We start from the raw sequence: 142,549 nt of genomic DNA, 5'->3' as shown, positions 1-142,549 counted from the left end.
ACTCTACTTCGCTTTCGTAGTCCTCTCGTGGCGACACAGGCACATCCAGCTCATCATCGAAGTCACAACCAATACTGTCGTTGTCATCTTCGGCTTCATCGCACAGATTCACATCATCTACAGCAGCTGACCCGAACAGCTTCTACCCACGTAGCGCATCCATGAAGTTCTCTCCATCAAACTCATCAATCCCGTTGAAATCGTCTCTTTCACTCTTCGACTCGTCGGCACGTTCATGACCCGAGCGTACATCGTATTCCGGGAACCTCCATACTAGTAGTGGTGCTCCCACCTTCTTGCTCTGTATCTGGCTGAATTGCTTGACCTGCTTGAGTCGACGGTGTAGAAGCTGAAGTACGCGGAGGGAAACTCGAAGGAGGAGTTGGAGGAGTAGGCGTCACCTCCAAAGTTGGTGCCGCTTGTTCTTCCGCTGGCAGCACCTCTTCAACCGGCGCACGACTGCGGGCCAACTCATACGCCGCATTCTTTCCCATGGGGATCCTTGCTGGGAGTGATGGCAAAGGTGAGAGCTCCAGCAACCCCTGACGACGTCCAAATGTCATGAGTTCTTGTTCGCCTGCACATATCTGTCAGTACTGTGAGTATATATACCGAGCTGTCTGCAGAACGTACCAACGAAGTATTTAGCTCCGCGCTTCTCTGCATCCAAGCGGCCAGTCACACTGGGCATCACGTACGTGAAGTCCGCACTCAGTCCTTTAGGCTTCCTCGCTTTCCATCCTGCCTTGGATAGCTCGCGCCATAACTGCTTGAACGGTTTCTCGTTGGGAGCGTTCATTCTCGAATAAATCTGAAATCTGTGGTCACCAACAACTGCCAAAAATAGCAAGAAACTGATTTTTCAAAACCTCCAGTCATCTTATACTGTCTTTTCTATTCAATTCGAATTATCCCCGGCTATCTTCCCTTCGTAGATCCTTCAAGATCGAACCACCCATCTCTACCCTTTATGTAACGGGGTACGTAGCACTAAGTGTACCCTGGTTACATGAAGTGTGACACTTCACACTTCAGGAGTATGACATGTCATCCTCCGGGATATTTGGTACAAGGTACCAAGGTCATTCAAAACCAACCATTGGTTAAATGACATTGCATTTCTATAGGTAACTGATAGTTTGTATTAACCTCAAACTTAACCTACCTATAAATATACTCAGTTTACAATCTACCTCATTTAGGTCACTTCGCTCTCTTTAATTAAAGAGGGGACCTGTGAACTGCCGTTCACTGAGAGTTTGTATACTCTCGGAAGATAACTTCCTCTAGCGCAAGGTGCTGTGTGACCCCGTCACACTTTACAAACACAAGCATGCGAGGAATTGCGACGATTACAAGCTTGCTGGAAATTATGTCCTGTCATAATTCTTATTCTGTAGAATACAGAATAGCGCTGTAAAAGGGTTAAAATATTTATTTAAAGAAGTGCTTGCCAAATGATTCATACTGTAGTATTAATTGTTTTTAAAACAGCACGGGAAGTCGTACCGTACAAGCGGGCGGTTAACATGCAAACACTTTGCTAAAGTTATTTACATGTACAGTGATGTTGACACCCGGAAAGTCCCAAGACCAACATTGCATTCAACGGTCGCTGTCAGTGCTCGATCTCAACTGTGTAGCTCCATATTGTCTGCGCGGCAGCTGGAGGCTGCGACTCTGAGCTTCGCGTCGTAGCAGCTTCATCTACCTGGTGTTTTACAAACTCTCGAAGAAGAATGCAAGCCAAGAGACTATGTACATGTAGTGCCCTTTGAGAAGCTCGCGCTCTTCTCCGCGGACATATGCAGCTTGGCTGTACCGGTACTGGCGGCTTAGATATAGCACCCAGAAGCCCGTCCCGCCAAGAACAACTTCGAAGTTTTTAATACATGTAAAGATGAGATCACCGCCACATACGACCGCTAAGCGAGAACCCCCTGCCACAGCCTTATGCCATTAGTAACAGAACGCGGCATAACGACACTCACAAGGAACTGTCAAAACTGAAACGATACGAAGGATATGTTGCTGGAGTTGCCTTACAGGCCATCCGGACCCACACATCGAGCCCGCAGTCCCAGTGACATGCTCGAGCTTCCCCGTCGCGGGGCTTAAGTGTTCGGATCGGACAAGAGCTTGGCCTATCTAACGGGAAGCCATTAAAGCACAAATGTTACAATAGGCACCGCAAAATGCCAAACCTGCATTTTTGGATGGATTTTCGTGAAGGAAATACACAAGAGCACTTGCCAGATGTGGGCTCCATGCCGGGAGTGACGTCAGTGTGTCCACCATGTGCCTCAAGCCTAGAGCACCAGGATTCCTACATCTGCAGCCTCAGGAGACAAAAAAAAGCAAAATTTGGCCTTCAGCTGCGGCACTGGCACCGCTCAAAATGCTGGTAAAACTGTCAAACCTTCTGACTTAAAAATCAAGGAAAGCACACGGTCACCAACTCGATAGCAGCGATCACCGCGTGGCCATCTCCTGCTAGTAGCAGGCTGCTACAAACGCCTTCGACCAACGATGCATTTATCTTTGAAGTTACAGGCCGTCCAATGCGGACATAGAGTCAAACTGCATGACGCGCTATAGCCCCGATCATACGACGGCGAGCGCACGAGCAACGTCAAAGCGCGGGCAGATAAGCTACAAGCGATACCTTCTTTGAACTTGCAGCAGCGAAACGTGTGGTGCCGACCTTTTCGGGCTATTCAAATTCAATTTCTGTTGTCATGCAGAGAATTGCTTCGTTGCCTATCAGAAGTTTTCCTTTGCTGGTGACTCGCAACAATATGTGTACGGCAGCAGTCTTGCAGCATTTAATACACAGCGCTTTTAATACATGTAAGTACCGGTGTATATCTGCAAACGCTGATGTTTTTACGGTGTTGCACAGGGTAAAGTTTTCAATCACTTCGTAAGTAATGCGCTTTCCCGAATCCTGCTATTATCGATCAAATTCAGAGAAACATATTCTCTCGGATATTATATGTGGCCTCTGATGCATTCGTTCAGTTCTTTTCGAAGCCGCTGCAAGCATCCATCGCTATATACAGGGTATATTTTTACCTAGCCCCCAAAACTCTTTAAATCAAAACAACCCAAACGCTTTCGTGAATCACCAATGGTGATGACGGAGAGGCAAATTTACCTCACAGAACTCACGACGTGCATAGATTGCCACTCCCCTGGCGCCAGACTTGGAGCACGGTGCTCAGCACCGTATCAGCATGGCGTGCCTTCTCTGATTTGCTTCTCCGGCCGGTGCCGCCTTATGCCTCGCTAAATGCTGCTACTGGTGCTATTCGACGGTATGAGCTCGACACCATGGTACGATGGTTGGTCCACCGTCAATGCAAACAGGCTATAAAGCTCTTGCCCTTATCGGCGCCTGTTTACTGGAGGAAGTCACAAGAGTTGGGATCAATTCGATACGTATTCGAGGATGCAAAATAAGAATCCAGGTTTTCCGGTTCTTGAATACCCATCAGGTATTAATACTTTTATATTACTGCGTTGCGCTATTCGTGACTTGCCTATTGCAGCGGCATCAGATGCAGAGGCAAACTCCTTGCTGTACCATTAACTATCTTGACTATTGCGAGTGTAGCGCCGCAGTTAGGGGAGTTGGCGACTTGTTGCTAAAGTCTCTTCAGGGCTCCAAGCTCGGAGCTCATCGGTCCGTATGACACGTGCTCTGCCACCAGCCGAGCCGCACGAAAGCAGCGAGAGCAGGGCAAATAAAGTGGCGAGACGACAACCGCGACATCGATTCTCGAGCGCCTCGGCACGCCTAGCCGCAATAGCAAAACTGCAATCCAAAATTGTGGCTAAAGGCAAATGTTTGTCAAATGTTTTGGGTTTCCGCGACATTCTCGTTCACAAACACCAAGTCAAAAAAGAAGGAACCCCAACAGCCGATTTTGAAAATCCACTTTTCCACTTTTTAACTGTCGAAGGTGCGTCCTTCCTCGATTGTCGGTCACAGTCCCATCAGGATTAGCTGTCGTCTGTCTGTTGGCGCTAGAACTCATCGGTGCGAGGCAACTTGGCTGCCATTGCACATTTCGATCACTCTGCAGCAACAAACGTTCAGTCCGCAGCAAAGTCAAGCAGACACTTAGCAACACACAAGCTAGCAGCACTGCCCCATACTTCCACTACCTACACTACTCCTTATCTTCAGTACACTTTCAACACCGCAACCATGCCGTACGAGAGCTTCATGCCGCAGCAGCAGGTGGAGATCACCGAAGTCGTGCAGGACACGACCACCAGCGCGTGGATGTACGTGCTGCGCGTACAGCGCGGCAACACGAGCACATACTCGTCGCCACGCGGACCCGTGGAGGAGGGTTTCAGTCACGAGTACGTTATCAGTCGTCGCTTCAGCGAGTTCAAGCAGCTCCACGCGGCGCTGGTTTCCGTCATGGGCGACGCATTGACGCCGTTGCCGGCCGACGGTCTCATGACGCTCATCATGGCAGACAACCAGGCGCTACTGGACGAGCGTCGTGAGGTGCTGGCCCAGATCGTCATGGACATTCTGAACCACCCGGTGGCGCGCGATCTACCGGACGTACTGGAATTCCTTGGCCATGAGTCTATCAGTGCAAAGGTGATGGCTCCGCTCTCAGGCCAATGCACGGGATCGATCCGCAAGACGTCGTGTCCGGCGTGGACTGCGCCGTGCCGGGCGTCCGTCATGTCGTCGTAAGAGGAGCATCGCATATTCTCTCGACCGTGTTTTGACACGCGAGTGATGAACAACCGCCAATGCAGAGGCGAGCGGGTTCGATCGCGCGAGCGATAGTATTTAACCAAGACAGGAATGTAGAATAGCAATAAACAAGCAAGCATCAATAAATGAAGTCAACTAATTTGATTCGACAAGGGTGGAGACTCGTTTCTCGGCTGTCAAAAAAAAGTTTCAACATTCGTACATGTACTGTACAGTAGTACACTTTCAGTTTGTTGATCGTATTAATATGATGTTCTCTATCGGTCCCTGTCACAATATCCAAGAATAGCTTGTCCCGACTCGTCCAAGATCTCTCACCGCGCTACAATTCTACGTTTGTTGTGGGTGTACTCGAACATATTTGCTGCTTTCAAAACCAAGTTCTACTGTGCAACCAACCGAAGCGAGACGAAGGATAAAAGGAGGATACTGTACCAGTGGTTGTAGTCACGCAGCGGCTGATGGCCCTCACTTCGCGAAGCAGAACTTTCACGCATGTGGAGGAACGTTCTTGTTTGGTGGAACGTTCAAGAAGTTAGTGCGGCTGCTGAGTCGTGCCTTTGAAGCTTCAAATGAAGCGACGGCTTCCTCGCCCATACTTGCGTAATTCAGCCGTTTCCATCATGACTCATGATCATGATTCATGAGCACGTAAATCGCCAGTCTCTCGAAGACGGCGCTAGCAGCGACAAGACCGAAAGGATGATTCGAACCAGCCTGATTACCAGGTACGTGTACTGTAGGACCTACAGTGTAGGTCACGTTCTTCGTTTAGGCGTTGCAGTGGGAGCTCTGGTGTCAACATGGGTACATGTAACCTGCAACGCTGAAAGTTTTGCTGCTTTTGTCGAGCATGTATGTCACTCGACTGCACATACCCAAGTGCTCTCTCTCTCTGTTAACGCTTGCGAGCGCGTAAGCGCCGCCACCTTTGGGTAACATGCCACGTGCGACGAGAAGCTCACTCGCGACTGTGTGGCGATAGCAATCGCCGCGATGAGCAACGATCGACGCCTCTCGGTGAAGTCTCAGGTGAGCTCCGGTGTCGTGCGCGTTCCAGATTTGAGCGAGAAATCAGCTCCGGAGCCCGCGCTCCACTCCTGGTGCCAGATCCGCACGCCAGCACGAGAGCAGTGGTCTATGTGAGCCAGAGTCAGCCACTTCAACGCCAATGACCTGCGTCGAGTCAACACGGCCTGACCATGCGCCCCCGACATGATTTCGAGGCTCCGCCAATGCCGGAAGGCTCAGCCTTAGCTCGACGACAGTCATCGAGTCAATGATCGACGCCTTGCCATCGATGCGCGAGATAAATTTTACACGACAGCGTTAACCAAAACGCCAAGCGCACGGATACTGACTCACGTCACATCGCCTGTCGGCCGAAAAACGCTGACCAAGCTTTTCGAGTCTCGAAAGGCGATCTACGATTTGCTTCTGCGTTCGAGCAAACGAGTCGAACCCCCGAGAGGCTACAGTGGGAACTTCCCACTGGGGAGTTCGACGCACGCTCCCGGATCTCGTCCGAATCGTGCGACACTCCTCCGAGACTGGAGCAGGCTTTGGGGCCATTATCGCATTTGCACTCACCTCGAGAGACCGTCCCGCGTCCCGATGCCGTACGAGAGCTTCAAGAGTTCGCAGCTCGTGTCCATCCGCGGACTCGTGCAGGATCGCAAGACCGGCACGTGGCGATTTCTGCTGCAAGTCACGCGTCACATGCAGGACGACACATTCGAGAACGTCCGTCGCCCAAGCACCAAAAAGAGCGACGGCACGTCCGCCTTCGCCACGCGTCCGTGCACGACGCAGTCGTACACGATCCGTCGCAGTTTCGAGGACTTCAAGCGGCTCCACGAGGCGGTCGCGCCGCTCATGACGAAAGGTGGCAAGTCCCAGCTTCCCAAGCTGCCGAACGATAGTCTTTTGACGTTCTTCGTGGGGGAGACGCAGACGGCGCTACAGAAAAAACGCCACACGCTGGAGCGCGTCCTGGCGGCCATTGAGGCACACCCGGATGCCAGTGAGGCGCCCGAGTACCTGGAATTCTTGGCCAACCTCAACTCGTACGACGAGGTGGCCAAGGCCCCTCTGTCGCCCAGTGTCAGCTCACGTAGCAGCTTCAGCTTCAGCGAGGACGGGACCGTCACCCCACGAGACTTCGTGGGCCCCAACATGCTCACCACGTCGAGATCGGCCAACGCCCTGCGACGAGCGTATTACCAAAATGACGGAGCTGAGCGCGAGAACCACGTGCCGTTCTCGCACTTCAGCATGACCTGAAGCAACCAATTTTTCAACAAGGCCCAAGTAAAGTGAAGCGTGCATGTACAGAAATACCCAAAGTTAGAACGTTTTTAGATCCATTAAAAGGAACACGTAAATTATGCCATCAGACGCTCCGAGTTGACTTGATCCAAACCTTCGTGCAGCTTACGCACCATCCGCAAGACGTGCGGGATGGATCGGTACCCGAGTCCACAGTTGGCGTTGCTGGCTTTAGCCTCGCAACTTGGCGGTGTCATACGTTTCCAGAAGTTGGAGATCAGAAGACGCGCGTACTCGAGCGTGGCCAGCATGTAGTGCCGCTGAAAGGCTTGGAACGGGTAGTCCGCCGTGACGCCGAGCGCCTGCAGTCTTTCGTGCAGACGCTCGTAGTAGAAATGCAGCAGCTCCAGCTCCTTCTCGTCGCTGAGCAGAGAGATGTTCACCGACGTGTTGAGCAGGTTTGCGACGTCCATGGCGCCGAGACCCACGCCAGTCCATTGCCAGTCGAACGCGATGACCTCTCGAGATTGCGTTTCAAAGAACAGGTTGGCGCTCTTGAAGTCCCCGTGTACTACAGTACTCAACGCAGCGTTGGTGTCGGTATCCACGGACAGACAACGACTGATATACGCGGCATTTTCGACCATGCGTTCTCCCAGCGATTCGAGCTCTGTAGTCGACGGCAAAGACGAGTCGGCCTCAAAGACGGTCTTCCAGTTGCTAAGCATCTGCGGCCAAATGTCGGACGCTTGCGCGAGCTCCTTGTCGCCTCGCTTCGGAAACGCCCACCAGCACGCCGCCGACCAGAGCTCAGAGCCAACTCTTTCAACCAATTCCTCTTGTCCCCATGCTGACGCGTGCAAAGTAGCGAGGTACGTCAAAGCCTGTCGGGTGTCATCGAGTTCAAGGCAATCTGATGCCTCGTACTTGCCAAGTGAGGAGTCAGAGGACGTTGAACCGAGACACTCTAGCAACATCATGAAGTTTACAGGCTTCGAACACGTCGCTACCTGCTCCTGCTCTGTATCGCTAGCCACCATATTACTGGTATAACAGCCAGCAGCATCACTCTGGAACACTGCGAGTGGTCGGACGAGAGATACACCACGAGACTGTAGCGACGTCGCGAACTTGGCGTAAAACGTCGCTTCGGTGCGATATGAGGCGATGTCGCGCTTCCAGTGTGCCTCCGATCTCGCCGGCAGCTCGTTCCTCGCGGATTTCTTAAGAAACAGCGTCGTCTTGCTGTCATTATCAGTGAACTGCACCTCCAACTTGGCCACAGCAGAGTGTGTGCCTCGGTGGATCGAACCGGACACCACATCGACACCCGACACTTGCCGTCCGGGGAAAACATAGTCTTGAAACCACTGCGGCGTCACCTGTCGACCGTCCAGTGCACTGACAGAACAAGACGCCGCAGATGAGCACACACTGTTATATCTTGGATGATAGCGCTAGAGCTAAATAGTAAGAAAGAGGAAGAGATAAAGAACTACCTCGTGAGAGTAACCTTGGCCATGACGTTCAATACGCTCTTGTGGGCCTTCGCTTCCACGCACGCGATCAGTCCGCGCTCGTTGTCAAAGTCGGGCGCGTTTGCGATATGGTCGTACACGTACACGTTGCCCTGTGTGTCGGTGAGTTTGCCGCCGAGTGCCTCGATCAACGGCTCGACCGCACAAATATCCCACTTGCGAGTGGCTGCTTTGAACCGGAAGAAGACGTCGCTGTGGCCGGTGATGACGCCGAGCACCATAGTGCCGGTCGCGCCACCCGTCAAGACAGTAGCGGGCTCTAGTAACCGCAAAGCATTGTTCACCTGGTCGCAGTTAGTGGATGACACCGTGCAGACTAGCGGACGCTCTGGGACCACTGACGACGGCTTTGAGAACTTGGCGTGCGTCGTCTGAGCCTCCGTCTCCTCGTGTTCGCTGCGGAAAACACCAACGCCCGGACCACCTGCGTAGAATCATAATAAAATACTATTAGTACTTGAGTTCCAATGTTTGGAGCAAATGGGGGTGAGCGGTTTTCGTACCCCAATAGGTGACGCCGTGTTTGCCATGAAACGGAAGATGTACGACGCCTGCGATGGGACGCATCTTGTACGTGATGCCGATGAGCACGGACACCTCGTCGTACATCTTATCGGCGAAGCGTTTAGTGCCGTCTAGTGGGTCAACCCACAGCACGAGGTCGTCCCAGTTCAGTGTTTCGTCGCCGTCGAAGGTGACGCCATCGAGAGCCTTGAGGTCGCACTGCACCACGTCTTTCGGTGCTGGAGGAGCGAGCTCGCCCTCTTCGCCCACAATGGTGAGCTGAGGGAAAGTCTCACGTAGTGCATAGATAATTCGCTGCTGTGAGCGGCGGTCGGCTACCGTCTGCGGATCGTACGCGCCCTCCTGTTTGTTGACCATGTCGAGCGCAACTTGCTGCTGCACCACCTCACGAATGACGCACCCGCCATGCACACTGGCGGAGAAGCAGGCAGCCAGCAACGGGCGCAACAAAGGACCGGACGTTGCGGCGGTCATGACGATGAAGAGAGGAAGGCGGGGGACGTGCAGAGCTCAATCCGGAATGGCTGGCTGGTTCAGCATTAGACTGCGATGATGATCGGAAGCTCACACGTCACAGGCGACCGGCCACGTACGTCGCGTCAATCATGTCTATATTTAATAGCGTGAGATTGGTCGAAAACTGATTAAAATAGGATTTGATTGGCGAAAAACTAGATTAATGGGGTCGAATGCTAATTAAAAGAAACAGATGGACAGGCGCAGCAAATTTGCACGTCGTTACCTGCGATCTCGAAGCACGTCGAGGTTTTTTTGCGATTCACTCCATGACTCGTTGGCGATCTGCGGCAGATGTTGCATTGCAACCCGCTTTCAAGGAGAGTGAGTGGCAGCACATATTCGAGACGTGCTTTGGAGTGAGGAGCAGCGGTGAATCGTGAGAACTTCGGCGTTGTTACAGCGTACTTGAATTATTCAATTAATAAATACTTATTCAAGTTGAATAAGTATTTATTAATTGGCCCTTCTGGGATTTTAATGTGATTGAATTTATTGGCTAAGCCAGAAATTCTGGCTTAATCGGAATTGACTTAAAAGAATCGCTCGTTTTTTTCAGACATAGATGGCGTTATCTGACAGCGGAAATTATGGCAACCTTATCACTATTATAAAGCAAACATCTAACAGCCTTACCCAGCCACAGAAAAATGCAATCTTTAATAAAATACAAGTAATTGCTGATGTGTGGATCACATCATGAGTGGTTTCGATATCTTTTTCTAAAATTAAAGAAATCACGTAAGTTTGCACCAAATCACACTTACAGAAAGAAGCACTCTCATAAAGCAAAGCAAGCTAAAAATTCCGACCTCATAGACAACGTCTCATGAACGACGCCTCGCTGGCGCACGAATTGGTGCGCGCTCGCTTGTCGAAATTGCGACGGTGAGAGAAAAATTGGACCAGATCAGCGCTGGACTGGAAAGGGTCATGCAGGCCCAGCTAGAGTTTCAGGCCTTGGTCGACGAGCACGAAGAGTGCAGCTATGAGCTGCTGGACACTGTAGGCAAAGAAGCTTAGGAACTGCCAACACACAGTCGCTGTCGTTTGATATGCTACTGGAGATACTGGTGAACAAGCTTAGCAGCTACGCACAAATAGGCATCACTGAGGTAGCAATATGTATTAAGACGTTAGCCAATTAGCTTTTATGTAACGGGGTTACATGGTGTGGAGCACACAGGGGTACGAAGTACCCGGAGAGTTAACAAACTCTCAGTACATAAGTTGGAGAGTTAACAAGGTCTCTCAGTACGTTGGCTGAAAGCCACACGTTTTGCATTTAATTAGGTTTAACTATGCTAGATAGTTAAAGAGATACATTTACCCCTAGGCGGTTTGGCCGCAATAATAGTAAATAAAACACTTCTGGTTTTGAAGCATAAAAGTTAAGGTGTTAACTTTGAGCCCTGGTCTTGGGCTGTAAGTGTCCTTTGGATAAGGAACTTAGTATTAGTGACTCTTTGAGTCGAACGTCTTCCTCTGACGCTAAGGCTACGGCAGCCCCGCTGCACTTGGTAGCACTTGTAGTCAATCCCGCTCCTGTGTCGGTTGACTATATCCTCTGCGAGGATGGAACACCCCGTGTTCGCGAATTTGCCCCCGGCGCAGCAGGACGCGCTTACTAAGCTTATGTCCTTGCTTGGCCCGGAGGGCGTGGCTCATCTTGCATCGCAAGGTCCAGAGGAGGTCACCGCCAGGCTGGAATCGTTCTCCCGCTACGAGAACGCGCTCTTGAAGCATGTCCAAGAGAAGATGAGCGCCGCAACGGCGGCGGCGTCGATGACGCGTGAAGAGTCTATGAGACTGAAACCGCTCATGGTGAGCGTAAAAACCTTCGAGGGGAAGGATGGAGAGAATCTCCTTCTCTGGACCCGTGAGGTCGAGATGGCCATGGGATCGGCCCTGCTCCAGTCTGAGCATCAGCGCGTGGCGCTGGCTATCTCCAGGCTTGGAGGTCGCGCTCGCGAATGGGCACTAACGTGCGGCACGTCTGTTGACGCTGCATTCCCACTTGGGATCAGCTGAAGCAACAGCTTTCGCGCGTGTTCGCGCCGCCTAATCAGGCGTACCGTATCCGGTCAAAGTTCCTTGCTACCCGCCTGGGTAAGAAGGATTTATTGGGCTATGTCCAAGAGTTGAGAACTCTTATCGCCGGAATGGCGGCGGACCCTCTTCCGGAACTGGTCAGCGTGACCGTGTTCATGGAGGGACTTCGTGTGAGCGCAGCTCGAGCGGAAGTGTTCCGTGTACACCCTAACTCTTTTGAAGAGGCGGTGGATGTGGCATTGAATGCCGAGCACAACTTCAGGTCGGCGCGACCTGGTTGGAGCGCTGGTAGCGCAAGCTCTTCGAGCGGTCCAGAGCCGATGGACCTCAGCTATGCTGAAGATGAAGAAGCGGAGCTTCTTGCTGCGGAGCAGCGCGCCGGCATCCGCCGATGCTTTGTGTGCAATAGCACTAGGCACTTGAGGGCCTATTGCCCTCTGCGCAAGAAGCGCGAGGCTCCGGCGAGCCAACCCTCCGGGTCATCGCCGGGAAACGGCAACTCCCAGTAGGCGCGGGGCGGCCTACTGGGGAAGAACTGAGTTCTGTTGTGCCTCGAAGAGGTAGAGGACAACGGGGCTCAGCCCCGAAGAGAGCTGAGCTCTCTTACGAGAAGAGTGTGTGCAAGCCGGGCTTGCTGGTCGCTCAAGCGAACGTGAAGGGCTTTGCAAAGCTATGGAGAGTCTTGATTGACTCGGGAGCCTCGGGCAACTACGCCCGTCGCTCCACCCTGGAAGGGAGTCAGCTGTATGCTGAGGCACTGGAAGTGCCAGCGAGAGATACGATCTCTGTCCGTCTCGCGACGGGGACACTGGTAACTGTGTCGAAGGTCTCTGTCGACCTTGGAGTGAAGTTTGAGAACTTCGATAGCGTGGAACGCTGTTTGGTCTTAGACCTGGATGCGAGGTATGACCTCATCCTTGGCATGGCATGGCTGGAACGTCATGAGCCATGGATCGACTGGAAGTCGAAAACGCTGGGTGCGTCGCACCCTGCTCATAGTGGAGCTTTGGTGAGTCATGAACCCACCTCTGATAGGAAGCAGAAGCGCTTTTGGCGCGAGCACGAGGCCGAGGCGGCCGTAGTGCTGGACATTGGTATGTCCGAAATTGTTAGCAACGAGGTTGCTGTTTGCCTGAGGGCGTACGTGGTGCGGCACGTTATCCCCGGAGCGGTGCAGGTCAGCTCAATGACCAACTGCTGGGTCCTGGTGAGGACGAGCGCGGAGTGGCGCGTAATCCACTGAGTGGTACGAATCTGGTCGATGACCTACCGCTGCGTGACCCGAGGGTCGCGGTCGACTGCGAGTCGAGGCATCATGGGCGTGGCCCAGGAGATGCAGGTGAAGTGACACCTAGTTCACTGTGTGAAGGTCAAGAATCTCTTGGCTTTCAGCGGAGTGTCTTGCGAGACACTGTATCATCTTCGAGGAGTGATGGTGCTGCTGCACCCGGTGGTGGTGACGGAGATGTCGCCACACCGCCCTCATCCGGCCGGGCTCGGTCGCGGAGGGAGAGGAGAAGAAGACGCAGGGCGTCTGTGACGTCTTCGACGTCGGACGATGTGTCCAACGTGACGAGCAATGATGCTCCACGTGATTGCTGTGAACAGCTGTATACACTCGTGAACGGAGTGACGGGGGAGGTAGAAGGCGATATCAGCCTTAATACTCTGCCCGCTGCAGATGCTCTGCTAGAGCTGGACGAGATGTCCATTGCCGAGTTTGGCGAATCCTTAAAGGCAGGCGAGCTAGCCGAGGTGGTCTTGCTGGGACCTGAGGAGGAGTTGAACTTCTCATCCGTCGTGGACGACGCGGTCCTAGAGGACACCAAGAAGGCGCTGAGCGCAAGAAGTGGATCGGCGATCCTCAAATATCCTTCGGATCCCTTCTACCCGGTGGTGAAGGAGTATGGAGACGTTGTCTCAAAAGACCCACCGACGGGCCTGCCTCCGGATCGAGGCGTGTGTCATGAGATTGACCTGGTTCCTGGAACCAAATACTGCGTAACAAGGCAATGGCCTTTGCCGAGAGAGCAGTGTGACGTCATTGACGCATTCTTCCGTGCGAAGCACGAGGCAGGGATGGTGCGTGAGAGTAAGTCTCCGCACTCGACACCCACGTTCTGTGTCAGAAAGCCGAACGGCAAGTGGCGCATTGTTCATGCTTTTAACAAGCTAAATGCGGCCACTATCCAGGCGCAAGCGCCGTTTCCTCGCAAGGATGTTCTGCAGAACAACATGGTAGGCTGTACGCTGTACAGCGCGCTCGACTTGGTCGATGGCTACTACCAATTGCTCATGAGAGCGAGCGACATTCCGCTGACAGCGGTGAGTACTCCGAGCGGTATGCTCTGGGAGTGGCTGGTGATGCCCCAGGGGCTGTCGAACGCACCAGCAACGTTCAATCGTCTTGTGACGCAGCTGTTTAGGCCCCACCGGGCGTACGCTCAAACGTACTTGGACGATATATTCGTCCATAGTCGTGCCGAGCACGGAAAGTCAGACGTGGATAACCACATTGACCACTTGCGAGCGGTGCTCGAGTGCATGCGCACTAATAAGTTGTATGCCAACTTGGACAAGTGCGTCTTTGGCGCGGAGGAGATACCTTTCCTCGGGTGCTTCATTGGGAAGCGTGGCTTACGGGCAGATCCTGCCAAAGTTCAAGGCCATCGCGGGACTGTCCGGGTTCCCAAGAACCAAAAAAGACTTACGCAAGTAGCTAGGCTTAGCCAATTCCTTGCACAAGTACAGCGCGAACTACGCGGAGATGGCTCGGCCATTATCAGATCTCCTTAAGAAGGACGCACCATGGTGCTGGAACGTCGAGCACGACGGAGCCTTTGAGGCTGTGAAGGAGAGTCTTCTCCAGGCTCCGATCCTTGCGCTACCGGACCCGGATAGTCCGTTTAGCGTCGTCTGTGACGCCTCCGATTTTGCAATCGGTTGTGCTTTACTACAAGCAGACGCCGAAGGGCGTGAACGCGTGATCGCGTTTAAATCTCGCCAGCTCAAAGCTGCAGAGAAGAACTATCCAGTTCATGACAAAGAGCTACTTGCAATGAAGTATGCTCTAGTCAAATTCAGGGTACACCTGCTAGGCTCTAAGCCTTTTGTGATCTTTACTGATCATGCGTCGTTACGCACTGCGACACAGTCGCCTCATCTCTGTCAGAGAATGGCAAGATGGCTTTCCTTCTTTGCCGAGTATAACTTCGAGGTGAAGTACAAGCCGGGGCGGCTTAATGTAGTGGCCGATGCGCTCTCGCGCAGGCCGGACTACGAGTTAGCTCATGTCACGACAGTGACGTCGTCAGTGCCTGACTTGATACGCGGTGCGTATGCACAAGACGACATGTGCGTAGCGCTGCTACGGGCTCTTGGGAGCGAAGCGTTAAAGACTCTGACAAGGAATTGTCTGGGCGCTTACGCGCGAGGCTGCATCGATACTCGCTCGATGGTGGCCTGCTGTACTACAGCACCGACTCTGAGGATAACCCTCGTGTCGTCGTTCCCATATGATGAGGATCTAAAGTATCGAATCTTCTATGAGGCTCATGATACGCCCGTGGGCGGCCACTTAGGTCGGGAGATGACCTACTGTAGGGCTCGGTGAGCTCGATGTACTGGTGGCCCAAGATGTATAAGTGGGTCGGCACCTATGTACGCACGTGTGAGACGTGTCAACGGACAAAGTCCGCGCCGAACACGGCAGCGCCATTGGCGAGTTTGCCTGTCCCCAAGGGATGCTGGCAGTCCATGAGTATGGACTTTGTGTTTGGCCTTCCCAAGGATAAGGCGGGAAACACAGGTATAGTGGTCTTTGTAGACCGATTGAGCAAGATGGCTCATTTAGCGGCAGTGTCGGACACCATTGATGGTGAAGGTACAGCTTTGCTGTTTTTAGACCGAGTCTTTCCCCAACATGGCTTGCCTGAGGCAATTGTCTCGGATCGAGATCCGCGCTTCACCGCGAAGTTCTGGACGTCCCTCTTCAGAGTGCTCGGCACTCGTTTGGACATGTCCACGGCGGACCATCCGCAGACCGATGGTCAAACCGAACGCGTGAATCGCGTTGTGGAGGATACCCTCCGAAGCGTATGCGCTGAGGCGCCAAAACGCTGGAGCCAGATGCTCCCACACGTTGAGTTCGCATTAAATAATGCAGTGCACGCCTCGACAGGCTACACTCCGTTCTATGTGAACGGCTTGGTTAACCCTCGCGTCCCACTGACGCCGCCACGCAGTGGCTCAGGGCTTGGTGGGGGAGGGATAGCCGAGCGGCTGACTGATGTCAGCCCTGTTGCGGTTCGCAAGCAAGTCGATGACTTTGTCTCTTTGAGACTGAGCGTAATGCGTCAAGTACGGAACGCTATGGCTGAAAGCCAAGACACGCACAAGGAACATGCGAATGCCAAGGGCAGAAGCAATGTTGAGAGGTTTGAGGTCGGTGACCAAGTTTTTTCAAACGCTAAAAACCTACCTACTCATGCAGTGTCTGCAGTCTTCAAGACGAAGTTAAGACCTCGGTTCATAGGACCGTTCAAGGTCGTGGCCAGGAAGGGCCTAGCGTATACGCTCAACCTTCCGAAGAAGATGCGCACGCATCCGGTCTTCTATGTCGGCTTGCTTAAGCCATACCAAGACCCTGCTCAGGTGAGCGCGGAGGCGTTGGCACCAACGGTGGCTGTGCCACGGACAGCTGCAGGGCAGCAGGTGGTAGAGCCACGGGAGGCTGAACGACAGCAAGTGGTGGGATATACAGATGGCTGATCAACAGCATGTGGCAGAGCCACAGGTCGCGGAGCGGAAGCGCTCGAGATGCAGGAGCAAGGCAAGCTGAACGTTCAGCCGAGAAGCTGGGACGCTCAAGGTCCGAGACCTGGTTGTGAGTCAACAGTGGTGGCTCTAACCTATCCACAAGGTGGATCATCTCTTCGAGATCGACCGATGGGCGGGTGAACGTTTCGCGTCGTGGACGCCGGCGTCGTATGGACGCAGACGCCGTTCCGGCAAGTGCTGACTCTCCCCGCGAGAGCCCAGCTGAGGCAAGGCCTCCTCCCGCTCTGCTCGATGAGCATGGTGAGCTCCACTTTCACGTGGAACGCCTTGTGGCGTGGCGTAGACGCCAGGGTCGTACCCAGTACTTAGTGAAGTGGAGGGGTTACCCTCACTCACAGAACTCATGGGAGTTTGAGGTTATCCTCCGGCAAGATTGCCCTGACGTCGTTGACGCTTACGACCGGGCACATCATGTGCCGAAGCGCCACCATGGCGTGCGACAGCGTCGCCAGGCGCTGGGCGCCTCCCACTAGCGTGGGGAGCGATCAGGTCAGTAGTTGAGCTCAGGCTCTGACCAGTGGCTGCAGCAGCCAGCTCGTACGTATGAGCGGTGCTCGCAGCGGGAGCAGGAGGTGGAGAGACCTCGTAGTGTTAGGGACATGGTCCCGAAGGAAGCAGGTGCTTCGTGTTGTGCTGGACAAGGTTCAGGCACAAGCGTCTCGATAGACGCATAGTTGTTTTGAAACAACTTGCTCGATGAGCATGATCCAAATGTGGATGCGCTGTAACAGCGAAAGTGGTGTCCCGCACGGGGATCGAACCACTGGCCTTTGGCTTGACAGGCCGGAGCTCTACCATTGAGCTACAAGGGCGATGCCCGTACGTCAGTCCGAGAACGGACTACTCATGGTATGAGAGGGCGTCAGAGGAAGACGTTCGACTCAAAGAGTCACTAATACTAAGCTCCTTATCCAAAGGACACTTACAGCCCAAGACCAGGGCTCAAAGTTAATACCTTAACTTTTATGCTTCAAAACCAGAAGTGTTTTATTTACTATTATTGCGGCCAAGCCGCCTAGGGGTAAATGTATCTCTTTAACTATCTAGCATAGTTAAACCTAATCAAATGCATAACGTGTGGCTTTCAGCCAACGTACTGAGAGACCTTGTTAACTCTCCAAATTATGTACTGAGAGTTTGTTAACTCTCCGGGTACTTCGTACCCCTGTGTGTTCCACACCATGTAACCCCGTTACACTCTCCACCACTAAGACGAGAACATTCCGTTCTCGAAAATTTCCTCAGCGAGGTCACGTCTTGTTAAGACGGCGGAGGTTACTACACCTCACCCCAGCGTTGTACAGCTCCGTGGGCTCACAAACGCCTACGCATCGTTGATGCCCAACTTCTCGTCGTCGGCCCACGGCTTAATGGTCCAAGCGCAGCGCGCATCTTGCTCTCAGGTGGTCTCAGACCTACGCTCGCGCTCCGCGCCTACTCCAAGAGCTGCAAACCGCTTAGAGCAATGATCTTGACTCATTCGAGTCGTCGAAAACAGCTCAGCGGTTGAACACTCGCTTTACAAGCGATAGGTCGGTGGTTCGAACCCACCAGGGCACAGCCCTCTCGCTCCATGAACGATTGTTCACGCTTGGACAAGCTTAAGGGCAACACCCTTTTAGCTCAATGGTTGAGCGTTGGCTTTGAGAGCCACAGGTCGGTGGTTCGAACCCACCAGGGCACAGCCCTTTCGTTCCATGAACGATTGTTCACGCTTGAACAAACTTAAGGGCAACACCCTTTTAGCTCAATGGTTGAGCGTTGGCTTTGAGAGCCACAGGTCGGTGGTTCGAACCCACCAGGGCACAGCCCTCTCGTTCCATGAACGATTGTTCACGCTTGGACAAACTTAAGGGCAACACCCTTTTAGCTCAATGGTTGAGCGTTGGCTTTGAAAGCCACAGGTCGGTGGTTCGAACCCACCAGGGCACAGCCCACTCGTTCCATGAACGATTGTTCACGCTTGGACAAGCTTAAGGGCAATCCCCTTTTAGCTCAGTGGTCGAGCGTTGGCTTTGGAAGCCACAGGTCGGTGGTTCGAACCCACCAGGGCACAGCCCTCTCGTTCCATGAACTGTTGTCCTTGAATGGACAAGCTTAAGGGCAACGCCCTTTCAGCTCAGTGGTCGAGCGCTGGCTTTGGAAGCCACAGGTCGGTGGTTCAAATCCACCCGGGCGCAGCCCTCTCATACCATGAGTAGTCCGTTCTCGGACTGACGTACGGGCATCGCCCTTGTAGCTCAATGGTAGAGCTCCGGCCTGTCAAGCCAAAGGCCAGTGGTTCGATCCCCGTGCGGGACACCACTTTCGCTGTTACAGCGCATCCACATTTGGATCATGCTCATCGAGCAAGTTGTCTCAAAACAACTATGCGTCTATCGAGACGCTTGTGCCTGAACCTTGTTCAGCACAACACGAAGCACCTGCTTCCTTCGGGACCATGTCCCTAGCACTTCGAGGTCTCTCCACCTCCTGCTCCCGCTGCGAGCACCGCTCATTCGTACGAGCTGGCTGCTGCAGCCACTGGTCAGAGCCTGAGCTCAACTACTGACCTGATCGCTCCCCACGCTAGTGGGAGGCGCCCAGCGCCTGGCGACGCTGTCGCACGCCATGGTGGCGCTTCGGCACATGATGTGCCCGGTCGTAAGAGTCAACGACGTCAGGGCAATCTTGCCGGAGGATAACTTCAAACTCCCATGAGCTCTGTGAGTGAGGGTAACCCCTCCACTTCACCAAGTACTGGGTACGACCCTGGCATCTACGCCGCGCCACAAGGCGTTCCACGTGAAAGTGGAGCTCACCATGCTCATCGAGCAGAGCAGGAGGAGGCCTTGCCTCAGCTGGGCTCTCGCGGGGAGAGTCAGCACTTGCCGGAACGGCGTCTGCGTCCATACGACGCCAGCTTCCACGACGCGAACGTTCACGTTCACCGCCCATCAGTCGATCTCGAAGAGATGATCCACCTTGTGGATAGGTTAGAGCCACCACTGTTGACTCACAACCAGGTCTCGGACCTTGAGCGTCCAGCTTCTCGGCTGAACGTTCAGCTTGCCTTGCTCCTGCATCTCGAGCACTTCGCTCCGCGACCTGTGACTCTGCCAAATGCTGTTGATCAGCCATCTGTGGATCCACCACTTGCTGTCGTTCAGCCTCCCGTGGCTCTACCACCTACTGCCCTGCAGCTGTCCGTGGCCCAGCCACCATTGGTGCCAACGCCTCCGCGCTCACCTGAGCAGGGTCTTGGTATGGGTTAAGCAAGCCAACATAGAAGACCGGATGCGTGCGCATCTTCTTCGGAAGGTTGAGCGTATACGCTAGGCCCTTCCTGGCCACGACCTTGAACGGTCCTATGAACCGAGGTCTTAGCTTCGTCTTGAAAACTGCAGACACTGCATGAGTAGGTAGGTTTTTAGCGTTTAATAAAACTTGGTCACCGACCTCAAACCTCTCAACATTGCTTCTGCCCTTGGCATCTGCATGTTCCTTCTGCGTGTCTTGGCTTTCAGCCATAGCGTCGCGTACTTGACGCATTACGCTCAGTCTCAAAGAGACAAAGTCATCGACTTGCTTGCGAACCGCAACAGGGCTGACATCAGCTAGCCGCTCGGCTATCCCTCCCCCATCAAGTCCTGAGCCACTGCGTGGCGGCGTCAGTGGGACGCGAGGGTTGAGCAAGCCGTTCACATTGAACGGAGTGTAGCCTGTCGAGGCGTGCACTGCATTATTTAATGCGAACTCAACGAGTGGTAGCATCTGGCTCCAGCGTTTTGGTGCCTCAGCGCATACGCTTCGGAGGATATCCTCCACAACGCGATTCACGCGTTCGGTTTGACCATCGGTCTGCGGATGGTCTGCTGTGGACAATCCAAACGAGTGCCAAGCACTCTGAAGAGGGACGTCCAGAACTTCGCGGTGAAGCGCGGGTCTCGATCCGAGACAATTGCCTCAGGCAAGCCATGTTTGCGAAAGACTCGGTCTAAAAACAGCAAAGCTGTACCTTCACCATCAATGGTGTCCGGCACCGCCGCTAGATGAGCCATCTTGCTCAATCGGTCTACAAAGACCACAATACACGTGTTTCCGGCCTTGTCCTTGGGAAGGCCAAAGACAAAGTCCATACTCATGGACTGCCAACATCCCTTGGGGACAGGCAAACTCGCCAATGGCGCTGCCGTGCTCGGCGCGGACTTTGTCCGTTGACACGTCTCACACGTGCGTACATAGGTGCCGACCCACTTATACATCTTGGGCCACCAGTACATCGAGCTCACCGAGCCATAGGTCTTCTCCCGACCTAAGTGCCCGCCCACGGGCGTATCATGAACCTCATAGAGGATTCGATACTTTAGATCCTCCTCATGAGGAACGACTACACGAGGGTTATCCTCAGAGTCGGTACTGTAGTACAGCAGGCCGCCATCGAGCGAGTATCGATGCAGCCTCGCGCGTAAGCGCCCAGACAATTCCTTATCAGAGTCTTTAAACTCTTCGCTCCCAAGAGCCCGTAGCAGCGCTACGCACATGTCGTCTTGTGCATACGCTCCGCGTATCAAGTCAGGCACCGACGACGTCACTGTCGTGACATGAGCTAATTCGTAGTCCGGCCTGCGCGAGAGCGCATCGGCCACTACATTAAGCCGCCTGGCTTGTACTTCACCTCGAAGTTATACTCGGCAAAGAAGGAAAGTCATCTTGCCATTCTCTGAGAGAGATGAGGCGACTGTGTCGCCGTGCGTAGCGACGCATGATTAGTAAAGATCACAAAAGGCTTAGAGCCTAGCAGGTGCACCCTGAATTTGACTAGAGCATACTTCATTGCAAGTAGCTCTTTGTCATGAACTGGATAGTTCTTCTCTGCAGCTTTGATCTGGCGAGACTCAAACGCAATCACGCGTTCACGCCCTTCGGCGTCTGCTTGTAGTAAAGCACAACCGATTGCAAAATCGGAGGCGTCACAGACGACGCTAAACGGACTATCCGGGTCCGGTAGCGCAAGGATCGGAGCCTGGAGGAGGCTCTCCTTCACAGCCTCAAAGGCTCCGTCGTGCTCGACGTTCCAGCACCATGGTGCGTCCTTCTTAAAAAGATCTGATAATGGCCGAGCCATCTCCGCGTAGTTTGCGCTGTACTTGTGCAAGTAATTGGCTAAGCCTAGCCACTTGCGTAAGTCTTTTTGGTTCTTGGGAACCGGCCAGTCCACGATGGCCTTGACTTTGGCAGGATCGGCCCGTAAGCCACGCTTCCCAATGAAGCACCCGAGGAAAGGTATCTCCTCCGCGCCAAAGACGCACTTGTCCAAGTTGGCATACAACTTATTAGTGCGCATGCACTCGAGCACCGCTCGCAAGTGATCAATGTGGTTATCCACGTCTGACTTTCCGTGCTCGGCACGACTATGGACGAATATATCGTCAAAGTACGTCTAAGCGTACGCCCGGTGGGGCCTAAACAACTGCGTCACAAGACGATTGAGCGTTGCTGGTGCGTTCGACAGCCCCTGGGGCATCACCAGCCACTCCCAGAGCATACCGCTCGGCGTACTCACCGCTGTCAGCGGAATGTCGCTCGCTCTCATGAGCAATTGGTAGTAACCATCGACCAAGTCGAGCGCACTGTACAACGTACAGCCTACCATGTTGTTCTGCAGAACATCCTTGCGAGGAATCGGCGTTTGCACCGGGATAGTGGCCGCATTTAGCTTGTTAAAAGCATGAACAATGCGCCACTTGCCGTTCGGCTTTCTGACACAGAACGTGGGTGTCGAGTGCGGAGACTTACTCTCACGCACCATCCCTGCCTCGTGCTTCGCACGGAAGAATGCGTCAATGACGTCACACTGCTCTCTCGGCAAAGGCCATTGCCTTGTTACGCAGTATTTGGTTCCAGGAACCAGGTCAATCTCATGACACACGCCTCGATCCGGAGGCAAGCCCGTCGGTGGGTCTTTTGAGACAACGTCTCCATACTCCTTCACCACCGGGTAGAAGGGATCCGAAGGATCTTTGAGGATCGCCGATCCCCTTCTTGCGCTCAGCGCCTTCTTGGTGTCCTCTAGGACCGCGTCGTCCACGACGGATGAGGAGTTCAACTCCTCCTCAGGTCCCAGCAAGACCACCTCGGCTAGCTCGCCTGCCTTTAAGGCTTCGCCAAACTCGGCAATGGACATCTCGTCCAGCTCTAGCAGAGCATCTGCAGCGGGCAGAGTATCAAGGCTGATATCGCCTTCTACCTCCCCCGTCACTCCGTTAACGAGTGTATACAGCTGTTCACAGCAATTACGTGGAGCATCACCGCTCGACACGTTGGACACATCGTCCGATATCGAAGACGTCACAGACGCCCTGCGTCTTCTTCTCCTCTCCCTTCGCGACCGAGCCCGGCCGGATGAGGGCGGTGTGGCGACATCTTCGTCACCACCACCGGGTGCAGCAGCACCATCACTCCTCGAAGATGATACAGTGTCTCGCAAGACACTCCGCTGAAAGCCAAGAGGTTCTTGATCTTCACACAGTGAGCTAGGTGTCACTTCACCTGCATCTCCTGGGCCACGCCCATGATGCCTCGACTCGCAGTCGACCGCGACCCTCGGGTCACGCAGCGGTAGGTCATCGACCAGATTCGTACCACTCAGTGGATTACGCGCCACTCCGCGCTCGTCCTCACCATGACCCAGCAGTTGGTCATTGACCTGACCTGCACCGCTCCGCGGATAACGTGCCGCACCACGTACGCCCTCAGGGCAAACAGCAACCTCGTTGCTAACAATTTCGGACATACCAATGTCCAGCACTACGGCCGCCTCGGCCTCGTGCTCGCGCCAAAAGCGCTTCTGCTTCCTATCAGAGGTGGGTTCATGACTCACCAAAGCTCCACTATGAGCAGGGTGCGACGCACCCAGCGTTTTCGACTTCCAGTCGATCCATGGCTCATGACGTTCCAGCCATGCCATGCCAAGGATGAGGTCATACCTCGCATCCAGGTCTAAGACCAAACAGCGTTCCACGCTATCGAAGTTCTCAAACTTCACTCCAAGGTCGACAGAGACCTTCGACACAGTTACCAGTGTCCCCGTCGCGAGACGGACAGAGATCGTATCTCTCGTTGGCACTTCCAGTGCCTCAGCATACAGCTGACTCCCTTCCAGGGTGGAGCGACGGGCGTAGTTGCCCGAGGCTCCCGAGTCAATCAAGACTCTCCATAGCTTTGCAAAGCCCTTCACGTTCGCTTGAACGACCAGCAAGCCCGGCTTGCACACACTCTTCTCGTAAGAGAGCTCAGCTCTCTTCGGGGCTGAGCCCCGTTGTCCTCTACCTCTTCGAGGCACAACAGAACTCAGTTCTTCCCCAGTAGGCCGCCCCGCGCCTACTGGGAGTTGCCGTTTCCCGGCGATGACCCGGAGGGTTGGCTCGCCGGAGCCTCGCGCCTCTTGCGCAGAGCGGATAACGGGCCTCAAGTGCCTAGTGCTATTGCACACCAAAGCATCGGCGGATGCCGGCGCGCTGCTCCGCAGCAAGAATCTCCGCTTCTTCATCTTCAGCATAGCTGAGGTCCATCGACTCTGGACCGCTCGAAGAGCTTGCGCTACCAGCGCTCCAACCAGGTCGCGCCGACCTGAAGTTGTGCTCGGCATTCAATGCCACATCCACCGCCTCTTCAAAAGAGTTAGGGTGTACACGGAACGCTTCCGTTCGAGCTGCGCTCACACGAAGTCCCTCCATGAACACGGTCACGCTGACCAGTTCCGGAAGAGGGTCCGCCGCCATTCCGGCGATAAGAGTTCTCAACTCTTGGACATAGTCCAATAAATCCTTCTTACCCTGGCGGGTAGCAAGAAACTTTGACCGGATACGGTACGCCTGATTAGGCGGCGCGAACACGCGCGAAAGCTGTTGCTTCAGCTGATCCCAAGTGGGAAATGCAGCGTCAACAGACGTGCCGCACGTTAGTGCCCATTCGCGAGCGCGACCTCCAAGCCTGGAGATAGCCAGCGCCACGCGCTGATGCTCAGACTGGAGCAGGGCCAATCCCATGGCCATCTCGACCTCACGGGTCCAGAGAAGGAGATTCTCTCCATCCTTCCCCTCGAAGGTTTTTACGCTCACCATGAGCGGTTTCAGTCTCATAGACTCTTCACGCGTCATCGACGCCGCCGCCGTTGCGGCGCTCATCTTCTCTTGGACATGCTCCAAGAGCGCGTTCTCGTAACAGGAGAACGATTCCAGCCTGGCGGTGACCTCCTCTGGACCTTGCGATGCAAGATGAGCCACGCCCTCCGGGCCAAGCAAGGACATAAGCTTAGTAAGCGCGTCCTGCTGCGCCGGGGGCAAATTCGAGAACACGGGGTGTTCCATCCTCGCAGAGGATATAGTCAACCGACTCAGGAGCGGGATTGACTACAAGTGCTACCAAGTGCAGCGGGGCTGCCGTAGCTTTAGCGTCAGAGGAAGACGTTCGACTCAAAGAGTCACTAATACTAAGTTCCTTATCCAAAGGACACTTACAGCCCAAGACCAGGGCTCAAAGTTAATACCTTAACTTTTATGCTTCAAAACCAGAAGTGTTTTATTTACTATTATTGCGGCCAAACCGCCTAGGGGTAAGGGTATCTCTTTAACTATCTAGCATAGTTAAACCTAATCAAATGCATAACGTGTGGCTTTCAGCCAACGTACTGAGAGACCTTGTTAACTCTCCAAATTATGTACTGAGAGTTTGTTAACCCTCCGGGTACTTCGTACCCCTGTGTGTTCCACACCATGTAACCCCGTTACAATCGACAAGCGGTTCGTACATGAGCACACTTATCCGTAGCATTTTAGTTGCAACATCGTGATACTGACACACCATAATTAGATCCCAGTGATTCGCATTCAAATTCACTGGCTGAACAATGAACGTTGGCTCAAGTATTTGTGTCTTGGGGATTGTTGGCCAGCCCACCACTCCAAATAAGGTTGAAAGCATTAGGGTCTGTCCGATTGACCCTCTGGCGAGACGGCTAGGACACGCCTGGTCCACCTTGGTTGCTGTGGTCAGTGCTTGCACCGATCTAGCTAGATCATCAGGAATGGCACTTGTGCTCATGTAGTCCGACGGTCGTACAACTTCCCAGTGACACTCCATCAAGTCCATTGTAAGTGTCTCCCGTCACTGCTTAAACATTAACTTCTGCACCTTGTTCTGCATTACGACTCCACATGTGACAGCCATCTTGTCCTGCATGACGGGAACGTCATTGCCTTTCAGTTGCACCAGAGGGTAAAGAATATTTTTGAAACGCTCCTTTGCCGAATCTTGACCGATGATGCTGCAAAATAGATTGCGGGTTTTTGTGGTGTGATTCTGCAGTCTGTTAGCATCCAATACGAATTATAAAAAAATTTTCTTCTTTTTTTAAAAGTAAGCCTTCTCACCAATGCGGTCTTTGAGGAAGCTGGTAATTTGCTTTGACGACACTCGGGTGTTGGCAAGCGTCTTAACATCTTTAATGTCTTGCTCATCAATTGGCAACGTATTCGTTGTCAGGTATGATGCAGCCTCTGTGCGCGTCGTGTGACGCGAGTGAGTGTGATTCTAAAAGGTAGTAAGGAAAAAACAAAATTAGTGGATAAATAAATGTAGCAGTAAGAGAAAGCGTATCTCAATTCTGATAAAAAATCTGGTATGTTCCGTCTTCCATTTTCATAACTGTCGGTGTGAAGTGCGCCGGGCATCCGCAGCACCGCGCTTTGCGATTGCGCTGCCCAGTAGATCGCGAATTTTGTGAGACACCATGCGTACAGCGAAACATCCTGTAGCTTCAACGTGAGCTTGTATGCCGTGATTTCTACAAATAAAAACAGCACCAGCAACACCAGCACGTATTTGCTCGCTAGATCGACTCAATTTATTTTTAAACTTTAGTACACCAACCTGTTGTGTGCTACCGATGATTCGGAGCTACGAACGCGGAAGTGGAGGTTCTTGGCCTTCGTGTAGGATTCAAGTGTGGTGTCAGATTCAGACCACGACGTGATTGGTACCTGGGAAAATAGGGCAACGACATTCACATTTTTTGCCGTTGATTTGCCATAGAATCAAGCTCAGCAATATGATTGCTAGCTCGTTTGCGAGGCTGGTACCCGTCGTTATCGCCTTTATCTGTAGCCATTGTATGGTCTGATTCTACGGCGTCAGAAACATGGACTTGCATCGAAGATGCGTGCTTTTCCGACGCCTCTCCGGTCGCTCCAGTATCCGACATTCGCGAGCCTTCACTTTCTCGAACGTCGCCTCTGTCTCCACAGTCTCCGACATCTCTGCACCCCCCCCCACATACATCTCTTTCATATCGAACATATCCTGTGTGTCATCACTCTCCGTATTTGCTACAGTCGTCTCGACAGACTTCTGTGTCTCCACAGTCTCCGCGGTTTCGAGCGTCGACTGCTTCTCCACAATCTCAGACATGACCTGCGTCTCCGCAGTCTTCGACGCATCCAGCGTCGTCGCATTCTCCCCATTCACCGACTTCTCCGCAAAAGCCACTGTCTCCGCACTCTCCGCTTTCTTCAACGTTGTCGACTCTTGTCTCCTCTTGGGATTTCTCTGCCTGGATCCGTCATCTTTGGAAGTGCGCGGGCGCTTGTTTTTGTCCTGTGAACCTGCCTTTATCGACGCAGTCTTGGTATCTACAAACGTGGTAGGTAAGCAAATAAATTTGAATTGTGCGTCAGCACTTGCAATCATACAACAACCACAAAGCAAATGTACAGTACGACGACAATGAAGCAACTTTGCCGTACGGCGACAGTACGGCAACCCCCCCCCCTCGCCTATATTCCAGCGTTTCTTTCCTTCCGTGGCGGGCTTGTGTTCTCTCTTTTCCGTGCTAAATACCCGCCATTCAGAAAAACTGTAAGCAAAGCGAAATCTGTCAGCGCAATAAATATATCGTACCGTTAGGTTTTTTTGTTTTTTTTTATTCCTCACCTTCATCGAGGGCAGCGTCTTCGTTGCATGGTGTGAAGTACTCATCGCTAGAGGCAGCTGGGCATAATGTGGCCCATCACTGCTTCGAAAGCGTCGACCTGCGAGAAAACTCAGCTGTGTCAGTAAAACGAATCGAGAACAAAGTCCTTGCTTCCGAAGCTTACCGCTCATTTCTGCCAGCACTCTCTATTGCCCTACGTTGGGCTAACAATATCGTATACCGACTCGCGTTGATTAGCGAGCCGGTGTTTCTTTTAAGCTCGATAGAGCTGCTGTGTAGCTAACGACTCAGTCACTCTGCTTTTTAATTCACGCAGTTTAAATTTACTGCAGTCTGATGCAGCGATCTTCTTCATCAAGCAGAGTGTGTTGGTCAATGACGTGTCCATCCCCCACCTGAAGAGGCTCGTTTCTAACCGTGTGTCCTTTCGTCTGATCAGGTGCCTGTAGCTGCACGTTGGCTCGAATACACTCCAAGCGGTTCCGTGACATAGTCTCCGCCGCATCTTGCAGATATAAAAAACGTTTTTTACACCAAACGACCTTTATTTCCGCTATAGGCAGGATACTCGTTGCGAGCTCAAGTCCCAAGCGTCAAACGCCACTACAGACACCTCACGTTTCCCATCACAGCGTATTTTGTCGCTCGTCCAGCGCCGCATCGTCTCGCGATAGATTGTACTAAAACCAGAGAGTGAAAAGACCAGTTTCCTGGTGTTCCGAATAATCCCTGCGTACTAGTGCTTCATGCTTTTAATATATTGACCACTGTCAGCTTCGATGCCGCTTATGTACAGGTTTCCTGTACGTCCACGACTAGTAGTAGGTGCAGACGTTGCTTCACCGTCCTTCATCTCCTTCTCTGTGTCAGCAAGCGAGTCTGGCGATTACAAGGTCTCTTTCGGTGAGTCGCTCCCTCCTCAAACTCTCCTGCTCCAACATCCTGCTCTGCTGAATTCAGCAGCGCCTCGACATCCATGACTGTGATCTGCAGGCACGGTCGGCATTGCGAAAGAGAAGGAGCTTAACCCTTTAACTCCCAGTATTTTCTTGTGGGTCCAACAGGACCTCTACGAGATCCAATCGTTTCGCCTGTTTTTAAATTTGGAAGGCAGTCCGAGCCAATCACAGCCCAGATCTTAACGCGTCACACCCTCTACATTTTGCTTTCCTCGCATTTTCGAGTGTGGTAGGTGGTCCAATGGAGCCCGTACCGGAAGACGTGTGCTGCTGGTGCGGCACAGCACCTTGTGGATGGCAGCTCTTCGAGCAAGAACTCTGGCTAGCTGCAGGAAGATTGCAACAGAAGCTGAGACGGCGCAAGCATCGCAACCAAGTTCTTCGGCGGACACTGTGTAGACTCTATCTCTACAAAATACAAGGAAATTTCCGCGGACCGGTGCCTCATTGTGTGACCAAGAAGCTGGAGGAGTATTGGCCAGACTCGCCAAAGCAGGTAAGCAAAGTGTGCATTGTGTTATGGTTCAGGAAGCTTTAGTCTCTCAACTGGCGTTATTGTTTTGTTGCTCTTCTTTCGTGTGAAGACCACAGGATCATCGGTAGATACTCTACAAAGTGTCTCTAGTGTTTCTCGGAGTTGAGGTGAGTGCGTTAGAACGTCGCGGTTGTGAAAAGCAGGAAAACACTGCACGTGAAAGCCTACCTTGCACTGTGTGCACCCGTATCGAGCCTTCTTTTTTATGTTTCGCAGGCTACACAAATGGCAGACCAGTTTTCCACTGCTGTGCTCAGTTGAGTTGGGCGTTATCATGTGCAGGGAGGTATCCATGCCGACAACCTCTTCAAGTGTCTCGGTGGCTCGCTTTTTCGCCTCCACCTCACGTCTTCGCTTGTTCTGCTTCTCATTACTAGTAAGAATGTCGGCAATTCGACGCTTGAATTCCCGAGTCGATAATCCTTCTGCAGCTGATGGTCTAGCTGTCTTAATCAAAGCGTACGCATTCAATATAGCAATATCCATCATCCCCGTGAACACGCTCATCGACGGGCGTTTTTCTCGCCGCCGAGTTAGGTTTGTACTGCGCAATTGATCAACCCGATCAACTGCATTCATGCACAGATTATACGCGGCAATAAGTGTAGGTGCCATGAAGATTTGGCGGTGTAGCATTCGATCTTCTGTCCAGCGCTGAATCGGATACGTGCCATGACAGCAGAAGACTGCTTCAGGAGAGGAAGCATTTAGGGTTGGTGCTGAAGGTGTTGCCTTCAAGTCGTTGCTGTAAAAAATGACAAACTTTCGATCCTTGAATATAATGTAGCCGGCTTTCTTCGCTTGAACGAGATTTACCACGTACGCCGTTCGCTTCTCCTTCGTTATGCGGCGCTGGGCTTTCAGGTGCGTTTTTTGCTTTTCTTGCCACCCCGGCTCAGGATCTACTGCGGCAACTAACTCCCAACCACCTCGTGCTCCTTTATTTACTCGTTGAACAGCAGCTGCAACGGCTGGCTTATTCCATTTATCGACCAAGTTGATCCGAACAGGTCAATGCAAATGCGTTTCCCCGTCGGTGAACTTTTGCAAAGCGTGAGCGAATGTGTGACGAGTGTAGAAATTATCGGAAACGATAAGTCGACGTCCTGTTGGTGATCCCAACGCTTGGCTTTGGTGCCCCGCCATCGCAACCCACATTGCTGTAGCTGAGTCAGCCTCGATCGATACATCTTCAGCATTTAGTGTATTCCGTAGCGGAGTACGCAGTGTTGAGAACAAGTTAGTATAGCGTTCGGCAGGAGTAGATGGCATGCGGTTACCCGACGAATTATCCCAAGCCGAATGCACGTATAACGAACTCCAACCGACGACAGCATAAAACCGAACGCCGTATTTGTCGGGCTTCGATGGCAAAAATGACTTTGCTCGAGTTCGTGCCTTTGTTCGCACGGTCATTTCGTTGAGACTACTAACTCCAGCTGGCACTGCAAATTCAGCAAACCGCTTTTGAAAGTGATCCATCATATTGCGGCATCTCCATAGAGGATCTCGCTCTTTGTCGAATCCAGGTACTGTAGGGGGATGAAACGTAAGTGCGCCACGAATTTGTTGAAATCGGTTTCTTGACATCGTCTCAATGAAAGCGGGCTGTCCAAGAAAGCGACGATCAGACCAAAACTCTGCTATTTCATTCATAGGGCAGATGCTCATCCCAATTTCAAGACCTAAGTAAGCGTTAAACTCACTTTCGCTGACCTTGGGGTGGCCATCTGCAAGTAGCACGCCAGACATCCACTTCCGCACCCGATCTTTGAATGCAGCAGTGAAAAAGAGGAAGAGCACCCCATACTCGCCCTTAGCGTCGTATGCGTTAGTGACTTGATCTCCAATCGCCACATATCGGCTACTCTGTGCTCGAATGGAGCTCATGTAACTTTCAGCTATGTCGGAAGCCGCAGCGGTGGTTGTCATCTCTCCAGTGGTCGCAGCCGCTGCTACAACTCCTTCAGGCAGAAGCATCTCTGAGGCAGCGCTGGTAGTTGTGTCGCTTGTTGCAACAAGATCCCGTTCGTCGTGGCACTTTCGTCGCTGTCCTCTACTTCCCAGTCCCCAATCAATTCCTCGGTCTCAGAGGCCATGGTCTGTTAGAAGCTTGTCACGTTCGAATGTGAAGGGAGGGAGGATGAATCCTTTAACAGCTTTATATCACTGACTTGATTGCTTAACGTTCGGCTGGGATGTGCTGTCCTAGGGGTCTGACGAGACCTCTACCACCGTCGGAAGATGTACCCGTTGAAATTTGGTAGCATTATTGACCAATCAACGATCTCAATTTGATGTCGTACAGGTCTCACCAGACCTCTACCATCCCTGGGAGCTAAAGGGTTAATTGTGAAAGGCTCAACAATGAGCTCCCACTATTGAGTTAGCTAGGTGCTGATGATTTTATGGGTTCATCGAGACCTTTTATGTAGAACAGCATAATGTCCAAGCTTTAATCAAGTCATGCTTTTTACCATTTGCGTCCGTCTATCCGTTAGCATACGCGCTCACCAAACCCATAACGCTCTGGTAGTGAAAGGGGAGAAGGCACGGAGGGCTCACACGTGCACCCAAATACATGTACCGAAGCTGCACCTGGACACCATACTTTCATGTTATTGTTTTTACGAAGAAGACGGATAAGTTTTAGAAAAATAGTAAAATAGTACTGTTCATACAGATTGAATAGCGTACCCCAAATGTGAGCAAGCTTATTGATTTTAGTAGCATCAACGGATAAGTTCAAATTTCATATACGAGTTACCTACTTGGGCTATTAAACGATTACTATCGTTTTAAAGGAATCACACCAAGATGTGACATCTGACACAATAGTATGGACCATGCAAAAACCTGCTGAATAAGCAACGAATTTACAGTATTTAGTGTTAAAAGGAAAAATGTATTATGTTTAAAAACGAAGGGGTAATGGGGTAGTACATATTCTTCATTAACGGTTTGTTGAGCTAAACAATAAATGTTGCTAAGGAATCAACCCGCAAACGAACCATTTTGAGCAAATATTGGCCGTGCTGTCGCCCAGAGAAGCTTCGGGAGGGAAACACACATTGATTGGATAAAAATAAAGTTTTCTATTGAGCAAACTTAATGTGTTTCTTGTGCACGTATTGAGTGAGCGCAACAGCATCTGTGATTTTAGTGGAAGATGCGAGCTTACCAAAACAGGATGTGCCTACAGTCAACACACCTAAAACATGCTGTACGGTAAGGTGGAAGCACGGGACGACACAACACCGAAGATGACTAGATCAATGAAGACACGAGATCACGGAAGAACACCATACCACGAAACCACGGGAGTGCACGCAACCGTGGGAAGACACAGAGCACGATACCACGGTAAAAAATGATACCACATACGACGTAGCCCTGCTATGACACCACGATATCACGGAGACGCACGGAGCCACGGAAGAGCATGCAAGCATTAAACTATGTGAGAACACGTAGCAACGGGTCCATGGACGGGAGATGACCGAGTCAAGGAGTATTGTACAATGATGAACCGGAGGTCACCAAGCTACGAAGCACAAGTCGGCGATAGTTTTCGATAGAACGGCAGGCGGACCGACGAAACTATGGAGAGAACTTTAAGAGACCACGATTTCACACCGCACCACTGTAGAACTCGATAGCACGTGCATATACACTTGGTGATCACGAAAGCATAGATGACAGAGCTCCACTTCGACACTTCGACACCGCGATAGCGCGATAACGCTGTAGATTGAGACACACCAGGAAAGCACGATGCAAGGTCGACGGATTAACACAGCTACGTGGAGACGCCGAGTCCACGAAAGAGCACCCATTGACCAGGTACATGCGATGGGACGCCATGAAATATGATGCTCCACGAAACGTGTGGAATCCACGATAAAATGATTGTGAACACGAAGTATTTAGCAGCCACGTGAGGGGGCTCAAAGCCGAAGAGCATGAAACCAAATTAGAGAGCACGTAACGGCAAAGCAGTATGAGCTACGAGCGAGGAGGGAGCTACGAAGCCAGAAAGAACACGGAAGAGCACGGCTCACGGAAGAACACGAAATTTTAGCCTGTTGTACGTAGCAGCGGAAGCGTAAAAAACACGATGTTGTACCTCCATAAGGTAAGTCTTTGGCTTCGTATTCATTTTGACTTCTCTGCTGGAAACTCAGGAGAACATTCAGACACTCTCTCATAGTTGCTGAGCTTTCTAGATTTAGTTTCAACTTTCCAAAATTCGACTCGAGTCGATTGTTGGTGTGATAGCGAATAAGCGGTAGACGAGATCGACCAAACATTGTCCACATCAAAGTAGTAACCATCGAATTCTTCTGAAAGTAATCTCAAAAGGAGGTATTCCCATGTGCGCATGCAACTTTCTGTAGCATCTTTGATTGGACTACGAAATCAGCTTTAGAAGCTGAAAAAACGAGATTATGGAGCACATGCTCCATGGATTCGTAGTCGTCAAGAGAATAACGACCATTCTTGGCATTTTTTAGAGTCGCACGAAGATACTTCAGAACATGAAAGTGACACAACAGCAGCGTTGCATCGGGTAAGCTCTCGCGTATTATGTCTACCTCTTTCATGTCCTTGTCAATCATGACAACATTTATTTCACTCCAGGTTGCATTTACGTTTTTGAAGTGGCTGATCACTTTGCGAAGATGCCATTCAGAATTGGATTCAATAAAGGAATGCTGAATAAGCTGTCCGGCTCCAGGCTCATGATATTGCACAATTGATAATCGTGTCTACAGTCATATGCAAAAGGAACCGCGTTTAATTAACAAAACTAATACTTCAAAAAGCAAAGCTCACCTAATAGCTTTGTGTGTAAAATCGATCATCAACAATTCCGGAAAGTCCCGAAACACTCGACGCATGTGGCTTGTTGTAGGTGAAATCGCCCCTGCTGACCCAGTTTCAGATTCGTCGATACTGGACACGTTATCATGATCGTGGTCGTTAAGCTCGAGAAGGAACTCGGTTACAGCCACATTGTCGCTGGCTTCATCACGTAGATCCGAACAAATCCGAGCGATCAAATTTTTACATCTTTCATTGTAACCTTGTAAATCGAATGGTTCCGAATGTACTCGTAGATGCTAAGGCTCTTGCCTCCTACGCGATATGCCAGACGAACATCATCTAAAATCAACTCACACTGTGGAATTTGCCTGTTTTGTGGGTAGCTGTCGAGCTGAAATTTTTGATAAAACGTGAATGTGCTTGAGCACTGGATACCTGATCTGAACGCGCCATGTGCCATCGATAAAGCAACTCTCGGCCATAAACGTACAGGACGCGAGCTACCCCAGAGTTTTTGCAGCGGGCGATCCGTGATTTCCTACGTCAGCCGTGAGTGCAAATATAGTGTTTCCTCCGATAGGGCAATTCATCAGGCAAATATGCAACTCTTTACCTTCCCGCCTATTTCTGGAGCTTAGTAGCTGCTTGTTTCGGGGTTGCGATATTCTCCGTCGCCTTTTTCGCTAGAAGCGTCAAAGCTCGCCTTTCGTAGTCCTTGCGGTAGACATCCCACGAGACCCAATCGTCGTGAACCACCTGTAATGGATCAGCGACGAATTAGTGAAATCGTAGATGAGAGTCAAAACCAAGCCTCGTCTCTCCGTAGCCACCAGGTCCTCCCGTCGCGCGACTGTCGGTGGCCATATTTTCATTGCTGTCTTCTCTCTCGCGCTTGTGATATCGCTCTTGAGTAGGATCCGCTTCCATACTGTCAACAATTGAGCAGCACGTGCGGTTAATGCTCTTCCTTTAGATGTAACGTAAACTAAAAATAAATGACTTGAAAAAGAAAAACGAATAACTTGTTTTGCAGCCTGTTTAACGAAAAAAACAACGGAGCACCGGGACATAAATGAAACCAACCGTTGTGACACAAATACGCCATGTTTGCAAACACGACGTAGTTAATTATTCTAGGCAACATCTACGCAGAAACCACCGCTTTGTCTAAGCGTAAAGTTGTGATAATCATCATGGAGCCTCGACGCTCTACTCTGCCAGCCCATGTATCCTCTGTCCCAGATCCAACTCCTGACGATTCTGTTGAAGAGAGCGTGCAGTTAATGCTCACTACGTCCACTGCGGACGATCCTATGGGCTTAACGACTGGCTCTCTCGAGTCCGCATCTTCGCCACTTTTCGAAAGGAGGTCCATAAAGCCGCCTTCTGATTCGGAAGTACTGCTGCAGGCTATATCGTTCAACGCACAGTCGGTAACCACGGGGGTAACACTCCATGAGGCTTCTGCATGCACACAGTCAAACCTAAGTACTGTGTTAGCTCCGCTGTCGTCCGGAGATGGATCAACTGAGTCGTGCATTCTCAAATCTCCAATCGCATCGATACCAATCGAACCTACAACAGACGCAGCAGTACCAACCAACAATCAACTAAGACCACCTCCTGAGGAAGAATATGATGAGTGAAGCGGATGCAGAAGCTGTTATTCATGCGTGGACTGCCCGACATGGCTACAACGTAACTAAAAATCAACTAGAGACAAAAATGGAGACGTGATATACAGACTATTTGCGTGTGATCAATGGGGTAAACCCAAGAGCACCCGACGTCTGCGAGATCAAGATCGTGTACGCACAAATCGACGCTCCGATCGGTTCGGATGTCCTATGCGCGTCAAAGCTGTAGCTGTTGATGGTACGAATTCTACAGGACCATGGAAGATTATGTACACTCGAGATGGCTATCATATCCATAATCACCCACCTTCTCGCGATATCTGCGTGCACGTCACTCATCATCATCGTCAGTGTGCAGTCAAGATCGATCATCCTGGTAAAAATCAAAACGTAAATAGGCTTATTTTCGAACATGAAGCCGCTGGTATCTCCACGACTAGGACGTTTGCTACACTGCTTCACTCTGATAAAGATATGTTGATCATTCCAAAATACATTTTCAAACAAAAAGGCAACGCATCGACAGAATCCGCTTACATCCGCTAGTCCAATCGACGTTCTGCTTCAAGTTCTCCAAAAACATAAATTTGAATATTGCTATGAAGTGGAGAGCGGAATTAACCAACTACATTATCTCCAATGGCCACATCCAGGTACCCTGAAGCTCGCCAAATATTATTTAGATGTTTTGGTTCTCGATTGTACCTACAAAACCAACAAGTACAAGAACCCGTTACCCAACATCATCACGGTGACAGGAATGAACACTATTTTACCACTGACATATTGTTGGCTGCCTGGTGAGGCTGAGCCTAACTACTCATGGGCTTTATCGACTCTAAAGACAATGCTAATGCAGAATGGAATTGATCTTCCTCGCGGGTTAGTAACAGATAGGGCTCGTGCGTGCATGAATGCTACGGATATTGTGTTCCCGTCGGCTGCCAAACTTATTTGCCGGTGGCATGTAAATCGATATGTGGAGGCCCGGGAGAGGAACGTTTTGGGAGAATTAAGCTATCTAAACCCGATTTATTTGGGAGAACGCGAATGAACACGTGTAAGACGAACGCGTTTCTCGAAGAATATTACTCGGCCTTACTAGCGGAAACTGAAGAAAGTTTTACGAGAAGCTGTATCACCCTTCGTAAAATGGAAAGCTCAGTGGCAGACTATCTCGACAGCTTTTGGTGGACACACAAGGAGAATTTTTAATAAGTATTGGACAGATAAACACTTGCACTCTGGGATTCTCGACACATCTACGATTGAGGGACTCACGCAAAGATCAAGTTGTGGTTGGGCTCGTAAAACAATAACCTGCTCACAGTTTTCCGAAGACTTCTACCGTGGAGGAAATCAGCGGTTAACTCGTGTTAATTGAATGCACAGCGTGATGCCAGCAGAGTAGCCTGATCCGGCATTTTCAAACGTGGTGAGGATTGTGACTGCGTACGCACTTAATGAAACTTATCAGTTGTGGAATGTGGCTATTAAACATGTTCACGAGATGGTCAAAGACCCAACAAAGGAGTGAACAACGCAGCCATGTACTGGGAAATTCCGCCGCTGCAACGGAAGACCATGCGTACACGAACTGATTCATGTGTACCACTAAACTTCGTCAGCCTAGTGATTTTGATCGTCATTGGTGGGTTCGAAACGGCGGGATCGAGCGAGTTGGTGAAGTTTTGGTACCAGTTATATGAACGGCTAAACGGAGAGCAACCTATAAAAGAGTTTCACACCAAGCAGGGGAGGGCGCCAACAGCACGAGTCGAGACCTTTCTCACTTTGAAAGGATGCTGAGGCGAGTTTCACAGATAGCTGGACGGATATAGACGCGTATCCGCCTCCTCAGTGATGGGACTATGCGGGATTAAATTGAAGCTTGACGACATAGTAAAAAAGTTGAACACAGTTTACTTATTGACAATTATATATAAAATATACAGTATACAGAAGTGTTACACTTTTGTAAAATTCAAAGCTTACAGAAGTGATACATTATGTTTAAGTGTTACTTTTAGGAGCTGTTTTAGCTCGTAAAAATGCGAATTCTCCAGCAGTGTTGCTATTCTGTAAAGTTGCAGAACCATTGCAGTTTGAAAAACTATGAAGTTTACATTAGTGTAACACTCCTGTAATGAAACCGAATAAATGCTTTCGATTGAAAAGCAGGTATATCTACCTTCAACCAAAATAGTAGTGTGTTCTTGCTCTCTTCCGTACACATGCGCAATGTGTGCTTTATACCGTGTCCGCAGCGCTGCACTCATCTCTTTTTCCGCTATCATCAGCTTCACCATCACTCCAAATTAAAATGTCTGCAGACCCGCCGTCTCCACGCGGACCTTCATCTACGTCTCCATGACTTTGACGCGCAGTAGAACCCCCCCCCTCCCTCCTTCACACCAAGAGAAAAGTCGCTCATGTTTCCGTCGCACGTTGTTAGCTCGTTTATTTGCCCTTCAACACCATCGATTCCATCCATTTCAATCCAAGAGAAGTCGTTCAGATATCGCGTAGCAGTGGGCCTGATAATTTGTCGCTCTCGATTTAGAGACCTAAAGTGCGAATTGATTTTTTTGCGTTGCTTATAAACGCTTTGCGCGTGGTATTAGCTTCAACGACCGCAGCATCCGTGGCCGTAGCAGTTTCCTTGGCTTCCAAGTCTGTGTGTAATCCGTTATGAAGCTGCAATCTCGTAGCTCCCATCGAACCACTCACGTCGTGAATAATGCTCAAAATTTTCCGTCGAGCCATAGCAGTTAACTCCGCCTTTAGTGCGGAATTTATCACTTTGCTAGTTAGTTCGTCATGTAGATGGATAAATTGGCCAAACGCTCGGTCAGTTGGTGCTTCTGAGCCGGTCTAGACCGGTAGAATAGGAGCTGCGTCTTGAAAACGGTAGGTGTGTCTGCAGGCCTTCCCCTGTACGGGTAACAGGGCGGATCATTGCGGCTGTCTTGGATGCCCTGTGGGTAATCGTCGAGATTGAAACCAGGGTCCTCAACACTTTGCAGGTGGAGGTCACGCTCTGACTGTGACAAGCCTAGCCACATCTGTCTTAGAGATTTTCCTTGGCGATCCTGCAGCCATCTCTCCGTCGTTACGCGCTCGTGGGATCCATTGATTTCTTCTGTAGCGAGACGATTCCCTCGAGACGATACGGCTGGCGGCGACAGCGTTGTTATCCAGTTATAAAAGCCTTTATGCGCCCGCATGGAGGCCACCCCCTCCACGTTTGCCTTTGATGATTGAGCGGTCGCTCGGCGACGTCGTGTTTGCAAATTTGGTGTGTTAGTGACTTATCTATTGTTTGTTTTATGTCATGGTGCTCCGAAGCTCGGTGCTCCGTAGTTTTTCTCCTGTTTAACCTGCTACAACCTGGTCTTGGATGTATCACACGAAAAAATGAGTTTGACTTTTTTAATAGTTAAGTGTGATCCAATGTTCAGCCAGTAATGTAACATTCTAATTCAAATTATGTGCCCAACCTGTTACCATCTGTCCATAACCATTTGTCCTGCTACCAACCTGTTCGACCTGGTGGCAACCTCGCCCAACATGCTTCCAGCCTGTTCATCTAAGAAGCTATCTGATCAGAAATAATTGCTCAACCTGCTACCAATCCGCCTAATATGGCGGTAGCCTGGTCACGATCTGCTCAACATGTCCGAAGCTTGCCAACCTGCTCATATTTTTACTTGGCTAAAAGGCTAACCCAACCGGTTTGAAATACTGCCAGCCTCATGTTCAACCTGGTAGCAACCTGTTCAGCCTCCTATCAGCCTGTTTAGTTGACTATATGTTTTTGTAACCTGGCTGTCGACCTGCCAACCTGTTACGAACCTGTTCATAAGCAACCTGGCCTGTAGATTTTACGTTATTTTTACTTCAAACGAGATATTTGTTTCACCTAGTCATCTTCAAGCAACGTTCGCTGTGAATTGGTTTGATGTTACCCGTGACCGCCACAGTTACATTCTTCTATGTTTTTGTGATGTCCACAGGATGTTGGCTATTAGAGACTTTAGTTTCTGAAATAACGCAAGGCTTGGAATAACGAGTTTCTAGATAAAATCTGAATAAATGACGGATAGATTACTAATCGATTTTTGAATACTGTTTTCAAGTGGAATAACGCGACCCTTTGCTATCCCACTGAAATATATTTCTGGGCGAAGAAATTTCTATTCCAAAGCCTGAGCTATTCCAGAAACTAACCCAAGGCTTGGGATAACGATTATCTGGATAAAATCTGAAAAATGACGGATATATTACCGATCTAAATTCTTTTATTTTACTCCAGCAAAATATCGCTATTCCACTGGAATGTTTTTCTGTACGAAGAAAATTCTTATTTCAAAGCCTGGGTTATTCCAGAATCTAAAGCTCTCTACTGAGAGCTTTAGCTTGTGGGATAACGCAAGGCTTTAATAAAAAGCGATTATCTGAATAAAATCTGAATAAATGACGGATAGATTACCGATCGATATTCTATAAATTCATTCCATTGCAGAAACTAAAATTATCAATTGGCTACTTCGAAGTATAACCTATAAGAGGTTAAATGATTTATTTAAGGTATCAAATGGAGCATTCTTTTACATATGGGTACGTATGAACTCGTCCAACGAGACCATATTTATATGTGATATAAGAAATAAAACAGGAGAAACAAATAAAAGAGGACTGAAGAAACAGTGTTCTTCCAGGGCAAGTCCTTACTAACGAATCACATAAAAAGTTGGAGTTTTTCTTTAGGTTGAGTGCCGCATCTGGAGAAACTCTGGATTAAAATCCAGAGAATTGACTCCAACGCCCACCACTAACTCCAACAAGACCTGCCTGCTCTAGTCGAGCTGATGGTAACTTCTCACTAATGAAGATGAAGCTCCATCTAAACGTGTCTGTGGAAGTACTCTTAGTAGCAGCTTTCGCTGCTTTTGCCAAACTGAAAATCATCTGAGCTCTTTCTTTAGCAGATTGGTTTGACTTTATTTATTGATGCTTGCTTGTCTATTGCTATTCTACATTCTTGTCTTGGTTAAATACTATCGCTCGCGCGATCGAACCCGCTCGCCTCTGCATTGGCGGTTGTTCATCACTCGCGTGTCAAAACACGGTCGAGAGAATATGCGATGCTCCTCTTACGACGACATGACGGACGCCCGGCACGGCGCAGTCCACGCCGGACACGACGTCTTGCGGATCGACCCCGTGCATTGGCCTGAGAGCGGAGCCATCACCTTTGCACTGATAGACTCATGGCCAAGGAATTCCAGTACGTCCGGTAGATCGCGCGCCACCGGGTGGTTCAGAATGTCCATGACGATCTGGGCCAGCACCTCACGACGCTCGTCCAGTAGCGCCTGGTTGTCGGCCATGATGAGCGTCATGAGACCGTCGGCCGGCAACGGCGTCAATGCGTCGCCCATGACGGAAACCAGCGCCGTGTGGAGCTGCTTGAACTCGCTGAAGCGACGACTGATGACGTACTCGTGACTGAAACCCTCCTCCACGGGTCCGCGCGGCGACGAGTATGTGTTCGTGTTGCCGCGCTGTACGCGCAGCACGTACATCCACGCGCTGGTGGTCGTGTCCTGCACGACTTCGGTGATTTCCACCTGCTGCTGCGGCATGAAGCTCTCGTACGGCATGGTTGCGGTGTTGGAAGAGTACTGAAGATAAGGAGTAGTGTAGGTAGTGGAAGTATGGGGCAGGTGCTGCTAGCTTGTGTGTTGCTAAGTGTCTGCTTGACTTTGCTGCGGACTGAACGTTTGTTGCTGCAGAGTGATCGAAATGTGCAATGGCAGCCAAGTTGCCTCGCACCGATGAGTTCTAGCGCCAACAGACAGACGACAGCTAATCCTGATGGGACTGTGACCGACAATCGAGGAAGGGCGCACCTGGTCGACAGCTATGACAGTTAAAATGTGGAAAAGTGGATTTTCAAAGTCGGCTGTTGGGCTTCCTTCTTTTTTGACTTGGTGTTTGTGAGCGAGAATGTCCCGGAATCCCAGAACATTTGACAAACATTGGCCTCTAGCCACAATTTTGAATTGCAGTTGCAATTGCGGCTAGGCGTGCCGAGGTTGTGAAGCAGAATCGATGTCGTGGTTGTCGTCTCGCCACTTTATTTGCCCTGCTCTCGCTGCTTTCGTGCGGCTCGGCTGGTGGCAGTGCACGTGTCATACGGACCGATGAGCTCCGAGCTTGGAGCCCTGAAGAAACATTTGGCAACAAGTCGCCAACTCCCCTATCTGCGGCACTATACATGTACAATGCAAGGAGTTTGCCTCTGCATCTGATGCCCGAATAGCGCAGCGCAGTAATATTGAAGTATTAATACCTGATAGGTGTTCTAGAACCGGAAAATCAGGGTTCAGATCAAATCATGGATAAAAGTGGATGCATCCTCGAATACGTATCGATTTGATCCCAACTCTTGTGACTTCCTCCAGTAAACAGGCGCCGATAAGGGCAAGAGCTCCATAGCCGGTTTGCATTGGACTAACCATCGTACCATGGTGTCGAGCTCATACCGTCGAATAGCACCACTGGCAGTAGTAACATTTAGCGAGGCATAGGCGGCACCGGCCGGAGAAGCAAATCAGAGAAGGCACGCCATGCTGATACGGTGCACCCCGAGTCTGGCGCCAGGGGACTGGGTGGAGCATAGATTGCCACTCCCCTCAGGGGAATGGCAATCTATGCACGTCGTGAGTTCTGTGAGGTAAACTTGCCTCTCCGTCATCACCAAAGCGTTTGTGCTTTAGGAGTTTTCTGTGGCTCGGTAAAACATATACCCTGTATAAAACGATGGAAAATTGCAACCGCTTCGAGATAAACTACACGGATGCATCGGAGGCACATCTAATATCCGAGAGAATGTGTTTGTCTGAATTCGATCGATAATCGCAGGATTCGGGTAAAAGCATTACTTACGAAGAGATTGAAAACTTGACGCTGAGCTTGCAACACCGCCAAAACATCAGCGTTTGCAGATATATACCGGCTAGCGTTTTTTTAAAAGCTGCAAGACTGCTGCCGTACACATATTGTTGCGAGTCACCAGCAAAGGAAAACTTCTGATAGGCAACGAAGCAATTCTCTGCATGACAACAGAAATTGAATTTGAATAGCCCGAAAAGGTCGGCACCACACGTTTCGCTGCTGCAAGTTCAAAGAAGGTATCGCTTGTAGCTTATCTGCCCGCGCTTTGACGTTGCTCGTGCGCTCGCCGTCGTATGATCCGGGCTATAGCGCGTCATGCAGTTTGACTCTATGTCCGCATTGGACGGCCTGTAACTTCAAAGATAAATGCATCGTTGGTCGAAGGCATTTGTAGCCACGCGGCGATCGCTGCTATCGAGTTGGTGACGGTGTGCTTTCCTTGATTTTTAGTCAGAAGGTTTGACAATTTTACCGGCATTTTGAGCGGTGCCAGTGCCGCAGCTGAAGGCCAAATTTTGCTTCTTTTTGTCTCCTGAGGCTGCAGATGTAAGAATCCTGGTGCTCTCGGCTTGAGGCACATGGTGGACACACTGACGTCACTCCCGGCATGGAGCCCACATCTGGCAAATACTCTGGTGGTGATTTTCCTTCACGATATCCATCCGAAAATGCAGGTTTGACTGCCTATTGTAACATTTGTGCTTCAACGGTTTTCCGATAGATAGGCCAAGCTCTTGTCCGATCCGGCCCGCGATGGGGACACTCGGGCATGTCACTGGGACTGCGGGCTCGATGTGTGGGTCCGGATGGCTCCGTTTCCAACCCTGTCCAAAACGAGCCAAAGTACAGGTACAAGACAACCCCAACAGCATATCCTTTGTATCGTTACAGTTTTGACAGTTCCTGGTGCGTGTCGTTATGGCGCGTTCTGTTACTAATGGCAAAAGGGGGTTTCTCGCGTATGTGGCGGTGATTTCATCTTTATGTTCTTGGCGAGACGGGTTTTTGGGTGCTATGCCCAAGCCGCCAGCACAGCCATGCTGCAGATGCCCGCGGAGAAGAGCGCAAGCTTCTCAAAGGCATTAGTCTCTTGGCTTGCGTTCTCCTCCGAAAGTTCGTGGAACGCCAGGTAGATGAAGCTGCCGGACGCGATGCTCAGAGCCACAGCCTCCATAGTCAACGCGCTGCTGCCGCGCAAGGAATCGGACAACACCATACCCAGAAAAATTCCCAGCGGCGTCATGCAACTATACAGCGTGAGCACTGCAATGGACCGTTGGTGTGCAATGCTGCTCTTGGCCTTAGCGAAATTCGCACCAACAGACATGGCCTCGATAAACTGAAAAGTTGGACAAACGTCAGCAAGTTGAAGTGTCACATATTTTACTTCATTCACTTCAATACCACACAGTCGTACCTTGTGGCTGAAAATGGCGACGGTGGTGGCAACTGCTGTCCGATCCATCGAGTGGTTTACTCCCAATGCAAAACCCGCAATTAAAGAATGGACCGAGAAGAGTGCTGCTAATAAATAGGGAAGGAAATAGCTGTCGCCAGAGAACACAATGTGCTCGCTAACTGTAGCTTCCGCGTCATTGTGATGATGCGCTTCTTCTAGAAGCCCCGTGGCAGCCGTTTCGTACTCCATCACTCGCGTCGGCGCCTCGTTCACAACCTACTAATTGTCAGCTTGTAAGCACGACTCGTATTAATGCCGCCGCAAACACTATCAACGAACCTTGACTCCATTCGGTGTAAGCAGACACGTGTTCTCCTCCATCTTAGCTGCACGGTGGAACATCGACGGCGACGGCACACTGCCACACGAGCAAGAGTAGAACTGTTCCTTGCCGTCCACCGACATCGATCGACTTCTCCATCCGAACGACGTCACGGACGGAATCTGTACTCTGTACATACTAGTCTCATGGTCTGGACGTGCGGCACTAGCCACAGCCATGAGTTTGCCCGAGTTGCCCATGTTCAGTAGGTCCACGCTCCAGACGATGAAGCAGCCCAGTGCACACAGCAAATAGACGCTTGGGAACGCAGTCATCCAGTGTGATGGAGTGTCCATCCTCGCCACCACTTCGTCGTACAGTTTGACGGCGTCCGGGAGTAAATGAAGCAGCCCGGAGCCGAGGAACACGCCGGCAGTGGCGAATGGCAGCTTCCGACTCAGCAGGTTCTGCGCCGTTCGGGTGCCACGGCTGGACACCCACAACGGCAGCAAAGCCGACGCCACCGTGATCACCAACAGCACCAGCATTGCCGTGTACTTGAACACCCGCACGGTCTCCATTGCCGCGGCGTCCACTTCCGTCGCTGCCATAGCTAGAATGTGAGTCACAGCTATCGACAGAATTGCAGAGGTTGCTTCGGATGATGTGAGACGCAGTGCTGGGTATCTAGTAATGGGTTTACACCTGTAAAGTTAAAAAATCTAAAAATATAACGGGATAAAAGTCCATACCAGGAAACAAATATTTAACCAGCCCACTCTCACCAGAAAGAACACGGGTTAATGCCCTGACACGCGTGTGCGACAGAAGATCGCTAGTTGAACGACGATCCCCGTCGCACGGTCCGCCGACATTCTTCGACCAGCAAGAATGAGGTTTGGGTGGCTGGTGCTGGGGGCGTGCTGGCGCAGGGAAGCGACGGTAGGGCCACTGCCTTCCACTGGTGAAGCTAGATGCCGGTATTGACGACCTTGTCTTGTGCTCTAGCGCTGCGTTCGTGCACCAAAACGGGGCAGTTACGCGTGCCGTGCGAGGACCAACTGCTGCTGGGGAAGGCCGACCGCTTCCTGCTCACGCTGTACGGACACACGTGCTACACGATGAATATCGTATCGCCCCAGCCACTAGAAGTGCTGTTCTACGACTCGAGGGACTTAAAAAGCGGCCAAAGCGTGCGCAAACTGGAAGACGCTGCGAACGGGACGGACGCATTGGCAGCGCTAGGAGACAGCGGCTGCCAAAATGTACTAAGCTGTGTGCAACTACAAGAAGGGTTGTCCAAGGCATCGGTATACAATCTAATGATCTCGCGCTGGGCTAATGTGACGGAGGAAGGGGACGGTCCCATACCGGTCGATATTCTGCTGGAACACTGCGACCCGGTTTCGCCGTGGCACTACGTCGGTAGGGTAATGAATTATCCTGTCTCTAAAACTGTATGCATGGTACTGATGTGCTGTTTAGGTCTCGTGGTAGTTGGCAGCATTGGGTTTACATCAACCATGTTGCTGCTGTGCGTCGTGGGCGAGTTTGTGCTGGGGTTACGGACGATCACTAAGCTGCAGAAAGCAGCACAGCGAGATCAATTTGTGGAGCTCGCACAGATTGACCCACTTAAGGCTAAAAGCTGCGAGAGGGAAGAGGCCGACGAGGACTTGGAGGAACCGACTGCACCGCTCATGACAACGATGATATCATCGGATTCGGGGGTAACGGGGAAGACGACAACGGAATCAGAGAAAGAATCTTCAGCATAAGAGAGCATTCTTATGTTGTTTTAGTATGGTTAATGAATGTGACGTTCAATCAGTATCCTGCCTGAACATGTACATGTACTACATTTTAGAGCTTCGTCTTGTTGTACAGGTAACTGAACCACGCATCACTGATGTGTGGGTCGATGTGCTGCAAACTCACCAGAAAGAATCCGAGTCTTCAACCCGAGGAGGTTCGTTTCTTCTCCCTTAAACTGAAGTCGTTTCTGGGCCTTCATGTGAATTCGCATCTCGTCCTGGTTGGTCTCGTCGATCTTGAGACCTTTGTCAATCGACTTGAACTTGTTGTTGTCATCCAGATTGAGTACCGTGAAGTAGCTAGCAAACACGTTTAACAGTCAGCTCAAGAGCATCTAAGGGTGTGGATGCATAGAACTTAAGACCCGCTGTGTGACTTGCGCTCTCCGCCGTTGATAATAGAGTGGATGAACACCTCCACTTCAACTTCCAGGTGGAAATGACTGCAGCAGCAGGATAAGTAAGCTTATCCGAAATCTTAACCTGTATCTTCGATACCAACGTACTCAACGTGAACAACGCGAGCTCGCATCCGGACCATGTCGAGCATTCGAATCGGCAACTTGAAAAGCACCCGGTTCATGGCGATGGTCACCATTTTCTCGGATCTGGTAAACTTTTGCGCACAGTGCAACGCAACTTTATCCTGACATTGCAGCACAATTTTAGACCATATCCGCGTTACCACAGGATAACACATACCATCCAGACTAGTAGATCGCCCCCAAAAACTGTATCGTGCGGGTTAAGATTGCGGGGCAGGAAACAGTTGCGTACTTCGACCGTCGTATCACTCACTGCAGCATTTTCAGCTTTATTCTCGACTGCCGTCACATCCGACTTCTTAATAAACGGCAGTTCATTCACTGCATCCTGCTCGTGTCTCCACTGGAAGGAGAGATCTTTGCGTTGCTTTGCCAATTCGCTCACTTTTAGACAGTAATCCGCACGATCCGGATCGAACAACACTGGTAGACATTCTCTCGGTCGTCCAAAGCGATTGATAGCCACCATCGTGATGATCGCATCGTGAGTGTGCTGCAAAGTGTCTGCCGTTAGATCATGCCGAAATACGCGCACTTGCACTGCCATGGACGATTTTCCGAGTCCAATAACTTCTCCTTCCAGCCGAACGTGGTCTCCATGGAATACCGGTTGAACCATGTCCACACGGTCGAATGAGATCGTCGCTGCAGCTCCCATCGAAAGTCTGACAATCGTCCGAGCGTCAGACCAAAGTTGTTGTTGGAATTTGGGACTTAAAGACTGTACCGATACGAAATAGTCCCTGCCACTACGTCCATGAGTGCTAGAATGGGCCCCGCGTTCAGTAACTTTCCCTTCTGGCTTTCATCGCCCTGTTAACATACGATCAAAGATCGATAACACACCTTTAATTCAAAACAGTAGTATGTGCCGCACAATGATGTCGGTGATGACCGAGCGCGTGTCCTGCGGTCGCACTTGAGAAGGCATTGAGCGCATGCGCCATAGATCCTTAACGGTGCCCACTAACGCTTTTAAAGACATGGATTAGTGTGTGTCGAGGGCCGCACGTTGGGTTCTGTTGTTCGTATCGAACGGTCTTTTTGATCTTTTCGGCAAAAAAATCGAATTTCGGTTCAAAATATTTTTTTTCGGTTTTTTTGTGGGTTTTTTGTCAACGTTGCCATTTCACCATGGTCCTTCGGAACTCGTCGCAAGTGGACTACTGTAAATGACTGGCTAACCAAGCTTGGTTGTGCTTTTGGTTCTTGCCTTTCGCGTTGGGCATTTCCAATTCTTCAATCAATGGGTCGGGTACGCAAAGAAGGTGTGTGGTCTCATTTCAAGGATCATCCCAAGGGGAAGTATAAGACTCGGCGAGTGAAGTGTAATCACTGCACTACGACCATGTCTGCGATGGTCAAACATATGCAGCGCCATATCATCAACTGCGAGAAGATATCGCGTGGGTGGGGGCGCATGCTACTTGAAGACAACGTTTTGGTGGAGGATTTGGAGCGTCAGTCAGAATGAGCTCAAGCTTTGCGATCTATATAAGAGAATGACGACAACATTCTCTTCCCCAACGTAGACGACGATTAAAGAGCTGAGACTGGGTGCAGCAGCGCTGGAGATGGAGCAGAAACGCAAGCAGGGGTAATAACGAGTATTACCCAAAAAAAAACATGACGGCAAAAATAATAGGTTTAATATATGGTTTTTTTATGTATAAAAAAACAACCTATCTATAGTTGTTCGTCAATACTTGGCGTAACGTTTCTTAACGTGACGAATCAGGATAGTGTCAGTGTAAATTATGTTCTACAGAATGATTTTTAACGTTTATGGCGACCAAAGCGGATGATAAGGACAGCGATGCCTGCGAGTTGTAGACCCGCAGCGTATGCTACGAGGATGAGCATATTGCGAGAAACGTCGACCTTCTCCATGCCGTAACTTTTGAGCAGATCCCAGGCTTCTTCGGTGTCAACCTGTGAGAAATGCTCGTACATGAAGGACTCGAACGAGTACGTGTGGAAGGCCAAATAGTAGCCCCATTTCCAATACGTCGGGATAGCTGCGAACGGAACCATGAAACCTTCGCACAGCATAAACATACCAAAGAGTCCGGCGCCTAGAGCGATACCCATGATGTAGTGCGGTACAGCGGCGCCCAGTAGATGCATCATCGACTCCGAAGTGACGAGTGACAGCGTCAAGTTAAGAAGAAATGACCCGAACGAGTGGACGCGAGCGAAGTACACAACGATAATTGAGGCTAATAACGAGATAAATGTGATGCCAGGCAGCGCACCAAGCAAGTTAGCAGTCGTGTAACTTGCCAGATGCAGCGAATGGGAGCGAACTTCACGTTCTAGGACAGCGCGTTGCTCCAGTAGCGCTGGAAGTGCAGCAACCGACATGAAAACCAAGAAAGCTTGCACGTAGAATAGAAGTGGGACCATCGCAGAACTGGTGATCTCACTGTTCGAGCTCAGATACATTGTGCCGACCATGAAGGACAGCAACATGTACATGAGCACACGTAGCCAGAAAACCCCGGGGTGGCGCCAATTGTTGGTCAAGTTTCGATGCAGCAGAACAGAGAACTGATCAAGTCTCGAAGGACGCATCGCTCGTAGCAAATCATAGTTGATGAGGTTCATTTCTCCGAGATAGCGATCACGAGCTATTTCCACGCGTAGACGCTGTGGCTCAGAGCCGTCTTCCAAGGCTCGAACGAATGGGTCGAGACCCAAATCTGCGTGGAAATCTTTGTTCACCAAGTGGACAAAGTACTCAGGTACGTTGGGCACACGTAACCTAGCGAGAAAAAGTGGTTTAAAGCGGCCGATGCTGCTCCAAAATACACGAGCTGGCCGTCACTTAGAATCGCTAGATTTGTCAGCATTGCAAACACCGAAGACGATGGCTGGTGGATCGTACAGATGACGTTCTTGCCACTCTCTTGACACAGCCGTTCGATATGTTGCATCACACTTCGAGCCGACGACGCGTCGAGGCCTGAAGTGGGTTCATCAAGTAGAAGTAGAGCTGGATCAGAGAGCAACTCCACAGCGATACCGAGTCGTTTACGTTGACCTGACGAAATCCCTTTGTGGAAGACATCGCCAACATTCGCGTACATGCAGGACCGTAATCCCATTGCGTCGATCACGTCTTGAACACGAGATTCACGGGTTAGAGGAGGTACGTGGGATGGTAAGCCAAGGCCTGCAGCGATCTGTAGTGTCTCTAGAACGGAAAAAGATCCAAGGAACGCCATGTCGTGTGACACATAATTCATGATCGAGTGGAAGGAGCGTGGATCTCGAGGTCGTCCGTTCACGTCCACTATCCCCTCCACACGTACACCTTGTTCTCCGTGAGGAACTCGGTCTGCTAGTACGTCGAGTAACGTGGTTTTACCTGCTCCGGAAGGACCGATAATAGCTGTTAGATCCCCGGGACCAGATCGCCCCCATACGTTGTTTAGGATCTTGCGAGGCTTTAGATCAATTAGGTTTTGCTTCTTGTTGCGCCTGAATCGTCCTGGCACCCACGATTTCTTTGGCTGAATAATGTACGAAACATGTTGCCAACTGACGGTGCAGAGCTGCAAGAGTCCGCGTTGTCGACGTTGCGTAGCTTCGAGCTCGGCCGTATAGTCAATCGACTTGTCCTTGGACTTGCTTCCTGCACCCAAACCACGAAGATAAATGGCTGCGGTGACAGTGTCCAGGCAGCCGTAGTGGGCGTCGCGACCGGATGAAGGCGATCTCAGTTCACTTGTCGGTGTTGTGAGACTGCATCGGTGCCCAGCTTCACAGTCAGCGATGTCAATGGCGTCTCCGACACCTGATGAAGTGATCGAGTTGTCGTCCGACGGATCGTTCGGGGTCGGTGTGAGTGGCGTATTGCTAGAGAGGCAAGTGTCGACCATAGACCCTGCTAGTCGCCCCCGCATACTGACCGGGAGATGTGCCAATGAGGCTACGTTTTCGACAGTGGTCACCTCTCCGAAAGTCGCTGCCCTGGCATCTGGCGCTCACTTGATCGGTGCTATTGCTGCTGGATTCATGGTCGGTGCTCTCGTAGAATGAGCGAAAAGCACATGCGCGGAAGGGCGCGGCGCTGACTACAGCTCAGCATTTTAAGACGATGGCCGAGGCTCTTTCTGGGGAAACCAAGGCGTTACGACGGACTCAGACAATATCTGCACCCTCTATCACTGTCGCGTGGTTAGAAGGTTGCGTCGATTCGATAATCTGCACCAGAATAGATGCCAATCAATTCGAATAGAACTGCCATCGTCACGACTTGGTAAACCTCGTTAACACTGTTGATGCGTCCTGCCTCAGCCTCAGGCCTGAGTGAGGCTCAGGCACATGATACTGTGGGTATTGATAAAAGTATCTGCGACGTGGAGGCCTTTAAAGCCAGCATTAAAATGCTACGGTCGAAATATGGATATTGCGTTTGTGGACGAAGTGCATGTATTTCGACGATGTTCGACGCATTGTGGTTGCAACGGCACTGACGACCAACTGGGCGCTGACTCAATTAGCGTTTCTTCTCAACTTAATGGTCTCGTTATTACGTGCTGTGTGCCGGTAATCAATCGACTGCACTCGTTGTGGACAGAGGGGATCACTTCTCGAGCACGAGTTGAAACGCAACAAGTATCACAACCGACCTATTCGCTATCCACCTGTAATTGGCTAAAAACTAAAAATTACGGGGTGGTAGGTATGAGAACGCGTAAAAATTAACTTAAAGTCCAGATTCGCACACCAAAACTGCGTCACCACAAATATAGCGTGCGACCACATCACACTATGGAGACTACACATATAGAATGGATTGCCTGTGCACGCCGCTTTTTTCTGATTCCTCGCACAGACAGGGGTTGGGATGGTGATTTACAGCCAACCATCGCCGCACTTCAGAATCGAGAAAGGAGATCACCCAGCAAAGACTCGGCCGGCCGACGCGACTTGCAATGCCGAAGCGTATCGCCTGGCAGGACGTGGCCTCAACGCTACCGGTATCGAAGCTGACAGAGTGCTGACTGCCTTAAAGACCTACGAGGTCTCGAAGAGCAATTTGTACGCATGTACAGTTTGCCTCGACGATGCCCCACACAAGATGAGGTACAGGATGCTTCAGTGCTCGTCAACAGCGTGCAAGGCGGCCGTTTTCTCTGGTGTACACGCTTGTTCTTGGCGCGGCAAAACCCTCTCTTGCCAGGTTAGCGACGCAGTGTCAATATTTGAGGTGGGAGAGCACGCCACAGCGTTAAACTCCCCCAAGAAGAAGAAACTGACGGAGCTGCAGAATATATACTGCCGTGAGCTCACGGCACAACATCTGCGGCCTGTCCGTATACGCAATGCGATGGCACGGAAGTTTGGAGCGGTGCTTCAGGACTTGCCAAGCTTGGGCACCGTCCAGAACTTTGTCAACTACTACTCCAGGAAGAACTTGTCGCGGAATGACATAGTGGACGATTTGAGGACCTGGATCCACGCGAGGGCGTACACCTGACGAGAGGCCGTGTCCCAGACCTTCACATTCGCCTGGAATATGGATGAGCAAGGCAAGCCAGTGGTCGGAAACGGATCGGAAGAACGGCCGTTCGTTATTGGTTTAACGACCAAGACCCTAATGCTTCGGCTAATGCGACCGCCGGACAACTACATACTTCATGTGGACGCGACGTACAAGTTAAACTATCGCGGATATCCGGTACTAGTGGTCGGCATCTCCGATAGGTCGCGTAGGTTTCATCTGGTGGCGCTGTACATTGTATCAGGTGAAACACAAGAAATTATACAACCGATGCTCATGGCGCTAAGGCGTCTGTACTGCTGGCTCACCGGTCGCGATCTAGCTGTTCGCTACGCGATGGCCGACGCAGACAAGGCCCAGTATAACGCTTTAAACGTCGTTTTTGGAGACAACCCTCAGTTCCAGAGCCTCATGTGCTTCTTTCACGTGATGGAGAAGGTCTACAAGGCGATCAAGCAGTTTCCCTCGTTTGTATCGTCTAATATTACCCACGACCTGTACGACCTACACTTCACCCGAACACATCTAGACTTTACGAGAATGCGGGACGCTCTGCTAAGGAAGTGGATGAACGTCCCAATGTTGGTGGACTTCGCTCAATATATGAGTGGCCAATGGTTTTTTTTGAGTGGCCACTTCAGTGGCTGGCAGTTATACTCAACACCCAGTGGCTTTGCATCAACCAACAACCCGGTCGAAACTTTCAACGCTATCCTGAAACGAGACTACACTTTACGTCGGCGTCTAAAAATGGGTGCGCTATTAGCGGAGCTGGCCAATTGCTGCGAGGACCAGTCGGCAAACGAGCGCCCATTTCAAATGGAGGTGCTCCCGTCGGAAACCCTCACACGTCGCGTGCGGGAATTAGTCCGAGAGAATCTATTAGGTCTGGGTGGGGAACAACCTGGCGCTTTGGAGCCTCCTGGGTGCATTCGAATCGCCTCCAGGCTCGCGAAACGGATTGCGGTTGCCCCTAACAACCGGTCAGAACACGGCATCGCTGTCTCGGCTCAAATGGGACTTAACTACGCTAGAATGGAGGTGGAAGGGCAGCCCGAAGGAGGCTGGAATGTAGATTTGAATCGTCGGTGGTGTGGCTGCAACTACTGCTACGCATTTGGGGTCTGCGTACACGTACTCTATGCTGTACGAACACAAGATTACATTGACCCAAGCGGACGTGAAATCCTAATCTCTCGCAACATGCAGAAGAGCAGTGGCGCAGCGGCTTCCAAGAACTCAGGGCAGCGAGGAGGACGACCAACGACGGTTGGGCCCGCACTTACGTTCTGAGGTCTAACACCTCTACAAATGGAGCTGGTTCCTGTCTTTGTTTAGATTTCCGTATCCACAAGGTAGATGAACACTGTGTATATGAGGAATCATGCATAATAAAAGTTAGTCGTTTCCCGATTTGACATTACAAAAAAATATTGGATATCTTTTTAAGAAACCTCTTTCTAAAAGATTCCTCACATAGAGTTGTTGCGTACAAAGCTGTCATTAAGGATGGTCTTTCATTTTTCATTGTAACTCTTCATTGTGAAGTCCTGGAATGATTTGGATTATTTAGGCTATCTAAATACCACAAATTAGCTTGGGCCTTCCTCATTCCAGCAAAAATCGCAAGCACACTTGAACCAGATTTCGTCTCCATAGTGGACGACGAGCTGCGCGCCCGCAGCGACACTCTCGATCATCCGAGCGACCACCTTCACGCTGGACCTGTTTTTCATCTCGAAAAACTCGACGTTTGAAGTACATGCGTGCTGGAAGAACCGAGCGATAGATCCACACTTTAGTGCCTCCACGTAGACAAATCTGCCTCGCTTGCTTTTCTCGTTCAGGAGCATTGTGTAGCCACTGTTTTGTTTTTTTTGCCTTTTCTGGCTGGCCCTCGTACAGAGCTTCGTACTCACAAAGCGCTCCGTTGTATTCGGCGATAATCTCGCCAGCAAATAACGCCTGCGTCGTGTACACGTTCAGCCCCAACCAGTGAGTATTGTACAGTTTGAGGCCGGGGTGCGTACACGGCGCGTTACTGCAATTTGCGTCCAGTCGACAGCAGTCGGGGGAGCAGTAGATAGTTATCTTAGCATTGTTACAGGTGTCGGCGAAGCAGTCATCGTGGCACACGCAAGCGTCTCCATCACCAATGTCATCGAACGTAAGCCCCACAGGTACAATAGACTCGGTGATAGGCTCCACCCAGTCTGGCCACGCTACCTCCTCCATTACGTACGTCTCGTACACATTTATTTGGGTGACGTTACTTGGAGGAGGGGGTTTGGGCTCCACAAACACCGGCCTGTAGCTTCGTACGGCGTTCAGCTTCGCTCTCATGCTCGGCATCCGCAACAGTTCCTTCATTTTCTTGGCTTTGACGGAGTGGGCGTGATGGATGCTTGATCCGCTACGTGTTACAGCACATTTCTTTTGGTGTCTTTTCTTGCGTGATCTCGGCACGTGCCAAGTGCTAGCCCGCTTCTTTGCCTGGTGTCGTATCTTCGACCGTTCCAAGCGCGTGGGAACGGTATTTAAATACTCAGCCACAGCAGACACGTCCAGTAGCCCAGCACCTTCCGACAAGAGAGCGTTGGGTGGTGGAGCAGTACAAAGTGCTGGAGTATCCGACTCGGATCGGCCCTCGGGTTCTTCTTCTTTGCAGCGAGGATACACGATGTCTGGACCAGAACTTAATTCAAAAACCTCCTTGGCGCATGTGCTGGGACCATTGCCAAAGTCCACACTTCGTGAGGCTTGACCAACGATGGCTGAATCCGTGGGTTGCTGAGCGTGGGCCACCGTACGATTAAGGTGGGTGCTGGACCTCTTATTAGCGTCCATAAACTGCGAGCTTGTTAAATTCATTGCTGAGGCCATTGAAATAGGCGCTTGGTCTCTTCCCTCATACTCTTCCCCATCGTTGGCGCCGTTAAGAGCCACTACGTCTCTTGTAATCTCAACATCTGAAGAAATGGAGGTGTGGGGCGGGCTCGCACGTTTTGCAATGCCTAAGGCATTCAATGAGCAGGGTGTAGCATCGATCTGGTCACGTATAGCGCGGCCAATGTTCCTTTGACCAGCAAAGACTGCGTTGATGATGCCGTTCACCTTATCGCACAATAATGAGCAGTCGGATTGAGCGTCGAACATCCCGGACACGAGGGAAAAGGTGCGGAGCATGCGCCATTTACCATTGACACGCGCTCCATCGCTGTCGCTGACCCGCACAATCATCTGAGTGAGCTGAATTAACTCGTCTGTGGTTACTTTGATAGGGTGTTCCAAGCCAGGGGTCGCGTCGACCCGTAGGATGACAGCCTCGCGGTACCCACGATGGTCGCCGGCGACGTACATACGCGTGTAGTAGGCGATAGTATCACCGGCATGTAGCGAGTCAGGGGGGAGCTGAGTGGAAGTGAGCCCAACCATGACGACGTGGGGCTGTGATGTGGAAGCTGCGGCGTAGAAGCTTCTACGCCCAGCGACTCGGCGGAGTTGGAGGTCTTCCTTTCCAGCAGTTAAGCCCTGGTTTCGGATGCGCACAACACGTCACATTCAGAGCACATTCTCACCAATAATACAGCACTTACCTTCACGGGACATTCATTCCAGAGCAGTCGGGACGGCTACGAGTCGTACATGTAGTACGACCTCCGAGTTAGGCTCGATGGCAGAAGGGCCCGTCGAACGCCCCGACCATGTCGTTATGTGTTTCCCGTTTGATCAGTGTTGGATTTTGCCGAATCAATCGGCTTTATTATCCTGTCCGATTTGCGGTCAAAATCGCCGAGCTATCAAATGTATACGACCGTATAGACGCGTCAATCGGATACTATTATACCGAAAGGGGGCAAATTTAGTCTTGAATACCGTCTATCTCTGAATCAGAGACCAGAGTCTGATTCCTCCGACCTCCCTCCCTCTTGTTAAGACGTCCACCTCTGCCTCGGGAGAATGGGGCGTTCGCAAGGCTTCGAGAGACAGCAGTTTGCTGACACGGGGCTACCTAAAAAGGAGGCAGGTCTCAGGTTGTGTGTAGACACTGCTTAGCTGCGTATAACGACCAGACGAGAGAGAAGAAACCACCGGAGCCCAAAGTCATCTCGGGGCGAGACACCAACTATACTAGCCATCTCAAGGACTGTCAGTATTTTAAAGAGGCACAAGAACGGGTGATGTCACAGCTCCACTGGTTCAGCCAACAATTCTACACCACTTCTTAGCACAGAGCGGAGCGAAACCTCCTTCCAGCTCGGCTTCATCAATATCTGCATCGAGGTCCTCGATTGGGGACGCTTCTTCAACAAGTTCCGCCAAACGAAGTCGGTGTATTTGTCAATACTTTAATCCAGTCTTTTGTAAAGACGATCATGATGAATTTGAGCGATTACTCATCCAGTTTCAGGCAGATAATTGCTTACCTGACCGTTTCATTGAAAAACCGTCAACTCGCAGGCTTTTTATTTTTCTCAACCGGGCCTGTGAAAAAGCTCTTCCGAAGCGAAAAGCAATGGGAAAAATTCTGGATAAATACAGCAAGGTTGAAGAAGACTCTCAAGTTTTGGCGCTCAACAACCGGTTGGCGTTTAGTGGCGGTCGATTGAATTTTTTATCCGATGTATGGATGAATGTTGTTAAGTTGCACTTACTTGGGTGCATGCTTGCCCTTTTCGGTACTATCGTGACCTATGGATTATTTCCAACTGGCTCAAGACACGACGGGGTCGCGATTGCTGAGCAAATGGAGAAGGTGATGCGTGAAATTGAGACAAAGAATGGATGGACAATTGGGGCTGTTGTAACCGATAACGCTGGTCAGTGTGGTCGCGCCCGGCGTATTTTGGCACGCAGACATCCACGGATCGCGTTCGTTCACTGTTTTGCTCATGACATAAATAACCTGGTTAAAGCAGTGTTAAACGCGTCTTTCCGCGAGCTAACCAAACAGGCATCACTAGCTACGGTGACACTGAATGCATCATCTTCCAAGTGGTTAGTTCGGGCGCAAGAGCTGGTTACAGCAACCTACGGTAAGTCACTTGGGCTCATAAATTTGTGCGAGACAAGGTGGAACAGCATGCAAGGTTGTTTTGCCTCTTTATTGCGTGTGAGAAGTGGACTACTTCACTTTTGGGCCAAATACAACAGCTGCGTTGATTTCCCCCAGGCACTTCAAGTATTTGGTGAACCTTCCTTTTGGCGAAAGCTTGGAGCTGCTGAAGCGATAATTCGTCCACTTTCCAATGTTTCCTACAAGTTGCAACGTGATGAGAATTCATTGGCAGATGTTATCATTTCATACCGAGATATTTATCAAGGATTTCTGGGTGATTTCAACAACCTGGAGTTAGTATCGCTCGTAGAGAAGCGATGGCAACAATGCGAGCAGCCCTTAATGCTGTTAGCTTTGTTCTTACACCCTCTGCATGTTCGCGTTGCTGTGGCGATTCATAAGGAGTCACCGAGTTTGAGATTTCTCGAGAGGTTATGTGGATATGGTATCTATTATTATCGACGATATGCTGGAATCGCCAATGAAAGTGATATCGAGGGTTTGGCAGCCGATTTGCACGCCTGGTATCGTGGTGTATTTGTCAGAAGCTCAATTGTTCAGTTCAGTGGAGATGTTGGACAGTATTGGAGCTTTGCTGGTGATATAAGAGCCGACTCGAAGCTGCCTAAGCTCGCGGCAATAATCCTCTCAATCGCAGTAAATACAGCAACATGCGAGAGATATTTTAGCGAGCTGGCTGCAATTCACACAGCCCTGAAAAACAGAATGTCAATCGAGAAGGCACGTAAGTTCTCCCTAATTCGTCAGACGATTCGGCAGCTGGATAAAGTAGCGAGCGAAGGAAAAGAAATCGTCGAGATCAAACGCATCGTCGCTGCCGCTGAGAGAGAGCACGTTGGAAATTGTGATATGGGTACTCCTATCACGCTTGAAGAACTAGAAGAAAACCATGTAATTGCTCACCAAGATGTTCCCAGCGAAGACACGACCGAGTATTGGCAAGACATCTTGAATGTTCTGGACGGAAACGAGTCCATACTCGACGAAACGTGTATTGACGAAGACGACGAACTCGAACAAAATATATTTGAAGGATTCGAAGAAGCTATTCCAGAGCCTGATACGACAGAGTTTCCCCAGACAAATGTGAAGACTTTCCCACAGGAAACCAAGCTTACTGGAATTCGAGGGCAAAAATTTAGTCTTACTACACTTTTCCCGTCGGAGCGCACATTTGGATTGACGCCTTACGTGACATCACTGTCTGCATAGCTAAGCGCAATTAATACAATGCTTGTGCAGCTCCACTTACACGGACGATCCTGACGTACTTCTTGCTCTACTTCATCGCTGAGCTGTCGGTGGTGTACTTCATGTTCGAGGGCGCTTTCTTACTGCGGATGTATCAATACTGCCTGCGGCAGCAATGTCTTTTTTAGCGCAGCAACGATGAGGGCGAGACCTCCTCGCTGCTTAGGAGTGCCCGTGGCGGCCAGGAGCACTTTGCAGCCCGACAGCACTGATGCCAAGACGTAGAAGACGGTGGAGTTCAAGTCGTGCGACGGCACAGCGCATGAATGTGAATAGGACGTGCTTGGCTTCATAGGGCGTCGTGGCTGTGGGTGAGCATCGTCTGTTGTATATTTTTGCCTATTTGATATCTCGACCGTCGCCTACAAGTAGAGCGGGGGTTTTCCACTTTGCGACCGGTCTTGCGGTTGTAGTAGAAGAAGTGTTCCGTGGTGGGGTCGTAGATTTTCTCGTACGCATCGAACGGTAATTCGCGCAGTTCTTCTCTGGCGCGACGGGCTCACCACATCCGCTGCAGACACGTAGCAGCTTCATCGCGTGACATTTGCCGTAGACGCTATAGTCTTCGTTTATGTCGCTTGAGACAACACGCTCACTGATGCGTGGTAACTTCCTTACAGAGTACAAGGCTGAGAATCGAGGAGATACAAGTGTGCTTTGTCGTCTTCCGGAAGGAGATACAGTCGAGTCGTCCACGAGTGCAAGATCGTATTCACCAAACACTGCAGGTTTAAACCAGGTTGCAGTGCCCGAAACACTGTCGTAGTAGCATGGTTGACCAGACACCGGGTCCAGTATTTTACGATATCAGCGCGTGATTAGCTGGAGAAACATCTTACGCGCTGCGATCCGTCGGTAAAGCGCTTGAATCGTGCGTGTGGCAGCTTCCTCGTTGTGGAATTTCTCTGGTCTCAACGTGACTGCTACTCGTCGACGTCCCTGGGCTGGATTTTGATGATGGCCAGCCGTAGATCCAAGCTCGTCGTCGGCCTCATTAAGCAGAAGTCGGGGCTTCTCTCAGGGCGTCTCCTTAGTAGTGGCGCTGTAAATATAGAAACACCCGGTCGTGGCGTCCCAGATGTTCTTGATACTCGAACGCAGAGTACGACGCATGAGCTCACGACCTCAATGACATCGGTACGCGTGCTGAACGATCGGAGCAGCTTCATCGTGCGTCATGGTAGCGAACCTGGCCAGTCGTTGGATCTCGACTGGGTCATTCAGATCGTATCGCTTGCAGAGTAATGGCGGCGGATCCCACAGCTTTGGTGGCAACTCCTTTTTGCTTGCCAATTTTTCCACGTGATACACACGTTCCTTCTCTAAATCAGAGTGCTTTTCGTATCGATCACGCAGCAACTTTAAGACCAAACGTCGAGCTTGAAGACCTCGCCATACTGCTTGCAGTTTGATAGCTGCTTTGACAGGTGTGAGCGGAGGGTATATCCGCGGCGAAGCGTCCACCACTACTACCAGCAGCATCCGTGTGCAAAACGACGCTCTTCCCCGCGGAAACCCCCTGCCTGCGCAGATTATTGTCCCCGCTCCACTATCAAAATGGCTGCTCCATTCGTGTCCGGATAATGCCCGGATACCGGTTGCGTGTGGTGGTCCAATTGGAGCTTACCGGATGATACAGCCGAATTATTTTGCCGATTTAGCCGATTTAGCCGAATTGCCGATCGGTAAAAAAATCAGTTTAGCCGAATTGCCGCGATAAAGCCGCGGCAAAATCCAACCCTGGTTTGATGTGTTTTTCAGATTCGAACGGATATTTATAAGGTTATCTCGTAATTAGTCGAGACTCTCGAGAGATCCATTCTCATCGTACAGTAGACATCCTAGAGATCCAGGAGACAGTCCCAGGTGGGCATGAACAACGACCTCACGAGCGACCCAGCGACCAGATTGCAAGGCAAACAGACTGCGTGGTGCCACAGCATGCACTTGAACGGTATCGTCGGGAGAGCAAAGTCCATTCAGACTGAATAGACTTTCAGTCGAATGGAGCCTTTCCATCTTTCAGAAACTCGTAAAGGGAGCCCAGTGCTTTCGACTAAGGTACCATGAGACATGCCCGAAGCTTCACTGACGAGCTTCAGCTGAACAAGTCGTCACGTAAACGAAAAGTCGTACGGTGGAAAACCTCTTTATTTACATTAAATTACTTTTAAGAAACTTTTCAATTAATCATGTCTGTGAACATATACTTAGTACACTTGAAACAAAACCACTTAAAACAAATATATAAAGGGTCTGTGAAAGACGATACAATCGCACGTTGTCTTCACAACATTCCGCCCCAGCTCTCATCACTTCACACTTCGACGGTAGAAACTCAAGCGCGAAGACTGTCGCTATCGCTGGCATGGGGGCTGGCGAACGCCTCGCAATGCCTCGCTTCCTGCGCGAAACTTCCCGCGATAATCGCACGCCCGACGTGGCACCGTCTTCTTCTTCTTCCTCGTCTCCGTCGCCGGCGTCGCCTGGCGCGGGCGAGTCGGAGTCCTTATCGATGGCCGAGGAGCTCCAGCGCCGCAAAGCCGCCTTCTTGGCGCATTTCAAGAGCAACAGCGCGCCTATCTCCAACAGCGAGGACGCACCTGCGATCACGGCCTCGGACTTTGGCAGCACGCGGTCACTCGACGGCCACACTGCGCGGACTCCAAGTGTCACGTGTGCAATGCGCCGCTCCGTCTTTTGCGGCTTCGGGTGGGTTTTATTAAGTACTGTTTGGGTGTTATTGAATGCAAATGACGGGACTTTTTCTCGCAGCATCGATGCCGGAACTGCGGACAGGCCGTGTGTGGCGTACACAGCAAGAATCAAGTGCCGCTGCCGCACCTGGGCATCATGAAGGAGGTGCGTGTGTGCGACTTGTGCACGAGACAATTAGTGCAGCGTCGAGCTGGATATCGCAGTCCCAAGAACTCGAGAAGTAGACAAAACTCGAACCCGAACTATGCGGAGATAGAGAGCGACCCAGAGTTGTCGCCGGTGGCTGGAGAGAAGATGGCGCTGCCGTTGATACTTCCGGCCCCTGGGAAGGACCGAAACCCGTCGGTGGACGGCGTGTTGGACGCGATCGGGACGCCAGACGTGAGTAGTCGAGGAAGCTTCAGCTTGAACACGCTGGGCGGCGGTCTGACGAGTAGCAGCGCCCACGCCATGCCCGGTATCCTGTACAGCTGCTTGTTGGAGGAGCAGGACAATACGATGGACGAGATTTTGTATCTGGGCACCTTCACGATGGGTGGACGGTCCCTAGCGAGTCGTCGAATGAGCGCGAACGTGGCGCTGTGGAAGTGGCGGATTTTCATGCTCACGACGGCCGAGATGCTGTGCTTCAAGGCCACCGGCTCCATCCCCGAGGAGGATTCGGCTTCCATGTCGGCGATGGCGTTGGGAGAGGTGCGCTCGTCGGTTCATCTGTCGGATATTCTGCACATTGAAGTGAACGATCAGTTCCCACGGATTCTCACGGTCATCCGCTCGGATGGACGAGTGTTCAGGGTACGAGCGCGTACGCCGGAGCAGTGTACGGAGATCGCTTTGACCCTGCGGAAGGCCATGCAGCTCTTCCAGGACGCCCTGTTCAAGCTTCAGCGTGGGCCCCAACCGGAAGATAATTCCATCAGCTGCGTGAGTGTCCAGCACGAATCTTCACTGCCCGAGTCGGTTGTGGTGAGCAATCCAGCCGTGGGGGAAGTCTTCCAAGTGGACATGTACCCTTCAAGTATTCTTCGATTCTACGTGAATGGTCCATCGGCTAATGGGACGGCACTTTTCTCGCGTGAGATGCTGACTCGTGACAAGAAGGAAGGAGTCGCCCCTATTGTCGTCGAGGCGGAGCCATTGGGGAACGGTCCTCGTGATGATCATGTGCTTCATGTTGCGGTGAAGACGGAGAAGGCAGTTGGGAGCTTGGAAGGTGTCGAGGAGACGAACAGACGCTTCTGGGGACTCACGTCTTTCCTGGCTGCTGTGGCTGCTGTCATGAACTCGATGGACAACGGCTCGTTCGAACTTTTGGCTTGGCTATCAGCGCTGGTGCTTTTCCTTACTCGCTTCCACGAGCGCATCAGCTTGTTGCTCACAACCAGGAGGTTCTCTCGGGCTCAACCGCTACGAGTGGAATGTGTTAGCGTCACGATCGGCAAAAGCGAAGGACCATCCGAGGGTGACGAAGAGGAACATGGCGAGAAACTTGATGTGGATACTCGATTCCTGGCCGGCTGTGAAGGCGACGTGGAGGAAGCAAAGGAGCGACATGCGGCTACGATGAAGTGGCGGAAAGAGAACGACGTCGGTACGATTCTGCTGCGTCCGTCGCACGTGTTCACGGACATGAAGGAGTGCTTCACCCACTTTACGCACAAGAAGGATCGACTGGGTCATCCCATTTCTTTCGAGTTCCTGGGCGGCCAACGGAAGGCGCTGCATGACTTTACAGCGCGTGGAGTTACGGAAGATGAAGCCATTATGCACCACGTCCGAATGATGGAGTTCATGTGGAACGTGATCGACCCGCGGCCATTCCCGGAAGGCAACATGCTGAAAATCTACGATATCAAGGGCATTTCCATGGCTGATATGTCGAGCGATGTGGTCAACTACACCAAGAAGTGGGGGGAGGTGATCGCGACGTACAACCCAGAGCGAGTCTACCAGGTTTTCATCATCAATCCGCCTGCGTGGTTTAACCTCATCTGGAAGCTGGTGTCGCCCCTTGTGAACCCCAAAACGCGTGAGCGAATCCACGTGCTTCGTGGACACAAGGACATCACCAAAGCACTGCTCGAGTTCGTCGCACCAGAAAACCTACCAAAAGAATACGGCGGAGAGTGTCAGTGTGAGGGTGGCTGTTTCACACACTCCCCCGAAGAAAATGATATTCGCCAGTGGACCGAGTTTGTGAACGCGAACTACCAGGGGGACGCAAACGATCCAGTCCTCGTCGACGCCTACAACGAACTATGTGAAAAGTACCGCAAGCAATTGTCACCTCCAGGCTCCAGCACCAATGCCACTCCTGTACTCCTGGGACAACACCTAGAAACTACCGGTGGATAATTATTCACATAGTTCGAAGTAGTTACATTAAAGCGGCTTGCAGGACGAACCTTAGGCTTATGCGCTTGACTACACGAATTTAATTGCTGTCATTGCTGTCTTCGAGATGCATGAGATCAACCAAGTGACGGAGAGTCGGTCGCCTGTACGAATTCAGAGCGCACGTTAGACACCACGGGTTGTATGTCTACAGTAGACAATGCATAGCGTACCCATGCGGACAATTCCACGGCTGGTCCAGTCCAGAGAGGTTTCGAACAATCTGAAGCAGCAAAAAATGGCACGATCGTACTGCGTCAACGACGGTCTGTGAGTATTACAAACTATGGCCTCCCTACCTTCTGCATTTCCTCTTTGTGAAGAGCAGTTCCAATCATGATGGAGCTTCTGCACGCTCGGGACGCAAACATCGCCATCACTTTTGGCAGGCGGATAGTTGAGGTATTCATAGGCGCATCCATGAGGAGCGACGCCAGCTCTCGAATATCTGTAGCATAGAATTACAATAAGCCAATCCTACTTCGGCCGGGTCATAAAACAGTTAGCGCAATACCTTCAGTACCGAACTGCGTGTGCTTCGTGAAAGGCAGCGATAGCAGCTTTAGCTTCTTTGTAGCCGGAGCATCCTTGTCGACCAGGAAGGTGAAGCCATTCTTCGTAAACACTCCCAAGTGATCTAAGATAACCATTTCTTCTCCAGCTGTCAGTTCTAGCCTTAGCGGACGGACCAGAGGTTGCTGGTGCATGACTGTAGTCTGCTGAAGCGTTTCGTAGTTGAATTTTTCGTCGCTGGCGTGCTGATCGATAATGAACAGGTCATTGCCCAGCTTCCCAATAATAAAGCCGAGGTTGAACTGGCCAAGAACTTGCATGCGCTTAAAGTCCTCTTTCTTGAGCACGCGCTGCAATGCTGCTGCAGCAACTTCATTGTCTGTTTCAAGCGCGTTGTCATCCACAGAAGTCGAGCACGTCTTCGGAACCTTGAGGCGGTTAGTCTTCCGTTTCCGCTCATACTCCACCTCTTCCTCAAAATATTGTTGTCGCTGCTTGATCATTTCGTCAAATGACCACGCATGCTCTTCAGGTGTTGAAAGTATTGCTTGTGACGGCAAAGGAGAATAAAGCTTCTGTCTTTTTGCAGACTTTCGCAAGTCCAACAGGATCTGTTCAGGAGACGATGGCGCAGATGCGGCACCTGTCTTCGATGGCGCGGGTAGCTTCGGTTCTACGGCCGCTTTGGGTTTATCTTTCGCTTTATCACCGACATGATCTGAGCTCTCACCCCGTTGATTCCTTGGTTGGAGTATTTCGACGATAACAGGCTTTGGTTTCTGCTCCTCAGCTTCTGTAGTTACCTTATCATCTTGCAATTGTTCACTTTGCACGACGGAATTCGTTGGCACATCATCCTCATTACAGCTTTCCACGGCAGGGAAGCGCTCTGGTTGCTTGGGAATTTCATTTTCTGATGTTGTCGAAGTAACCTCCTTGGCACGCTCTTCTGTCTTACTTGCACGAGCAAACGCTGTCAGCAATGGCTGAACTGTAAACGTTCCTCGACTTGGTTCGTAAAGCTTGTTTATTCCCGTCTTAAATGCATCAATAATCTCTGCTTCCTGCAAGTCATCACACGTAGTGGTGAGATGTCTACTCCTGCCAGGGTCTCAGGATGCAGAACTTACATGCTTCACAAACGTCTCTCGCTTGTCTGGAGTAACGTTCACGTCGTAGTCTCCCAGAGGCAGCAGAAAGTTAAGGATGCATGCTGGCTTTTGCTTCATTTCGTATTGCCTCCAAACTTCGTTCAGTGTCTTCGCCATCTAGCAGAACAAAAGCATCGCACGTCAGTAAAACACACTTCCATAGCTCGGTTGATCATTCATCCTACAAACCTTTGGTAGATCAAACGGGCGGCCATTAATGAAGAAGAACTGCCGGTCGTTGTCACTTCGGCCGACACCTGCGCCGACTTTAGAGACGTATCCCTCCACCTTGCGCTCTTGTCCACTTAGATTATCTTCAGTTTCCGTAGTAGAACTCTTTTGTTCACCATCACTGTCACCCTCATCACTTGTACCACCTTTCTCTTTCTTCACATTGTTCTTCAGCTCATAGTCCACGCGTATTAGTGTCCTAAAAAACTTGGTACCGAACACATTGGCAATGTTCTCTCCCATCGTCTGATGCGCCTGAGTAGCCAGCACGACATGACGACTGGAGTTCTTTCCTGTTATATTGAACACACAGATCTTGACATTGGCACAGCTCACAGCGTACGCCTGCAGCACCTTAAGCAACTTGGCATAATGCTTCTTGATGTTTCGCTTAAAGTCCTTGTATCGGACAGCCAATGGCTACAATGAAGCACATTACAAACATTTGTAAGGATCCTTTTCACCAGCCGAGCTTCAGTCTGTACCTTAAAGAGCTCTTCTACCGCCACGGTGGTCCCCGTGGGCCTTGCTTTCTTGGTCTCTTTCACGAGCGCCCCGCTCGCGTCGTACATCAGCAACGTTCCCACCGCATCGTTCTGCGTCCTTGTACACACTGTAAAGCTGGCAGCGAGCTCGCATATTGAGCTCAGCGCTTCACCGCTGGAAAGAAAAATGATAAGTTTTTTCACGTAATGAATAACAATCCTCTCTACCGCTACCAAGTGCCGCACCGGAAGCCGAAGGATGCAACGGTCTCGATGTCCTCAAAGCTGCTAATCTTGCTGGTGTAGTGTTTGCGCGCAAGTGAAGCGTAGTTTTCGGGAGCGACGCCGGCACCATTGTCACTCACCTCGAAGGCGTCGCGCCCAAACTCCTTTAGCTTCACTTCGATCTGCGTCGCGCCAGCGTCCAGTGCATTCTCCACTAGCTCCTTCACAGCCGTCGCAAGGTCTACCACCGATTGTCCACTGCATATACGCTGTACGTCGCGCCGGTCCAGTACGTGCAGCGCCGATGTCGAGGCCATGGCTGCGAGTGCGGAATTCGAAGAGTGATTGTCAGTTCAACCCAGTTTTTTAGAAATTGCAGATATTTTGAAGTGCCAATTATGTTAGAAACCGATTCTGTCCATTGAGTTGGTAAGTGGAAGGATGGTGCTGCTCAAGAAGCTCATGGGCACGGCACAGGATATATGGCGTATGCGCCGCATGCCCGCTCAAGTGCGCGCTAAGGATACGCGACTAGCATTTACTGACATTATTGTACGTATAGAATTATCAATATATGATTGCAATTTGACACTAACTCTGATGTGTTCTAGGGTGAGGACAGCCAAAAGGGTCGCTGGCTGCGTACCGGTCCCATCCTGGAGTTGATGGACGTGCTGGCTGGGACCGTCTCATCGCGGGTATCACTAGGACCTACTGCCACTATCTCGTTCGACCGTGTGGACTTGGTCAAGCCCGTGTTTCACGGCGACTTGGTGCGCGTAGAGGGCGAAGTTATCGGTCTCAGCAACTCGTCCATGGCTGTACAGGTTAGTGGCTATCGCCATGATGTTCCCACTGGCACGTTCCAGCACACACACGACGCTATTATCACGATGGTGGCCATTAATCGCTTCGGGCGACCTAGGAAGGGGCTCCCGCAGCTCTTTGATGCCGACCAAGCCGACTACTGTCTCAAGATGAGGGAGCTGGCTAATCAACGCAAGAAGCTCGCAAAGCGATGGCAAAAAGAACAAGAAGCGGTGGATAACATTCCCTTCATACAGAGCAACGACCTGCTGCCCGGAGAGACCAAGCAAGAGTACGTCTCCGTGAGCGAGACGGAGATCGAAGTGCGCAATTGGTTCTTGCCGCGTAACCTCAACATCAATGAGACGGTCTTCGGTGGAGATTTACTCGCTTGGATGGTATGCTTGGCGTCTATTTTCTTGTGATATGGTAACATGGGAAGGCTTACGTTGATAAATCCTTGGTGCTTCAGGACCGAGCCGCCTTGTACTGTGCTGAGAACTTTACGAAGTCCGAGAAAATGGTGACTATTGCTATGAACCGTGTGCTGTTCAAGCTACCGATCTCGATCTCGGATATCGTCACTGCACGCGCCCGTGTCGTCAACGTTCGGTGAGTTACCAGCAGCCGATAAACAAGTGTTTGAATTACCATCATATGCTTACAATATTTTGTGATTGGGATGTACTTCAACTACAGTCGTTATCGTCTCGAGGTTGAGGTTGAGGTGTTTATTCAGTCGGTTGTAGACGGTGGCGAACGCAAGTCCCACAGCGGGTACGTCATTTTTTTCTTAGTGAGGGGTTGCAATTGTGTCCTCACTTTCCCTTGGTGTGTTTTTCTGCTACATAATAGCTACTTTACGGTACTGAATCTGGATGAAAAGGACGCGTTCAAACCGATCGACAAGGGGCTCAAGATAGACGAGGACAACCAACGTGAGATGCGGATGCTGATGAAAGCTCAGAAGCGTCTGGAGTTTGCCGAAGAAGACAAGAACCTGCACTCATTGAAGACGCTGGAACCTCGCCTGTGATTTTGAAGCACCACCCACCAGCAGCTGGATGACTGCTACGTTAGACAAATACCGTCGAATGGATTGACTCATATCAACCTAAACGGCAAAAAGATTAACCCAAACGGCTTACTGTAGAAGAACGAAAGCGTCGTTCACCGGTCATGAAGTACTGTGGTCTGTTGCTTGGTTTCAGGCGAATTGTCGTACCAGGTACACCGGTATTATCCGATATATCCGCGTTACCCAACGATCGAACGCAAGCAAGCCGGACGGGAGTCTCGACGACACATGCATGTGCTGTACCTTTCATGTTGAGTTTTCAGTTCCTTTTTTTGTTTTGCTTCGAGCAAGACTTGAGGTCGGGCAGCGTTCAAGATTTGCGCGAAGGTGGTGAAATCGGTGAATTGCCTGGCCCTTCTTCCACCGTCACTTGACGCAAAGACGCTGTCGTCGTCGCGAATCACGATTCGTGTCGTGGAGAAGGCTTCTTCTTTTCTTCTTTTAGAAAAATTACCATCTTCATATCCACCTCTTGCATGATACTGTACTGCGTGAATCTTACGACACAGCCCGTGTAACACAGGTCGCCGCGACCGTCGCGACCATCGCGCCATCTAAGGATTCTTTGAGGCAGCTCTTGTAGATCAGCAGAGGTGGACCACCGACCATTTGAAGTTCAAATGGTCACCAATTTACCAGTACAGTATGTACCAAGTTGGTAGGATGCTAAGACACGAGGAAGATCCGGTAACATTACCTTTAAATGGAGTCTACATGTACACCGGTCACTGGAGCAATCGGTTGAATTTCAAGTATTTGCGTCGATGGGATTCGACACAACAGCGTACAGTACGAATCGTACAACGATGGGTCACTGTCAGGCTGACAGTGTCAGCTTTATCTTGTACTTGTACGGTAGGCACGCCGTGCCTACCGTGCCGCACCGACAAGCGGTATTGGACGGACGGCGTTACTGCAACTCGTCAACGACAAGACAACAGCTCTTATAGCAACGCAACAGACCACATCGACACAAGGAGAGCCACAGAGAACAGCATTTGCTAAACAAAATACGCTCGTAATTTAAAAGAGGTAAATGACGGGAACCGTAAAAGTTTCTGGCCCCCTATTGTGAATTTCTTAGTAGCTCGCAGTCGGCCGTTTTAAAGGAGACAAGTATGAGCGCAGACGACATCAGCCACGCCAGCCTTCTTAAGAGCGCTATTGCTAGTCACCCAGCGCCTTCGGGGTATCTAGAGCTAACTGCAGCTCGCCGCGGTGAAGCGGAGACTCTTCAAACTCACCAGGCCAAGCTTTGCCAAAAGCTGCTTCAGTCCCGGCTTCAGCAGATTAAACTAATGGAAGGGAAGCTTAAAAAGCTGGCCAAGTACACAGCGAAGCTGTTAAATGCGCACGATGAGCTAGCTACATTGATCTCACTCAAAAAAGAGGAAACCACCCGCATTGCAGCCGTGACGGGGTTTCCTATTCGTAGCTCAAAGTACGTCATGTCTTACTCGGTTGCGCTGGAGGAGTGTTGCAGCTCAATGTTAGGCCACACGCAGCATTGAGAATTTGAGGACCAGAAAGGGGTTATTGAGTAAGAAGTTTACAATTAATTGGCTTCCAAAACACAACATGCTACGTCTTAATTGTCGCCAGTAATTCCAGATCTGTGTCTTGGACCGCCTTCGCTACCTTGTTTTTTCTCGTGGTTACCTCGGGTTGCCTTAAGATCATCCACATAATGCGAAGACGCATAATAGTGACGTCGTCATGGCTTACAGCACATCGGGTAAATTGCGAGCTATTTTTAAGCATCGTATACACTTGGGCGAGAACTAGCACACCGCAAGAAGTTCCGTCGGGCTGCTTCGGTCCGGAAAGCCACACGGTCTTCTCAACGATTGGATATGGCTCTCCCAGCATGGTGGAATCGTGCCAAACTCTTAAAAACTCGGCCACTACTGCCTCGTAGGTGTGCTCAAGAGTGTCGTTGTATGACGTAGAGCACAATGGTTCGTAGAAATACGGTGTGACTGTCGCCATCGCCGTCCGGTATGAAATACTGACAATAATCACACCCCAGTGTATGTTGCTCAAATGGACAGGCAACACAACGTACTTGCAGCTATCAATAGGGATTTCTGGTGGCCTCGGACAGCCCAACGACGGTGCGAATGAGTCCAAAGCATAGCAGCTACCAATCGATTCGCAAATGCATCGAATTCCAAAGTCGATAATCGTATCACTCAGCATACGATCTCGGGCAATCATACCAACCATTTTCTCCACCATGACGGTTCCCTCCCCACAATCAAGCCGAAAGATTGAGCTTAGACAAGCGCTAGCCAGCACACGCACGATGTCGTCCGCCAGTTGTTGATGTCTCACTGGAACAACGTCAGGCATTAGCGCAGTAGTTCCGGTCTCCTCGTCGAATATCACCGGGTGTGCGAGGATCTTTTTCCACTTTGTCGATAACAGCCACTTCACATCTGCCATCCATGAATTGAACTTCTTGACAAGACTGAAGTACTCAACCATTTTGAAGACCCCACCACTAGTAGCAACACAGAAAGCAACACACCCCGTGAGCAACACATCAAGCAACACAGAGCTCCCGCAGCACATGAAACAGCACATGAAAAGCACAAACCTAGTAAAGCGCGGGGTACCACCAGGAAAGAAAGCTAAGACTTCGTTCGTGGACCCCTCCGGATGTTCGACATCTTGATGCTCATTGAAGTACTTTGATCCTTGACGTTTCTTCTTTTCGACAGCAACCACAGCGTTCAATTCAATGACAAGGTTCTGAGGAATCACGAAATTGTAGTCATAGTCAGCCGTACAAACTAATTCACGACAGCTGCGAGGAGTTCGGGCGCTCATGAAATCGTCATCCATGATCACAGGGTAGTTTCCGAGTATCTCGCTCACGTGATACGGGTCAGTCGTGTGGTTCGCCCATTCCAATAGTCGCGAAAGTGACGGTATGTTTTTGTCCGGAAGCGCAATAGCAGCCAGTTTCTGGGGCCTTTTGTGCTTTACTAATTTGCGCTGTGTCAGCTTCTTCCTCTTATTGTGTCGAGGCTTGGGGTGAGGGATACGAAGAACTTCGAGTCCGCAGTTAGCGGTGGCTTTCGCTTCACTGCACTTCCTGGGTGCATGCGCAGCCGCTTTAGTTGGCTCATTGTGAGCTTCGAGACGCGTATCGGTTTGGTGGTCGGCCGACGGTAACGCTACTTGGACCTTCAATGTTTGTGTCGCACTCGGTGCTGGTCCTTTTGTCATCGTAAATTTGCGTATGGCTCCATCCCCCGTCTGAGGTGAATTTGGCGATTTCATCTGCCGGATAAAATCCATAGTATCAATAAGCTCTGTGGGCTCAATTTCCGATGCGGCATCTGATAAATAGGAATTGTCGGTTTCGTCGTCCTCTTCCGGCAAAGTCGTTGTATCTGATACCGATCCAGCTCCAACACCTTCACGTAGCTCACGTTGAACCAGTTCCTTCCAGGCATGCAATGCTGTGCAGAAAGCAGGACTCGACAGACCTGAGAGACGCTCCATCACGGGCTCGAATACTGCTTTTGCATAGGAGTACTTCTCCTCGGTTGACATAACAGCAACATTTGCTCGCTCGCGGCGACGCAACTTCACGTAGATGATTCGGCGTTTCGATTTAACGCGCAGTCTTGTCGTTTTGGTATTTCCTAGCAGTCCTTTCACTTGTGTTGCTTCGTGTGTTGCTTCATGTGTTGCACTACTCGGTTGTGTTGCTGATAAAGTTGATGCAGAATCCTGCGGCTGGACCGCGTCGAAGGCATCGCTGGCTACTTTCATCGAAATTTGAACGTCCTGGAGGGAATAGATACCCGCTTGAAACGCCTTTTCCATTGCCGCCATTTCCAGCATGTCCCAGCGTGAAGAAATCGTCAATGCCGGGAGATACTCGAACCGGTGAACGCGGTCAGCAATGTACATCAAGTGTTGACACGGGAGGTGATTACTTCGATAGAATAGGCATGTACACGTCCACTGATAGTCATTGCAGCGATATGTGCGCCCCTGCGTAGACAACATCCACTCTCCCCCTTCCACGTTTTCTTTCTTGCACGTAGCTTCCGCCAGATATACCATGAAGTGCTCCCACTGAGTGCGCACTTTTGTAAGCGAAGCATCGCTCAGGTGCTTTGCCACAACTAAAAGGAAGTCTGGGACAGAGTCAGGTTGCCGCGAGGTCACGGAGTGCTTGCGAATTGAAGCAAGTAGCTGTCGAATAACTGTCGTTTGGTAAGCTAGAAGCCCTCCAATCGTCGCATCAATACGGGGCCTTTTACAGAGGAGCTTCACCTGATTTCAGTTGGACTCAATTCGGTATTGCCTGCAGAAAAGTACGCCCCACGGAGATAATTTGCCCACATCGAATCGCACGTTTTCCAATTCCGCAAAAATAAGCAAGTAGCTTAGGGCACTTCTCCTCGCACGTTCTTGTGAATGCTGCCAACTCTGAATTGAACGCTATCTGCGTGTTGCTACATTTTGCACAACATATTTAGCAACACAACAAAGCAACATATTAGGCAACATTTCATAATCAACACATGAAGCAACACACAGAATCGTACCAGTAGAATAGCTTTGCAAACGCGTCCTCCATCCTGTTGCGCTATGACATTGTCAGGTCAAACTTGGGACGACGAAGCACTTTTCTCCAGTACGTAAGCGCGTGGAATTGGCACAGAATAACCTTGGTACCGGGAAATGCTCTTTCCAGGACCCACCACTCCACGAAATCTTTGTCGATGACGATAGTCTGGATTAAATTCCAGGACATGTTCTTCATTTTGATGATTTCAACGATACGGTCCATTGTTTGTGCTTTTTGGTCTAGCGCAAGAAAGTCGATTACAGGTATGCCCCGTCCTGTTGCCGACGTGACCACAAGACTTCCTAAAAAAGCAAACAAGTTAGTATGTGTATGATCTGACAATTAAATACGATGCAACTTACCCAAATGATATCCGAGGTTATTAGTCCCGTGCGTCCAGTCCATCACCAGTGTGTCACCCCACTGACGAAAACACTCCTTCTGAATGGAGGTTTGCAATGCAATGACACAGGTTATATCCATTTGGTCTTGCACCAGGAGAACATCATTTCCTTCTTCCGCGAAAAAGCACCCAAAAGAGACTTGGTTTGTTCCAACGCTAATGATCCCAATAGCACCCGTAGCATATTACGTGTTTGCTGAGGTGTAATAGTAATATCTGCACGTAAACAAAATGTTGTTAAGCTTGATGAAAACTTTGAATGTACAGCGATTCTTAAGGTTTACTGCGGTCACCCTCCATTACGAAAAGCACCCACCTAGCTTGTCCGCCAGATACCGGTTGACAGCAGCAGTACTGGGCTTCACCTCGTTGAGTAGACCGAGTTCTTGTCGAACTTTGCACGACAAAAGTGACTTCGCACTACGATACGAATCGTAGATCACCTTCGTAGTGGGGTGGTTGTGCATCGATATCTAAAAAATTAAACAGTTAAAACTACAAATATGCGTAAAAACAGCATCTAACGCACCTCTGTGTCTTCATCAATACACACTTTCCACGAGGGTTTACCGGCCTCAACTGAGTAGACGGAACGCACAACGAAGCTCGCTTCACATCCTGTAAAGCGGCAGTCGTGTTCATGGCGCCCACGCCCTCGGGGGGCCTGAGTTGCAGCATGCGTACACCAAACTCGTTTGAAGCTGTGGGTCAAATAATCAGGTATCTTCTTAGCACCAGGAAGCCTAAGCAACACTCAAAGCAACATAGCAGCAAACGACATAGTGAGACAGCAACATAAACGTCAATATCGGTATCGTGCCTTCACCTGTTGTGCTTCTCTCTTGTCTCAGAGCTCCGAGTTCGATAGCAAAGGAAGTGCTCGACTTCGTAATCTTTGAGCACTTTCTGATACTCCTCCCACGTGCTGAAGACCTTTTGCGGTAGCCCTGGCTTGTCGTTGATGACTGGGTTTAGCGTTTTCACAATCTTCTTGCGGTTATCCGCGTTTTTGGTTTGGCGACGCCAGAGATGATGTGGTCGACTAGCCGACCCTTCGGTGGATACTCGTACCCGCTTTGTTGGAGGCTCAGGATCTGGGTCATCTGCAGTCGATAATCCTAAATTAGAAAGTGTAAATAACATTGTAGACGACTCGTACCTGAATCTAATACTTTGTTTTCCGTATCGTTGGAGTCCGCTAGGGTGGCTGCGGCGGCGTTATTTTTTAACGTTGCCCTCAACGTTGCTCTCCATGGAGCCCTTAGTGTTGCCCTCAATGTTGCTCTCCATGTCGCCCTCAGTGTTGCCATCCATGTTGCCCTCCAAGGGGCTCTCAGCGATAGCGACCGGCGAGTCAGCTGCCACCTTAGCAGTAGCGTTCTGGGAGTGTTTCACCTCTTTTTCATGTGTGGTAGCCTCAGCCGTGGTATCCTGTGTGGCGGGGACATCCTCGTCCTGCGTGGCGCTCTTCGGGGCGTTCTTCGGGGCGGGGACCATCCTCGTCCTGCGTGGCGCTCTTCGGGGCGTTCTTCGGGGCGGGAACATCCTCGCTCTGCGTGGCGTCCTGCGTGGCGTTCTTCGGGACGCTCTTCGGGGCGGGAACATCCTCGTCCTGCGTGGCGGTTTTCGTGGCGTCCTGCGTGGCGGGGACATCCTCTTCCTGCGTGGCGTTCTTCGGGGCATCCTGCATGGCGTTCTTCGGAGTATCCTGCGTGGCGGGGACATCCTCTTCCTGCGTGGCGCTCTTCGTGGCGTTCCTCGGGGCGGGGGCATCCTTCGTGTGGCCGCGTGTCAGACCAACGTAATCACGCGGGTGCAAGGTGGAGCGACGTCCTACACACATCAAATTAGTTTATATCCATCACAGCGTACCTTATAAGCGTCATACCTGTGTTTGCGACCAACTGGACGTGCGCCACACCCTCTTGTTTCGCAGCCCCCCCGTACTGGGCGCTCGCATCTTCTCGTCTTTCTTCGCCATATCACCGTTGTAGGTTTCTCCCGTTCCTGGAAATGTCGTACTTTGTCGACCACAAGATTTTGCAAATTTTTAGTCTAACTGTTGGTTTCAAATTCACGGGAAGATAAAACTCGATAAATTACCGTCCAACACAGCAAGCTGCTGCGTTGCTCTAAACCACCTATCGTGTAATTGTGGTAAAGCTGTACTAACGACTCCGGTATTGGACAGTGCGGCAGTCGTGCGAGTCTCGAGAACTTCCCGAGACGGGGAAGCCCCGTCAGTTGCATGTATTAATGCACTAAATAGAGATTTTTGCCACAACCGCCACTAACCAGTGCTGCACGCGACGATGTCTTCTGGCTTGAATCTCGGGGTGACGGCGCCTCAAGGCTCGCCCACTATGTGTAAGCTGACATGTATTGTGCCTTTCATGATTTTTGGCAAAACAGACTCTCAGAGGTATTAAATCGAGGGTCCGATTTCAGCACGGGGTCAGAAATTGGTAGATATCTGACCTGAAATGCAATTAGGGTTAATGTAAGCTGGTGCTGTTTAGGAGAGCTCAATCCGTTATGCCGACATTCAGCGGCTAATATGAGTGGTGAGCGGGCTTTCCATGGACGTTCAGTAGCCAAAATCAACGGACTGACAGCATTACTTGTCAAATACAGCCTAAACGGCCATGGCCTACTCCGATGACTTTCGTTGGAGAAGTGTGGTGCTGATTCACGTCTACGGTGTTCCTATTGAACACGTTGCTGAGCTTCTGGGACCAAAGGAGAGAACGATCCGCCGATGGTATGCGATGTTTTTAAAAGGTGGAGTTGTCAACGAGCACTGTGAACGGCAACAACAAACGCGCTGGCCATCAGAAGTTCTACAGGCAGTGGAAATATATGTTCGAATTCACCCAACGTCTACATCGAGGAGCTGCGCGAAAATATTATCAAGCATTTCCTACACTTAGCAACGTATCGCCGTCAACGTTGTGTCGTGCACTAAATTTCGATCTTAATTTGAGTCGTAAAGTGCTAGAGAAGGCGGCACGCGAAGCTGTTCCTGCTGAAATCAGTGTATACCGTCATAAATTGCTGTCACTTTACTCTTTCGCTGAGCAGTTGGTTTTTCTCGATGAAACGGCGAAAGACGGCCTCCATGCTTATCGTCGATATGGATGGTCAAAACGAAATACGAAGGCCGTAGTCAAACTGCCGTTTCGACGTGGCAAACGTCTATCCGTGCTAGCCGCTCTCGAAGTTCACGTTTTTTTTTGGGTGGGAATGGACCGAAGGCACATTCACCCGCGAAAAGTTTCACGAAGCTTTTCCCGTTCGAGTGGTTCCGAAGCTTAACCCATGGCCACTTCCTCGTTCTATCGTAATAATGGATAACGCAAAAATTTATTGCTACCCGGAGTTACAAGCGGCGAATCATCAATGTGGAGCACAATTATTATTCTTTCCTCCATATTGTCCACAATTGAACCCCATTGAGCAATGCTTTGGCCAGCTAAAGCGTTGGCTACAACAGTACGCCAATTTGGTGTTTCCGCTGTATCCAGAGCAGGTTTTAGATGTAGCTATGCGTGCATGTACTCGACGTAGTGAGAGTGGCTGCTTTGGAGCCTTTCAGCACTGTGGATATCTTTGCAATGGCCTCAGGGAACAAGTATTTCATGATCTGATGCAGACAAGTGAGAATGCCGTAGTGTGTTGAGTACGAAATTATTCTGGAATTTAATGTCTTTTAACAAAATTGCGCCTATGCCTCTTGCATTTCTTCATCTTCTAAATGGTCGACATCTTCCATGGTTGGGTTGGTTGCAGGTGTTGGGTTAAACTGGTAAAATATACCCTGTGTGAATATGTCATGATCTGATAGACCAATTGCACGTCTTAATGAAATGACGTCCACCTCCACAGGCATCCACAGTCCATTGAATTTCAGTGTCACGACACCAGTTTGCCTTGTGGATTCAGCGGCATCGTCTTCACGGCGCATTGCTTCACGCGTCTGGTCTAATGCAATGGCTTGAAATGTCGTATTATCCGAAGGAACTTCAAATGCTGTGCCATCAGGCCGGCAAGCATGTATAACGTCAAGATGATGAGCTGTGATTGCGCCAAACGCAATAGAGTTGGTAGCTTCGTATGCCATTCTTTGGACCCTTGCATTTTGTATTCTCTGTGCAGTTGCGCGGTGGAACTGCTCGGGTGGGGTCGCTCGCTGCACGTATAAAAATGCCTCAAACCGAAAGTCACCAATGCGTGCCAAGTCTCCAGGTGTCAGCAGTTTCCATGGATGGTGTAATGTTGCCGTAAAATTATCAGGGGTGAGCAAGACATATTTTTCTTGTGAGTCATTGCGAGCTCGTTTCAAATAAATCCCCACGTTTTCTGGAAGCTGAATCGGCCGCTTAACAGCTTCTGGGGTACTCAGAACCTCGTTGAACTTCGATAATCATTTCTCCTTAAAGACTGCATAACCCTCCTGAATGTCGAAATGAATGTCCTTGCGTCATCCGCCTCGAGCTCGCCCGTGAGGTTCTCCGACACGAACTACAAGCACTGCCTCCGCACGATGTGGTAGTAGACGTGAACCATCTACCGCTAAACGTATAGACTCCACAGGCCAAGGCTGTATCGTGCTCGCCTCTGAGCCGCCTTGGACCGACAGTTCTGACGCGACTTGACTTGACGGTTCAGTTTGCATCACCAAACAACAATGAAATTCGAGTGATGATAGTTGGTGCTCGCCGACGCAGATCAGATAATGGGATCTATACACAAATGTAAACGGGAGAGACGTTACAATTGCCAAATTAGCATTATCACACGCATCTCTTCCGTACCATTCGCATGTGTTTGTGTGGACTCTCCCAGCAACTGTGTACACCTCAGCTGCAAAATCTAGCTAAGGTTCCGCCTGCATACACGACCGTAGACATACACGCCATAAGTATAGTACTCTATCAGCCGGCCACCCACCTGATGTTCTCGATCACCAATTTTATGAGAGCTCGTACGTCTATTTGCCCGCGCTACACGTGACGTTCTTTCATCTGCACCCTCTTCATCACTCTATCGGCATGAGTGGTCTTCTTATAAGCAGTTTCTTCCTCCATTCTTGTGTTGGAAGTGCAAGACGTGCACGTACATCGACTCCAGAGTAGTATCCTATGTTACGGCATATGGAAGGTTCTAGAAGGATCTAGGCATAGTGATAGGTCTTAGTTAGCGGATGGTTGGTTAGTTCTCACTTCGAGATTGGTAAAGCCACTGACGAGGCCCCGGCGGGGGCCGAAACGCGTCTGGCGCGCGTTCAATCCAAGTCATTCACATCTACTCGATTCTACATTTCCTACAGGTTATGAGCCCAAACGGCTTGGTATGGGCGCTGCGGTGTACGCGGAATACGCGCTGGGTGAGATCACGCTCAAGTCGTCGCGGAAGCAACGGGCTCCGACGACAGGGGGAGCGGAACATACAAGTGCGCGGTGGACACGCAGTCGCTCTTTGCGTTCGGGAAAAGGACGGCCGAGTTCTGCACAAGGAGGTGGTTTCGAGTGGTGTGAGTGGTGGATCGAAAGAGGTCGATCGAGAAGGAAAACAACAACAAGCTCAAGCAAGGCTCAAGGACGGCTACAAGGTGTCAAGAGACGACGTGGTGGTGAACATGAGGGAGCCGGGAAACCTAGCGATCGCGGCAGCAACGGTTACGCTGGCCAGCGCGCAGGTGGTAAACCCTACAAGAATGTATGCAGTGAAGAGGCTGCAGCTGACAAGCATCATGCGGAGAGCAGCCGATGGCTGTACACTCGTGACCAAGACGGCTACGACTCATGTCGTCGAGGGGGAGTGTTGAAAGTGCAAGATGTGCACGTACATCGACTCCAGAGTAGTATCCTATGTTACGGCATATGGAAGGTTCTAGAAGGATCTAGGCATAGTGATAGGTCTTAGTTAGCGGATGGTTGGTTAGTTCTCACTTCGAGATTGGTAAAGCCACTGACGAGGTCCCGGCGGGGGCCGAAACGCGTCTGGCGCGCGTTCAATCCAAGTCATTCACATCTACTCGATTCTACATTTCCTACATCTTGTTTGCTACGAGTACCTTGCTGCAGGAATGCACATCACAGCGTGGTCAGTCACTACTATGGCATTGCACCTATCTGCATGCAGCAAGACATGTCCACTTTCGTACCGATACTGGGTTCGCCTCACGCTGCCGGCAAAGCCCCCTCGCCTCTCTGGGGTTCTCTCACTGGCTCCAGTTTTGCGGTTTTATAGTTAATGGTGAGACTAAAACGGGGTGTAAGGTCCAAAATGAGGAAGCCTATCCTGAGATGAGATCCAAATTAGTCATATGGGCTCGTCCGAAATAAGCAGCTAACAGGGGCAGCAAAAACATGAAATCCACAATATGTATTACATTACACATTGTGAAACGGGACACAAAGAGGGCATGGAATACTGAAAGAACTCTTCCAGCAAAACTTAGCGGCGGTGACCGTAGTAGTCTAGCCAAAGTTATCACCCCAATTGAGAAAAACGGTGTGTGCTGGACATGGAGCACAGATCGACGACACTTAACCAGCTGGAAGCACAGCAACACCCGCTTCTCAGCTTTGTGACGGGTCTAACTTACTGTGCCCCCATACTTTTGCTTCAAGGTGCTTCGACATATTGCTGTACACATCGTTTCCTAGAGCCCAGTACGCTTGCACTATAAATAACCACATTGGTGTATTAAAAAAGCTTTCTCGCTTATCCTAAATTATAGTCGCTGATTTCCGGCACCGGATGAAATATACCGGTGTCAGTGAAGGACTCAATGAGAGACCCCTCACGTGATTTACGGCAAGGGCAACGACATCGGGAGAGTACAGTACGCATCGTTGACGGCACTATTAATAAGTGGAACGGTATTTCTTTCGGCAAGCAGACTCCATCACGAAGCGATCCCATCCGGTCCACCATTCAACTTGTGCCTCTACCCCTCCTGCGGCGCCACCGTCGTTTGATCTGCTCGGGCTTCTGTAGCAACGGTGAGTGGAAGTCGAGACTTTGCTAAGCTGAGACTTTGACAACCCGTCGAGGCTAGGCACCCGGCGAACGTCACATCGGCTCCCACGTGTTCGGGACCGGCGCATCTGTCGCCGACCTCGGACTCAACCTGTCTTTACCATGGGCACACACCCGCCTTGCTCAAAAGAGATGATGTGAGGCGCTCACAACGGTAAAGACCATCTCGGAGAGAGTGTCCGACAAACTTTCAGTTGTCGACTCGACAGAACTTGACAACATGGACGGCAGACCCCGTCAGGTCTCGACTTCGAGCCATACGCCCATGAGCTCCGACGGATCGGAGCCTACGGCGGTGCTCGGCGCCCCGATGTCGCGCAACGAGCTTGAACGCAGTCGTACACAGCTAAACCAGAGTGGAATGATGTCGCCAGGTACGGCATTTGAAAACCTCGACACCATCAAAGGACCGGCACCGCACACGTTCAGTAACAACAATATCCCGGTGAAGCCCAAGGTGGCGCTCTTCGACGGCGACTCGCAGCTGTCAACCGAGGGATTCCGCCAACGCGCAGCACTGCAGACGTGCTCCATCAGTTGGCAGCACATTTCGTATTTCATTCAACCGAAGGAAAAGGCACTCGGACGCCTCCGTAACAACAGCAAGCGCGGTTCGGGTCCGTCCGGGCTAGAGGCGCAGTTCGAGCGTCAGCAACCACGCAATATCCTCAACAATATATGGGGCCGATCAGGGCCGGGCGAGCTGACGGCCATTTTGGGTCCGTCCGGTGCCGGTAAGACCACACTTCTTGATATGCTCGCGGACCGAGTGCCGTCGGGAGGCTCGGGTGCGCATCTGGAAGGACTTGTAGAGGTTAACGGTCAACCACGCGACCTCCGCACTTTCCATTCTATTATGAACTACGTGTCTGAAGACATGGCGTTCTTGGGAGCTTTCACGGTGCTCGAAACGTTGCAGATCGGAGCTGGTCTGAGTCTACCCGGTCACATGCCCCCCGTGCAGCGTGAGGCCCGTGTTCAAGATGTTATCGATGCCATGGGCTTGCGGTCATGTTCGAACGCTCGTGTAGGCGACGTTTTCCACAAAGGCATCTCCTCTGGCCAGCGTAAACGTCTCGGCATCGCACTGGAACTTCTGTCCGATCCTGCTCTTCTGCTCCTGGATGAACCGACGTCGGGCTTGGACTCGTCCTCCGCTCGCGGTGTCATGCAGTACATCGAGCGGTTGTGCCAGGAAGGTGGAAAGAACGTCGTGTGTACGATCCACCAGCCTTCTTCGTCCATCTACGGCATGCTTACGAACCTCATTATCCTTAGTGGTGGTGAGTTAGTGTACAGCGGTCCTACAAACGCTGCTATCGCCCACTTTTTCTCCATGGGTTACGTATGCCCCATGTACACCAACCCGGCGGAATACTTCGTTCACCTGGTCAACACAAACTTCCACGACGGCTTGAAACTCGAGCCCTTTATCCGTGCACTCAAGGAAGGTGCCGAGCCGCAGCGTCTTCGTGCCGATGTTGTCAGAGATCGTTCCCGTCGCGATCATCTGGCCAATCCGGAACTCTTGAAGGCTATGCGACCGTGGCCGATGGACCAGTTCTTCGTGCTGGTGAAGCGTAATATGACGAACAACTGGCGGCACCCGGGTGTCTTCTGGCTGCGTGTGCTCATGTACGTGCTGCTGTCGCTCATGGTGGGTACAATGTACCTGAGCTCCAATGACGGCATCAAGGCCATCTCGATGGTGTCGCTGCTCTTCTACGTGCAAGCTTTCCTCGTCTTCATGTCCGTCGCCGCTCTGCCAGCTTTGCTGGAGCACCGTGCAGTCATGGAGCGGGAGATGCGAGCGTACGCGCTGTCCTTGACCGGCTACACGATGTCTAACCTGCTGGCTGCGTTGCCGGGTATCCTGCTCATCTCCGTGTTGGCGTCGACGATCGTGGTCTTCCTGGCTCACGTGCGCTCTTTCCCGACGTTCTTACTCAATCTGACGCTGTCGCTCATCGCCTCCGAGTCGCTCATGCACTTGCTCGGAGCTGCCGTGCCTCACTACATTATGGGCATTGCCTTGGGCGCCGGTCTCTTCGGTATGTTTATGCTCTGCGAAGGCTTCATGGTGCCATTCGAAGACATGCCCGTGTATTGGAGATGGGGCTACTACATCGCCTTCCACACGTACTCGTTCGAGTCCTTCATGTACGAGCACTTCTCCAAAGTCAACACGAAGGAGGCGTGGGAGATACTCCGAGGTTACGGCATGGAAAAGGTCAACGTCTGGCAGGACATGATCATCCTGGCCTGCTACTCGGTCGTACTGCAGCTGCTCGTCATCGGAGCGCTATTTCTTCGTTTCAACCGGCACCGTCGCCGCTAAGCGTAATGCGTCTCTTTATTAACGTTTGCATAAGCAATAAAAGATGAAAGTATTCATGTTACCATCCAGTACGGTGTGAAACATCAGCTACATGTATTAATAGCAGCCGCAACTACGTGCATACATATGAGACTGCGTCAAACAAAATGTTACTTATGAACCTAAGTACGAATCGCGATTTAAGCACTCTAAACGAAAGCGGGGCGTCTCCTCTATCTTTTGAGCCCTTATAAGCTGCAGAATGCTTAAAACTGAAGAAGTTGTGGTCGCTCAAAAATATTATCTTCATTTATGGGCCCTCGAAATGACGATACATTTAGGAGTGTTGTGAGCTCAATATTTTTTCAATTTTAGAGATTTAAGTGCTATTTAAAAGCTCTTGTTAAAAGCAATTGAATAAGGGTGGTTTTACAATTTTTTCGATGGAAGTTTACAATAAATGTCACTGTTTCGGTTAAGTGCGAAAATCAATTGGCCAACTTTAAGCCCGATTATCTCGATAACTCTCATTGGTTCATAAGTAACATTTTGTTTGACGCAGTCTCATATTACGTATGCTTGAGACTGCGTCAAACGAAATGATAATATAGAGTTATCGAGATAAAATGTTAGAGCATCTCCAGTCGCATTGGCAAACCTATTTGTAATCACGAGTTTAAATCTATTTTGATTGGCTACTCAAAAATAGAAATACAAATACTTCTGCCTATGACCACTCGCCTAGTCGCTATCCAGCATAGATAAAACTTCAAGCCTTGCTACGCCACGACGACGATGACAACATCATCGATGTTCTTGATGGCTTTGACGCCGAGATCACTCTAAGTCTGATTTTTTTATACGTCGCCGTTCTAAAAGACGAAGAGGCCGGCCACGCCGGGGCTCAGTCCCCGGAAGGATGAAATTACGTGAACGGAATATTCTACTCGGTCACGAATCAACAATGCGGGACTACCTCGGTCCTAATCCGGTCTACGAGGAAACCCTGTTCCAGCGACGCTACGGGCTCCCTTCAGTACTCTTTCGGCGGCTATTGATCGATATTACGGAAGCGAATTCGTATTTTGCAAGGAAACTTGATGCTGTTGGCAAGATGGGGGCATCTCCAGAGCAGAAAATGACTACAGCTCTACGCATGTTAGGAAGCGGCATCTCTGCTGATGGACAGGACGAATATTGTCGAATAGCAGAGACTACTGTAATAAAGAGCTGTCATGCTTTCTGTAAGACTGTGGTAGACATATATGGTAAAGTGTACCTGCGGGCGCCAACAGCAGATGACGTTAGGAAGATCCTGCGCTTTAATAAGAGTCGTGGCATGCCGGGTTTGCTGGGATCTCTGGACTGCACTCACTGGCGATGGAAGAATTGTCCGACAGCTTGGCACGGACACTACCGTGGAAAAAAAGGAGCTCCTACTGTCGTTCTTGAAGCCATTGCCACTGCAGATCGATGGATATGGCATGCTTTTTTCGGTATTTCGGGATCAAACAACGATTTAAACATTCTGGATCGTTCTCCTTTACTGCATAGTTTTCTTAATGATAATCAGCCTCGTGTCCACTATGAAATTGATGGTGTAGACTACGAAACACCATACTATTTTGTGGACGGTATTTACCCGGCATGGAGTACATTCATATCGGCGTATACGGAGCCTGAAGAAAGGAGCAAGAAGTCTTTTACAAAAGCCCACGAGGCTATCAGAAAAGATGTTGAATGTGCATTTGGAATATTAAAGTCCCTTTTGGTTATCTTGGCGTACCGTCTCGCTTGTGGTACGAGGATCAAATGAAGTACGTTATTTACTGCTGCGTCATTCTACATAACATGGTGGTCGAGTTGCAAGGAGAAAACGTGCCTGACTACATTCCTGATCCGTACGGTACAGAAACTTTGAATACAACCGCAGAGCAGCAACCCCTCGAACCCGTACACGTGTCTGCATCAGCCGATGAATGTTTGGCGGGTTCAATTATGGATATATACAAGCGCCTTAAAGTTTTTCACGACAACAGTGCATCTTTGGCCATGCGAGAGGTATTTTGCAGACATTTCTGGAGTTGGAATGGCACACATTAACACAGTTCAGATTATTAATGTATATGCTTTGCTACTTATATTTTTTTAACTTTGAGAATGACGAAGACTCGAAGATTGTTTTTGTGGTAATTTGTTTGTTAAGGTTAAAGCAATTCAATGATCGTGTTCATAGATTGTCTTAAATGGCGGGACGAGCTACTAAATCCTTGAACGAACCAGCATCATTTCCAACCGTACCATTGACAGGTATAGCTACATCGGCACCTGGATCAGGTGAGTTTTAACGTTTGTCTTGCACGTCTCAATCTCGACCATTGATCGATGTCCCTAGTTCTCGAGCTGCCTCTCCATCCATGATAGAAGCTAGACGCTTCTTGTGCATGAAACTGAAAAAGGTTTTGGATTCTTCAAAATTCGGGTCTGTCTTAAACAGGTCCATTGTAAGCTGCTCCTCAATCAAGTCGTTCTTGCGCTTCATTTGCTCAAAGAGCACAGAGTTTCGCTCTTTATTGTCATCCACGAGTTGCTTCAGTATTTAAAAATCCTCGATTTCCGCGCCTAGATCAGTCTTAGCTTTCTTTCGTCCTGCTGGCCTCTCCTTCTCTACTTCACCAGCCACACCAGCGTTAGATCCGGACCCACGGGTTCTAATCCCATCCATGAACTTCGGGCATTTCTGCAGAATCAACGAACAACTCTCGAAAGAAAACTCGGATCCTTGTTACATTCTGAATAGTAATCGAGTGTCTTTCATTACGTCACCCGCACTTTTTGCCTGACTCATTGCGGGCCTTAATAACGCTATAGCACCCCACAAATTTGGCCACGTCGTGAGAAATACTAGACCATCGATTGCGAAGCGCTTGTGCAGTACGAACTTCCTCCTTCTTCGATTTTGTTGCGCTAATAAATCGATTGAGAATTGAACGCTGCCTTCTGCTCTGCACCTTGAATGGCGTTTTGAGAGAGGTCTAAAAATGCGCGAACTAGCGCTCCATCTTGCTGCGTCTCCCTTTTTCGCCCGCGTCCCATTGTAGAATGGTGGATTTAGTCGATAGTCTCCTTCTCGAAATCCACCTTTAGCTTCCAGGCGAGGTTGTGGGCGGGCTCCCAGGTGAGTTCAGCCATTGGATAAGATAAAAACTCAAAATCATTTACCCGTACACTTTTTCGACGTCAAACCATCATTCTACCACCGTCACTGCCGATCGACGTTCTGGCTTCTTTAGTTCTTGGTGAACAATTCGTTATATTAGGGCTGATAGCATGCCGGTAGAAAGAGCCGTATAGCCTGCGTTCCATGTTTCTGACATGTTTCTTCCTCTTATTAGCGGGTGGCATTGACTTCACCCTGATTAAATTAAAATTTCACTTAATCGTTTCTGTTTTTATTTCTAAATAAGAAATCGCACATTCACCGACGGCTTAGTATTAACGATCGTTTTGTAGAGACGTATCTCCTTCTTCAGCTTTACGCCTTCACGTATGCAATTTCTGTAAGCGCATCGGTCAAGAGAACTACTGGATTAGTATTTATTACCTCCTAATATGTAGCCTGCCTAAAGGACAGAAACCATGTCCGATTTTGTGCTATAGAATGTCATTTAAAAAAGAAAATCGTAAAATGAAAATGAGGGGATACATTTTTAGATGAAAAGTAGCCAAATTTCAGCAACATTCAGACTAGTTTCTTTCAGCTCCGACGTCATAGCGCTTCGCGCTTGTTTTCGATTATGTTTCGGCTTGGGTCCCGGCTTAAGCTCACGCTTATCGATACGTGCTGAATCTACCAGAAGATGCAGAATACTTAGTGCAGTGTCAGCTGTTAGTGTCACGCTTGTAGGCCATGGTCTAAACAGAAAGGTGATTGTATTGCGATGGTGCCCTATCGACGTTTGTGTAGAGTCGTTCAGCAATTCGATACGGATCGTAGATTGTGTAACGGGGTACGTAGCCCTAAGTGTACCCCTAGTTACATGAAGTGTGACACGTCGTACTTCGGGATATTTGGTACAAGGTACCAAGGTCGTCCAAAGCCAACCATTGGCTGATGACATTGCTTTTCTTTAGGTGACTCATAGTTTGTATTTAACTCAGGCTTTATCTACCTATAAATATACTCAGTTTACATTCTACCTTAAATAGGTTACTTCGCTCCATTTCGATAAAAGAGAACCTGTCAACTGCCGTTCTCTGAGCGTTTGTATACTCTCGGAAGCCAACTTCCTCTAGCGCAAGGTGCTGTGTGACTCCATCACACTTGGTAGCACTCGTAGTCAATCCTGGTGGCGTCAACACCGGCCGAGCAGCTCGAGCGCGTCAATGCGTTTGACGTGTACGAGCAGGGGCTCATCGCGCATGTGCGTGAGAACCTGCAGGCTCCGGCGGCGGAAGTAAAACCGCCACACCCAAAGCCAATACGGCAGAAGGTTAAGCCGTGTGAAGGGAAGGAAGGTGAGAGCCTTCACTTCTGGGTCCGAGAAGTAGAGCTCGCGATGGACGCGGCTCTGATCTCGACCGAGCAACTTCGTGTTGCTTTTGCACTGTCCAACCTTAGCGGTCGTGCTAAGAGTTGGGTGTACACGCAGGAAGCAACAGCCCCTGGATGTTTCACATCCTGGGCTCAGCTGTGTGAAGAGCTCCGAGCAGCGTTCCTCCCGGCGAGCTACGAGTACCGCCAGTGCTCGCGCTCCCTCTCGTGCAAACGAGGGAGGCGTGAGCTGCACGAGTATGTGCAAGAGATACGGGAGCTCACGGCGTCCCTTGTGGGAAACCCACTCAACGAACACATCAAGATGACTGTGTTCATGGACGGCCTTCGAGTGGACCCCGAGCGCACTCAGCTGTTCTGGGTGCAGGCAAACACCCTTGAAGAGGCGATTCAACTGGCTTTTCAGGAAGAATACAGCCATCTCCAGGCGCGTAAGCCGGCCTCAGCGTGGCCTGGGAGTTCCTTGTCGACTCCCCGTCGAACGAGCCCCAAAGGGCCAGTTCCCATGGAACTCGGGTCCGCCGAACAGCGTGACATCCGCTACTTCGGCTGCGGGAAGATGAGCCACTTCAAGCGCGACTGTCCCGCGGAAAGACTCCGCAGACGGTCTTCCTCCAAGCCCGTCCTCAAGGGTCACTGGCAGAAGCCAGGAACCCGGGGACAGGGGAGCACCGGAAACCAGTAGGGGCAGTGCGCCCTACTGGGGAAGAACTAAGTCTTCGTGAAGGGTGCGCGGGTGGCGCGTACCACGGGGACTTAGCCCCTGAGAGTCTTCGCACTCTCGAATCGGCGAAGAGCAGCGGCGGGTTGCTCGTAGTACACGGATGTGTACGGGGATACGATCACCCCTTTAGCATCTTGATCGATTCTGGGGCATCGAAGAATCTCGCTCGCCGCCAGACAGCTGCTTGTAATAGCAACAAGCTGTCCGATGCTTTGAGAGAAAGCAAGGACAACGGGTCGGTGTCAGTGCGACTGGCCGACGGGATGGTCGTCACTGCTCCCAACGTCCAAGTGGATCTGGCCGTCAAGTTTGAAGACTTTGACAGCCTCGAACAGTTCACTGTTCTTGACATGGATCCGTACGATATGATCCTGGGCATGCCCTGGCTTGAGGAGCACGAGCCCTGGATCGACTGGCGAGGCAAGGCAAGGCAATTGGTGCCAGCCGCCCTGCGAAGTCCGACAGAGCATTGGCGAGTCATGTTCCCACCTCTGTCAGGACCCGAGGCGCCGCAAGGGTTGCCAGGGTACCGAAACATCCAGCAGATGCTTGGGAGTTGTCGACGTATATGACGACTCCGTCGATGCTTTGACGGTGGCGGCGCCCAGAGGAGGCGCCGGCCAAGTGGGTAACTTAGGTTCACAAGCGGGTAACTTAGTTCCGCTGCCGCTGTCACGAACACTGGCAATAGCGTGTTCAAGGTGGGTAACAGAGTTTTACACACGGTCGCCCAGACCTTAACTGAAGAGGAAGACGTCGGATACGCTTCCTGTGTGGGTAACCTAGTGCAACACGCGGTCGCCCAGACCTTATCTAAAGAGGAAGGCGTCGGACGCGCTTCCTATGTGGGTAGCACAGTGCCACACGAGGCCACGAGTGCCTCGGATGTCAGCGCTCCGACATCTTCAGACGTGGGTAACAAAGCTCAACGTCACGGCCGCCGTCGACGACGATGCCGCCGCCGCCACAAGTTGGATCTGAACTTCGTTCAGATCGACGTCGCTTCAAGCGACTCGGTGTCCAGGGCCCGGGCTCCTCCGACAAGGCTGGTGGAAGAGTGGTATCACATCTTTGATGGCGAGACCGGTTTACCTGTCAAGGCATCTGGTGTCCACATGGAGCCGTTGCCAGAGGTTGCAGAGATACTGAACCTCGAGGCAATGACGGTCGAGGCTTTCCTAACCAACCTCAAGGCTTGAAAGGTTGCCGAGATGGTGCTCATAAGACCTGAGACCACTCGGGAGAAGCTGAACTCCTCCTCTGTCTTGGACGAGGACGCCCTGAAAGACTTGAACAAGCAGCGTCAAGCGCGCTTGGGCTCTGAAATCCTCAAGAACCCCCAGGATCCGGTGTATCCTTTGGTGACGGAGTATGCGGACGTAGTGAAGAAACACCCACCGACCCAGCTCCCACCAGATCGAGGCGTACGGCATGAGATTGATATTGTGCCTGGCACAACGTACTGTGTCACGAGGCAATGGCCTCTTCCGCGCGAGCAGTGCGAGGCCATTGATGCCTTCTTCCGCGCAAACAGTGCGAGGCCATTGATGCCTTCTTCGCTGCGAAAGCGAAGGCAGACATGGTGCGGGAGTCGAAGTCCCCGCACTCGATGCCAACTTTCTGCGTTCGGAAGCCGAACGGAAAGTGGCATCTAGTTCACGCTGATAACAAGCTGAACAACGCAGCGGTGCCGGCTCAAACACCGATCTTACGAAAGGATGTGTTGTTGAACAACATGGCCGGGAGCGTACTGTACACTGCGCTGAATTTGGTAGACGGATACTACCAGATCCGGATGCGGGAGAGCGACATCCCGCTCACCGCGGTAAGCACTCCATGCGGCATGCTTTGGGAGTGGCTCGTCATGCCGCAGGGCTTGTCTAACGCCCCGGCGACGTTCAATCGCCTAGTGACGCAATTGTTCCGCCCTTTGCGTACCTTCGTACAGACGTACTTCGACGACATATTCGTCCATAGCCGTGCCGAGGGAGGCAAGACAGCCATTGAAGTTCATCTGAGGCACCTCCGTCAAGTGCTGGACGTGATGCGAGCGATCAAGCTCTACGCCAGCATCGACAAGTGCGTCTTCGCGTCACCAGAGATTAAAGCTCTCGGTTGCTTCGTAAGCAACACGGCCGTTCGGGCCGACCCAGACAAGGTCAAGGCCATAGCAGCATAGCAAACGCCCCGATCCCAGAAGGATCTTCGAAAGTGGTTGGGCTTGGCCAACTACCTTCACAAGTACAGCGCGGAGTACGCGGGCTTCACTAAGCCCTTGTCGGGCCTCCTTCAGAAGGATGTCGACTGGCGCTGGGAGCAAGCGCACCAGGATGCCTTTGACAGCATCAAGGCTAGTCTTAAAGAGGCCCCTGTCCTGGCCCTGCCGGACGAGACGAAGCCGATTAGCGTCGTCTGCGTTGCCTCCGATTACGCCATCGGGTGTGCATTGCTGCAGGCCGACACGGCTGGATATGAACGAGTCATCTCGTTCCAGTCCAGGCAGCTCAAAGTTGCCGAACGGAACTACCCTGTCCACGACAAGGAGCTTCTGGCAATGAAGTATGCCCTTGTGAAGCTTCGGGTTCACCTTCTAAGCTCCCGGCCCTTCGTATCTACAGACCACGCATCCTTGAGGACGGCGACAAATTCGCCTCACCTTTCCCAACGGATGGCGAGGTGGCTTTCGTCGCGACAGCGCTCTCGGCTCACCCGATATGAGTTGAAGGATGGCCTCTTCTATTACCGGGTGGAGCCCACTGAACCTCCACGGGTGGTCGTACCCAACGACGAGAATATGAAGCTCGATATCCTCGCGGTGGCGCACGACGCGACCTCCAGCGGCCACCTGGGCCGCGTGAAGACCTTCCTGTCGGTCTCTCAGGCCTTCTGGTGGACCCACATGTACAAGTGGGTCGCCCGATACGTGAAGCCATGTGAAACATGTCAGCGGGTCAAACGCACAGGGCACTCTTCGGCCCCACTACAGAGCCTGCCCGTACCGGAAGGCTGTTGGAAGTCGATGAGTCTTGACTTCATCTTTGGGCTTCCCGCCGAAGGGCACAGCAACACCGGATTTTTGGTGTTCGTGTGTCGGCTGAGAAAGATGTACCATCTTGCTCCGGTTCCCGTCACTGTTACGGGCGAACAAACCGCTAGGTTGTTCGTCGATAGCATGTTCCGCTATCACGGTCTCCCGGAGACGATTGTCTCGGACTTAGGCCCGCGGTTCATGGCTGCGTTTTGGAAAACGCTGTTTCCTTTACTAGGAACTTGTCTGCAGATGTCCACCGCGGACCATCCACAGACAGACGGCCAGGCAGAGCGCATCAATCGAGAGCTCGAGGACACTCTGCGCAGTGTGTGCGCGGAAGCACCACGCACATGGTCGACGCAGCTTCCAGTTGTTGAGTTTGCGCTCAACAACGCGGTGGACGCATCCACGGGGTTCACGCCGTTCTACTTCAACGGCTTCCGTCACCCCAGCGTGCCTCTCACTCTTCGAGGAGACACTGACGCCTCTATTCTAAGTGGGGGAGAGGCTCGGAAAGCCCTTTCCTCCCAAGGCTCGGATGTGAGCCCAATTTCGTTGCGGAAACAAGTGAAATCCTTTATGGATACCAAGCTAAGCGTTGTCAGCAGGGTCCGCGATGCCATGTCAGCGGTCCAGGATAGACAAAAGGAGTACTCAGACAAACATGGAAGAGGAAACTTAAGTGTATATAAAGTGGGGGACTTAGTGCTCTTAGACACGAGAAACCTACCTCATGACACTGTCAGCTCTGTCGGCAGCAAAAAGCTGAAGCACCGCTTCATCGGACCTTTGCAGTCCTGGCCAGATATGGTGCGTCGTACACCATCGACCTGCCTAAGTCAATGCCGACGCACCCAACGTTCTATGTTGGACATCTTAAGCGGTACTTTGATCCACAGGGGGTTGCTGACTCACCGACCCATCTTGGCCCAGCTCCTCGAAGCGAGAGCCGGCCACAGACGTCGACGAGGGCGTCGGATCAGGCACCCAAGCCTCGGTCTGAACGGCAAAGCTGCGATCAAGACCGTACGCAGGAGGGGCCCCGTACGACTGGACCCCGGAGCCATACGTTGAGTACGCCGGGTACACACCATACGCGTACGTCTAGGAGTGCGCCGAAGGCGGCTCCGGACGTGACAGCAGAGCTCGATCCGTCGGATCATGCGGAAAGGCCTCGTCCAAATCGGACGAAGAGGCCCATCGGTCCACCAGCAGATGCAGGCTCGCGTTCTCACGCTCCAACAGGTCCAGGCGGCCCGCAAGACGAGCGAGCTCGCCCTGATTCCCGGTCTGGGCGGCAGCATCACCGCCAGCCCCAAAGTCAAGTGCAATCGCAAGCCCGTAGACACGTTGACGGAGGCGGTCAGCCACAGGGCCCTGTATCGGACCCACCGGAGAAGCACTCAGACGAGAGTGGCGTTCGGGAGGCGCCGAGTACTCGGACTCGTACGAGGGCACCTCCGCCCCTGCTTGACCGGAATGAAGAAGGCCACTACCATGTGGAGCGGATCCTCCAGAAGCAACGGCATCGCGATAAGCGACAGCTCCTCGTGAGGTGGAGGGGCTATGCCCACTCCGAGAACTCGTGGGAGCCCCTGATTGACTGCCCGAAGGCTGTCGCATTTTGGGAACAGAAGCGGTGGTAGCTTCATAAGTAGTCCGAGGCTTCTTGCCCAACCGGGGTACGGACGTTGACGCCACTCCGTACCCGCACTCATCGTGAGCGCTAGAAGCCGCGCGCTTCAGGAATGGCCCTTGGCAGCATGCGCTTGCTGGCCATGTGGGCAAACCGAACACAAAGATCGCGCTGGTCCAGGATGCGTGACAGCAGCTGATCTTCATGGAGTTCCCGTAACTCCGAGGGTGAGTACTTGAGAGACTCCACCCAAGCCCAGATCATGTCCTCCCAAGAACACCAGCTGGGACAGTTATTGAGGAGAACTCAGGGGTAACCCGAAAGAGGATAGAGACCACCCCGGTTCTCGAGCTTCTTGCGACAAGTCGTAAAGTCCTTAAGAGGGACATGGTGTGACGCGAGAAGCACACATTGAGCCGCCTCCAAGCTGTCGACAAACAACTGTTCCTTCTGGACAAGGGTGCGCTCGTAAATGCCCATAGAGGTGTGACCGTCCACAAGGCCACGAGGAGCGATGAGAAGCTCCAAGAAGAGGTCAACCTCAGAGCTCTCCTCGGGAGGACAATGCCCTCTTAAGCTGATGGCAGCTCCCTGGCTGACGGGTGCCACCACCGAGCGAACGCTGGGAAGTCCTCCTGCGCTGGTCGAGGTCGTTCGTGATCTCTCGGGGCTCAGAAATAGCACCCTCTTCCTTTTTCTCCTCCTTCTCGTCCTCTTCATCCGAGAAGTCGAAGTGGCCCCGATGGGAGTACCGAGTCTCCTTCTCCTCGCGGAGTGGAGACCTTGAAGCCGTACGCTTCTTAGAGGGCTTGGCGCCTCCGGCTTTAGCGGCCTTAACACGCGCAAGACCCTCGGCAAGCAAGAGACGTTTGAGAGGTTCCTCTTCCTCATTTCCACCAGCTTTGGTAGTGCCCTTAGCCTTGACGGCCGAGCTCTCAGAGCGCACAGACGCCCTGGGACTGTGATCACCTTGATCACCAGCAAGCGACTGCACGCTGTCGTCTTTGTGCTCGCTGGGCACTGGGCTGTGCCCTCCCGCAGAGCCTACAGGAGCATCGTGCGTGCTCTCGGACTCGGCATCGTCCTCACTGCCAGAGTTGAACTCACGTTCGGTGAACCAAGGGTTCGGACGGTTATCTGTCGAGGCCGAGGGCTACAGACTGCGGCGCTTGCTTGTTCGCTTGTCCACAGCCGCGTCACCCGATGAGCCGATCGCTTCAAAGGCCACCTGAGTAGCCTCCTGAAGTGCTAAGCCTTTGCCGTGAGGCTTAGTGCTCTTGGCTTGCGCCTTTCCGGCAGCAGCCTTGAAGCGTGTCTTCGCACCGCTCTTCGCAGTGCCACGAGGCAGGACAAACAATCGAGGTGGAGACCTAGAAGAGGAGAGCACAGACTGCTGACCGAGGCTCTAACTGTGAAGTGAGCCTCCGCCGCGCTCGCGCGGCCGAGTCGATGTTTTTCGACTTTGAGAATGAAAGCTTGTGACGTACACTTCTTCATTCTGATTGGTCGGTGAACCGAGCCTAAGTGGGGGAGGATGTAACGAGGTACGTAGCCCTAAGTGTACCCTAGTTACATGAAGTGTGACACATCATACTTCAAGATATTTGGTACAAGGTACCAAGGTCGTCCAAAGCCAACCATTGGCTAATGACATTGCTTTTCTATAGGTGGCTTATAGTTTGTATTTAATTCAAGCTTTATCTACCTATAAATATACTCAGTTTACAATCTACCTTTAATTGGTCACTTCGCTCTTTTTCGGTAAAAGAGAACCTGTGAACTGCCGTTCACTGAGAGCTTGTATACCCTCGGAAGCCAACTTCCTCTAGCGCAAGGTGCTGTGTGACCCCGTCACAGATTGCGTGGATACAAGAAAATTTTACATCCTGCCACCCGCCGTAGATACATTCTGAATCGGGTAGATTGACGAGGCGTCAGGTGTGTCTGTTTCCGTGTCGCAATTGGGGGCCATCCATCAGAGTTTTTCGTGCTTTCAACACCTTAAACACAGGCAAAAGTAATCTAATTTATCGAACTTCATGCTCCAATTACATGTTATACAGTACAAGTATTCACAAGGCGTGGAGCTCAAAAATATATGAGCATTATGAATGGAGAGTAATGAGAAATTCTTACTTTCTAACAATCTGATCAGCACCTATCATTTACTCGCATACGTACTTAGCAATGAGCTAGTTATCTAGAAATGCGAGATTATTAGCTAAGGCTATCTGTGTACTGTGTGCTTCCACTTTGTATGGTAATTCTTTTAAAAGATTGGAATTAGCGCAGTACATATGTACTGTATTATGGAAATGCCTCTGTGAAAATGCAATGGAGTATTGCACGAAGGATAATGCGGCCTAAGACACGTCCTAACGTGTCCTATTTGTCCTAAATTTTACAGGGAGATATTTGAGATGTGTCCTAAAAAGCGACTAATCCTTCGCTACAGAATAATATCATTCATGTCCTCCAGATTGTCTTGAAACTCAAGTATTGACTTTTTCAGGACTAGTTACGTAAATTTACATAAGCGTTACTTAATACTCTCATTAGCATTACTTATTGTCCTGAGGTGCACTACCAACCATTTCTCAATCTCCACCACGACAGCTAAGCACCATGGACCTTCGCGGCTACTCCTTTTGCATCAAGCGCTCGTTTTCTGAAACAAGCACGGTTTACTACGTCTGCAAGAGGCTCCACAAAGGATGCAGGGCTAAGATAACTGTCCGATCAGGTGCGGTTGTAGCAGGCGGAGTTCAACATACGTGCGACGAGGCAGTACCACAAGTCATTGATGTGCGCAGTGAAATGAGCCTAGAGCTACAGCGACGCAACGTCAGCAACACGGCAAACCATCCACCAGTTGTCCGGTAAGAGGTGTACGACGGGATCAAGCGCCACCACGCTGGCGACGACGTCACGCTCACTATCATTCCATGCGCACCTGACGTCTTTATAGTGAAGCAGACACTTAAGGAGAGTACGGGTGGTGATGTATACCAGGCCATACTATACGCTGTGTAAGCGTCAAGGACCCCAGGTCCTTTCTACAGGCTAGTGTGGCGTACCCCACACAGGCGACCACCGGAATCCATCGGATTATCGGTTTGGGGCACCCTGATGTCGCTCTCACAGGATACTGCGGTATCCAAAGATTACCCTTTCCATAGACGACACCTTTTTGGTGGTACTCAAACCTTTCGACCAATGCCTGAATGTGATGGCGCTGTCAATCTCTACGTACTCATTTGCTACGTGTTGGCGCTAGACAAGTCACAAGATATGTACTGGCAGGTGCTAAATGAGCTCATCATTTTGAGCAACTGGCAGTTGGAGCCCAAAACGTCACATGTGACTTCGAAGTGACGTTAATTAACGTAGTTCTGGAGCAGTTTACCCCGTGCCAAAGTCGTAGGATGCCTGTTTCCAGTGAAACAGGCACTACGTCGTAAAATGGTCGATCTACGCATTCCAGACTGCCAAATAAAGAGCGCGCTCAGACCCGGCAAACTTGACACGCTTGCTGTCATCCTAGTGGACCAAATCGCAGAATAGGAAAGGACTATTATATTTGATCATATCTATTTACAACATAACTCTGACCTTTTTGATGTTAATATATTTTGGATCTCATTTTTTGCAATTTGTTTAGGATGTTAGATACGTTCGCAGTATTGTCGACGCAAACTGGAGCAAAGACAAAGTGGAATGCATTCTGGAAGTATTTTTTATGACCTGGATGGAAAGGTATGACGCTACGACGTGGAATGTTCAGGAGATGATTCGCGTTGGGGTTGATGTGATCAACCGTACCAACAATCCATTGGAGAAGTACAATCGTGACTTTGCGTCCCGAATGGGTACACATTCACGTCTTTTAGACTTTATAGAAGGTACCAAGCGTGAGGCTGTACGCTGTCCCGGCGTATCGAGGATATCAAACACCTCTGCCAGACAGCCCTCAGCATGCCCCACCAGCGAAACTGAATATTCCTGAAGACAACAAAAGCTTTGAGTAGATGTAGATAGAATGAAGGTGCTAACCTACTAATACAATTTCCCCTTGTGTAATTGCTGTTGTGTTGTTATAGTTGAAAAAAATTAAAGTTGAATTCATTGATAAGACAGTAAGAAGCTAGTAGCGTTGTCCTAACCCATCTAAGCCGAAGCTTTATTCTGTATCATACAAAATTAAAATACTATTGGTTGAAGTATACCTCGGCAACTACAAACATTTCTTTCATTCTAGTTCTTTCGTAGCTGGAGTGTGAGAGTCCCTACTAAATGGCACAAAACATCTACGAGGCTAGACATAAACGCGTTGTATTTGAAGTTGAAACGCAATTTAATTGGCTGAGAGACGAGTATAAAAACCGCTTACACCGGTGAAGTTGATTTCCCGTTGAATCTGATCGGCACTAGCAAATATGCGCGCGAACTTCGAGGGCCAATTTGTATGGCTGCGCCACGTGCCGCGCACTGCGCGACGCTCACCAATTTTTCGGCCAGTTGCTAACTACAGAGACAGTAGTAGAGAGGAACCGACCAAAACATTTGGTGTGTTGCCAAACTGGTAAGTGCTCCAGCGATCTATAGATTCCGTTCCCTGGGCTTATCACGCTACGGCTTGCTCATCACTAGACCTATGCATAAGTTTGCGCTTCCTAAAACGTAGGTTCTTTTTTAGGCGGGGTGGAATGAGCGTGCCGTTGCCCCAGGTCGTGTGCCAGATTTGGCTGCACATGAGATTGTTACCAGTTTCCTCACGACGGACACGGTTGCAGAGCGGTACGTAACCGTTAAAGGCATCGCAGCAGGCCTTGCAGAGATAACTCGTCTCCATTCCTTTGGTTTTTGAAGGTGCCAGCACGCCGAGATGCTGACGCCGCTTGCCGTGGTATAGCTGCTCATTGTTTTCCAGGGCGTTCTCGTGTGTAGGCATCGGGACGGTCGCTAATATCATGGCGTTCACGTTGGTTTGAGACGTGGCCGCCGTGACTTCAAGCAGTTCAATCTGAATTCGGCGCATGCTCTCAGCATGAGTGGGCACGGGTTCGTTTCTCTTTGCCACCACCAACTTGTGGATTATGAGCCCATCGACTATCGCCACGTCTACGAAGGCGAGAAAGAGCTGCTTGTAGTATTTTCTAAAGACGACACACCGCTGAAGGGAGTAGCTGTGGAGACGTAGTTGGACATGGGAGTCGGTAGTGGGTCCTCGCTACGTTAGGCACGGTAGTAGCACATCCGGTGACAATCATCTTTACTGGCTTGCCGTTCATCCAGGTAGCGGCTACTACCGTAGCTTTGGATGTATCGTCGAGTGCGCAGTTCGGTAAGTTCCGCGCAGCATCCAAGATGGCTGTTTCGTTTGTATAAAGCGGAATTTTTTGGGTGCTCCCAAGCGGTCGTTGCGGTGTGTCCCGACAAAGTAGTAGCCCAACAGGGTAAGTACGAGCTGTAGAAGCTGTCGGCAACGATGAGTCGCTTGCCAGGCTGCCCTTCAAATGCATTTGAGATGCTGCGAATGACAGCCTTTTGCACCACTCCCTTTGCTTTCTTTTTGTCCTTCTCGGCCCCCAAGTACACTTCAACTCTTAGCATACAGAAAAACATTCTTAATAACGTACAGAATAACATTCTCACAAATACGTTTCTTCTGAATAAAACAACATACATTGATTCTCTTGAGTGCTGAATAGCCGTCATACCTTGCGCGATAGCCCGTTTCAGCGCAACGCGTCGTATAGATTTTCGTGCCATATTTATGTGGTTTATCCTTGTTGTAAACACGGATAGGATTGAGCTAACTTCGATTTGGGATCGTGCCTTCGTCGACACTCACTCGATGGACCATGCGATAGCCACGCCGGAACGTCTTCTCGATGATTTGCAAGACCGGCCGCATTTCCAAGCATTAGCACCTGACGCTGGAACTGCTGTACCGCTTGCAAAGTGGAGGAGCCGAGTGGTCATCTTGAAGCGATCGCATTTCATATAACGCCCAAAGGTCCCACGAGGCACCGCACCGTCGTCGCGTGTCGACCAGTGTTTATTTTAATCATCATTATGTCCACAGAGTGTCCTAGCCACGAGAAGACCAATGACGTGGATTATCTCATGAACTTTCACGGGTTTCATTCTTTCCAGCTTTTCCTTGATCTCTTGTAATGACTGCACTTGTTTTTGCGAGTCTTTATCTTGATCTGCAAGCTGACAAAGGCGAGATTTTTTCAGCGATACTTGGAATACAATGCAGGCGATACGCATAGGTTTTGTCAGCGATGCGAATCCACAGTGCTTTTGGCAAGAACTAGAAAAAAATACCACGCGGCGAGGCTGCAAAAGCAGCAGACTTAATAGGCCTAAATGTGTCATTGTAGAGATCGCCAGAGCTGCCCAGTTGTAGCTCATCTGCATTCAGTGTCATACAGAATTCGCTAGTTCAAATTTCACAATTCTGTTGAATACAGATTTCTTACCGCTGTGGTTCTCATCGTACAGTTTCCAGCCGGACAGTCCGAGCTGGCGCATGGCAACGCCATCTTGTCGAAATAGCTCGCTCTCATCTTTAAAGTCGGTGTCTGACTCGATTCATTCTCGTATTCGCCAAAAGCTGCCGATGGGGGGGGGCAACTGCTTCATCTTCATCTTCACCGTCGTTGTCGTCTGAAAACGGCTCCGAAGATACGTTGATATCGTCCGTCGCTAAGGTACCAAACAATACCTCCGTTCGCATGGCGTCGATAAACCTTTCGTTGCCGAAGACATCCACACCAGTGTGCTCACTTGTATTGACACTGGCGTCCAGTTATAGATCCTCCGGAATACACTCGATGTTGCTCCCCTGTTCTGTATGCTCCGGACTGGACCTTCACCTGATGAATGTGTGGCTTCCTTATCTGGAGCAAGTGTCGCTGGACTTGAAACCGCTTCAGTAGTATCCGCAGCGGCCATCGTCAAAGATTGGGTAGCGTCAGCTTGATTCACCAGGGTTCGACGGGCGCTTCTCTTGCAGCAGCAGCTTGAGCCCTTGGTGTTTCAACGCGCACGCGATCGGACGCAGTAGCACGCGGTTTTGTTGAGGGAAGCGGTAGTTCCAGCTCATGCATTCCCTCAGTCCGAGCAAATGACAAGAGCTCGTTTTCAGCTACGCCAAATCAAGTTATTTAGCATATGAAGGACGTTAAATAGCAATTGAGCTCCATCGTACCGACAAAGTGGTCAACGTGACGACGTGATGCATCTAAGCGGCCAGCGACCCCAGGCTTCATATAGGTAAATTCCACACTTAACTCCTTCGGTTTCCTTGTCTTCCATCTCATCTTGGAAAGCTCGCGCCATAGCTGCTTGATTGGCATCTCGTACGGACCCTTCATTGTGGGGAGAACGGATTGTGCGGGACGAGGGCAATGTGTGGTGGTCTACGAATCCAAAGAAAAGGGATCATTACAGAATTTCCAAACCTCCATGACTTTTAGATTGTCTTTTCTATGATAACAAGAAATTCCCGTCTACCTTCGCTGCGAGTGATAAACGCGCAATGCAAAATAATAGTATGCGGTGGATTAGGCTGATGGCAAGCTCGCTTGATATATTATCCTGCCATCTAGCTTTTCTGTAAGATACAGAATATCGTCTTATAAGCGTTAATAGGACAGTGCATGTTGGGGTAGGAATTGTCCTAATAGGACAGTCGTCTGAGTCGCTGTCTGTCCTAACACTCATTGTGGTAGCCTAAATATCGGTTTTTTTAAGAGCCTTTTGCTTTTATTTTATTTTAGGTTTAAGGGCAGTATGACACTTAGGACTCCAAGTTGGACGCATTCTCTCCTACCCGAACGGCGTTACCACAACACAACGGCAACGACTCGACATATCTTACCGTAACACATATGCCCTTTATGATACAAGGAACAACATAAAAATGTGTTACTCTGTTTCCCGAGTCATACCTGTGCTCTGCGCTTCTCAGCAGGCCCGCTGCTTCGGCATCTTGCTTTTTCCCTCTTCCTGGAAATGTGAGGTATGTACAATTCATACTTATTGAATCTCGTTGGCACTGTAAAAATCACATTTCCGCTTTTGAGATTTTCAGCGTAAGATAACTTGCAATAACTTACCCAACAATACAAAACACCATTATGCTGTTTAAATCGTCATGTTGTAGCAATGTTGCGGTACTGACTTCAGTTTCGCACCTTCTAAAAATACGTTAGCATGACGATCATTTTCAGATAAAACGCGCACGATAGCGTTTAGATGGATTACTGTGTTTCCGTCGATAACAAACGTTGGTGAACCATTTTGCAGACTAAACGTTAGTCCGGACTAGTTACATTTCTTAGTACATACAAAGTACATATTTTACCAGTAGATTGCCAAATTCTAATGTATAGAGAGCACATTCAAATTCTCGATGCAGTCAAAGAATGATATATATAATTTCAAAGCTGCTAATTGCTGGTTTCTGATATAAAATTATTGACGAGGGGCTGCTTGAAATTCCTATTGGAGTCACTAAAATTTAAAGAGGCCAGGTGGGGGTGCAAATGCCATGAACGGTATCGATTGCTCGACTAACTTTACCCGAAAGAACGCTCAGAGTGTATATCCATCGCAGAGACCAGCTTGACCTTTTCCGTGGACCGCGGAATATCGTTTTTACGAGGATTTGGGTTTGCTGGTACGCGAAACTTTATGTTTAGTCCTCGGATATCATGGACTATTCTCCATTTCCTGCTGCGCTTTTTGACACAGAATGTGGGGGTGCAGCAAATTTTTGTGATCAATTCTCTCACAAAAGAAGGTATGCTGACGACGCATGCTGCTGCGTTTTGGGAACAAAAGGGTTAATCTCTTGAATTAGAATATGAACATCTTGCCCAAAGCTACGACCCAGCTTCATCAAATACAAACTATTTCCACTGCATAACTATTAAAGTACATACTAATAATCATATTTTAAATTTTTTACCCATCATAAAATTATACAGGCTAAATGGGTCGATTCGATTGGTCCGCAAATCCAGGAGGCAAGGTTTTTCGTTTTCTGTTGTCATTTTTTCCGAGCCGTTATGATATACAATGAATTACGGATTCAAAGTAGCAAACAATTTGAGTGATTTTTGGAAAATGATTCGGCTGCCTATCGATGGTACCTACGATCTTATGGAACCTGGGAAAAGACCTAAACAGTAGAGCGACGCTTATCATTTGACACACGAAAATAATATATGAAGACTACAGGCTCGATGTCTTACCAATGGCAAGTCCAAGTTGCCACTGGCAAAGGAACACCCTATCACGCGTGCTTCTTTTTTTCTATCCCCATCCATATGTAATTATTTACTAATACGCATAACCATTGGCCATAATCATAAATTTAAACATGAGAAACTCTCAATTAAAGTCTAATTCTGCTCATGACTGATCTGCTGGATTGTGCACCACTGAACATAAATTCTCATCATGTGAAAAAAGTATTTTTATGATGCCACCGTATATAGTTATGTGATGGGCTCACCATTTAGGCAGACTGCATTCAAAAGGTCTGTTCGCTCCAGACGCTTCGCACCATGTCCAAGCAAGTGATACATCCCACGAAGTCAATGACGTTCCAAGTCTAAAGTGGAACGTTATTCGATGGATTGTGGCAGAAAAAAACATTTTGGAACGCCACCTGGGAGGGATCTGTAGAGAGATGAGAAGCTTCTAACCCTTTGTGAGGTTTTATTGAGGAGTATAGTCGTGGATTTTTTTTCTAACAAGTGGCCAAGAATATATTTGCCTAATTTTGCTTTTTAAAGCTTATACCGCTCTACTTTCTACGTCGGACCAAGATACACGAGTCCAATTAGAGAAGAACCGCGACAACTAGGTGATGAAACAGAGTGAAGAGTAGCGTGAAAAAGGACATTGGCAACGGGACATAAAGGGAGAAGGAGAAAGGAGTGGGAATACAGAAAGCCTTCATTGTTAGTCCAGTTATGAGCACGGCGATAAGGCCAGTGAGGGGGCAGGGGAATAGATTCCCTACTACCCGCGGAGTTCCGCAAGAGAGAAGAGAAAGCGTGCGCTGAGGGAGCTGCTGGCGGTGACATGCCCAGGCAAGGGAACGTCAGGGAGATGGAGTGGAAAGCGGAACGCCGCGGCGAGCCGACCCCGAGACCGGTGGTTGCGAGGATCGGATGCTTCAAAACGAGGATAAGGGTATGTTAGGCATCGCGCCTCTGAGGACGATTATAAGGGCTGCGTATATGCTGGAGACACCCCGAGGTCGAGAACTATTCAACAAGTTTCTGGAGCAGTCGGTACGTACGCCAACCGGCGATTAGTGACGCACTGACGCTGTATTGGAGGACGAGGACGATGTGTCGATGGGAGCCACGATGGTGGCTTTGGGGCTGACCGAGGGATGGGGTTATCTCTGAATCCATCGTGGCCTTCGTTGCAGCCGGTGGAAGGATCACGAGGAGAAGTGCCTGCCATCACGCCAGCGTACGGCTTACCCAGCGGCAGCGCTTCACCGCCCGTACCGAGGCAGCAAGAAAGCAAACGTACCCCAGGAGCTGTGTCAGGTGTGAGGGAAGGCCAAGATACAGCTGGGACATAAACACCAGCGATTAGACCTATGGAAAACCAAGATATGATACCATCCGGGCCGATTGTGACGCTGATGAGAGGAACTGGACCACCAGCGGCCGAATCAGCATTGCAGGAGTTCCCAATTGACAGCTTCAGCCAAACATTACAGAGGGTTGCGTTGGCGAGTTAAACACCGTCTCTTCTTCAAGCAACGGAGCCCGTGTCCCGCCCATGCCAGATTTGACTCGACACATGATTTCGCTGTTTGCGGATAACAATACCCTGAGGGTGACGACACAGACGCCGGTTTTGACACCCGCCGAAGTGCCGATGGCTGCCACTCCCTCGTATTGAAGTGTGCCCTTTCAAGTACGACAATGTGCTTTGTCCCATGTAACCGCCAAAGATGCCGATGTCTGGGTGGGCCGCAGCTGCAACGCTACCGGTGTGGTCAGCGGCTTCTGCTCAGCCGACGCCTGTGCGTCGGAGAAGCGGAGCGCACGGACTGCCGTTCGAGTGGTCATAACCAGCAAATAGGGTGGCGTCTTAGGGACTAGCTGGAGCAAGGACTGGAGGGGAGCGTAGGTATTAAAGGGAAAAGGTAACTCACGAGCACGATACTATCTCAAGGGTCCCCGAGGCAAGTCAGCACAGCTGTACTACAACCAATGTGGTCGCTATGGCGTGCCTGAGTCATGAGGTAGCTCCCAACACAACGGCTCGATCATTGATATTCATGTGGAAATGCGGAGCGCCGTGAAAGACAACATTCCGTTGCCCTCTGACACGGCCACGAGTGAAAGGACGATTGCGTTCTGGCGTATCTTCGAGAGGTGCCGTTTTGATATGGACGGCTAGATGCGGCTGGCAGCTTTTAAGCTGTTGCTGAACGGTACAATACGAGAATAGATAGCTTTGAAACTTTTCGAGTGAGGTACCATATCCTTTCCGTTTGTCAGACTTCGGTACAGTTGCGGAACCGCCTCAAGGCTGCAATGAGGAACCATGGTTTGACCCGCTGATGAGTGGGAGCAATAGGATTGCGATGATGTGCGAAGCGCTAAGCTATCATGAGCCCGCACGTGGTACAAGTTTTTTCTAGATGGACTAAGGAGCAAGCAGATGCGAGCTGCCCTGAACGCGAGCATGGTCACATCGATCCCGAAAACGTGCACGCTACTGCTGTATAAGATCCCATCCCTCCCCGTAAAAGACGTGTTGATAGACGTAGAAGGAGATGGTGAGCTATGCGAGTGGTGGAACGACGCCGGCGGCGTGACGACGACCCCGTCGCAGATGCTACAGCAGCTACAGCAGATGAATTAGTTAGTACTGAAGCAGCAGCAGAGCTCTGGGACATTGAAAGGCCACGTTAGCGCCGTGGATACAGCTACTGATTCTGGCTCAAACGCTCCAGCTCAGATCCGGGAAGTCACAAGCTCACCACGCGGACGGTCCGAGTGGTCCGGTCCGAGTCGGATCTCTTCGTATACGCCATGAACCCACACGTACCACGGAGATAAATAGGTTCTCGGACGCTATGAACACGTAGGGTGTAGACGTGATACCAGTCCGCGGGGACACTACCGCTGCAATCGGCGCGGTGGGCTTGGCCACTACTCTTTAAAATGCAATCGGCGGAGAGCCCAAGGAAATTATCGCAAAGAGGAACGTCGCTATGTGGCCCGCTCTGAATGAGAAGAGTCACACGTCCAAACCTCAATAAAATATGCGGCATGATGTGGAACATGGCTACAAAAACCTGGCCACTCTCTCTGGCGCGTTTCAGCAATTAAGGGGGCAGGAGGAAGTAGGATGGGAAATAAGCGTTCTTACTTCCTCTTGCCTGGTTGGCGACACAAATGAAGATGTCACATCGTCAAGCTTTAGTAGGTGAGTTTAAGCCTCTCGGGAAAGGTGTTGTGGATGCGTTAGGATCACGCGACGCTTCTGCTGCGAGCACAAGGACTGAGATTGTGAAAACTGAATTTAACAAGCGATGGAACAAGTCCAACGAAACGGACGGCTTATAATCAGCTTGGAAGATTGAGGGCGCTACGGAAAGGTCCACTCGAGACAGAGTGGTCGTGGAGGAAACTGCGGAACGTTACTCGGTGACGATAAACTGGAAAACGAGCAACGGATTGTTACGAATCAATACAGAACGTTAGTAAGGAAGCTTTGAAAAGACCGGAGACCGCGTCTGAGGCCAAAGGAGAGTGTCAAGAGAGTGAAGAAGCGAACATGTCGTCCGCCCGCTCGTCGTAGTATACAGGAGCACTCGAAGCGATCCCAGAGGACGTAGGTCAAGTCAGCTCTCTGCGGTTATCGGACAGGTCGACACTCAAAACGCCGAATACGACAAGGAACGTAAAAAGGGAAGTGGCTCGACACAGCACTTCGACTGCCATTTACCGACGAGGAGCTGGACATGCTCGAGCGCGGTGATCACCAGGTAGTAAAGAAAAAGCCCGAGAAGTACGAAATGGAGCTTGAAGATCGATTGTTTTGGATGAACGGGTAAGTAGCTGCGCAACATGCCAAGCGGAACGCGAAGGAATTACAAAAGCTGGCCCTCGCGAAATGTTGTACTGTGTTGAAATACCATTTGAAGCGTATACGAGAGGTCTCGTCAGAATTACCAGCGTATTGGCTAGATTGGCACGCCCACGCTGGATACTTCGACCGAAGCGAAGCGTGTCAACCGGGACTTCAGGAAGGTCGAAGGATCAAATGTGTAGTCGCTGCCTGTTGCTGGTTCGATTTGGATGGACGAAGACGAGCGTAACAACTAAGAAGAATCGACAGGGGGCTCAAGCAAAGCGTGTGTGTAGGCCACGATGCGACTGTAGTATTAGTCTCCAGAAACTCTGAGAAAGAGACTGGAAACGCTGCCATTCAGATGGTGCTCCAAAATTTGTAACCGAGTGTGCGAACTCTTTAAAACAAGAACGGGACGCTAGCAATGGACGTCGATTAGAAGGCCCTGAGGGTAAAGAGCGAGCCGACGCCAAGTATGACATTCCTATCTTGCGTCGCAAAGGAAAATCGCCCTAGAACAAGGATTTTGTTTACTTCGGGAATACCTCGTGTACGTGGGGGGGGAGCGCAAAGTGAGATGGTCCAAATTTGAGCTTTGACCTGGGCTCGACTCTCGTTTGAGACGGAAGCCCACGTCACTCGCAGCCAGTTATGTAACCGCTCCAAAATTAGTGAGCCTAGTTGCTTCGACCATTGAGAAAATCCAAGAATAACATGACTTTTGATCTGCCTATTGGAGATGAAGAATCCAGAATATGGGATGAGGAGCCCGAAGTCGGTTCTGTGAACATGATAAGAGTCCCCAAGCCACGAAGACGCCCTGGGCTGCGGGACGTAAGAGGTGGTGGTGTACCGACGATGTCGCACACACAAGCAATCGCGTCCTCAGCATAGTTAGGAGAGTGCAGACGCTGTCGGATGGCTTCATCGACTGCTGCCCATCCGAGGTGCTGACCGACTCCGTCGCTATCGCAAGTCTCGCTGACAAGTGCATGTTAAGACGCCCCGACCGAGGTGATTGAATCTATTAGACCCTATGCAGCGGGCTTATATAGTGTTTCGGGTCACACGACACGTGTTAGCGGTGTTTTCGACCTGCCCGTGACATCCTGAACGCTGCAGAATACGTTTCTCTTCATAGTGACCGGCCACTTGTTCGTCCGACACGATGCTTCGAACGGACTCACTGAAGGCTTTCCGCGCTGTGATTGACCTGGAGGAACGGTCGACGACGCTGAAGAATGTAGCTGCTGAAGGCGCAGCGAAGGTGGAGATAGCTAGCGCAACTACGCCATCCTCGACCGGGCGTTTAAAGCCCAGTCGCCAGACCTTTATAAGATCAAACATACGCGGAGCATTATAGAAGTATTAAATTTTGCTACTCGAGGGAGGTTTATGAAGGGACGAGTCTGTGAGAGCCGTTCTTAACCGGGATCGCGATACGAAGAATCGGCCTTATCCGTGCCCACTTATTTCGAATTGTGCTACCCGGATAAGCAATGCGACCTGAGGCTTGGGTCGCGACCTCTCAGAGATCTCCGGATCGCAAGGCAGGCGGAAAGCGGCGCCAGTACACCACTTGAGAAGCGATGCATGCAAAGATGTTGTAGTAGAAAACTTAAGCGTTTATGCAGCATTTCCGCCGACTAGTTTATTTGTTTTTTACGCTTATAATGATGCGTTTGTTTCACGCATAGCAAAATATAGTTTTAATTTGAAATTTTGTGTCGTTATTTTTGCGCTGTGTGGGCAGGTCGCGATCCGATTGAGAGCGACGGGGTCAAAATCCCAGGCATCATTCACAATACAACAGGTCAAGAAGGGCCCTGATGGTCACTAGGACACTGTGCACTATGATGTACGGAGCGTTGTTGGTGTAAGTATTCAACGCTTCCACTGAGAAGGGCGAGATCAAGTCCCGCGCGTACGTCGCTGCAGTTACCGTCGTATCAAGCTCGGCGTTCGCTACTAGAGCTTCCAAGCAAGCTGGAGCGACACGAAAGTTTAGCGTTGTGCTGAGTGCGGCAAACGGAAACACGACGACTAAAATTGGAATGATCGAGGCGGAGATGATTGCCGCCATGAAAGACAGTGATAAAGACGACTTCCAGGTAGACGTCGAGGAATTGTCGTTCGGCGTCGAACAAAGAGTATTCTTCACGTGAATGTTGAAGGGCCTGAGGGACTTATTCGTCGAAACATCTAAAAAGCCGGGAAGGACGGCGTTCCTAAGGCTTAGTATCGACGATGGAGATCATGTGCCGATAAAACAGCCACCGGGCAAAGTTTCGAAAGCTGGAGGTGACGTAATGGAATCGGAAAGTCCAGATTATTTGGATCTCGGCCTAATAAGACCTTCGGCTAGCCCTTGAGGTAGTCCAGAGCTAGTGATACGAAAACCAGTCGGCGGATCGTTGGCACCATCCGACTCGTGGACCACGTGATCGACAGTGAGAGCGATAAATCTGTCTCTCTAAAACCAACCTCGGATTGGGTGTTTAAATAGAATGGAACGCCAGACTTAAACGGAAAGCACGGTCGGAACATCACCGACGTTTTATTTCGGACTGGGGACTGTCGAACAAGATACAGCTTTCTCTGGAGTATTGTTCCCGATAGTGGTCGTGATTTGGGAGAAAAATGAGAAGCGAGAGCCGCAGTACCTGGTGCTCACTGTCACGTACGGCGCTCCCGGTGGCCCGTGCGGTTTTGTCACCCGATCTTAGAACGCTGATACGTGCATTTGAGGACGCAGACCGTAGCAAGCAAGGCCTACCCGGCGGAACGTCAGATTGATTGGAGCCAATACTAACGTCGACGACGTCGATGCGTGGTTTTAACTAGCAAATTGAACAGTCGGAACGAGTGTGGCCCTGGAGATGCATTGGAGTGTTTGGGGCTCGCAAGTGTCAAGACACTGGGCGACGTGTGTATATTTTCTAGTTTTGGAGCGACATCGGGCTGTTTTTTTTTAATGAAATTAATTCTTTTGGGGACGCTACAAGTGTTTCAACTGCGAAACGATGATATTCGTGATTTCCGGAACGTGGAAAAGTTATTCGTGGAGGATCGATAAAGACCTAGACCGCAGTGAGGAAAAAGACTGTGCCACTGTGGAACATTTACGTGGGACGTGGACAGATGGAACAACACCTGTATCTATGAGCGCGGGGCCAACCCCGAGTATAGCGTCATCTGAAACTGTTTCAGATTTGGCTGCTAAAGATACCGTGAAAAAGAGTGAGGACACTGAACATCGGTCGAATAAATTGTAGCGATAAACGGACATTTAGGGGACTCGCCATTCTGGCGGACTGCAAACAGAAAGTATGTTTGGTCCAAACTCTTCGCACGACGTCCAAACAAGTAGAATTTTCGACGAAGTCGATGACGTCCCGAGTCTAAGGTGATATGTTATTCTATGGATTGTGGCGGGAGAGCGCTTTAGACCATCGCCTCAGAGGAATCTACAGAGCGGTAAGGAGCATCTCACTTTGTGTGAGGTTTTAGTGAAGCGTTCTTCGTGGATTTTCCTTCGAGCAAGAGCACAAAATACATTCACACCATTTTTCGGTTTAAAAGCCTCGCTTATTCTACTTCCCCACGCTGCCCCGACGAGAAGAGCGGCAAGGTCGACATAATTCTAGGCGCTGGAAAATTTAAAGATGGTAGTGATTAGCTGATCCATCCTAGCAAATATCTATATCCATCATGGTTCGACTCTGCAATTTGGAGGGGATGTGCTCGTCAACATACATACGGTATATTAGCTGGATGATCTGAAATATCTTTAATTTCGGTGCACAAAGTCAAATCTGCTACACGAATTCGGTCAGAAGTAAAGTCACTTTATTCTGTGTCGAAAAGGATAATTCACAGTGTTTTAAAGCTCTACTTTTTATGATAACACCGATGTTGTCAGCCGATAACCAGTCTGAAAATGCCCCGTCCTTGTGCAAATTGCCGTACACACATCGACGGAAGATATAGCCTATAGGATGCTTAAGGCCATTTCCAATCTTCATCAAATCTTCTTTAAAGTTCTATATTGAAAATTGTAAAGGCGATAGCCTATTTTGATCACAATTGTACCGCGCTTACACTTGTCTTTTGTAAAATTAGTGGATCTATCTCTCTAGGCCATATCTGGCGTCGATATTTGTGCCGTAAACAACTTCAATCGTTGAAGTTGCTGTGTTGTAAGTGCTCTTGAATTTTTTGCTGGACATTGATTTTTGATGTATTAAAATGTTTATCTGTGTCATTCTAATCCTTAGCCTTAAATTCAAAATGGTGAGCCTAAAATTAGAAAAAACAAGGACTTAGCGTGAAAGATTAATCTGTGCTGTACACCATACCGGTACCAGCCTCATTACATACATGATCGTGTAATGGGCCCCTCCATTACATAAGTAGGTAGATTTCATTACAAAAGTAGGTGCATCAGCACACGACTAGCGTGTGCTGAAATGCTGTCATGCCATTGGCTGATATATGGGGAGCCAGACCCATTATTAGCCAATTGGACTATGACGTGTATTTGAGTGGCCAGGGCTGTGGCCTTGGTCCTAAAATAAAGTCAGAGTTGATTTTTCCTTAAACCTAAGACTCAGTCGTCCTATTGCGAGCTTCCTCAACACTATAGTGTAAGCAAGTAACGGAGTAAATACCTGGCCCGTTACATGATCGTATCTCCGTCAAAACGATGGTACAGACACGGTTCCGTCAACGACCTCATGTATCCGTGCTTCATCATCCAGTTGTTCAGCTCCGAGTTCCACTCGCGACCTGACTGATGCAAACCATATAGCGCCTTCAACACGATATAAACATATCCGTTGATCTTGCATGGGTATCCTTCAATGGATCTCAAGTACTGCTGGATCTCCAACCGGGCATTCAAGTATGCGGTGTTAATATCTCCGCCATACACCATTAATCCCAGCTGCGCTGGTAATGCCAACAGCAATCTGAACGACGACATCCTCGCCACCGGTGCAAACGTCTCCTTAAAGTCAATTCCGGGTCTTTGATAGTTACCCAGCGCCACTATGCGCGACTTGAAACGAATCACATATCCTTGATGGTCGGTCTTGATGTCATATACCCACATCGTGCTCACGGGTGATGCTTCCTCCGGCATTTCATCCGCAGGAATCTCGGCAATCACTCCTTGCTTCTTCAAAGCTGCAAGCTCTTCCATCTCGGCCATCATGAAGAAGTCACACCACTTCGACCGTATCATCTCACGACGATTACGTGGAACTTTGATCTCACTTGCACGAATGGGTCTTCCATTCTTATCCAGTACACGTGAGGAATTCATCGTCACGTTCACCATGTAGTCATCGAGATACGCCGGACGTCGACGCTCGTGAACTTCTCGTAGTCCAGTCCGTGTCTTCTTCACGTTTGTCTAATCCGCATCCAGCTCTGCACGAACCTCCTCTGAAGGAGTCTCATCTCGATGCATACGCTTGCCAGTCACTGTTACCTCAGGACTTCCAGCCACCGATATAGCGTCCGCATCTGCTATGTCAACACCCTCAGCCGCTTCATGGATATTCTCGCCCTCAGCTGCTTGACCAGTGTCGACACTAACACCTTTGCTAGCCTCACTCGGCTGACTGCCTTCATGTTGTACACTTTCAGTAACTACATCACCATGTTCATCGCTCTCAACGGCGTCACTGCCTACTTGAACAGTCTCAATACCGTCCTCAGTAACCTTGAGTTGAACATCACCATTCAAATGAACATCTCCATCCGCTTCGCTATCGGCATGGTGGACAGGTTGATCATACACTTGGTGCATTTCTCGTCCAACCTGCGTATGTACGTCAGTACGCTCGCCTTCCTGTGTCTGCACAGCATCCACACAAGCATCCACACTCTCGCCTTCCTCGAGCTCAAAAGATGGTACATCACTCAGCTCGCTCAAAACGGTCTGGTCCTCATCTTGAAGAGTAAAGTGAAGTGAAGAGAGATCGTCGTCTTCCACTTCCGTTGTGTATCGGTCCCGATACATAACATCTTCTGCAACACGCAGATCTGACACAAACTTTGCTGTGTGCTCATCAGGGAAGTACACTTTGCAGCCAACTACATTCTCAGCATACCCCAATACAAACCCAATCTTCGCATGAACACTCAGTTTCTTGCGTCCAGAAGTCACTGGTACGTGCACGTACGCCAGTGCTCCAAACTTCCGGATGTGGTGTACATTCGGCTTGACTCTGAACAGCATCTCGTACGGAATGCCATTAGTCCCCTTGTTGTACACACGATTCTTGACATACACTGCATTTCTCAGTGCCTCAGGCCACAGGCTCTTCGGTAGCCCCGAGTGTGCCATCGTAGACCTAGTTATGTCCTCCAAGATTGGTGCGTTCGTTCACACAAATTGAGCTGCGAGCTCTTCGGCCCGACTTTCACATGCTCAATTCCTCTTGAACGATACCATGCATCAATTTCTTCATTGAAGAATTCACCGCCCTTGTCACTCCAAATCTGCTGCACTCTGTATGTTTTTTCGTTGGCATTTCGGCCTGCCTGCCGTTCCGCCCACAACACATACTCTTGCATGTACTTGTTCACCACCTTGCTGTCCTTGTTCCTCAGCAGGTGCGCAGTGACTATCCGCGAATAACTATCCATGATCACCAACACGGCCTCATATTGAGTCGCATTATTCTTCCCGGGAATCAGAAGATCCGCATACACTATTTGGTTGGGTCTCTTCAGTCCACGGTCCAGCATCTTCCTGTGTGATGTCATCTTTTGCTTTCCAAGATGACAGGCATCACACGTATCTTGCTGTCTCTGTGTCACCATCATTCCCTCCACCAGCTCCTTGTCGACCATAGTCTTCAAATACTGTGGACAGATATGACACAGTCTCTCATGCCAAAGCTGTAGCGAACCAACACCTTCTGCCATAGTGTGATTACATCTTGCTGCTGCTTCTGGTAGCACTCGAGTTGTCTGGGTCGGACTCGCTACTTGGAACCCCCAAGTGGCCTTCTGCTGCGTTGCTACAGCCACAGTCCTTTTATTTCTCATGACGTGAAAATTTCTCGATTCTCTGTCATATTCCAGAGTATAACCCTGATCGTAGGCTAATCCAGGAGAAAACAAACCATACTCGGCATCCGGAATGTACAACACTCCGTCGAGATAGCTCACTACTTGTTCTTTATTAACCTCTGTCGTAAACGCCACTGTTCCCATTCCAGCAACACGGGAAGCAATCGTAGGCGTAACTCCTCGGATCTGCTGTAACTGCTCCGAGTCTGCCGTATACGACACGAACTCAGCGAAATTCCCCGTGACGTGCGAGTTGGAGGCCGTATCCAGATACCACCACCCGCCATTGAGACCTTGTGTTACTTGATCATTGTCCTCCAGATGTGATTCACCACTATCTGACTCATGATCGTTCACCGGGTTTCCATCACTCGCTGCGTCATCGTCGCTCACGATTCCAATGCCACGTACATCATCAGTGTGTACGTCATCCACTCCATGTGCTTCATCGAGCTCCCGAGGAATCCCGTATATTTCACGAGAAATTGTGACTCCTGCCACAACACCCTCATCCCACTCGCGGTTCATCTGCACTGGTCCAGTGGTTTCTTGTCGTAGGGTACAACAACTGCGCGGCTTACGCTTCTTCTCTGCGTCGTCAGCTTTCTCTTTCCCCTTCGACTTCTCAGGACAATCGATACGTAGGTGATCTTCACTGCCACAAGTAAAGCATCTTCTAACTCTCTTGGGGTCACCAGTCTTGTCCTCGTGAAAGCCTTTTCTGCTCTCACTACCTTTGCCATGTCTTCCTCGCGGGCTACCCTTCTTCTCAGTGCGCTTAGCTCGAAACTCTTTCTGCCGAGCCTTCGCCGCAAGAATCAGCTCTCGAACCTTCTTAGGTGTGTCGACACTCGGGTCTGCGCCGTAGTATATCGAAGACTTCAGATGCTCAAACTCCAGTTGATCAGGCAAACTCTCCAGTAGCATATCCACCATCGTGGTATCTGCAACCGTATGGTTCAAGTCGGCCAACACAGTCTTGAGATTGAACATTTTGCAAAGATGGAGGTTGGCGTCTCCTCCAGGTGCGAGCTTCATACTCCAAAGCTCATTCTCCACGCGACGGATCGTGTACGCCTTGATGGCTTCGTTCTGCTTTCCTTCGTAAAGGCTGCAGAGCTCACTCCACATCTCCGATCCGGTCTCCTTGTCACGTAGTTGATGCAGCACGTCTGCCGGTACCGATGTACCAATCAAGCGCATGATCTTCAACTGCTTCTTCTTGAACTCCTCTTGCTTCTCTGCACTTGCAGTAGCAAGCATCGCTAAGGTCAAATCTCCGACTACGATGTCCTTGAGGTCTTGTTCCTTGAAGACGTTCATCAGCGCCCACTTGTACGTCTGCCAATCCTTACCATCCCAGTTCTTAGGGACTCCTTCACTCGAGTACTTCAGGGGCTTCGTCATTTGGGCTCAGAACCCTATTGGAACTCCGTTCCGTTTGGCAGCACTCTGGACTTGTGAAGGTAAAATGAAGACTAAATTATTTAAGTGCTAGCTCACGCTTCTCCAGAGCTCCTACCAGCACTAACGGATTCAACCCGTTCCCATACAATGACCTGGCCCAACTGATTCTCATCCCGAATGTCCTGGCCCACCTGATTCTCATCCAGTGTGTCCATGTCTCGTTGTGCCTGGTCTCTCATGTGAATTCCAGCACTGGCACGTATTGACTACAGTTTCTAGAGGAAAGCAGCATAGCTGGCCGGAACTTGAAGGTCCTTCTACGTTTCGAGGGTGAGGCGCATGGGAAATCATGCCAAATGAGGGCTTCGAGTAGCCCGGAGTAGTTATACTAAAAAAGAAGCTACAATCTAATCCAGACGCCGCGCCTGGCCGAGTCGAGGACTTAGCGTAAGGCGCAAAGGGGTGGGGCAGGCCGCGAAGCGGCGCCCCACAAGCGAAGCGAAAGAGGGGCGGGCCACCCGCCGCACCGTCGCTAAGTCCGCAGACGAGTGCCAACGCGCCAGGGTCCTACCTATACTATGGTTAACCATGCCTACATGTAGCTCTCGTCCATCTGCCGTTTCTCTAAGACCTGTCGAATACCTTCCGTGCTCCATAGTTCGAGTAAGATGGTCGTCCCCGGCAGCTTTCTTTGGTTTAGGTGGCTAAGGTGGCTTTCTAAACTTTGACGTAACACACAAAATATTACGCATGACAGGTTTCGGGCAGGTTTTAGGACGTAATCTAAGTCAATCCGTACGACAGGATTAGATCATTTTTAGGACAGATCTGCGAATTACTGAAAAAGGTTTAGGACAAATAGAACAGTTTAGGACATTTGTAGGACGCATTATCCTACACCTCATTTTGGTCAAGTCAGAAATGAGCGAGGGCTACGTAAAAGTGATATTGGGTATGACTAAAGTCAAGCCAGCCGCGTTTTTGAAAGGGAAAGAACTCGAGGACCACGTGGACTACGAGTACTTGCAGTTTTTCCGGAGAGCAAAAGAGCGCCTAGGCGGGTGACCGGAATATTTGTATGGCGTTCTTAAAAGGAATTGAGACGTGAGCATTGGCAAGTAACGAAGACGACATCTAACGCCCTGGAGATGAAGGGATGACTTGGCTGAAAAAAAAAGAACTGCCAGCGTAGGAAGAACATGATATGATTGATTCATGGTAAACATGATGGTAATATTTCCAAGAGGAAGGAGTTATTTAATACTTCTTGTCAGCCTTAGGATGTACTTGAGCAACGGTGCGAACACGTACCACAGTAGATGAATGAGCGCCGACAATATTTAATATTAGTCTAAATAAAAAAATACTAGAAGTACAAGCAGCACTCTACACGCAGACTCTGGTAGTCGGTTAGGTCTGCAAACGCCTTCTTTGCAGCAAAATAAAAACTCTAGTACAATCTTCTTGTTATTTTTTTAAAAAGAATGATTTTTTAATACTATAAGGTAAATTGAGTTTCTTCACTACCAATTATAGTTGCAGATGATATTTTTTTATATAATTGCATTCAGCAACAAACCAATTACACTCGCCAAATCCAGAGAATTAGGAACAATTGCAGCATACACTTTTGATTTGATTTGACTACAATCAATACCACCATTACATGTAATTTCGACCCGCCACAATCAAACACGTATCTCAGTATAATTCGCTGCTTTTTTCTTGATTTGAACAACCGACGTATTTTGTGGAATGCCATTCACACAACTTTGTTGTAATTTGTCTTGCTCGCCTAGTCAGTATTATTTATATTCAGCGATGATAAACACTGGCTGGGCTCAAGCTGCATAGTGAATTCAAAGGTAGTTTCTTAGATGATAGTTGGAGAGGTGCTATTCGCACTACCTGCGATTTAACTTGCACCGTGGTAGAGAATTAGTAGTAGAACGAAGAAGCCAAATCGTAGTAAATAATCGGCCATGTCTACCAAAAACGTACATTTACTTCTGAGCGAATTCGTGTAATGATTCAACTTTGTGCACAGAAATTATGTACATGCCTACAGTATTTTTTATTGAATGTTGATTGTCGGCGATGAGCCCTTAGCAATCAATATTGTCATAATTACAATATTCCTGTCAAAATATTGCAATATTGAAGTTATATTGAGCATCTTTACTCAAGCTGGTATGTCGTGGTATTTAAAGCTGATTGGGCAAACTGGCTCGTACATGTATTTGTGTCTGCAAGAAGTGTAAGAGTGGATCTACATGCGCTGTAAGCGCATCAGAAGCGTAAATGAGCCTTGACATCAACAAGCAATTCACAACCATGGCTATAGATGGCGATGCTAAGCGACCGGTGGTCTAATACAACTAGAGAAGCTCACCGTCATACGATGCTGGCAGCCCTTGGCTCGCGGAGGGGCTCTTCACAAGGTGTTAGTGGTCGGCCGTGGCTTGCGGAGTTGCTAAGCCTTATCTTGCAAGCGAAGAGGTAAGTTTTATTTAGTTGGTATGCTGTGTGGCTGCCCACAACATCACTTCAATCTTCGAAAGGAAAACTAGAAATATGAGTCTCACGTCGTATGCGTCAGCTGGTCATACCAGAACTGGAGCGAACCTCTTGTTATTCACCCCCATGCCAGTTGCTGTTCAACACGGAAAGAAACGTTGAATGTTGACGCGAGGCTGCGTCACACTATAATCCAGCGTCACGGTAACACTATCGCGCACTTCCACCGTAGCGCATGGTCATTTGGCAACCTCACGGTGTTTGTTGCCTCGGTCTTTTGCAGCTACCCAATCATGACTTGACCTCCTGAGTGAAAGAAGTGCTCCTAAAATTTGGTATTCTCGCTCTCGTTCTCTTAAAATAGCTTTAATCGGCTCTTCGTGAGATAACCCCAATTCGTTTCAAGAAGCTGTCGCGTAATCAGGTCTTGCCCAAGGACAAATGTGCTGGTGTTGTGTCCAGAACCGTGTGAAAACTTGCACACACTGCGAATGCAGCGTACTGAATACCTTGACGATCGTCTGCCTCCGGATAACAGCGATTACAGCTGTTTAGTACCAAATGATCTCGATCACAATTTGCATTTGCTTGAGGATGCTTGTAGAAAATTTGCTTCGGCTTGACTGCATAGCTCGCAAGCATCTCGCGGAACCCCGTTGTGTTGAACTCATTGCATCGATCAAACACAACTTGCTTCGGTCTTGAATAATGCCATTTACACGCCACGCCGAAGTTTTCTGCAGTGGGGGTTTCTCGGCTGTTATCATGGATCGGTACTTCTAACCATCTTGTGGCTTCATCAATTACAGCTAAGGCGTAGTATCGATCACTACCATACGGTCCCATATTATTCACATGCACTACATCGAATGAATCGGCACTATGCAATTGGCGCGGTGGTAGCTTGCCATATGCCTGCGGCCCACCGTGTAGCTTGGCACTCTTACCCATAAAACACTTCTTCACGAAATCTACGATTGTAGGTTCCATCCCGGACCAATAGTAAAACAACGCCATCGCGTGATATTGACGTTTCGCGCCGGGATGTACAAACGGAGTGTGGTACCACTCCACAATTCTTGACGTAAATCGTTTGAAATCACAACTCAATGTTGGCGAGTAGGGCTACGTGCACCCATTATGTTCTGGATCTGATAATCAGGATTGTTGGTGCCGTGCATACGTGCTTGCACTATGTTTTGTGTGGTTGAGACTTGATCCTGGTGCTGCTTGATGTAGTTTTCTGCGAGAGCACACTCAACAGGATTGATCAATAGGGCTTCTAGCTGAAGCATCTCCTGTTTTCTTGTTCGTGTCATACGTCATTCATGAGAAAGTATCTGCAGATATTGTATTTCCCTGGAATGTGCTTGCACGTGATATTCAGACAAAAGCAAATCCCATCGCTCGACCCGCAAGGAATTTTCCGTTGGATAGATGAGGTTCTTATGTTTATGCTTGGACCACAATCAGAAATTCAAGTAGCATTGATCTGTACTCTTTCAAGATCTGTAATTACAGACAAAAACTCCAATTCAGTCGTTGTGTAGCTCTGATGCGCTGTAGTGAGGCTTCTTGGGCATTTAAGTATGACGCTATTCGCTTCCCTTGTTGCTTGATCAATCGACCCAACTTGCGTATACATAAATCTCGAGCGGTTGCGAGAAATCTGGAACGTCAGCAGTACGGACTTTGCTAATGCTTTCTTGGTCCCTTCGAAAGCTTCGTTTTCGCTCAATGACCATCGCAAAACGACCTTCAGTGACGTTAGTCGCGTCAGAGGCTTCAATATTGCTGTCTTACTCGGCATCATTTTCCAGTAGTAGTTCATTAAACCGATAACGCGACACAGCTCATTCTTATTCTTCGGCCGTTAAATCTGAAAAATGGCTTGGATATTCTTCGCTTGGGGCTTGATCCCGTCTATACGCATGGTAAAGCTCATCTACTCCACACTAGAACAGAGGATACGGCATTTCTTACCATTGATCATCACGTTGAACTCTTGCGCACCACTTGTAGATGTTCCAGATGGTCTTCTGCCGGTCTGGAGAAAATGAGAATATCATCTAGATAGACGATAACGAAGTCCAAATCTCCTAGTATTCTTGACATGTACGCTTGGTATTTGTCTGGCGCCGTTGAGATCTCCATCGAGAGTCTTTTGGACTGAAATTTACCAACCGGCGTACAGAGTGCAGTAGCGGTCGGCTCTCCTTAGCCAGTCGTCAAGCGGAGTATCCCATGTTAGCGTTCTGTGTCGAGAAGAGCTTTGCACCACCAAGCCGAATGAAGACATCCCTAATTAGGGGTACACAATATGGATTACGCCTCATGCGTTTGTTCAAAGCATTGAAGTCAGTCAGCAATCGCAGACGTCCACCTGGTTTCTTAAAGAAAAACGCTGGTGAAGCTCACTCACTACCAATATCTGTGTAACAAGTCGACTTGCATGAGCCGATGAATCGCTTTGCAGGCTTGCAACGTAGTTCTATGACCGCTTTTTCAGCAGCTTTTGTGTTGTCTCCTGCCTGCCACATCCTCCCAATCAACTCCGCGCTCACGATTCTTGATTTTCCCAGCAGCTGCGTATACAATCAGCTTCTACGTCACTCCGGCTTTTTATGTAGAAGAGGATTGTCTCAAGTATGTTCAACTTTCGATTGATGCCACCCTCCATTGCGCCTAAGCACCAGCGGACAAATCGACGCCGATAACGTGCCTTAAATGATCGAATTATTCCTATGTAGGAAAACTACGGGTTTTAGTCCTTGGTACTACAACAACTAGCTCACCGACCTGTAATTACACAGACTCATATAGCTCACCCCGATCTAAAGGCTGGACAAACGACGTTAGATTAGGAGGAAAGCCTTCTTCGGTGTTTGAATGTGATCGGACAATCTTGTGACTCGAGGCATTGTCAATCAGCAGCAGGAACTTACAATTCTGAACAGCCATGTTTAAGTTGAAACTTTGTACCAACTCGGAAAATATTCGGGCTGTCATCTATGCTTCTTTTACTACTGTAGTATTGAACAGCCTTCCTGTTAGCGCATAAGCACTCTCGCCAATAAAACAACGTGGGCTTCTGTTGTGCCAATCCCGACCGGGTCTAGCTTGTGCGTACCCGTTGCGTTACAACAGAATGCTATTGTGATACGGGCTTTACCGCGTATCTTTCCTTTTCTGCTCATAGTTGCCAATGTCTGATTGGGAGCTAGACGATAAAAAAGCGCACTCTTATCGAAGTTGTAGATGTCGTCTGGTTTGTAGTTGCAAGTTACTTTTTGCAGTGTGTAGCGCGCTGAGCGCACATAAGGAGGCAAAACATTTTGCCAGCAGAGGTGCCATGATAAAATAATCTGATTCAATCTTTAAATGACGAGTATAATTCTTGTGTCGTTCTGGGCATTATCCAATCAAAGCTACTTCTCAACGGTAATCCATTTCTCGTAAATCTGTAAAATGGTGATAATAACGGCAAATCAAGCTGTATTGTGGTAGCTACCATTTTCGACCCCTTATCATATTTTCCCATTAATTTATTACTATACGTAGTACAGGTAAACAACATTTGGAAAACGCGGTTTACGTATTGTGTAGTCATAACGATCGTTGGGACAATGTCACTCCACTGAAGAGTATTACACAGCAGAACCCGTTTATAGAACAAATTGTTTATTCATATCCCTGTTGTTACCAAATGTTCGACATTAACGATACACTTAAAGAAGCGAGACAAACAAACTAATAGCTTCCCGCACTATCACCAATTTCATTTTTTGAGTCTGTGTCCTCCTGGACCCTCCCTCATTATTCAAGATACCAGTCGAACCTTAGTCAACCCGCATCACACTCACCCATGGTCAGCTAGCCAGCATCAAGATAAGAGGATATAAGTGCGCAAGCAGCAAATGTCCTTACTTGACTAGTTGGGACGCGTTGCACCATAGTGATTTTCTCATCGTTAAGCAGCTTCGAAGAATAATTCTTGGCGATTTTGTATGAGAGGGATTATTTATATATTTAATTCCTTGACCGCGACGGCCTGTATCAGACACGATATCAAAAAAAGCTTATCCTGGGCCATACACGATAAGAAAATTTGACTTAACATTTGTATTGCTCTTTACAAATGTTAAGTCAAATAGGGGACGGGGTGCCGGCATGTCTCACCTATTCCCCCTCGCGACTATTCACTTTCTAAGAATCAAGGCTGACAGGTTTTAGTCTTAAATGCACCACGTAGTACAAAGTCTCACAGTCAGCGGCCCCGACGCCACTCATTCATCTCATTCGAGAATTTGCAGACTGCCGGACGGATGTCGGGATTTCGCGCCCGCTGGGCTGAGCTCAAGAAAGAGGGATGGACTTCCAAATGGCTCACTGACCTTTCGGTTGGTTTTACGTATATAGAGCCGGGAAAGACAAAGGCAGACACACGTGGCAAGGACTTTTTGTCGGGGAGGAAGAACTAATGCGCTATTTGGACCGGCTTGTCATCGGTGCGCTTTTGGTTGCGTTTTCAAGTATTGTTTCCTTACTGATAACTTTTGTTTGTTCAGAGAGTGCTGTAAAAGCCAAGCAAATGTCGGAGCAGCCCACTGGAGATCAGCGTGAGGAGCAGGACAGTTCCGAGCGTACAGCAGCTAGCGCCAACGGTATGAAGCTGCTGATTTGTATGATACACGTTACTGGATTTCTCTAACTTGTATCGGACAATTGTTTGCAGTTACAGCTACAGCATCGCCACTCCCAGCGACGCAGCGGTGCTCCGATGATCAAAGCCAACAGCAGATTAATGAAGGTAGAGATATTTGTTATCGGGTATTGTACAAATCTACATTTATGTCTAGCTTGTATGTGAAATGGTACGATACAGCCACTGTTTTAGACGCCGACAGCTTGGTTAGCAGCGCTGACAGTAGGGCGGTGCCGGTGACTTTGCTGTGCACATCGCCTCATGTTACCCCAAGTCCATTGCGTGGCCCCCCCCCCCACGTGTCAGCATCTATGCCCGAAGGAGGTCTGTTGAATGGCTGCACGTCTGAGTCCGATGAGGGTGAAGATCCTCAACGGAACTTGGGTAGCGCATTTAATGCGGTTGACGACGCTCCTGTAGCTCCGGAACCGCGCCGGTCAACCAAAATTGCTGACTTGTATTCGGGTACGTTACCTTGTATGTACACGATATAGATACAAGATACTAACATTATCTTGTATGTGCTGGTTATAATAGATGTCAATATAGTGAGAGACTATGATGACCCGGATGAATACCAAGCAATGTCGTCAGAGGCTGAAAATGACGACGGAGTCGGTAGTGATGAGAGCAGTGAGTTTGCCGAAGAGTCCGAAGACGGAGGCGCTGACGAACTGGATGAGGAGGATACTGAAGATCCGCTATTCACTGATCGACGCTGTTGGTGGCTTTGCAAATATTGCAAGCGGCACGATAGCCGCTGATGTCCTGAAGGATATGTCTACTAGTGGGTGGTCTAAACCTGTAAATACAGCCCATTTACCTACCTGAACCAGCCTTACGACCATCGTTCGATTGAGTCACTTCGAGAGGATTATTCTGGCGTTTGTGGAGACACTTACGGACCAACACCTCGTGCACTTGAGGCGGCATCTTCGGCGAGTGGAGCACTATTTTTTTTTACAGCCTCGGCTGTGGGAGAGTATTGATGAAGCCCGCAACAAATACTTATTGGAGAAAATTGACGAAAGAGTCGAAGGCCAGTACGAAAAGCAAACGAAAAGGGAGAAGAAGTCACCTGGATTTAGAAAGAGCTCGCGTGCTAATATCAAGACGTCGCTGCTAAGAGCACCTGACATCACCGCTCGCGAGCTGTGCATCTTTGTGGGACTTCTAATTGCCAGAACGATATCGCCAAACAAAGAAAAGCTGGAGAATCACTGGAAGATGACCGATGAAAGCGCAATACCACGCGGTCGGTTTGGCCTATTCATGACAAGGGACCGGTTCATGCATATTTCAAGGAATCTGCACTTTAGTCGTAACGACGACCCTCGCGCTGCTGGTGGCCGTATTTGGAAGCTGCGTCCGGTAGTTGATGCTGTTCAACAGCGGTTTCAGGCTGGATACATGGCTCCTCCGGTCATGGTCTTCGATGAAGTCATGCTGCCATCTCAATCGTATTATAACAAGACCAGAGTCTACATGAAGGATAAGCCCCATAAGTGGGGGACCAAGCTATTCATGCTGTGCTGCTCGTCGACGGCCTACTGCATGAGGTAAGTAAAAAGGAGCGCGCCCTAGTGGCGCGCTCCTTTTTTTGGTTGCAAAGTCCCCTTAACGTGTAATGTACACTTTACTAATATGTGTATCTTGTATGATACAGGTTTGAAGTTTATTGCGGCAAACGGCAAACACATGGGACTGCAGCATCCACAGATACCAAGTCTGGACCCGCGGCAGTTATTCGCAACCTGGCAGAGATGTTTGGCCCCAGTGGAACTACTGAGAAATGCCTAATCGTCACCGACCGCTTCTACACATCGCCTGCATTATCAATGCAGTTTTTAGCGATGGAGCTCTACAGTATTGGGACGGTGATGACTAACAGACGCGGTCTGCAAAGAGATCATTATCAAGCAGAAAAAGCGTCCGGCTAATGTGCTACGTGGTAGTTACACTGTTACCGAGTCAACGTTAGTACCAAGCGTCAAGATGGTGTGTTGGTGGGATAACCGCCCCGTTCACTTACTCTGCGCTGGTAGAAGCGCTTAGCAAGATCGAGTTCAGCGTAGAGAGAAATCAGGCGAAAAGGTGGACGTTGCTTGCCCTAGGATACTGAAAGACTACCAGACGTTTATGGGCGGAGTTGATGTACATGATCAACTCCGCCTACAAAGGCGAGTATTACTACCCTGTATGTACATGATCAATTTGCTTCTAATCCTGTATTATACACGCTATAAGAAGGTATTCGCTACAGCTTGCTTTGAAGTACAAGAAATACAACAAGTTGCTTTTATTGGGGTTCGTTGACCTCGCTATCGTAAATTCGCTTATAGTGTTCAACCGTCGTCGCACAAACGAAGGTAAATCAAAGCTCAAGCACGTCAAGTTCAAAAAAACAGCTTCACACAGAGCTGGTGCAGCTACAGGAGTCAGACTGGAGCACCCTGTGCAGTATGGAGGGCACCCCAGTAAAGACGCCGGCATCCGTGAGGCAGCGGGCGCACGTGCCCATCCAGGTTGGCGAGTGGCGAGAGGGAAACAACGGACAGGGCCGGAAGCGCAGACAGAGAGCTTGTAAGGTGTGCTCGATTTTGAAGGGGGTTGACGAGGCGAAAGGTGGCGAGACAACCTTTTACTGCAGCTCTGTAAGTTGTCCTCTAGCACCAAGCAACCAAAAGCCGCTCGGGTGTATCTGTGCAACAAGGTCAAGCACGCAGTTAATGGTGAAGCCGTCTCCTTCTTTGAGATTTGGCACAAGTGCTGGCGCAATGGCACCTTGCTCCCACCGTCAAAGAAGAAAAAGAGGATTCGCGCTTGGAGACCCGGTGCGAGCTCTGCAGAAGCAACGGGGTCAGCGAGTGAAGACGCTAGTGACGGGGAGGGTGAAGACGCGGATGACAGCGCTCCTCGGCCAAAGAGACGTCACCGCGAGGAAACGACATCGTGAGCAGCTGCTTTTGGCTGTTGTAGCTACTTGAATTCAGTATTGCATTTGTCCGAAATTCTGCTGCTGCTGTTGAAGTCTATATTTTGACACATATATCCAGCGATCGCACGGCCCTGGCGCATGGTTGTTTCTTCTTTGCTCCTATATCGGACACGATAACTAATTAGCTTGTATCAGAGAGAGCTCTCAGATTGAATAATACACGATAGTAAATTTTCACCATCTTAGGTGTTGGGTTTGAGTGCGGCTATGCAATATACACGATATTTAACATACTAGATTTACTATCGTAATCCTTTCCCGGCATACCTAACCACGATAGGGTTTAGGGAGGTGGGCGCACTGGAAATCCTTCGCGGTCAAGGGGTTAAGTTTTGCTCTTGAAAGGTTATAACATCCCTGTTGGGTTAAATCCATGTGTTTTAAGCTGTATATCTAGCGGCCGTACCCCCACTCTAAAATCTGGTCCGCGTCAAACTCTTTGTATTTGCACGTATTATAGTGGTAAGTAAACCGCTACAGATTTTGACAAAGTTCCTGTTCTCCCTTCCAGTAATCTTCAAATAACTGCCGAAATAAAGGATCGAATGGTTTGTCGTCAAGGAAACTCAAATCATGGGATGGCCAGTTCCACGGCTTACCGTACGATCCATCAGGCTTACACGAGAAATGCACCACTCGAGTGTTCTCCCGAAGTTCCACTGTCGAATTGAATAATACTGATCTCTCATTCGGCGCCCTACGAAAGTCCGAGTTCAGCACAGTGTAAACGCCTGGTAGGTACTGTACCGAATCTGCAAAGTACTTGTTAAAAATGTCCATATCAAAACCAGCAGCAGGTCCGTGGCCGCGCGCCCATCGAATGATATCCCCGAAGACTATATCGCTAGGCTCGATCACCAGCAGTGTACTCGCGAAAAAAGGTTGCTCAAGCCAATATGCCATCGGAGCATAAAGTGGGGCCGGAGGTAGCTCGAAGAGGTGGTCAAGATTGGTCATGGGTACGGCATCTGCGTCCAGGAACACGATGCGATCATATCCCCAGTTTTGGAAAGCCCTTAGCTTGGTCAGTGATTCTTTCCAAGTCGGCTCCGCTGCGTCAGCTTTCACAATGTCGACGGGTATAACTCGAACGTGATATCGATCTTGTAGTTTCCCGAGAAGCCGAGCACCAACTCGGCGAGTATGCAGAACGACAACATCAATACGACTCGTGTTCGTTTCGAAATGGTTAATGAGACGATCGATAAATTGCATCGCTGCGCACGCATACGTGTTACTAGTCACGTAGAAGAGGTAGGCGAATTGTTTTTGGTGCGTTCGACGTGCGAGCTGAGGCGCCATGTCTCGATCGCCGCCTCGAAAATTAGTTACCGTCGTTGTTGTTGGTACGTTACGTTCGCGTGTGGATAGTGCTTCGGGCTGCTTGTACGTGGGTAGCGGACTCAAGCCCCTCGAGAGGAAAAAGCACCACCCGCTTATTCCAATTATGATAATTGCAAAGAAAACCAGAGTACACAGAGCTCGTGACTTGAATACATGAGGTACATCATGCTGCATTTTGGTCGCGAAACGTCGATGCCGCTCTTGGCCTGAACATGCGAGTCCTCCAGTGTAGCGTACTTTCGCACCAGGACCAAATTGGAGAGTGATAGTTAAGCTGTGGGGGATTTGTAGCAAAGGCGGTAACTCATTGTGGGTATCGTTGTGTAGGACTGTTATTTTTAACAGCTGTTGCACAGGTGCCAGATCCAGTACTGCATACAAGACCTTCGATAAACTTCCGGATGTGATGATCCTGAATCCAAATGAAGTATAACTTGTCAGCGAAAATCACATTTATTTGCAAATCATATATGGCAGTGCCGCGAAAATGGGGTGCAGTACTGTACATTTATTCATAAAAAATAATTATTTTGTAGTGACTCATCTACAGTAGCACCAACCCAAGCCGATAAGGTCAATCAAGGGATTATAAAAAAAATGAGGATTATTTTTAATGATTTTAAAAGCAGCTGTGTTTTAGGGGGGATGGTCCGTATTTTTCGAGTACCGCGAAGTTTTGTCCTAAGCGAATTTTTATTTTAGCCAATCACATTTCTTCATTTAAGAATTATGTCCGCAGCTAAAAATACTCTCACAACCAGTTAATTATGAGACTGTTCCTGCCACACATTTGACTTTGTCACATGCCGAACACACCATGGGGAGGCCACGCTCATCTGGAACAGGCAGAAGGCCAAAGAGGTTTACTCGTATTGCTGTAGACTACGCTCTCAAGCGTACCATACTACAATATCTGGAATCTAAGCATACTGTGAGTGAAGCAATAGCTCACTTCTTTCCGCCCTTATCTAGCTCAGACAGAAAGCGCAAGAAAAAACAGATATCGAAGTGGAAAAAGCAGGCAGCGCAGATACAAGCCGTTTGCGAAGGTGGACATGGCCATCACAAGAATCGTCGGTGTAGTGGACAAGGAACGATACTTTCCAGTGTTGATGGACTTGAACAGCTCCTTCTCGTTGAAGAAATCCTTCAGCAACTGCTGCACCTTCGGGCGCGTCAAGCCTCCGACCAGGACGATCTCGTTCACCTGGTTCTTGAACAGTTTAGAGTCTCGTAAAACCTGCGCAACAGGATCCATGGTCTTGCGGAAATAATCGCTGCACAAGTCTTCGAACCGCGCGCGCGTGATGATCGAGTTGAAGTCCACGCCGTCAAACAGCGAGTCGATCTCGATGTACGCCTGCGCCGAAGTGGACAGCGTCCGCTTGGCGCGTTCGCACGCCGTACGAAGACGACGCAGAGCTCGCTGGTTCGACGTCATATCCTTGCGGTGCTTACACTTGAACTCGGTCACGAAGAACTCGACCAGACGGTTGTCGAAGTCCTCACCGCCCAAGTGCGTGTCACCCGCCGTCGCCTTGACCTCGAAGATCCCGTCTTCAATATTTAGCAGTGAGACGTCGAACGTGCCGCCTCCGAGATCGAAGATCAGCACGTTGTGCTCGCCTCCTTTCTTGTCGAGCCCATAGGCGATCGCAGCAGCCGTCGGCTCATTAATGATACGCAGCACGTTCAAACCAGCAATAGCTCCAGCATATTTAGTCGCCTGACGCTGCGAGTCGTTGAAGTAGGCCGGGACCGTCACCTCGGATGCTCAACGGTTAGCTGCTGGATGTGGCAGTTGGTTTGATCACGAGAATACTGGACGCGGGTTCGAATTCCGCCGTGTCCACTTTTTTATTGGCTAAAATAAACAACTTAAGTATCAGTGAATTTACCTAAATCTTAAGCGTCAGCTACTAATTCTGTGTAGCAACCCAAAACCTACAACAAGCTGCGCACACGGCCGTTCGCTTAGGACAGGGGGAAACCGGTATGATTAGTATGTTGCTGCACGCAATCAATTGGAGCAGATAACCGATTCTTAGCAATAGGCACTTGGTATACAGAGTTTTATATAGGATAACCTAGCCACGATGATATGGAAAGGTCTTCAAAGCGCAGAAAACGGATCCCTATGAGGCCGCATTCAACTTTTTAATGTCACAACCTTCCCTGCGTCATATAGCAAGAGGCACAAGTACTGTACCACAAAGTCTCCCAGAAACAAATTTATTTCACAAAGCCTCACCTGCCTTCACCAATGTCCGCAATCCCCTTTACAGCTAATTATCAGCGTACGTGGTCTTCCACATACTCAAACAGCAGTGAACTGGAGCGGCAGTCTTGCGGCGGAGACCACCTCTATAGCAGGGCAAAGTCTCGCGCTTAATGTGGCTGTCAGTAAGATTCATATTATTCGCTCGAGTTAATCCGACTATCGGGTATATTAACATTAGCTCGTGCAAATTAATGTGACTGTCGGGTCTATTCACACTGTAATAACTCGCGAGAGTTAATGTGAGTTTCTGGATTCCGACACATAAAAGAGTGGACCCTGATTCTTGCCTCTTCGCTGGCTTGACGGTGTGCGTTTGAGCGCACTGAGAAGGAATATAGCGACCTCCTCAACACATACGCTTCTGTTCCTTTCGACTGTGTAGAAAGTTGAGAGTAGATTTGACCTCACTAAGGAAAACTGTAAACTGGAATACCCCCCCCATCTTTTAGCTGGCTCCAATCATCGTCTACGACCCAACTTGGGTCACCCAGGTGCCTGTTGCTAAGAATCAATGTGTCACCTTTATTAATCTCATCAGTCATAATGCTATAAGTAATAGGCAATCAAAGAATACTGCTTCGCCCCTGTCCTGTGAAAGCCGATGGTCACCATCATGGCGTGATACAATGTGTCTTATTGCAGCAACAGGGATTAAGGTAATTAGGACTAACGGCCACATTACAGAAAGAAACCACTCAGAACTCTATCACACCTGCTCTCATTGCGTTGCACAAGCACTGTATGCATATATCCACTAAATATGCGTGCTCAAAACCCAGAATTGGTTTTCTTGAAGCTCTCAAATCAACACACCTATGTTTGTATCTATATATACTGGAATTTGGCTTTACGTTTCATTAATATTTTCAGCCGAGTGGAAGAGTTTGTTCAGAAAAACAGCGATAATCTCCGGTAACGGTACATACCACACGACTTAGCGCAGGCTCTCCGCTAAGTGGGGGTTGAGAATTGTGTTCAGGAATGTACTAATATCGCAAAAGCTTGTTCAGTAGTTTTTTTTCTTTTCCGTTTCAAAAGTACAAAAATAATGTAGTTTTTCCCTACTAATGGTGCAGAACACTTCCATGTAAACAGTAGTTTAACTTGAGAATACTATCAAATCGATCAAATTGCAAGCGTATTTACGATATAAATATTTGTTGGGACTAAAAAGAGCGAGGCGAGCAAACCGATAAGAAATGCCGAGAAGCAGTATTATACAACAATACTTTAGGGAAAATTGTGCCAGCTGATTGAGAGAGACGGTTACCGGTTACCATGGCTCAAGGGTTTGGCGAACCATATTGCCACTCGAGTCGCACTCAGCACGGACACGTCCCATAAGCCCACATTGTACGCACGGTAAGCATTAAAATGGGTCACCTACGGGTCCGGTCTTTTTCGGGTCCGCAGTGCAGCTACGATACTGTCGGTCTGGTCTCCATCGGGTCTCCTTTCAGCGTCACTAATACAATCACGAAGATAAAAAATTGTCTGCAAACACAAACCAAATCATCATTAGTTGCAATCTTGGGGATGAGTTGAGGGCCGACACAACCTCGTGCTTGTCAAGTTGAACGAGTGGTTGCCACGCATCGTAACGATGAATGGTGCGCCGTTGTTCCGCAGATATTCACAGGATTTTGCGAGCAGTCTCCATCTTCCTAACAGTCAATACGATGGCAGAGACCCCAGCGATCGAGTCGTAGCCACCCGACCCTCCACCAGCTCCGCAGCATGCTCAACGCTCGGCCAGATTTGCTACGGTTGTTTTCATCGACGGCTTTCAGCTCACACGGGCGCGCATTTCACGGCGAAAGGCTACCTACCGCTGCAGCAGCTATCGGCGGACGGGCTGCCGAGCTAAAGCTGAACGGACGCCACTACAGGATGCGTACACCGTCCTTGTCGAGCGCACCTGCCAGCTTAGGGTTGCATTCGCTGCACAAGAGGCCAACGTCGTCGAGGAGATGAAGCGTCGAATTGACGCTCTTGCAATTTCGGAGCTGTCGAGTACTGCTCGTCACGTGTGGGATATTGTCAATCAAGAGCTCTACACTGAAGCAGAGCCTGGCCGTGCTGTCGTCGGTCTCACGCGAGAGCTGGTGATCACTCGTGTGTTTAATACAAAGCGCAATCACTACGGCGGAGAAGTGCATGGGCGTCTGGAGATACCGCCGCTGTCACTGGTGAAGAACTCAACTCTTCGTTTTTTTCAGCTCCATTACATCTACTACGAAGACATGCAGCGAAACCCAAACCAGCCGCAGAGGATTATCGGGTGGGCTCATCCCGAGTTAATCCGTCTCCTAATGTACGCTGGCACAACGATCTTCGTGGACGCAACATTCCGTTGCGTCCCATCGCAGTTTCGGCAATGCGTGGTTATCATGGTACTCGACCAGGCAACTGGGCTCTATGTCCCTATTTTCTACATCCTCTGCACGTCGAAAACACAAGATACGTATTGGAATATCTTCAACTTCATCGTTGAATGCACCGACGAGAAGATTCGACCGGCGGCGATAGTATGCGACTTTGAGGCTGCTCTTATCAATGCTGTTGCTGTGCAATTTCCAGAAGCACAGCGCATCGGCTGCTTTTTTCACTTTAAGCAGGCGGTGAGGCGAAAGATGAAGAAGCTGGCGATTCCTGAGGTTCAAATTTGAATTGCTATGCAACCTGGTGTTCTTGATATGCTTACCGTTATCAAACGGAAGCATATCAAGACGAAGGGTGTGCGCTTTGTTCAGCAGAGTATTCGGGAGAAGTGCGATGAAGCTGGCATCGTCTACTCTGCAACTAAGTGGGAACGTTTCTGGCGCTATTTTGCCAAGGTGTGGATAAAAAAATACGGTCCTGAAGTTTGGAACGTCCATGGACTTGATCGTGGCCTGGTGTACCGGACTAATAATCCGTTAGAACGTTTTAATCGGGAGATGAACGGGGCATTCAGCGCACCACACCCCACGTTACCTGTTTTCGTCAGCACAATTGAGCGGCTAGCACGTGGACATGTACAGCGGCCCCTGGACACTCCCTCACGAGCACACAAGCGCCCCCGCTACGACGTTCAATTGCCACGTGCAGCTGAATTTGAATCGACGGACGAGTCTGACGCTGCTGAGGAAGGTGTCAAATCTGAGCTGGGCGTCGAGGACTACTCGGATGATTCGGATAGCGCTGATGATGCAGCAAAGGCAGAGGATAGCGCTGATGATGCGGCGGAGGCAGCGGATAGCAACAGCGACTCAGACAGCAGTGCCAACGACAGCGACGAAAATGCCCACGAGTTTCCGTTCGAATACGAGGGAGACGACGCGAGTGATTCTGCAGTAGTGTAGGCTGGGGCATTGCAACAGGTGTTTCACGAGGACTCACCTGCAGTAGGAAGTAGGTTAGATATGATACGTGTCTGGGCTGCTAGGAAGGTTTCCTCGTTTTGTTCCGAGCCTAGCAGCAAATAAAAAGCAGCAATCCTTTGAATTCACTGTCGGTCTGGTCTCGCAAATTGGTCTCGAGACCCGATCGAGACCAGACCTGTAGGTGACCCATTTTAAATTCTTCCGTACGCACGTCATACTAGTACGCCCACAAGGAGCGCGACCGTGGCGGTCCATGTATTCGCATCGACCGCACATCGGGATTCCTTCTTTAGTCCGACATTGGTCAACCATGCTAATACCTCTAAATGGGCGACCGCTTCCCTGAGCCGTACCCTAATTTCCAGCCGAGGGCGTAGCCATAGTGGTAGCCACCATAGTAGCTTTATTACCTGGTGATCGTGGTCCTTGCCAACGATTCTGCATCATCTGCCCCTGCCCCTGCTGTTGCTGCATGATACAAGACTGCATCTGCTGCGTCAAAGCGTCCACTGAGGCCAATAATTGCGTCTCCGTTTTCTTCCTCCTCCTAATCGACCGATCCTCCGATGACTCTTCTTCTTCTTCAACGAGACGGTACATGTCCTTAAACATCAACCATGCACATGCTTCAGGAATGTCCGACGCAGAAATAACATCAAGCATAACTAGCATCTGCTTCTTTCGGAAACCGCTTTGGAACGTTGGGTACCTCATCTGGGGATTACTATAGTTCGGGAGCTCGCAAAGATCCGAGACACGGTCACCTCGTTCCTCCACAGTCTCTACACGCTCACGCTTCGCCGTCTCTAACCATTCACACAGCTAATTCGCGGTGCGACACAAGAACTGATTGTAAAATCTCTTCTTCAGCGCCTTGAACGACTGGATGGTCGAGTTGCTCCGCCACCGCTCAGCTTCTCGCCCTTTTATCTTCTGGCAGAACACCAACAACCGTGACTGATTGGGAAGCCCAACCGTGTGAGCTTCAAACAGCTCCTAAAAGTCTCGAGCCTTCTCAACCGTAGCCGAACCCGAATAAAAGATCGGCAATACCTTGACATCATTGAGACCAACGTCAACAAGGTATACGCGTTCAAGCTGCTTCATCGCATCCCGAGACCATCTCTTAGCCGTGGCTGCACCACCGGTGCTGCGCGGGACTCAGTCCCTTGAGAAGTCATACTTGGGCCCACCGTGCGCGCTACTGCAGGAACTGAATGCTTACAACCGTATTATTGGCAAGTAATCCCTGCGGAAGGGGTTGTCCCGACGAAACAGGTACCTTCGTTGCCTTTGAGACGCTCTTCATGCCTACGGTTCCACCGTAAGTGTAATGGGCCTACTTTTAGCCCACTACTTCGGCTTACACGTTAGCGCACGTGTCTGAGGAAGCGTAAGTTGCGTTTCACTTTGATTAACTATACTTTCGTCCTAAAGCCGATTTCTGGTAAAAATGAGAACTGTTTATCTGTTTTTTTTATTTTTCCACCTAATCTAATATTCTAAATGAAAGGTATTTATCAACGAATGGTCGGAAGAATATTACTATTCTAATTGGTTGAAGCTATTGACTTTCAACCCATAAATGCCTTAAATGCATGCAGACCAACAGTCTGCCAAATGTATTCATTGGTGTATCTCACTCCGACGTGAAAAATCGATTTCGTAACCAAGTGACCACTTGCGTGTAGCCCCGCTACATCTTTGTAGCGTAGATTTCTTCTCTGTCCTGTCGTCGCCAGCACCAAAATAGTAGCCGCGCGTCATGGCTCCATAGCCGTACACATCCACGTAAGCATGTCCTTGATTACCACCACCGTACCCGGGCGGTTCTCCTTCATACTGAACAAGGGCCCAAATAACTTCATCATACTCCTTCTTGACGTCAGTATCCGTCTTGACATCCGTTTTGACAGTCGCCCTTACCCTCCACAGGTTCTGTAGTCGTCTCCCGCGCAGCGTCCTTGGACTCTTCCATCCCGGTGGCCAAGCTCCCTCATCACCTCAGACGGCCCCGCTCTTCCAAATGCATCTAAAGATGGCTGTCCTTGTCCTTCGGTCGCCTCTTCTTCGTTAGCGCCTCCTTGGCTTACATCAGTGTGCTCTCTCGCGGCCTTTTCCTTCTTCGTTAGCGCCTCCTTGTCTTACATCAGTGCGCTCTCTCGCTGTCTTCTCCGACCACTTGATCTCGGATTAAGCCAGCCTCTCGGTTTTTTCAGAGGTCGACCCTCTTCTCCTTCTTCGCCGTCACGATTATCTTCGTAGCGTCCTTCTTCTGTTTCACTTCCGACGCTTCTTCGTAGAAGTCCATCTCTGGTTACCAATCGAATCACCAGCTACCGTTTCAGTTGTTCACGAACCCTTGACCAAATCACAACCGTACAAATCCAGCCGTACCCCGGACGGCTCTCCACAACGTCAATCTGCACTCTTCTTCAGCGCTTCCTCTACCAACACTAATTCACTATTCTCGTCTTTGGAGATGGAAGCTTGATCTTACGATAACGCCCTCGGGGAACCACCCTTGCGCTTAACCTTGTACTTATCCGTGGACCTAGTTCCCCGCGTTCCAGCAACGGCTCCAAATCGTATCGACTATTCAGAGCGTTTCTTGAGCATGGCGGTCCCACTACGAAGCTGTACCCTGCTTCTCGACCACGTGTCGCGATTCATCCCAGTTTGGGGCGGTACTGCAGCGATGTGTTATTAGACGGCTCGGCGCGAGGCTTAGAAGGCAGTAGTAATACTACAGTAGTAGTTTACAGGCCAAAAAGCTTAATACGAACACTCAACTTGTTTAGTACCGGGAAAATTCACGACTGACATCATCCTACAAACCTTACCATCCTTTTCGACCTTTGCAGTCTTAATAATACCAGCATTCGCCTCTCTAATACTTTCCGTGAACACCCTGCTCTAACCGGATCCTGACACAACCCCCCTCGACATAATCATGACACCCCTACTGACCTGGGACATCTTATCATCGTGCTGCACTCCGTAATGGCCCTCGTGCCACCCGTCCTTGTCGTTCCACCCAGCGTCATGTATTTGGTCTCAATATCACAACTGAGGAGGGCACGTTGGGTTCTTTCGAGAAGATTCCCACCTCAATACAAACTCTTAGCGTAGCCCTCACGTTCAGTCGCTCCAGCTTGCGACTGCTCCCAGAATCCATCACCTTGAAGTGGCCGGTCCCGTACCTCGTCGCTCGAGTAAGGCGCGCGTCCTAGGGTCATCGTGTCACTCGTGACATTTGTTTAACTACGTTTACATTAGAGGACAAGTAACTGAAAAGTTGAAAGGGACAAGTGAAGTGGAACGGAGTTGTATTTTTTAGTTTGTGCGATTGACCGAGATTGAGCTGGAGCGGCTCAGCTGGCGTAGAACGCACAATATGAACGTTGTAATGGTGCTAAAAAAAGTCGCATAGTCATGTGTACCACTAAATTTATGTTGAACGATTGTTGGCCCAGGTCGTAGCGTAACTACAGTGCGACAACATAGTAAGCAAATGTACAAGAGACTTATTCCATTATGCAAGCTTTTTCACATAACTGATCGTTTTGACTGAGTGTAACAATCGGAGATAGAGGCAGACAAAGCACCTCAAGACGATATCGTCACGCCCAAACCTGTAATTGTTGACTATTTAATACCGCATCGCCCTCCTAAGCGAACTTCGATTATGGCCAATGGCAGCGCTGTATTCAAAACAGATGGCTGCTCGTTAATGAGCGAAATATAGGCAGCAGGGTGATAAAGATTCAAAAGGAAGAGCGACAGCGTACACATTGCTAGAGTGTTCGACCGAAATACTACTAACAGCTCTCACCAGCGAACCACTTTAAAATTTATAGAGGCAGGTCATTCACAAACGGAACATTCAACTGGATCAGCTTGGGGTATTTTTTACTTTTTAGCATTAATTATGAGATTTGCTAGTAATCTTACCCGTAAACGTCGAACATGGGCGTTCGCTTAGGACAGGGGCGATGCGGTAACCATGTTGAGGCGTGCATGCCAAAAACCATAAGAAAGACGATGCTTTATTGAAGAATAATAGCTGATTTATTGTCTACCTTGCTCCTTTTGCTTTAGTAATTATATTCTTAATTAAACAAGGGTCTTACTTCCGATACAAACCGAGCTGAAGATAATCTAGTCGTTATTTTACTGGGAGATTGGGGCTTCTCATAGCTAAAGTCTGTCTTCTTTTTGGTTCTTTATTCGACGTACTCAGCGACGGCTGGTTAAAATGGCTAGTTAATTTATCAATACCAGTATAGTCCAGTATTGATACTTTAAAATTATTCCTCTATTTAATAATAAAATGTGGATATCGGACAGGTGTAATACATACTTGTCCGTTCAGCAACAAGTGTAATCGTCCGGGTCAGGCTGATTGCGAGTCTACAGTACTTTTTCGTCACGTAGGTCGGACTCAGAAAATCCAGCATGCGTTCATCTTTGACGCTTCGTTTTTCAACACACTTTATCACTTTTATTTATCTATTTGGTACACGATAACCTTTCCTACCAGATATGACCATTGGACGACTCTATTTTCAGGTATAGCGGTATATCATATTGCTCAGGTCGAGCTAGTTTGAAATACTTTATTTGGCGCCAAAATTTACGTATATGGACGAGTGAATGGATTAGAGAAGCAGAAAGAGAGCAAGTGTTCTTCGCTGTGCGTACCCAGGTTTGACTCAGAGACACACAGGCACTTTTAAGCTGCAACTCTGCGTGGGTTTAAGTATGTACATGGGTGCTATTTTTCTCGAGAAATTGACGGATTTTTTTCCGATCAAGTAACAATTTCCAATATGGATTTTCTACATGCCAGTAGATATCTATCGAGTAGACTAAAAAATGGAAACACCGTAAGCTCGCCGCAAAGCGCTGTACCGCGCCATCTTGATGGTACGACTTCGACAGACTGGCTTCGATTCGAAGCTGCATAGTGCAAAAGGAAGCGTCCTGAGAGCAGTGCGTGTTAGTCAAGTAGTTTTAAATTTTTCTTGGCGCTCCAATTAATTCACTTCTTCAAGTATGAGCTACATGATCTCAAGTCCCCCCCCACCAAGTGTTGGTATTTGCTCCCGCCAATTTCTAAGGTATACCATATTTGAGCATCAATTCAACGTCGAGAGCTAACATCCGAGCAGGATGACAACTATTAATGTCTGCTACTGAATACTCTGCCCGTCTAGAATAAAATAGTGATCATCGTGAAATTCGCGATTCGTACTTAAGCTCGCTAAAAAATAAATGTTTGACACACGTTTCATATTAATGATCTTGGTATGCCTAGGTGAAACCAAGATTGTTTGCTTTTATCCAGATTCTAGCCAGCCGATGGGCACCGCTTTTAGAAGCGTATCCGGCAAAACTTGCGAGGGTTTTAGCAGTATACGTGCAATAAACCCAGCCGTACGATTGCATGATTCCTTATTCATTATTACATTACAGCGGTAAGACTTCAAACGAGAGTTGGATGTGGAACAATTTATTATTACCTTAAAACCGCATTGATTTGATAGAACTCTCGATCTACTGTTGTTAATTAAATTAAATGAAGAGCTCGACCATCAACGCAGCGGTATGTTTCGAAGTGTTGCCTCAATCTTTTTTGGGGGTGGCGACTTTCCGTAGCTTAAACATTGACAGAGCCGGGAATGGATACTCGCTGCGATTCACACTATACACCAAGATCCAAGGCAAGAAGACTTGGAAGAAAACGACTATTTCTCAGGTGTCAGAGAATTGCATGAAATCTCTCGTAAAACTTATCCTTTAGGAGTATTTTCCTCTATATTTGTGCGAAAAATACACAATGAGTAGAGAAGCAAAAAATGGTATCAATTTCAATCCGACTTTTAAGTACAGTACCAACATGATAAAACACGTGACTGAACTTCATCATCGTGTTCCAACCGTTTTGGAAAACTGATTTGTTAATTTTCCGATTAAACTGATGTGAGCCGTTTTTTTATTTTAAGTTGTCAGCTTAACTGATTAAAAGTTTTATACTTAAGTATGAGTTTTGTACATCGTGAAGTACAAAATACGATGATCCTTTACTTCGAAGTATTACAAATGATGAAATAACGGCCATATTTAAATAATCCAAGCAGCATGAAAAGCCGTCTGCCAGGACGAAAAAACCATAATAATGAATTTTAAAGTAATGACTAGCGTATTGTAGTTGTAGTAACCTGCTTCACGAAATACAATGTGCTATCCACAATCCCGCGCAGATGCTGCGGTGAGGGAGCCTAACAGATCCGCGATTCCTCAAGTGCATTCATGGCTGATCGTGCATATTATGTTATTATTAATTTGAATTTGATCGTCAAAATTACACAACTGTAACCGCGGTATAGGTCGTGCATGCACAAACACTGAAGTGCCATAAAAAAAAAAAAATATTTACACGCATTTAAATGTCGACCAATTTTTAGTTTAAGGAAAGTCACCAGATCTGCAAAACTATCGGTCAACGAATATGTAGTATAGTAGCTAAGACTTTTCGAAGCTTTTCGAAAAAGAGCGATCTTGCCAAGCAGCTTTGAATTCTGTAATACGTCCTACGAAATGAATATCTAATCTGGAATCACCAAACAGCACACCCTTATGCTCCGCACACCAGACACTCGTCCTCATCATCACCTGCCCGGGTCACCGTCTCCGCAGCGGGGGTCGGAGCAGTCTTGGTTGCCTCCTCCTTAGCACGCTGCAAGTCGATACCCTGTTTATCCACGGTGAACTGGATGGCATCGGCTTTCGGACGTCCACGCATGTAGTACATGCCGGTCTTGAGTCCCTTCTTCCAGGCGTAAAAGTGCATGGACGTGAGCTTACTGATAGTCGGGTCAGCGATGTGGATGTTCAGCGACTGACTCTGGCAGATATACGCGCCTCGGTCCGCTGACAAGTCCAGAACAGCCTTCTGTTTGATCTCCCACACCGTTTTGTACTTCTCCTTAACGTCTTCCGGAATGGTCTTGATCTTTTGGACTGAGCCACCATCATTCAGAATCTGATTGCGTACTTCCGGCGTCCAGATTCCGAGCTCGATTAGTTCCTTCATCAGGTGCTTGTTGACGATGGTGAACTCGCCAGCCAGCACGCGACGGTTGTACATGTTGGACGTGTACGGCTCGATAGACTCGTTGTTGCCCAGGATTTGGGCCGTGGAGGCTGTGGGCATGGGGGCAACCAGCAGCGAGTTGCGAAGACCATGTTTGATTACGTCATCTTTCAGTGCGGCCCAATTCCAAAGCCCAGATTGAGGTGTGACACCCCACATATCGAACTGGAAGATCCCCTTGCTGGCTGGCGAGCCCTGGAACGTCTCGTAAGGTCCCAACTCCACGGCAATCTCCATGGACGTCTCCATGGCAGCAAAGTAGATGGTCTCGAAGATGTTCTTGTTCAATTCTTGAGCTTGCGGGCTCTCGAACGGGTAGTTCATCAAGATGAAGGCGTCAGCCAGACCTTGAACGCCAATGCCAATAGGACGATGCCGCATGTTGGACTTGCGAGCCTCTGCTACGGGATAATAGTTGACGTCTATGACCTTGTTGAGGTTGCGCGTAATCACCTTGACCACTTCGTACAACTTGCGGTAGTCGAACACGGCGTCCTCCACGAACTTAGGGAGCGCGACGGACGCTAAGTTGCACACCGCCACCTCATCAGGCGATGTATACTCCATCACTTCGCAGCATAAGTTGCTGGAGCGAATGGTCCCCAAGTTCTGTTGGTTCGACTTGCGGTTGGCTGCGTCCTTGTACAGCATAAAAGGTACGCCAGTCTCGATCTGAGCGTCCAAGATGGCGAACCACAGCTGCTGCGCGTTGATGGTCTTACGCGCACGTCCTTCTGTCTCGTACTTTTCGTACAGAGTTTCGAACTCGTCGCCCCAGCACTCGTAGAGGCCCGGGGCTTCGTTAGGACAGAAGAGACTCCACTTGCCGTTGGCCTCTACGCGCTTCATGAAGAGATCAGGCACCCAGAGCGCGTAGAACAAGTCGCGGGCGCGGTGGAGTTCGTTGCCGTGGTTCTTACGCAGATCCAGGAACTCAAACACGTCGGCGTGCCAAGGCTCCAAGTAGATGGCGAAGGAGCCCTTGCGCTTCCCTCCGCCCTGGTCCACATAGCGCGCTGTGTCGTTAAACACACGCAGCATGGGGATAATGCCATTGGACGAGCCGTTCGTGCCACGGATGTAGCTGTTAGTGGCGCGGATGTTGTGCATACTGATACCGATGCCGCCCGCCCATTTCGAGATACAGGCGCATTGCTTTAGAGTGTCGTAGATGCCCTCGATCGAGTCATCCTGCATAGCCAAGAGGAAACAAGAAGACAGCTGGGGACGTGGCGTGCCCGCATTGAAGAGAGTAGGGGTGGCGTGCGTGAAGAACTTTTGCGACATGAGTTCGTACGTTTCGAGTGCGGACGTGATGTCGCTCTTGTGGATGCCCAGGGCCACACGTAGGATCATTTGCTGCGGACGCTCCACGACCTTGCCATTCACGCGGAAAAGGTAGCCGCGTTCGAGCGTCTTGAAGCCAAAATAGTCGTACTCGAAGTCGCGGTCGTGGATGATGGCCGAGTTGAGCTCGTCTTTGTGTTGCATCACAATTTCGTATACGTCATCAGCAATAAGCGGCGCAGCTGCCCCCGTCTTCTCGTGGGCGTTCTTGTGGAACACCTCGATGTTGTCACTAAACACTTTGTTCGTGTTCTTGTGCAAGTTGGACACGGCGATACGTGCTGCCAGTTTGGAAAAGTCCGGGTGCTGTGTACTCTGGTACGCGGCGGTCTCGGCGGCGAGTTCGTCCAATTCGGATGTGGTTACGCCGGGGTACACTCCAGCCACGACCTTCTGCGAGATCTTGATGGCATCGACGTAGTCCGGGTTGAGTCCGTAGCAGAGCTTGGTGATGCGAGCCGTAATCTTGTCGAACTTGACGTCCTCGCGACGACCGTCGCGCTTGACGACGTACATCGTTGCGATTGAGCTGGTCGGTAACGTGCTCTGGAGGTGGAGGATTGAAGACTGATTGGTACTCGGTGGGTGGTGAAGGTGAGGACGAGTGAAATCTCGACGAGGATTGGATGGAAATTGGACTATGGAGCTCGTTCATTGGACAGATCTTGACATTATTCCCGTTTTTGGCGCGTGCCCTTTTTCGCGGGGTTTTTGAATTGCTTCGAGTCTTGGCGCCAAAAATCGGTCCTGGCATGACCCGCCAGGTTTAGACGCTGACTTCCCAAACAGTCCTAAAAATGCACTTTATTGACGATCTTGACGCGAAATGGCCTAATCGGTGCTCGCACTTCATTGAGAATACAGCTGTGCCACCTTCTCTCTCACGTGTATGTCAAGCAATACCACTAGCAGAAAGCCCCATTCGACCTGTGCCCAGGGAGCTCTTAGAAACGAGCGGCATCTGAAATACAAGTCTGAGTCAGTGATCGCCGCGATCAGCGTACAGTCAGATATCTTTTTAAGCTTATAATCACCAACCATTTTGGTGCGCACTTAACGACTTTAAATTTAAATTTAATGATTTTAAACTAATTAAGGCCGTGTCTGTAATTCTTATTAAAGAGCTGGAATGTCTCAACCAGCTTTATTCCGCTAAGAAACACAAAAAATGACATAGCTCGGTTTCAAAATTCAGCTCTGGGTTGAATTTTGATTCGTCCCTTCAAATTCAGCCTTTTTCTGATGGAACACGATCACTTATTTTTATCTTTATTTTACTCAACAAAACGACTGTTCTACAGCTCTAGCTTATTTTACAAGCTGGATTTGCCCCTGCAAACCGAACACGGCCTAAATCATTTTACAGAGAAACGTTATACAGTATAAAACCATTTACCCACTGGGTGCCTTCCAAAATTCAAATACAGTAAATTCAGTTTAATCGGTAACTTAAAATACATTACAAATCGATTTAATGCGCACCCAAAACGGTTGCTGGAACACGTGGTTCCTAACCGCGTCGTGCCATGCCATGCTACAAAATCGGATATTCTGATTGGTCCATTTTTCTGAAAGACCTACCCCTAACTGCTACAATGGCAGAATTTTGGTGCCATCCCACGGGCAAGTGCCACCGCGCCACATACAAAATTTAAAGTTAAGCAGAATATTCTTTGTTGGATATCGTGAAAATCTTCTTTTCATGACGCCACACGACATGGAGTCGAAAGTGATGGTCCTGATCATACTTCTTCTCCTGATAGTGCTGACCGCAACACTCCCCGCAACTGCTCGTCGAAGCTGTCTTCTACGTAACCGCATCAACTGGGAGGTGCACTCGCAGCTTTTACTTGATGAAGGACAGTTTCGCAGGATGTACAAGATGTCTTATGCGTCGTTCATGGCACTTGCAGCCAAGTTATAGCCATATCTCAGCAGTCACGTAACCGGACGGGGACGGAACCAATTACACACATTAACAAGATTCAGATGTGTCTACGTTGGCTAAGTGGTGGTTCGTTTCACGTTATTCGCATCAATTCTGGTGTACGTGTCGGAGCATTTTACACGTCAATTCATCAGGTGGTAGACGCCATAATTTCACACCCTGATCTCCAGTTAAACTTTCGTACAACGTTAACCGAGCAACGGCACGCAGCCAAGGCATTAACAAGACTTAGTAACTCGGGATTATTTAAAGGTTGGATCGGGGCAATTGACGGATGGCTTTGCCCGATTCAAGTTCCATCCAGAGCTGAAGTCGCGAGAGTTCGTTCGTTTTTTAGTGGTCACTATCAACGGTACGGTGTTAATGTTCAAGCTTGCTGTGACCACCACAGCCGGTTCACTGCAGTTACCTGCTCAAGTCCTGGAGGATCTGGGGATGCGGTAGCATATCTAAAGTGGCAGCTTTCAAATGTTGTTGAAAACCTCCCGAGTGGACTTTACGTTGTTGGTGATAATGCATACACCAACACAAATCACCTTTTAACCCCATTTCCAAGGCCACGAATATCATCTGCAGCACATGACAGCTATAATTTTCATCTGAGTCAGCTCCGCATCCGAATTGAGATGGCATTTGGTCTGTTGGTGTGCAAGTGGCGTGTGTTCAAGGCGCCACTAGAAATTGGATTAAAACGGGTCCCTTCTACTATATTAGCCGCTTGTATCCTGCACAACTGGTGGATCAACCAACGCCTGCGTGAGAACAACCGCTACTGTGTGGAGATGACGAAGACTTAATTGATACTATTGACGAGGAGGGCCGTGAACAAGTAGCCATACAAGATGCAACGATAGAATTACACGATGCTTCGATCTATCGGCGTTTGTATCAGTCGTCAGATCTAGCAATTGATGGAGACACAACCAGTTGTTCGGAGTGGGCCCGCAATGCGCTGGTTGGGCTAATTGAGCACGAAGCGATTTTGCGTCCAATGCGCAATATTGCTAGACGAGCACAGCAGAACCGAGAAACGCTATAAGCCTCA

At 49.7% G+C, this 142,549-nt stretch overlaps 15 protein-coding genes across 15 annotated transcripts; 6 read left to right on the top strand and 9 right to left on the bottom strand.

Moving 5' to 3' along the window:
* Positions 1–4,085: 4,085 nt before the first annotated feature.
* Positions 4,086–4,829, top strand: PITG_06013 (uncharacterized protein; the record flags this gene model as incomplete). Its single annotated transcript, XM_002998179.1, has 1 exon — positions 4,086–4,829. One exon carries the CDS (start codon positions 4,214–4,216, stop codon positions 4,721–4,723), a length of 510 nt encoding a protein of 169 aa, XP_002998225.1.
* Positions 4,830–6,361: 1,532 nt separating this feature from the next.
* PITG_06012 (uncharacterized protein) lies at positions 6,362–7,030 on the top strand (the record flags this gene model as incomplete). Its single annotated transcript, XM_002998178.1, has 2 exons — positions 6,362–6,454; positions 6,515–7,030. 2 exons carry the CDS (start codon positions 6,362–6,364, stop codon positions 7,028–7,030), a joined length of 609 nt encoding a protein of 202 aa, XP_002998224.1.
* Positions 7,031–7,090: 60 nt separating this feature from the next.
* Positions 7,091–9,590, bottom strand: PITG_06011 (3'(2'),5'-bisphosphate nucleotidase, putative; the record flags this gene model as incomplete). Its single annotated transcript, XM_002998177.1, has 3 exons — positions 7,091–8,416; positions 8,515–8,977; positions 9,057–9,590. The coding sequence occupies 3 exons, from the start codon at positions 9,550–9,552 to the stop codon at positions 7,132–7,134; spliced, it is 2,244 nt and encodes a 747-aa protein (XP_002998223.1).
* A 24,809-nt stretch (positions 9,591–34,399) lies between these two features.
* On the bottom strand, positions 34,400–35,787 carry PITG_06010 (uncharacterized protein; the record flags this gene model as incomplete). The annotated part of the gene is made up of 4 exons (XM_002998176.1): positions 34,400–34,534; positions 34,585–34,706; positions 35,207–35,262; positions 35,723–35,787. The coding sequence occupies 4 exons, from the start codon at positions 35,785–35,787 to the stop codon at positions 34,400–34,402; spliced, it is 378 nt and encodes a 125-aa protein (XP_002998222.1).
* Positions 35,788–37,808: 2,021 nt separating this feature from the next.
* PITG_06009 (uncharacterized protein) lies at positions 37,809–38,480 on the bottom strand (the record flags this gene model as incomplete). The annotated part of the gene is made up of 1 exon (XM_002998175.1): positions 37,809–38,480. The coding sequence occupies one exon, from the start codon at positions 38,478–38,480 to the stop codon at positions 38,226–38,228; it is 255 nt and encodes an 84-aa protein (XP_002998221.1).
* Positions 38,481–40,571: 2,091 nt separating this feature from the next.
* PITG_06008 (uncharacterized protein) lies at positions 40,572–41,215 on the bottom strand (the record flags this gene model as incomplete). Its single annotated transcript, XM_002998174.1, has 1 exon — positions 40,572–41,215. One exon carries the CDS (start codon positions 41,079–41,081, stop codon positions 40,572–40,574), a length of 510 nt encoding a protein of 169 aa, XP_002998220.1.
* Positions 41,216–43,390: 2,175 nt separating this feature from the next.
* PITG_06007 (Zinc (Zn2)-Iron (Fe2) Permease (ZIP) Family) lies at positions 43,391–44,710 on the bottom strand (the record flags this gene model as incomplete). The annotated part of the gene is made up of 3 exons (XM_002998173.1): positions 43,391–43,717; positions 43,796–44,053; positions 44,117–44,710. The coding sequence occupies 3 exons, from the start codon at positions 44,708–44,710 to the stop codon at positions 43,391–43,393; spliced, it is 1,179 nt and encodes a 392-aa protein (XP_002998219.1).
* Positions 44,711–44,946: 236 nt separating this feature from the next.
* PITG_06006 (uncharacterized protein) lies at positions 44,947–45,932 on the top strand (the record flags this gene model as incomplete). Its single annotated transcript, XM_002998172.1, has 3 exons — positions 44,947–45,041; positions 45,108–45,524; positions 45,585–45,932. The coding sequence occupies 2 exons, from the start codon at positions 45,221–45,223 to the stop codon at positions 45,875–45,877; spliced, it is 597 nt and encodes a 198-aa protein (XP_002998218.1).
* Positions 45,933–46,002: 70 nt separating this feature from the next.
* Positions 46,003–47,463, bottom strand: PITG_06005 (ATP-binding Cassette (ABC) superfamily; the record flags this gene model as incomplete). The annotated part of the gene is made up of 6 exons (XM_002998171.1): positions 46,003–46,213; positions 46,279–46,356; positions 46,420–46,559; positions 46,691–47,123; positions 47,186–47,271; positions 47,336–47,463. 6 exons carry the CDS (start codon positions 47,441–47,443, stop codon positions 46,003–46,005), a joined length of 1,056 nt encoding a protein of 351 aa, XP_002998217.1.
* Positions 47,464–48,234: 771 nt separating this feature from the next.
* On the bottom strand, positions 48,235–50,366 carry PITG_06004 (ATP-binding Cassette (ABC) Superfamily; the record flags this gene model as incomplete). The annotated part of the gene is made up of 3 exons (XM_002998170.1): positions 48,235–49,172; positions 49,223–50,087; positions 50,133–50,366. The coding sequence occupies 3 exons, from the start codon at positions 50,364–50,366 to the stop codon at positions 48,235–48,237; spliced, it is 2,037 nt and encodes a 678-aa protein (XP_002998216.1).
* A 10,303-nt stretch (positions 50,367–60,669) lies between these two features.
* PITG_06003 (uncharacterized protein) lies at positions 60,670–63,374 on the top strand (the record flags this gene model as incomplete). The annotated part of the gene is made up of 2 exons (XM_002998169.1): positions 60,670–61,017; positions 61,077–63,374. The coding sequence occupies 2 exons, from the start codon at positions 60,670–60,672 to the stop codon at positions 63,372–63,374; spliced, it is 2,646 nt and encodes an 881-aa protein (XP_002998215.1).
* PITG_06002 (mismatch repair endonuclease pms1, putative) lies at positions 63,147–66,369 on the bottom strand (the record flags this gene model as incomplete). The annotated part of the gene is made up of 13 exons (XM_002998168.1): positions 63,147–63,360; positions 63,425–63,517; positions 63,587–63,636; positions 63,713–63,861; positions 63,928–64,569; positions 64,657–64,708; positions 64,802–64,815; positions 64,891–64,990; positions 65,057–65,194; positions 65,267–65,413; positions 65,495–65,728; positions 65,794–65,968; positions 66,040–66,369. 12 exons carry the CDS (start codon positions 66,333–66,335, stop codon positions 63,454–63,456), a joined length of 2,061 nt encoding a protein of 686 aa, XP_002998214.1.
* Positions 66,370–66,437: 68 nt separating this feature from the next.
* PITG_06001 (ATP-binding Cassette (ABC) superfamily) lies at positions 66,438–67,881 on the top strand (the record flags this gene model as incomplete). The annotated part of the gene is made up of 5 exons (XM_002998167.1): positions 66,438–66,570; positions 66,630–67,223; positions 67,298–67,437; positions 67,525–67,602; positions 67,681–67,881. The coding sequence occupies 5 exons, from the start codon at positions 66,460–66,462 to the stop codon at positions 67,859–67,861; spliced, it is 1,104 nt and encodes a 367-aa protein (XP_002998213.1).
* Positions 67,882–80,167: 12,286 nt separating this feature from the next.
* PITG_06000 (ATP-binding Cassette (ABC) Superfamily) lies at positions 80,168–82,285 on the top strand (the record flags this gene model as incomplete). The annotated part of the gene is made up of 1 exon (XM_002998166.1): positions 80,168–82,285. The coding sequence occupies one exon, from the start codon at positions 80,168–80,170 to the stop codon at positions 82,283–82,285; it is 2,118 nt and encodes a 705-aa protein (XP_002998212.1).
* A 55,213-nt stretch (positions 82,286–137,498) lies between these two features.
* Positions 137,499–140,387, bottom strand: PITG_05998 (ribonucleoside-diphosphate reductase large subunit; the record flags this gene model as incomplete). The annotated part of the gene is made up of 1 exon (XM_002998165.1): positions 137,499–140,387. One exon carries the CDS (start codon positions 140,070–140,072, stop codon positions 137,691–137,693), a length of 2,382 nt encoding a protein of 793 aa, XP_002998211.1.
* Between the last annotated feature and the right edge of the window lie 2,162 nt (positions 140,388–142,549).

Source organism: Phytophthora infestans, genomic scaffold (genome assembly GCF_000142945.1).
Source record: "Phytophthora infestans T30-4 supercont1.9 genomic scaffold, whole genome shotgun sequence".
Taxonomy (NCBI): Eukaryota; Oomycota; class Peronosporomycetes; order Peronosporales; family Peronosporaceae; genus Phytophthora; species Phytophthora infestans.
Note: the sequence above shows the minus strand (reverse complement) of the source record. Positions and strands in the feature narration are given on the sequence as shown.